The following is a 124,697-nucleotide window of genomic DNA, read 5'->3' on the forward strand; positions in this document are numbered from 1 at the left end:
GTTGGTGTGTTTTTAAGAGCCAAAAGACACCATATTTATATAATAAGCAGTAGCGCCATGTTAGAAGGTGTATTATGTGCTGCACAGGTGCAACAGCGGTTGGGGTGAGGGGAGGAAGACAAAAGAGACCTGAGACAAGTTGAATAATGAGATACTAGTCTCATACATCAATAACGGTGTGAAGAGGGAAACTTCAAACATGCTTTTTATGCTGTTTAGCAGGTCAAGTTAACGTGGATTTTATTGGGACTGACTGACTTTTGGAAGTCCCAAAACTTGGCACTCCATCAACGGGTTCATTTTGTTGCCCTGAGGGTTGTCGCTGTTTTTTTATTCCGTGTGCAGTAAGAGTCTCAGACACGAGACTGATATCAACCAAATCAAAAAGTAAGCAAAAACAGGAAATTTGTTTGGAAGTTCGACTATTCCTTTAAGAAACCTCCAAGGAAAAATAAAAGATCCTTGTTGGATTAAAAAAACGACTGTCACCTCACTGAGTCACATTTCCAGACCATGATATTATGTGTCATTGTGTCAGCATGCTATTGTGCATCCTCTCATTCTCAATGCATGACTTCCCACCGTTCACTATGAGATCAACCCGCTCCAACTAAGTTCAATGTCTTTGGAAGCCTTAAATGTGGCATTGTTGTGGCAGGCAGGTTTAACTTTTGTGGCACAGAGCAGCCCCATACTCTCAGGAAGTCCTACTGTGACAAGGCCAAAGAGCAGAGACTTAAAACCTGCAAATCCTCCTCGCTGATGGCATCTAAGCTGTGACATCCCTCCCTCTCTGATTCACACTAGGTCAAAAGCTGCTGAAAAGAAGGGAGCCGGGAGGGCATGGGATCAAGGTTTGGCTTCTTATGTGGCTCAATAACATCTGATTGACCAGATAATACAACAGGTAGAGGAAAGTGTCAGCTCAGAGTAGAGCAGGAGCTCACTGCTGGAGGAAGCTCATTCTCCCTGCTGGGTGACTGGAATGTTGTTTTTTAATCAGGATACATGTAAATGCTTAGAGGATAGTTTGGACTTTGTTTTGAGGAAAATTCTGCAGTAAAACTTGATGTCGTCACACAGAAGATCTAATGGCTACACTGAGCTAGTAATGTCAGTGTTGACAACAGTTGTCATAAGGCGAGATCTGTGATTCTGAATTTGCCTGCAGGTGTCGACGCCCACGTGCACACACTGATCGGTGCAGTTATCGTGATAGTGATAGTCACAACAAACGCTAAAGAAATCAATAGTATAGCTGTAAACCTCATGATTTTCTGGCCTCTGAGCAACAGGACGTGTCATAGTTCCAGGGGGGGTGACCTCATTACAGCAGGACAATAGCCTGGATCAATCTTCTGTGCTCACACAGTGTCATGCACACAGCCACAGTAACAACAAAGATCAATCGACTCCTCCATGAAAAGACCGCATCTGTTAATCACAGCATCTATGTAGAAATGGCTCCTTGTACCATGATGTTCAGTCAGTCTTTAACAAAAATCAAAGGCAAATAAGAGCCTCGGGTCGGATGGGATTACAGGAAGACTGCTGAAGAATGCAAAACAACTTGTTCATGTGTTTTATGACACATTTATCATGTCTTGTGTGCAGAAGTGAGTCCCTAAACTGTGGAAGTAGTCTATTGTGTTCCCTATGGCTACATACAGTATACCCAAACAGTTTAATACACTCAAACCAGCAGCTCTGGTTTCACTGGCTAAACAGGAAGGAGAAATGGACTAGGCGGGGTGATCGAGATGGAAAGGATGTGCAGCAGCTTAGAGTGCTTAACGTGGAGATGTGCAAGTGCAGAGAGTTTGGTGAGAGTGTGTTGAGAATTAACTGATCTCTCCGAGTTAACTTCAGCAACTACCAAACCATCAACGTGTCTTTAGGACCCATTCCTACAAAACTGTTCAGAGAAGTCCAACTATTTATTTATGCTTTAATTTCTATTTTAATCAACCCTCTCTATTAATGGGCTATGTACCACAGACCTTCTAGCTCGCAGTAATTAAACTGCTACTTGAAAAGCCATCAGTTAAACCAAGGGGTTGTAGTCTAGGGAGCTTGGAAAGAAAAGCGTCTGGACTTACTTAAGTTACTTCTTAACTTGCTTAAGTTACTTCTTAACTTAAGCAAGCTTAAGTTACTTCTTAACTTAAGCAAGTGCAGAGAGTTTGGTGAGAGTAACTTAAGTAACCTAGTTTAACTTAACTTAAGGTTAAGGTAGCTTAAGTAAGTTGGACTTAAGTAAGTTGGACTTACTTAAGTTAAGAAGTAACGTGAGTTAAGAAGTAACTTAAGCAAGTTACATAAGTAAGAAGTAACTTGCTTAAGTTACTTCTTAACTTAAGTAAGTTACTTAACTTAAGTCCAACTTACTTAGGTTGCTTCTTAACTCTTAACTTCTTAACTTAAGTAACTTAAAAATGTCCAGATGCTTTTCTTTTTTAAGTTACTTAAGTTAAGAAGTAACTTAAGTAACTTTAAAAAGTCCAGACGCTTTTCTTTCCAAGCTCCTTAGACTACGATGACCTGGATGACCGAGAACCTTCACAGACAAGGGGTCTTAGCTAATTATAGACCAATCACCAGCCTTCCTTTTATCCCAAGATTTCCCGAGATTTCTTGATGCTTACTCTGAACTGCATTGCCTTGGCCTCCAGTAACACTGTGAGGACCCTTAGAGTTTTTTAAACAAATGTGTAGGAAATTCAAAACATTTTGTCTTAGAGTGATGCTAAAAAACTAGTTTATGCATCCATTCGAAGGTGGACTACTGTAACTCAATGTTATCAGGCTGTCCTAAAAACTCCTTGAAAAGCCTCCAGTTGATCCAAAATGCTACACTTAGAGCTGGAAAACGTCATTCCTAGAAAAAGAAAGCAAATTTCACCCGTAATGGCTTCCCTTCATTGGCCTGTTAAACCCAGAACTTTAAAATCCTTCTCGCATAATGAATAATGAAGAAGAGAGCGAGCACTTCACTCTCAGACATGTGGTTCATAGGATGTTTAGAAATAGGATGGAAGGCAGAGGCAGACCCCTCTTTGGTGGATTCGGGAGACAGACACTGATTGAGTTTCAAACTTTAACTTTTTAAGAACATAGTCAGGGATGGATCAGGTGACCCAGAGTCCTCCCTTAGTTATGCTGCAATAGACCAAGGCTGCTGAGGGCCTGCCATGATGCTCTGTGATTTACCTGCACTCATTGTGTGTTTACACACCACTCTGTATTTAATCATTAGTTGTTACTGGTTTCTGCATCTCTTAAACAGTGTATCTTTGTCCTGTCGTCCCCCATCAACCCCAATCAGTCACGACAGATGGCTGCCCCTCCCTGAGCCTGGTTCTCCTGGAGGTTTCTTCCTGGTAAAACTTTGATCCTCCTTCCCACTTTTTACTCATAGGGGGGTCACCGATGAGGAAGCATCTGTTGGGGCTTTGGCAAGTGAGTGGTGTGTGTGTAAACACTGGCGTAAAGTACCTTTTTGTCTTTCATGGTTCCATCAGGGTTGAGTCTAAAGCTGCCGACATTGATGGTTTTCTTTGGGTCCACCTGACTGATTGAATGGTTCAGTTCATCCACGATTGCCTTGCATGCTGGGAAACAGAGGTAAACCTCAGTGATGGAAACAATACAAGCAACAGCGCACAGCCTGGAATTTAGTGAATATCAGACATCATACTGATGTTTGTGGAAGTGCTACAAGGTCAAAATGCTATGGATGGGAATTGATTCCCGATTTGATTCCCGATTTGATTCCCTTATCGATTATCACTGGCTCCACCAGCATCTCTAAGCAGCATATCAACAACATTACATTCATGCAAATTAATTACATGCTGTGGGTCATATGTTTGTGCATGTTGTAAGTATTTGTCCTCGTTTTTGCATTTATTGTGCACAACACACTGTGCAAGATAAGAAAGACGGGACAGGAGAGGAAGAAGAGAGGTTAGATTAAAAGATGAGGATTGATGCAAGTCCTCATGTTTTTAAATCAGATATTGGGTCTGTACATGTGGAATCGCATCGTCCCTTTTCTTTAGATTCAAGCTGAGTATAATACAAATTTTTAAAAAAGTTTTACAGTTTGTATTCCCATCTACTGATATTATTTTATCATGTAAATATTGCATGAGGTTCAGTTAGCTTTGCAAGAAAATAGAAATATCCTCCATAGAGCTACTTTTCACTTTATTACTTTGAGTACATTTCTGAGCCTGTAGTTTTTATGTTTACTTTAGTAAAGAAGTTGAATCAGCACTTCAACGTTACTGAAGTATTTTTAACAGTAGTATTTGTACTTAAGCACAGAATGTCTGTACTTCTGCCAACTCTGGAGTTACTTGGTGAGATGCTTTTGCATTGCAGTTCAGTTGTGGTTTTCCTTTAAATAGCATCAATATTCTTTGAGACAGAAAGCTTCTGTCAGATCTGCATGACTTACCAGAACAGTAGAGCACCTTGTCCCTCTTCCCCTGGCTGCTGCCGGTAAAGACAGAGAGCACCATCACCATCATCTGAATAACCCATGCAGTCATCTTGATAGCCTAATAGTACAGAAAGGCATATACAGTAAAAACTAAAATCAAATTTCAGTATACTACACCTAAGTAACAGAGTCTTAAAGTGTGAAGACATTTCAAAAAACACAACATATTGTGTATTAAAAAAAAACATATACATACAATTTAATATGCAAATCATATTTTCAGTAAGTTTAGTGTGCTGATACATTATTGAAGTGTTATTTTACCTCCACATGTACACAACTGAAACTGAGACCTCAAACCTTAAAGAGGGGGGCACTTTGGGAACTTTACGGAGGGATCAACAAGTGCTTTTCCTAAAACGTTACCTGTAGTTGTTGCAGTACAAAGCCCCCGGATGGGCACGCGGAAAAGGCAAGCATAAATCCGATCAAACTGTACTTAAATCGAACTATTTATGGACTTAGCGAAAGCCGAATTGTAGGCTCATACAAGTAAAATATTAACAATATTTTCAACGCGTTCTCACCGCTGGGATTTTGATCGCCATACGAGACTCGTCTTAAGACTTCACATTTGTTTACGAGGTACGGTCCACGTCGGGGTTAGTGAGGGAGCGCTGGTAGCTTGTCTTACCTTGCGAGGAAAGCGAGCTATAGCAGCTAACAGCGGACGTGGAGCCGGCTGGACTCGGTGCAGCAGCGCTATTACTACAATAATGACATGTCCTCAGCTCATTTGTCTGTTCATGCCTATCTCTGCTTCACTTACTGACAGGTAACAGCACGGACACATACAGTTCAACAGTTAGCTTTCCGGGTGTGCCTTTCAAAGTAAAAGGGCATTGCCCGAAAAATATTCGATATTTAACTATTGTACGGGAATTGCGGTAGTAAAGTTCACACACAAAATAATAATAATTTAAAAAAAAGTCAGAATCTTTGTCTCGAAATAATTATTCAGTATATCTTTATCGTAACAAAAATCATGCGTCAATCTTAAAAGCACACTCGGCCTACTTCTCTTAGTACACCTACTTCCGGCTCGCTTGTCGTCTTGACGTGCTCGGCTCTGGTGTAGCCACGTTCAGTCGGGCATAGAGGTGGACAGCCAATCATATTTCACACTCAAAGAGCATGGACCAATCAAACTGACGCAGCGTCTACAGGCGCTGACTCCTGGACGCTTTGGTAGAATGTGGAAATCGGACTTCAGTGTGCTGCTGACTTTAGTGGTGACTTGTGAATTCATACAAAAATAAATAAACAGTACTGCAATAAATTCAACTACATTCATTTATCCAAACATAAACCATCTCCTCTTACAGTCAGTTAAAACTAAATATAATTTAAATAGAATATATTCAACTGTTCAGAAGATATTTACGTGCATGTGACTTTGGAGCTTTCGACTGCAGTGCTATAGAAAATATACCACCACAGTGATATGCTGTGGCCGTAAATACTAACGGATCTGACTGAAGAGCTCCTTCCCCTTCTCTAAACATAACAGCTCAGCTCCATGCTGAGGTTAATCAAGCAACGCATTGTAATTCACTTCCCACCTGTGCATGCGTGAGAGCGCGAGACTAAGAGCCAGGTGGTGTCTTTACGGGGGGATCTGACCTGGTTTTCCTGCTGCTAATTGAATCTTATCTTTAACATCAAAGTCTCGAATGGACAGGTAGATGTAAATGTTCACAGTACAGTATGGCGTGCAGTGGTGATTAAAAGCTGTCTGCCATTGCTAAAAAGGTCAAATATAGTCAAGATATTTGTCAGTGTGCTGCTTAGTATGCTTGCAGAGGCATCGTGTTCTCAGATTGTACAGCCATACATCCGTCTGCACATCTTCATGTTTTAATTTTTAATGTTTAAATGCCGAAAAGATGCTTCAAATAATGTTCCTGCAAGGTTAAAAGTTTAGCTAGAGGTGCCAAATGTGTCATTTTGACTCCTTTGGCATTTTAACATTAGCAAGCAGTAACTTTTACATATAGGCAAGGAGAAACAACAGCACTGTTTAAGAGGAAAGGACAAAGATCGCTTTTTAGTACATTTTAATTAATTGGTGTTTTTTTTGTTTGTGTTTTAAAGGCAAGCACTGCTTGCTTTTCTTGTCCATCATTGCATTTTAAAGTATATAACTGGGAAATGGAAACGCCATAACTTTAAATTCCATTACTTTTCCTAAAATAAGTTTATCAATAGTGAGCTTTGGGGTGTGTGGCATAAAGAGAAAGATATACAAACCTTTACACCTCCAAAGGAGTTATTATGACACCACAGATCGAGTAAAACAACACTCTAGTTACCTAGCAACATGTTATTTACATGTTTTGGCTGCTGTGTGTGTGTTTCAACGATAATTTCTCTATAACTATAACAATATTTTATAAAATTGTATACAATAAGTGATTTTTCTCATGTAAGCACAGGCTTAGCTGCATTGCATATGAAAAAGTTTAAGTAATCCTCTGGCATGAAGTTCACACTCCCCGTATGTCCTCTTGAAGATGGTCATGCCTCCTCTTCTTCAGTCTCTCTTGAGGTCATTGAGCTTGAGACATAAGGTGTTTTTTGCCAACAGGTCTTTAACACACACCATTGAAGTCATGATTCTTGCATCTTATCTGCAGCTGCGAGCCTTTAGACACCAGAATGTCTGCAGGTGTCCATAAGTTACGTTTGCGTTACTTCCACATCTACCTAGCAGTACAGAGGTAGACTTACTGTGTTATTTATTTGTTTCATGCAACATTAATTCATTTTAAAGGTTGCATGAAAATACTCTGATAAACAGGATAATTTGCTGTACTGTGTTGGATTTAAAGTGTGTGTGACTGGTTTCAGAGTTAGCTTAAATGACGTGTTGCAGAGATTAATTTAAAGTTAAGCTGATGATACTGAGATTCATTTACTGAATTCCACCTTCATGACAACTTTATAGAAAAAAAGGACAACTCATCAAACATCAGCTGACATCTGGTTGAATCCAGTTGTTGACTTCGGTTGTGTATATCCACAAAGAGCAGCAGGTTAGCTCAAGGTTCAGGTTCTTTATTCGTCATATGCATAGTTACACAAGTATAACACAGTGAAATGTAACCTGACACGCTCCTCAACTTGTGCAAAAACTAAAAAGGTGCATAGTCGGAGCGGAGCGGTCAGGAAGGCGTCTGGACGTGGCCACGCCATCTTAAAATCGCCATCTTAAAGTAGCTGAATCGCAGCCTGTGTACTAAGAAAATCTACAATAGAAATTATTGTGAGTTGTGATTGTTTTCTCTACACTGAGCCATTACAAGTGATCCTCCACCTGCTGAAACCCACTTTAACCTCTTCCCTACTCATTTCCCTCTTTAGTGCAAAGTCACCCTCTGCAGTGTAGCAAAATAGAGCTACTGTTTTGCTTTTGTTTTTTTAATTTTCCTCCTGTTCCTCTGCTCATGGTCTACTTTACAGATTCAAGTTGAGAGACTGAAATAAAGTTTCCATCTACTAACATTATTTTATTATTACCTTAATATAAGACAAAGTTCAGTTAGCTTTGCTGGTAGAAACATTTTCCAAAGAGTTATTTTTTACTTTTACTCAAGTAAAGCAGTTGAATCAGTACTGTACTTTTTACTGGAGTATTTTTAACACTAATATCTGTACTTCTACTTAAGTCCAGATATTCTGTACATTTGCCACCTCTGGCCATCACTGGAAATGATGGAGCCAAGTATTTGAACACTTATTCCCATGATGCACTGAGTTTTTCCTTTCCAGTCACCTTTCTCACTCACTATGTGTTAACAGACCTCTCTGTATTGAATCATATCTGTTATTAATAGGGATGGGTATTGATAAGATTTTCACGATTCCGATTCCATTTTCGATTCTGTTTAACGATTCGATTCTTTATCGATTCTTTTTTTAAAAAAAGGAGAACATTAAGTTCGATTAGCTTAGAACTTTGTTTTATATCTTCTCTTTGAACAAGATAGAAATTTAGGAGTAACATGGCCTTACAAACCCAACAGTGAGATCTTAAGAGATCCACAGCCTACGGCTCTTCAATGGGGCGTCACAGGGTCACCAGGAAAAAAAAATTGTAAATGTAAAATAAAAAAATAAATATTCTTCTGTAGCAATTACACAAGAATATCCAGTAGTGTCCCTGCCTACAATTAAACACATTCACTTACTGAAAATCATCTGCTGTGGCAAACAGGTTCAAGCCTTTGACCACAAACTGAGTCACTGCTCGGTGACATTCGTCTATCCTGGCCTGAAAGGAGACGCTATGGTAGACTGCAGCGAGAACTGCCAGCATCTGAGCCAGACTCTGTCTCTCATCATGGTCACCTAAATGCACAGTCATGGCAGGTTTGTAATAAGGCAGATCGCGCTAACATAATATGCACTGTTAGTTGATTATTTATCTGCCGCATTAACGGGAGAGGACGTGCAAACGTTACCGCTGCTGCTGGGTTGAGATTCACGAGTCTGGAGCGGAATTAAAAACACGACATTCATTTAAGGTCATCGTGTGTTTTGTGAGCAAATGCTTTTGCATATTCGTAGTGTTTCCTTCCTTAAATGAAATATCTACTTTGCAAGTATTGCAAGTTGCCCCGTTGTCATCCGTTCTCGTAAAGTATAAGCAAAGTTTTGAGCGTTTGAGCCGCTTACGCGCCGTGTTTCCTGCCAGGTAAATGACGCTCCGCAACGTGGTGACGTCATTCGGGGCGACTGGAATCGATAAGGGAATCGTTTGCAAAAATGGCAAACAATTCCAAGGAATTGAAACAGTGGGAACCGGTTCTCAACAAGAACCGGTTTTCGATACCCATCCCTAGTTATTAACCTCTGTCTCTCTTCCACAGCATGTCTTTATCCTGTTTTCCTTCTCTCACCCCAACCAATCACAGCAGATGGCCCCGCCCCTCCCTGAGCCTGGTTCTGCTGGAGGTTTCTTCCTGTTAAAAGGGAGTTTTTCCTTCCCACTGTCGCCAAAGTGCTTGCTCATAGGGGGTCATATGATTGTTGGGCTTTTCTCTGTATCTATGAAGCGCCTTGAGGCGACATTTGTTGTGATTTGGCGCTGTATAAATAAAATTGAATAGAATTGAATTGAATTATTCAGGGTTAAACCTTTGACAACCATTGCCCCATCTGCCTGTGGCTCCCACTGCATGTCTTTAAATTTAGCTGCATGGCATTCACATCCAGCCAATCCTTCCACTGTTGTGTGTGATGTTGAAGGTTGCGTTTAAAGCCATGGATTTGACCAATTATTAGGAGACCTGGTGAGAGAGACTCAGAGATAAAGAAGAAGGGTCATACTAATGCACAAAACAGCACACAGAAGAAATACTACACTGTAATGAATATGGCCAGGGCCATAACAGGTACACAGCAGGTTCCAGGGAAGCTAACAATCGGCTGTTGCTTTGTCTTTATAGAGGAAAAAGAGCTTCGGTAGGTTTGATCCCAACACTGAAAAGCAGCAAAGTTACTGTTGGGCATTGTACAGTCTAGTTACATTGTGGCAGAGCAATTAGACACATTGGACATGTCATGTGTCCCCAAAGCATGCCAGATGAGGCTGGTGAGACTTTTTCATATACCAGAAATTCTATAAGAACGGGCTTGTTTTTCCTGTCTTTCCAAATGCAGCTGGGCTCTATGGATGCTGTCAGTCATCCTACACCTTTTGCCAAATCGGCATTGATTGGGAGAGATGGTGGCTCATTTGAAGATCATTGTGGGGTAACACAGAAGCTGATTGGCTGATAATTTGCACACTCCAGGTCTTGTAGTCCTGGCCATCCAAACCCAAGATGCATCATCATAATCACTGATAATGTGATTGAACAAGCTGGCAGAGGTGTAAGGGGTCAGCATGGCGGTGTAGTGGTTAACACTGTTGCCTCACATCAAGGAGGCTCTGGGTTTCACCATTTGGGTGGGGTCTTTCTGTTTGGTTCTCTCTAGCTAATCCAATTTCGTCAAAGGAGCTTGCAAAGAAAAGCGTCTGGACTTCTTTAAGTTGCTTGAAGATGTTTCACCTCTCATCCAAGAAGCTTCTTCAGTTCTAAGGTCAAATGGTGGGGAGTCCCAGATTTAAACCCAGTGGGAGTTTCCCCCCACAGAGGGTCAAAAGGACCCCCTGATGATCCTCTAATCGCCTGAGCCAAGGTGTGAAACTGGGTGTGGGTCCCAATCAGCCAGGGTTTCGGGTGAGCTCATTGTGAAACCTGACCCCACCTTATCATGCGATTTCCTGAGGTCAGATGGTCCAGGATGTGAGTGGGCGTTAAGGCGTCTGGGGAGGGAACTCAAAACTGGATTATAGATGGCAGAGAGTTGGTGTCGTAAACCACCGCCTCTGTTCAAAGATGGTCGCTCACAGTGGACATAGATGCTTCTTTCACTCCTCTTTCAAACCGTCTGTCCTTTCTGTCCAAAATGTGAACATTGGCATCCTCGAAAGAGTGACCTTTGACCTTTAGATGCAGATGGACAGCTGAGTCTTGTCCTGTGGAGGTGGCTCTTCTGTGTTGTGCCATGCACTTGTGAAGTGGCTGTTTGGTCTCTCCAATGTAGAGGTCTGGGCATTCCTCGCTGCACTGTACAGCATACACCACATTGTTAAGTCTGTGTTTTGGAGTTTTGTCTTTCGGGTGAACCAGTTTTTGTCTGAGTGTGTTGCTGGGTCTGAAGTACACCGGGATGTCATGCTTGGAGAAAACTCTCCTGAGTTTCTCTGATACACCGGCTACATAGGGGATGACAATGTTGTTGTGTCTGTCCTTCTTATCCTCCCTCGCTGGTGTCTGATCTTCTTTTCTGTGCCTCTTTGCTGACTTTATAAACGCCCATTTAGGATAGCCGCACGTTTTGAGTGCTTCCTTTACATGTGTGTGTTCCTTCTTTTCCCTTCAGGCTTAGAGGGAACATGTTCTGCCCGGTGGTGTAGGGTCCTAATTACTCCAAGTTTGTGTTCCAGAGGGTGATGGGAGTCAAACAGGAGGTACTGGTCCGTGTGTGTGGGCTTCCGGTAAACTTCGATGTTGAGGTTGCCGTTCTCTTCAATGTGCACAGCGCAGTCCAGGAAAGGCAAACAGTCGTCCTTTGTGTCTTCCCTGGTGAACTTGATGTTTTTATCCACAGCGTTAATGTGCGCAATGAAGGATTGATTTTGACCCAGGTGTCATCTACATATCTGTACCAGTGGCTGGGTACTCTTCCTTTGAAAGAGCCAAGAGCCTTCCTTTCCACTTCCTCCAAGGTTGGCTACAATAGGTGACACGGGGGAGCCCATGGCACAGCCATGTTTTTGTCTGTAGAAGCCTTCGTTGTATTTGAAGTATGCTGTGGTGAGGCAGAGGTCTAACAGTGTGCAGATCTGATCGGGATCCTTGCCACCTTCAGGTCTGGGAGCTACCAGGAAGATGACAGTAGCTTTCTGCAAAGTGGACAGCCACACTCTCACTCTCCCGAAAACACGGCTCCTAAACATAGACGGACCCGGAGGGAGGGGCGAAGGAAAAAGGGAGAGAGAGAGAGACACACACACAACAAGCAAGTCGTCCGACCGTGACAAGTTTAGTAAGAGTGAGAAGCCCTTTTTGTTAAAACCCATTTTTGTCTTTTTCCTTCCCACTGTCACCAAAGCGCTTCCTCACAGGGAGTTCATATGACTGTTGGGGTTTTCTTTGTCTTTACCTTACAATATAAAGCAATTAAAAACAACTTTACACTCAGGTTGTTGTACAACAAAGGGAGTGGGGAGAAGAATCCACCACCATCCAGATTCCACAGCTACTGGCTTATTCTCAGCCAATAAAATAAGCAAAACAACAAGAATGTTAATGTTATACTTGGTACCAGGCTGGTTGCTTACAGTCACACATTAGCAAAAATTACTAAAATCTATTCCAAGCATACATACAATGTTAACAATGTCTCTCCCTCTCATACACACACACAATTTGAAAAAAAACTACAAAAACAAAACAATAAAAGAACGCACTGGAACGGTTCGCAGCTGAGTGTGAAGCAGTGGGAATGAGGATCAGCACCTCCAAATCTGAGGCCATGGTTCTCAGCCGGAAAAGGGTGGAGTGCCCACTCCGGGTCGGGGATGAGGTCCTGCCCCAAGCGGAAGAGTTCAAGTATCTCGGGGTCTTGTTCGCGAGTGATGGGAGAAGGGAGCCGGAGATCGACAGACGGATTGGGGCTGCAGCTGCAGTAATGCAGACGCTGCACCGGTCCTTCGTGGTGACGAGGGAGCTGAGTGTAAAAGCGAAGCTCTCAATTTACCGGTCGATCTACGTCCCTACCCTCACCTATGACCACGAGCTGTGGGTAGTGACCGGAAGAACGAGATTGCGGATACAAGCGGCGGAAATGAGCTTCCTCCGAAGGGTGGCTGGCCTCTCCCTTAGAGATAGGGTGAGAAGTTCGGCCATCCGGGAGGGGCTCAGAGTAGAGCCGCTGCTGCTCCACATCGAAAGGAGCCAGCTGAGGTGGTTCGGGCATCTGACAAGGATGCCTCCTGGGCTCCTCCTGGGTGAGGTGTTCCAGGCATGTCCCACCGGGAGGAGGCCCCGGGGCAGACCCAGGACAGGCTGGAGAGATTATATCTCTCGGCTGGCCTGGGAACGCCTTGGTGTTCCCCTGGATAAGCTGGAGGAGGTGGCTGGGGAGAGGGAGGTCTGGGCCTCTCTGCTTAGGCTGCTGCCCCCGCGACCCGGCCTTGGATAAAGCGGATGAAGATGGATGGATGGATGGAAAATTGTCACGTCATCGTACCCCAGTCCTCCCTGACTTCCTACCAGAGTTTGTTGTTGTCTCTCTCTCCCCCTCTGTGTCCTCCTCTCACCTCTTTTGTCCTCCCTGGTGGTTCCCTGCCCTTGGCCAACTCACCTGCTGACATTCAGACACCTGCAAATCATCATCATCTTCAAAGCCACTACTTAAGGTGGTGGCGATTGTCTCTGGATCGTTGTGCTTATTCTAGTCAGTGTACCCATGGCTCTCGTACCATCTCTATTTATCTTTCTCATGTTTACGTGTTCTAACGTACTTCCTTCTCCCGGCACAGACCTACCTGGATTATTCCCTGTGGCCTTGGACTGTGATGAGCGTGTATTTCTGTAAATGACTGTCAAGTGAAGAGTGTGAAGTCAGGACGTGTGTGCCTTCCTCTGTATTCCCTGGAGCCCTTTCCTCCCACTGTTGTATATAGCACCTGGTGACCACGTTGTAAATAAACACACCTCTGATTGTAAACCTTTGAGTCCTGCATTTGAGTTATGTCTGACTACCATGACAGAATGATCCAGCCATGCCATGGACCTCGTCCGCCATGCTCTCACTTCCCAGGAGGCTCTACTAGGCCGGTATGCTCCAAATGCTCCTCAATATCAATAGTGTCCTCACTACCCTCACACAAGATTTGGCCCAGCACCAGCTAATCCTCCCTCCAGAGTTTCAGGCACCATCCGCTCACCAGAGCCACCTGAGAGATTGTTTTTGGAAAATAAGTTGTTCGTAAAAGGGGAAAAATGCGAGTTTCATTTTGAAACAGTTTCATTCCTTGGTTACATAATTGAGAAGGGGAACCTTAAACCAACCTGGTCAAAGTGCAAGCAGTTGTTGATTGACCAGAGGCAACGTTTTCTTGGGTTTGCTCATTTCCATTTCCATTTTGTCAGAGACTTTAGCAAAATTGCCTCGCCACTAAGTCATCTGACCTCTCCTAAGGTGCCTTTCCAGTCGGCTCAGGCAGCTTTTGATCACCTAGGCGCACCGGAGCTGCACTAATCCTGTCTCAACCAAACTTATAGACCGCTGCATTGAATCATACTTGTTATTAATCTCTGACTCTCTTCCACATCATGTCTTTTATTCTGTTATCCTTCTCTCACCCCAACCAGTTGCAGCAGATAGCCACCCCTTTCTTCCTGTTAAAAGGGGGTTTTTCCTTCCCACTGTTGCCACAGTGCTTGTTCATAGGGGGTCATATGATTGTTGGGGTTTTCTCTGTATGTATTATTGTAGGGTCTACCTTATAATATAAAGGCCTTGAGGTGATTGCTGTTGTGATTTGGTGCTGTATAAATAAAATTGTCAAGGAGACCACCATCTTTCCACCTATCCGCACCATCCGTTCCTTGTCATGGGAGATCGAATCAGCCATCTTGGAGCCACGGCGGTCGGAACCCGACAAAACAACTGTTTCTTGTTTGGTTTTCATCTTAGTAATAAACCTAATGTATTAAAGTTTCTTCTGACACACCATAGTGACCAGTCTCACTGTGGATGCCCAATTCTAGAGGAGAAAAGGAGATTTTGTGCTACTTGTTTGTCACAAAACATTCAGTGATGGTATGAATTTAAAGTTCATATTCATATTTGGGAGTTAAAAAACCACACTACTCTTGTTGCAGACTTGCTATTGTTGTTTTTTATGTGTTCCAATTAGGGATGCACCGATACCGATACTGGTATCGGCCTCGATACCACATTTTCTAAAGTACTCGTACTCGTTAAAAGTCCCCCGATACCGGGGACCGATACCACGGTCTGAGACCTGTCTATGTTTGAGCGGCATGTAAGGGGTTAATCACAGGCGTCGAGTGCCCGCCCCCAGGCCCCGAGTGCCCGCCCCCAGGCCCCGGCTGCAGCTCAGAGCTGAGAGAAGGCGAGGCGAGACAAGTCAGCCGTGTGGAACTATTTCAAAGTGAACGAAGACGTGAAAACAAAGGCGGACTGCAAATTGTGCTCAGCGAAATTGTCCAGAGGCTCAAAAGGTAGCGCATTTAACACAAGCAATTTAATCAAGCACCAAAATCCCAACACGACAACGAGTACAAAGAGTTTACCCACGCTTATTTACCCACGCTTATTAGCACAGAGCAGCATAGTTGGGCATTTTAAACATTCGGCCTTAGCCTACTCCCGCCTCGACATTCAGGGACAGCTCAACCAGCCAATAAAGAGACTGCAGCAGGACGTACAGACGCGCTGGAACAGCACGTATTACATGCTCCAGTCCCTCATTGAGCAGAAGCGAGTGCTGGGCGTGTCCGAGCACGAACTCCCTGACTATCTCACCGCTCACCAATGGGCTCTTATGGAGACGACTGTTGCCATCCTCGCCCCCTTTGAGGAACTAACTAAAAAAGTGAGCAGCTACGACGCACTAGCCTCTGATGTCATCCCAGCTGTGACTGTGCTAGTGAGACTTCTAAACAGAGAAACAGACGAACAAATTTAAAATTAAATTTTGTTTTTTTTATAATTATTTATTCTGTAATATGTTGCATACAACATGCTTTTCATTTTAAATAAATGTTCTTAATTCCAAACTAGTCCCTTGTTGTTGTTTTTTTTGTTAAATTATAGGACTAAAGCTGTTACCTGTAAATTTAAATCATGTTTTTATTAAGTACTCGGTATCGGTATCGGCGAGTACTGAAATGTAAGTACTCGTACTCGTACTCGTTTCCAAAAAAGTGGTATCGGTGCATCCCTAGTTCCAAACATTTAGGCACAGAAACAAAACACACTGGGTCGTAGGAGGGAGGCGAGAGAAGAAAGGGTAGCTAAGAGGAGGGATGGTGAGTGTTAAGGAGGGGATTTGAACCAGTGGTGCTGATTGGTACCAGACTTATTATGTATCTGCAGCAAAATATCATAGCTTGGCTGTGCAAACATATTTTCATTGTCTCGATGAAGAATATTGAATGTTCTGAGAGACAGAAAGAAGAGTTTTATCATTTTCACTTTGTTCAATCACTATTTCTCAGGCAGCACCAAAAAGAATAATTATTAACAAAAGAAGGCAGCGCTGCAGTGAATTTTACAAGAATGAAGTCATTTTCATGGTTACTATTGTCACGCCACTTTCGTTTTCCTTTATGTCCTTTATTAAAAGCCTGACAGGGATCTCCTCTGCTGGGCAGGCCTCCAAAAGCATCAATTGAAGGTGTCATGTGGAATCATTTCATCACACTGGGTGAGGGAATTAACCTTGACGTTCAGTAGCAGGGCTGTAATTTATGATTCGCAGCATTAGAGAAGACTGCCTGTCAATTTTGATCCAGTGCCAGCTCTTTTACTCCATTTGCTCGAGGAGGGAATGGCGTTAGGGGTTTGATCTACCGTGAAGTGCTTGAGAATTATTTAAGACAACATTTAATTCATTAACAGTGTTTCTTTGATGTTAAGAGTTTAGCTTTTACTGCTGTTTGAAGCGCTGCATTAATCCAGTGCCCGGGAATACTGCACCAAGAAAGGTTCTCAAAGTTCTCTGTTTTTGGATGAATTGTGATTGATGGGCAGAGCATCCCAACTGTCACTGAGCAAGAGGCGGGGTACACTTTGGCAGTTCAGTGTTGTTCTAATGATGTGACAAAGATAATAAGAAAAAGTCAAACATTGTGGCACAATCACTCGTGAAACAGACAAAACGGTCTGTGGGCTTGATAGTGCCACGATAATACCAGCTAGTTAGGAAGCATAACTGTGTGTTAAGACCAGTGTTGGGGAGTAACGGAATACATGTACCGCCGTTACGTATTTAAAATACAAAATATGAGTAACTGTATTCCGTTACAGTTACCGTTTAAAAAGGTGGTATTTAGAATACAGTTACTTTGTTGAAATAAATGGATTACACGGCGGTACTTCCCTGTTTCATATTGTGGCGGGTCAGGCCTGTTTGGGTTTTGTTTGACAGCTACGTTCTGTTGTTCCAGGCGGCAGCGTTACGGTTGCCATGGTTACAGGGTGACGCTCTCTCTCTCTCTCTGCGTGTTTCCTGGGTGAGAGAGGCCTTTTTGTTGTTGTTGTGCTAAGCTAACAGGCAGAATGCTACAGGTATAGCTCTAAAGAATGTAGCATCATGGGCAGTGTAGTCCGTGCTGCAGGGAGAATGGACTGCCATACACGTTATGTGTCTGTGAGCGAGGGAGGGAGAAAAAGGAAAAGTACGAGCTGTCATCGAGCAAAAACGGGAGCTGGAAGCATGTAAATATAATAATAACCACTGCAGCCAAGAAGAGTGCCTGACGAGCCCAGCTGTAAGTAAGCTATTAAGACTCGACTGTACACCGTGTTCGTGTTTTCCTCTGAAACAATAAGTTCTGTTGGAGCAGCCTTTCAACGCCTCTCTCTGTCTCTGCTAGCAAAGTGACCCAGACAACAAAGTAAAGCTAGTTTTCAGCTACGAGCCGACACAGAACCCACCGTATTAGCCAGAGGTCCCTTTACTACGGTTCGGAGCCGCGGACCTTCAGTAACAGTAATAAATCACAGCAATAGTAGTAATCCAAAGTATTCAGAATACTTTACTCTCATTGAGTAACGTAACGGAATACGTTACAGAATACATTTTGGGGCATGTAATCTGTAATCTGTAATGGAATACATTTTAAAAGTAACCTTCCCAACACTGGTTAAGACCAGCAAGGCCTCCTCGCCCTCCTGCTTTGCTAGATTTAAGAACAGTAAAAACTGATGTAAAAACAGATGTAGAATAAAGAAACAATAACCCAGAGAGGACACGTCTGCTGTTTCTCAGTTTAAAAGACTAAAACTTGGTTTGCTGTTATTTCCATGTGGGAGCTTTGTTTGTAGGTTTATTTGAAATGACTGATAACTTTATAGCTGTGGAAGACATGAGTAAATGTATGGGCATTATTATTATAGCTAATATCATTAACTTTATTAGAAAGTGTGAAACCGTTGTCTTTGAGCAGTGTCTTTTTATATTTAAATGCTCGTTAAGTCACATATATCAGTACAGATGAAGGCAGTTAATTATAAAACAGCTGGCACCTTACTTAAAGCTGCCTTTTAAACAGGGGACAGTTGCTCTTCCACCTCAGCGTATTCACACTAATGCAGCACCCACCGCTCTGTGTTAATTGTTATTCGCTGCAGACTCTGCATGTAGTTGTTGGTTTAACAAGAACGTATTCTCCTGTCTACAGTGTGTGCTCAGTGATGCTATAAGTGTTTGTTTTCTGCAAAATACCAATTAACTCTGCAAAATAATCCTATGTGTACTGTGTGTATAGAGGATTACATAGCAGATGACTTGGCCCGGCTGCTGGTTTTACAGCATAACATTTCAAATATGCACCATTGATATGCAGCTGGTTTCATTTCTTCTGATAGGAATGTAACATACTGGACTCCAGCACTGAATGCAAACATTTAATCAGTATGTTCTTCTCATGAATCATGTTGATGCCACTGTTAGATTCAATTAAGGGGTTAAATGCTGTTTCCAAAGCCTTCACATTTACGGACTAACTCTCTGCACTATTTTGAAAATGGAAAAATATAAAAATTTCAAGAATTGCCACCAAATTTCATGGTCAGTTCTCAGCTACTGTGCTATATAAAGTCAGTATCCTTGTGAATCCAGAAAGCTGACGTAGCATGACGCTGTGTAGACAATACAGCTTATTTACATTGGTAAATATGTCCTGAATTTAGAGGACACGTCTTTACTGTTCACTTTCAAGTAAATTTGCATATTGACTGAAACCAGCCCACTGAAGGAACAATGGGCTGTGAGGTCAGTTCCTTCATCTTAATTATACAAATTCTCATGACCATTGAGGGATGATCTGATATCGTCGTGTTGGTGTTGTTCCTGGAACAACATTGCAAGTGACCAATCACATTATTGTGACGTTATTCTTTGGTGTGCCAAGCCATTCGTGCATTTATGAAATTCCAATGTTGCAAGGACAATATCAATTCTGCTTAGCGTTTATTAAAGGGTTAGGGTCCGTTGATCGGCGGACAAAGGCGGTTTCTCGCAGCTTAAGTACAGTTTTTTGTTTTACGGCGGTTTTTCCCAAAGTCGCAAAAGTATGACGTCACAACATTCTGATTGGTCACTTGCAATGTTGATCAACACGACGATGTCAGATCGTGCGACCATTGATCAACAACCATTGATCAATGTCCATGAGTCCCATTCACAGAGCGTTGGGGAATGGCTGCAATCACAGCATTGTAAAAATGTGCTCTACAGTTTCATGCACGTTGGCTTCTCTGTGGCATGTTTTCTCCTTGGCTAATTGCTGGTGTCTTGTTATCTTCCCTGTCTTTACCTATGTCCCCTCTTTGTTGTTACTTCCAGTCTTATTTCATGAGTGGCTTGTGTAACCAGCACAATAGTGCACCTATGTGGAGTTTGCAAGTTCTCGCTGTGGCTCTGTGGATGACCTCTGCATCCTCTGGCTATTTCCCATAGTCCAAAGACAAGTTAGGTCATTCTCCTATGGATGTGAGGTAGAAAAATACCTAGAAAGTATAAAATAAAACACTGTATGTTTGCACGGTTAAATGTGGCCTTGCTGCTCACTTTTCAGTAGGCCTAGAAAAGTGCTAAGCAAATCGTTTCTTATGTTTTTTACTCGTCATTTCCACTTGTGTTTTTCTTTGGTTCCTGTTTTGTTTGCATTAGACTTTTGGACATTTGTGTTCAAGTTTTAACAAGCTTAGTTAAAACTAACCTTTTCTTAGACCATTTGCATTGGGCTTCTCCTTTTGATAATCAACCATGATCAACCAGATTATGATGAAATGCTAATATTCTCTGTGCTTTCTTTGTTCGGATGCAAAAAACAGCCACAACTTCTCTATGATCAACTGATCTGACCACTCAAACAATCACAGTTACTTTCAGCCTTATCTGGCATTAATCTGAGTATGGTAATCAGAATACTATTATCCACTCTGAGACATGTTAAAGAGACATCTCTGTCTGTTGGCTGGAGATACTGGAGTCGACTGCAAGCACTGTGTTTGAGTCAATAATCACATTTCTGGGTTTCTGTGTCGTTGCTCTGGCATTGGATCCCTGAGAGCACAGCAGGTCATGACAGTCTCACCATCTGCATCTCTGAGCTTATGACCAACGATAGGCTCAAAGGGAAATAATTTAACACTACATGTCCCACATTCTCCACGTTCTGCAAACTGTAGCAGTCAGATCACTGCAATCTGCTGTGTGTGTGTGTGTGTGTGTGTGTGTGTGTGTGTGTGTGTGTGTGTGTGTGTGTGTGTGTTCACCATGGCTGAACAGCCCAACATCTTCATTCACTGCCTGTCGCAATAATCTGATACACTCCTTCACCTTTCACTGAAGCCTGCACACATGTGTGCGTGTGTGTATGAGTGAGTATAGTGTGCGTTGCTTGTGGCATATGGACAGTATCCTGTCACGGTCATCAGCATGCTTTCAATCCTGCAGGTGCTCAAAACTCCTGCTAATCTTTTCATGAACAGCTTTGCCACAGCAAAAATCTGTAGATGTGTGTGTGTGTGTGTGTGTGTGTGTTTGTGTGTGTGTGTATTCATAACTACATCTTTGTGTGAACAGAACTGAGCTTTAGATGATGAGAGTGAGCACACATTGGAAAAGAAAGCACCATTTCTGACGGCTTAAATTTGGGTTTGAGTTAAGAGGTTTGGGGAGTGAAGCCACTGAGGGTACAAATGGTTTAATTATTTATATAGCACATTTAATTACAACAGGAGTGTTGACCAAAGTGCTGTACAAGAATACAACATACCTAATAAAATAACTTAGAGTATTGATAGCAAACAGCAATGTATGTTTACATTTGCTACATTTGAGGAGACAACGTGGAAACACCGTATCACTGAATAAAGCTGTGTGGGCATTGAGTTGGTATGCTTTATGGTTTCTGCTGCTGCTGGGCCGTCTGTTAGACAACAAGGAAAACATAATATTAATATTAGATAGGATATTATGTGCGGTGCATTTGTCTAGAACATTGCTCAACAATACATAAATAAATAAGAAGGACCATAGTTTATAAAAGATAAAGATGTCACTGTGACATCATCACAGGTTTACAAAGGCTGGAGGTGTTCTGGCCATCACCTTTTCAACTCTTTCATAACTCAGGCCTCACCGCTGAACTCAAGGACAACACGTGCTTATCAGTCAGCAGGTAGTCCCACCTTCAGTATCCTGTTTGTCCTCTAATGTGGACATCACTTAGTGATGTTAATGAGACATGTCTTAGAATAAGACTATTTTTAGACTTATTAGTTAATAAGACAGAAAACTATGAAGTGAGAAAATTAACTCATCAAAGGAACCAGATGGGTGTTTTTATTGACTTCTTGCTGCCTCCTAACGGGCATCTGAAAGAAGGGAGATTTAACACGCATCCCCACTGGCTTTATCTTCCGTCATCTCAGGTACATATAAGACAGTACTACAATATTCGCTAGTTGGTTGTGTCACAGTCTGCAGAAGCAGACACAGTTAACGGCGCGTTAACGAGCTAACCCCGTGTTAGCGCGTTAGCAGGAGCAATCCGTGCTACTCGCTAATGGAGATTTGCGGCATTAATGCGTCACCTCCTAAGACCCGAACTCTTCCACGGCAGCATTTTTAATTTCTCTTTGATATTTGGGCTGATTGGGACCCGATGAATGTAAAAACAAAGAATTACCAGATTTGTTTTTTTACCTAATTTTTGTTTCTAAGAAAAATCAGAGCCACATATGAGGATATTCGTTTAAAATTTCGATAGAACAGTAGCAGTTTAATGTCCTCGTAAGTGGATATCAGGCTCTTATAGAGCAAAATTGAGTATTTTGGTCTAAATAACCCAAAATGTGATGTCCACATGTGGATGCCAGGTTCTAAGAGGTTATATATATAACTGAAGTTTCCAATGAGACAAAACGGAGGACTCCCAGGGGGTGGAGCTTCAGGAGACAGCATGACTTTTGAATATCCTTTAAGAATATGTGAAAAGCACAAGAACAGAATGTGGTTAGGTGAGAAATACAAACTAGAGGATATACATGCAGTAAATTTCCAAATGCCATTTGTTTTTTAGAGCAAAGATGTGCATGTATCCATTCATTGTCTTTTATCCTGTCTTCCTTCTCTCACCCCAACCGGTCGCAGCAGATGGCCCCGCCCCTCCCTGAGCCTGGTTCTGCTGGAGGTTTCTTCATGTTAAAAGGGAGTTTTTCCTTCCCACTGTCACCAAAGTGCTGCTCATAGGGGGTCATATGATTGTTGGGTTTTTCTCTGTATCTATGAAGCGCCTTGAGGCGACTTTTGTTGTGATTTGGCGCTATATAAATAAAATTGAATTGAATTGAATTGAATTTTACTTATCCTTTCTTAATGATGTCCATTCATCTATTTCCTTATTAAACCTATTTCTAGTTTCTTTTTATTTTCTCTCTCTTAGCTTTTCAGCTCAAACTGCTTTTCAGCGCTTTGAGTGCTCAGAAGAGTAGAAAGGTGCTATATAAGAACCAGTCCATTCCAACCAGTCCACCTTTTTACTTTTGCCTGCCCAACTTCATCAACCACTTCTTCCCCACACTTTAGGGTGGGTGCACAGTAGCTTATAACCTGTCATATTACCAGTCCAGCTCTGCTCGTAGTGTGGAGTCTGTCTCACAAGAGCTAGTTACCAGTCCCTTCCCACTTTGCTAGGTGACCTTTTTAACATTGAGGTAGTGGGCACTGTCAGCCCCAGTGGCGAGCTTTTTAAGGCTGCCAGTTTCCATCAAGCTCTGCTGCTGACAGGAGCCTAGCACAGAGGGAGTGGTCCACAGAGTGCTTTTCTTTGGTAGCCATATCTGTAATCTACATATGGGGGGGGGGGGGTCTGCAGGTTGCTCATTAAGCCTGTGTACTGAGGGCTTACCATATAAAAATATCAGGCCATATGCAGCTCATCGAGGTTACAGAGATACACCGAGCCACAGAGTGGCTGAGCTAATGAGATCTAACCAACAGAAGTGGGAATGAAAAGCACTCTGTGTATTCTGTGATTATATTATCCATCATCAGGAAAATTTATTTTTGTCTATTTTATTGATTTTATGTTTACGTTTTGTAATACTTGTTTGCCATGTCACTACAGTCACCTTTAACCCTAATGTTTAAGCATTACTCGAGCTCATTTACAGCTTTTCTGTTGATCGCTATCACTGGTTCTGAATGCATCATAAATTCATCAGATAAAATATTTGCGGTTTTAAAACTGTTCATAGCTTTGAAACATATGTGTTCAGGGAACAGAAGGAGACCTATATCTGGCCTTGGTTCCAGCTCTGTCAGCAGTTTTGCATCTCGTATACATGCTTTCTCCCCCAGTCCAAGGACGAGCTTTTCAAATGGTCTGGAGACTCTAAACAGCTCACGTGACCATGTGAAACCACCTTCCCAGACTATTGCAGCTTATGGATGCTGTGCTGGGAGAGGTTACAGTGAGAATGAATGTCAGTGGAGACTTTTATGGAATACCAACAAAAATGAGGCTGTATCCTGCTGCTCATGCCCTGAAAAAGGCCTTTATTGTGGGAGCTGGCTTAATGTGCCATGATCATAGGGCATACACAGACTGCTGACAAAAAATCATTTCAGTCCAATTAAGTGTTATACTGAACACTTGAGTATAATTAGTTGTTTCTTTTCTCTAGCCGCTAATCTCCTTATTCACCTTATATTCACCTCTGCACGGCTGTTCATGACAGGGAACAGAGCCAAACAGCTGAGGAAGTAGAAGAAGAAAGTCAGGGAAGGTGACGATCTGGGGGCATAAGGGAGAGTGAAGAGTGCTGAGATGGGATCTGGACACTGTGCTATTCCATGTCAGTTGAAGGGCTTTTTCCATCATCTGTCAGTTTCCTGTAGAGAGAAACCTGCTGATGGCAGGAAGATCCTCTCAGCTGGGTCAGTCTCCTCCATATGTTTCTTGCAGGCTGTGTCAGAGTCTGTTAAAGACTGCGAGGAGCCCTGATGGTTAACACAGGGCTCTTAAGGCTCTCTACTGTAAAGATGGGATCCCACCACCACAATTCAATTCATTTAATTCAGTTTTACTCATACAGCACCAATCACAACAACAGCTGCCTCAAATCGCGTTATATTGTAAGGTAAAAACCCCGCAATAGCACAGAAAACACAAACAGTCTATGAGCAAGCACTTGGTGACAGTGCGAAGAAAAAAGTTCCCTTTTAACAGGAAAAAGCAGAACCAGGCTCAGGGAGGTGCAGTCAACCATTTCGGGGTGAAGTGAGGGAGACAGGACAAAGACTTACTGTGGAAGAGAGCCGAAGATTAATAATAACTCACGATTAAATGCAGGGTGGTGTGTAAACACCTATTAAGTGAAAAAGAATCATGAGAGGCCTCCAGCAGTCTAGACCAAGGAGTCCTATAGTCCTAACCAGAGATGGGCAGTAACACGTTACTTGTAATGCATTACTGTAATCTGATTACTTTTTTCAAGTAATGAGTAAAGTAAGGGATTACTATTGCAAAAACGGTAATTAGATTACCGTTACTTTCCCGTAGGAACGCTGCGTTACTGCGTTACTAAAACCGTGATTTTTTGCGAGAATGTCTCATGACAGTGACGTAAGCGAGTGCGACGTTCGTGACAACAGCTGTGTGCAGATCAACAATGGATCATATATCGAGTGCAGAGAGAGTATGAGCGTGCAGCGTTTAAAGCGTGGAAGTACTGACCTTACTTTGAGTTTGATTCCATAAAAAGTGACAAAAACATTAGTGTCCGTTGTGCGTGGGAAGAAAACTTCTTTTTACAGCGAAAAAACCCCCTAAACTTCCAAACAAGCACCGAGTAGCTACGACGTAATGGGAAACTCACAGAGAAACTCGCGGATTCTTCCACTGACCGCTGCACACCTGCACCAGGGTAACCCTCCGCCTACCCCACTCCTGCTTTACAGGTGAAAATAGAGCAACAGGACCGCTAGTCTTTGACTTTATTTATTTTCTGCTGTGTTTTACTTGCATCTATTTGAAAGACTGAGTGTAAACACAAAAATATTTTATTTTATGTGCTGGAATGTGCAGAAAATAGGTTTAAATATTAAACTAATTTCTTCCAGTCAGAGAATGTTGCAGATAATTAAATTTTTGCTTGATGCATAAAGTTAAAAGATTAAAACTAATAAAACAAGTTTTAAAAAGAGACTTTTCCATTTGATTACATTTTGTATGATGGATTATGCAGAAAAAGTAGAATTGGGCTGAAAGATCTATCACTTTATCAACTATTCAGGTTGTAAATCGTGTTTTTAAAAAGTAACTAAGTAACTAAGTAATTAATTACTTTTGAAAATAAGTAATCAGTAAAGTAACAGGATTACTTTTTGGGGGAAGTAATCGGTAATTAGTTACTGATTACTTTTTTCAAGTAACTTGACCAACACTGGTCCTAACTATATGTTTTGTGAAAAAGGAAACCACTAATGGCATGAAAGCATGGATAAGTCTAGAAGTGGTATGTAACTGTGTACATTCACTCAGTACATTTATATTTAAGAACTTTACTGAAGCAGAGTTTTAGTGTATTTCTGTTTCTGCATTTTGCTGCTTTCTACTTCAACCTCATTATATTTTGGATGCAATATTTGACTTTGTACTCATACAACGACCGAGGAGGAGAGGAGGCTGCAGTGGAAGCGGGTCAAGAGAGCACCAAAGTACCAAAAATCGAACCCACGTGCAGAAAACCCAAAGCGGAGGCTGAGGAAAGGGTTTAACAAAGGTTTATTAACTAGCACAGAAATGATGTTTACGATAGTCCTTGATTTAAGGCTTGACACATGGGGCGTGAGGGTCTTGGCCAGGGGAGAGGGATAAGCAAGGGGACAGGTCCAAGAAAGCAACGGCAGCTGCTGGTGATTAGGTACTGGAGGAGAGGAGAGCAGTGTTAGAGCGGTAGCCAATGAGGAGTTCTGGAGAGGGTGGAAGCTATGAAAATCTTCGTCTTACTGTGCAGGTGGGAGATGGAAGCGTCGAAGGAGAGGTGGTGCGGTCTAGGTGGGTTTGGTGGTGTGTGGCAGCTGTCCTGAGCGGTGAAGGTCCAGAGGTGGTGTAAGGGCAGGAGGGCAGGCAGGTGAGGCAAGGAGATGATTCTGAAAGCAGGCGGGTTAACCAGATTTCCAAGACGATTCAGTGTGATGGAGCTTCCAGGAGTAACTAGAACACAAGATTCATAGACATGAAGCATGAGGCCTGGTTACCAACATAGGGTAGTTGATGAACTGGCGAGGAAGCAGCGTCAGCAAGCAGCTTAAATCTCCAACCTGATTGCCTCAATCAGCTTCAGGTGAGAGAGGCAGTAGGCCCTGCCCATGGGTGGATACCAGGGAGGTCCAGACCTTCAGTGGAGTTTTACAGCCACACACCCAGACCATGACACCGCCCTCCTCGAGCACCGGAGCTGCCTCCAGCTGTTCAGCGCCAACTTTAAAAAGAATGAAGAAATGAAGAGACATTGGAGAGCAACAAGGAATCGTTCACACTGGAGGCCATGAAGAGAATTCTCGGTCTCACTGCCGAGGGCAAAAGAGCCTCCAAGTGGTTTTCTGCTGTGGTAAAGAATAATGAGGTATGCCGAGGAGAAACAGGACTCTGCATTGCTGTTTATTAGTATATTCCAGCGGACCCTTAAGGACCCAAACCAGTTCATTAATGTCATGTATATGATTCTGAAAAGCATCTTTCTATATTATTATTATGTGGCCTTGCAGCAAGAAGATCGCCAGTTCAAATCTGCTGGTCAGCTGGACCTTGGTCTGTGAAGTTCGCATGTGGCTTCCCTCTGTTCATCGTGGTCTATGCACCACCATAAACTTAAAAGCCTGCAGAGACAGATATCACCGTGTGATCCAGGTGATGGCATCCTTCATGCAATGGATCTAAACAGTGGGTGAAAGGGCGCCCCAGGAGGTAATAACAAAAGGAGTCGATCTGCCACCGGATCACAAGGCACTCTTTCTTCACGTTGTTATACCGGGCTTCTCGCTCGGACAATTTCCGACTAATGTACCGTGATTTTTGGACCATAAGGTGCACTGTAGATGAACAGGTCGGTTTTCATACAGCCTCCCCAAAATTTGCTACTTTGCTCTCAGGTCCAGAACCTACCGAATTTCAAATTTCGGTAGGCTTTGACCTTTTCTTTCATCAGGTCCAACACCCCCCACAGCTTTCTGCCAAACAGTAATTCAAAGGGAGAAAATCCCGTGGAGGCCTGGGGCACCTCCAGCACTGCAAACAACAAAGGGTCTAACCAGCGATCCCAGTTGCGTTCATCTTCGTGAGTGAATTTATGAATCATGGACATGTCAGAGGTTGATAGATGCTGGTCCAAACAGATTTAATGTCCAGTAATTCATACAGTTCTTTTACTTTGTGAGACATGAACATTGTGCACTGGTCAGTCGATATCTCTTTCAGGAGGCCAAGTAGGGAGATGACCTGAAACAGCGCCTGTGCTACACTTGGCTCGACAAGGTCCATGCTAATGTGCTCAAATGGGACTTCCATTAATGGTAATGGGCACAAATGGGACTTCCATTAATGTAATGGGCACAAATGGGACTTCCATTAATGTAACGGGCACAAATGGGACTTCCATTAATGTAACGGGCACAAATGGGACTTCCATTAATGTAACGGGCACAAATGGGACTTCCATTAATGTAACGGGCACAAATGCGCTTTTGGAATTACCAACTAGGCTGAGCTGAGCACAGGGTGTCGTCACAAGTCTGTTCTGGTGGAAAATGTTCCATGAAGTGAGTTACCGGGACCGGCGGTGCCTTCACGCCCTCCTCACTCCTCGGTGTCGGACGCTTGCGTCGCTGCTGAGCACAGCACAAACCCTGTATATACCCTTTGGCACCTAGAACGCAGTGCGTCTCTCTGGGGGAGGGTGTCAGAGGACCAGCAACGCAGACTAGTCCCACCTCCATCAGACACTGATGCGATCGCCAGCAGGTGGTCCTCGGCCAATTTTACAGCAATTTCCAGGATAACCAGCCGATGAAAGTGGACCCACTCCACCGTTCCAGCTGGAAGCCACTCGTTGACTCCTCTCCATGACAGGGAGGCTCATAGTGTAGTCGGGCCTCTCCCCACAGGAGCGGCAACAAGCGGTAGGGCCCACTCCTCCTCCGGCCACCAGCACACCTCCACCATGGGTGCAGAGATCTCCTTCTCCTAGGCGTCATCTCCCTCCACCATCCGGTGAAACATCACAGGGAGTTTTCCAATACCTCTGTCTGCCGCTCGGCTTGGCCCTGCACTGCCTTCAGTCATTTACGATGACTGTTACATTTGTGCTTCTTTCACACATGCCTGCTTTTCCCAGGACCTCGCACCCAGAGGTGGCGTGCCTGCTTGGTGCTCCGTTCCAGTCGTTGCTCCATCAGCTTCTTCGCACTCTCTCCTCTTCCCAGCGGCTACTAAAACGTGGAAGGCATGATTAGATGACGTTCACCAGCTGTGACAATCAGCCTCCCCCTGACACCATGCCCTAAACCCACTGCTCCACCCCTCCTCTGCAGCTGAGCCACCAACCACACCCCATGACAAATTCATTCATTTCTCATTACTATGCATTACTCTCATATACTGGATCATGTATGACATGCCTACAGTCTCACACACTTACATAAATCCATATCTAATGAGGACATGCTCCCTTTGAGTGTTTACGTTTTTAACACAAGCTAACGGCACAGCTGAAAATGACGATGCATACTTCAGGTGTTCATTGTCAGCCAAGGTTTTCTGTCTTGTGTGTAGTTTGCTCTTTAAAATCACATTCTTGTGATTAAAAATAAAATCAGTCCAATGGCTACTCCTCAGATGTTGCAGACCTCTCTTCCACATCCTCCTCCTTCCACGTGAAATGAGCTGGGATGACTTTATGTACTTTAAATATTCTTTAAAGATAAAATTTTGTTACTGTGTAGAATTTGTAGTGTCAGGTGTGTATGTGAATTACGTGCACATACATGGCGCATGGCACCTAAAATATGTAGCATTATCTGTCTGCACTGACATGACAATCAGAGTATTAGCACAACTTCTGAGGCCAGTAAACAGCCCCATCTGCTGGGTATCCTAACAAACTACATGGAGCCGGTCTCTGGTACCTCTGCAGCCTCTTGATTTTCCAGGTAATTTCCAACCACCTCAAAAGTTTGAAAAAAAAATCTCACCTATGCAATCTAAATCTATACAATCCATTTTTTTCTATCCATCCATTTTCTTTTGTTTGTCTGTGGCTGGGTCGCAGGGGCAGCAACCTAAACAGAGAAGTCCAGGTCTCCCACTCCCCAGCCATGTCCTCCAGCTTATCTGAGGGAACACGAAGCATATCGAGGCCAGTCGAGAGCTGTAATCCCTCTAGTGTGTCCTGGGCCTGTCCCAGGGGCCTTCTTCTGGTAGGTAATGCCTGAAACACCTCACTCAGGAGGCATCTTAGTCAGATGCCCAAACCACCTCCTCTCTCAGGTTGCTGAACGCCTCACCCTATTTCTAAGGGAGAGCCCAGCTACCCTCAGAAGAAAGCTTTTTTTCAGCTGCTTGTATCTACAATCTCATTCATTACACTAAACACATAAGTGATTGTGGTGTCGTCCAAATCCAGCATAACATTCTGACTACTGACAGGTAAATTGAATAACAGCGATTATCTCTTCATCATGGCAGCTGTGAGTGGGTGGAATATATTAGTGAGTAGTGAACATTTAGTCCTCAAATGATGTGTTAGAAGCAAGAAAATGTGCAAGTAGAGGGGTTTAAGAAAACAAAGGCCAAACTGTGATGGCTAGATGACTGGATCAGAGCATCTCCAAAACTGCAACTCTCGTGGGGTTTTCCTGGTCTGCAGTGGTCTGTCTAACAAAAGTGGTCCAAGGACGGAAGGGTGGTGGACCAGAGACGGGGTCATGTAGGGCCAAGCACCACTTAAGCCCACGTGTTCCAATCCAATAGATGAGCTACTGTAGCTCAAACTGGGAAAAAGGTTCATGTTGGTTCTGATAGAAAGATGTTAGAATACGCAGTGCATTGCAGTTTCTCAACTTACAACTTAAAGGACTTAAAGGTTAAGGTCGTCACTTAATTGTCCTGGCTTTTTTCTAGTTCATATTTGTAGTTCATGTGTTAAATCAGCTTGCCTTGTGTTTGATATCATTCACCTACCTGCTTTCACAGACCAGTGGATATGGGCTTTGGACTCGTAGTAGACACAGTGGAAGCCTGCGTCCACATCAAGCCTGCACAGCATGTCATACATGCTCTTATTCTGGTCTGAGGTGGTGATATCCACCGCTCGGCCGTGATAGTGCAGAGGCTCTTCAGAATAATAGCCATCCTGATATTTCTCTTTCTATTAGCTTGAAAGAATTTTAATCTCCTAGGACCTGCGTCCACCAATGGACATCACATTTTGGGTTATTTAGACCAAAATACTCAATTTTGCTCTACAAGGGCCTGATATCCACTTACGGGGACATTATATGCTACTGTTCTATCAAAATTTGAAACGAATATCCTCATATGTGGCTCTGATTTTTCTTAACAACAAAAATAAGGTACAAAAAAAATCTGGTAATTGTTTGTTTTTACATTCATCAGGCCCCAATCAGCCCAAATATCAAAGAGAAATTAAAAATGCATGCCATGGAAGAGTTCGGGTCTTAGGAAGTTAAGTTAAGCTACACCTCATGATATAATAGATATCCATAGTTTAATTTTATCTTTATTCCCCAACCCCAGCAGTTAATTGCTGAGGTTGGGGAACACAATCACCACTGTGAGAGAGTAGAGACCAAAACAAACAGACCAAAGGGGAAAAATGAAACGAGTTCCTTGTTTCTTATTTAAGCTTATCATTTTTGGTTTTCCAGCCCACATTTTAATCATTTTGATTTAAAAATTAAAAGATAAAATGGAAAATAACATAACGCTCAACAAACAAACCACTGGTCCCCATACATTTTAAATTATGCATTGTTGCTGGTAAATGTCAGTGTTGTTGAGCTCCAGGCATGAGGTTTTAATCCAGTGAAACCACATCATAACTTTCTGAGCTGGCACACTCATTTTCATGGGTGAATGTGTGACAGGGTGCTTTAGTGCAACCAGTGCAACCAGTGAGGGCAGGGCAGATGAGCAAAGTGGAGCGAAAGACTCAAAGTGAGGAAGTATCAGAGAAAACTCACATGCAAAGTAAATTATTTCAGTTCATTTCAATTTCCGTTTTATTTATATAAAGTGCCAAATGACAGCAACAGTTGTGTTTTATACTGTAGGATAAAGATCCTACAATAATACTGAAAATAATAACAAAAAAACGCCTAACAATCAGATGACCCCCTGTGACAGTGGGAAGGAAAAACTCCCCTTTAACAGGAAGAAACCTCCAGCAGAACCAGGCTCAGAGAGGGGCGGGGCCATCTGCTGTGATTGGTTGGGGGTGAGGGGAGGGAGAAAGAACAACGACACACCGTGGAACAGAGCAAGAAAAGATAGAAGGTAATGATTAAATGCAGAGTGGCGTATAAACACATAGTGAGTGAAAAAAGCTGAGTGGAAAATCACTCACACCATGAGAAGGGCCCAGCAGCCTACGCCTATTGCAGCATAACTAAGGGAGGATTCAGGGTCACCTGATCCAGCCCTAACAAAAAGAAAAGTTTTAAGCCTAATCTTAGCATGTTCACTTCTGCGCCGCCATCCCCTAATGTGAAGGATCTTCAGCCTTTTATACCCACAGGTGCACACAATCAGCCAGTTATTTTCTCTTGGAGTGTCATGGGATCTCCAGGCAGCCAATCGTCTGCGTGGACTGGCACCCTCCAATCTGCACAGAAGAGGGCTGGCACAGGTCTCCCAGTAACCAATCATCCACGAGTCCTAGCACACTTGGATTTGCATAAATATAAAAAGGCAGTCTCACTCCCAAGGCTCAGGGCCGTAATACACACACACACACGTGTGTGTAAAGCAACAAACATCACTTGTCATCTGTCTAAAGGAGATTGTTCTGAAAGTCTTGTGCTTTGTTCAAATGCAACTTTGCAAACCTAACTTGTGCAGCTTTATTCTTTTAAAGAAAAAACACTTTCTCCTGCCAGTGCTTCCAAACAAGCTATACGTCTTTTTTTCTGATTCTCATGAACCTTTATCATCCGATCTGAAGCCTATAGAGTGTGGAATTTAGACAATAGGATTGTGTTCTATGTACGCGTGTGATTGTGACCTTATGACGACACTTACCTTTGGTTTCAGACGTGGAGCACCTGAACTGGCTGCTTTCCAAAGCAATGCTGAATGGTCTGTGACAGACAGGGCTGTAGCTCAGGAGGCTGAGCAGGTTAATGGATCAATCACAGGCTGTTCTGGTAAAGCGCTTTGAGTGCTCAGAGTAGAAAAGCACTATATAAGAACTGTTCTAAATATATTCAAATGTTGATAATTATCAATACAAATTTATATGCTATGCCATCCAGAGACCTGAAAGTGGCACTGTGGCACAATGAGATGGAAATTTCCAGTGAGATGCCATTTGTGGTTGTCTGTCCTTTCACAGTGGGTTTTAGCCTGACATACACTTTCTAATTATGACGCCTTATTTATTCATCGTTATCTGTTTCTTATGTCATGAACTGGCTCAAAGAAAGCAGGAGATTGCAGGGTTTACTTTAATATTGAGTCAGCAAATCAGCGTATGCTACTCGCTTCAAAGTCCGACACTTTTTAAAAATGCTTTTTATACTTCAGTGTACACCATTTTAACCTGCCTGTCACTCCAAGTACTCGAGTTTGCTTTACAGTAAAAAATGCAGCATTATTATTGGCAGGATTCCAGTCGTCCTTCAAGTCAAGACCGTAAGCAGAACTACTGCCTACCACCGACGTCATCATCAGCAACATTTACTCTATATGGTCCACGCTTGACTGCATCTGAGAAACCGCGATGATGGCGTGATAGTATTCTTACTTTCCCTCACTGTCATCAGCTGACCACATTACTGTATCGACTCTATTTAAAAGAATCAAATGTTGAACTGTTTTCAGAAAGATTCTGTGGAGTTCTCGGCCACGCCCACTTCTTGGTGTTTCTTTCAGCATTATACAACTCCTCTTGCCTCTCCTCCAACTTCTTTTGAAATGTTTTGCTGGTATAAAATGTACAAAATGCATTTCAACATGCTCTTGATTGATTTCATTTTGATTTTGTTTTATTTCAATGAGGTCTGCAAATCCCAGGATTATGTTTTTATTACATTTTGCACAATTGAGTCTAAATTCTAGCACAATATGTATTGCATACATTACATCAACACAAATATTAAATGCATTAATAGCACAGGGCATCTCTCCAAAGCATGGAGTTGGTATTAAAGGAAAAAGAGGATCTCACTATGAGTTTAAGCCGCCATGTGCCGCTGATTCTCCGTGTCTATGGATCTGTAGTGGAGAGACGGGCTGCGATTCTTCTGTAAGATATTCCACGTTTTGATGATGGAAGTGGAGAGGGTTATCTAACACTGGTCCAAACTCCCTCTGGACGGGGGAGATGTCACTCATTTCCAAGTCTTCCTTGCAAAATGTCGAACACAGAGCCGCCTGCAGCCTCCACGGTGCTGCTCATCCAATCTGAAGCAGAGCGCTGCAGCTTTAGTCAGGCTCACTGCTGCTGCAAGAGGACGGATGGAGCTGGGTGCAGTACTTCAGAGGGACGTCCAGACCCACCACAGGACCCACCACACTGAGCCACAGCAACACATAGTTCACTGGCCTGCCCACACACACACACACACACACACAAATATGTATGAATCCAGAGGAAGCAACAACTGCATCAAAAGAAAACTGCAAAGAGTCACGATGTCGACTCCCTCTGTCAGTTCAAACGTTTTATATACTGGGACAAAAAGCAATCAGATCTTTACCAGGTTTTAAAATGATTTAAATACAGACTCGGATAAACAGAACATGAGGTATTATACACGCTGTCACTTATTTAACAAAAACTAACTAAACGCAGAAGCAGAGATGTAGACAGCAGGAATGTATTTCATGTTACTGTTCTCAGACTGGTTTGATGTTTCAAGGCATCGGAGTGATGTTACACTCGTGTGCATTAAACCAGCGGTCCCCAACCCCCGGGCCTCGGACCGGTACCGGTCCGTGAGTCGTTTGGTACCGGGCCGCGAGAGTTGAGTCTCAGGTGTGAAATGTATAGTTTTCAGGGTTTTTATCGGTTTTCAGCGTTATTTTGTTATCGTTTTTATCGTTTACTCGGTTTTCCTGGGTCTTTTCACGTGTGTTCTGAATAAATCTTCTTTTTTTTGGTACCGGTACTAGTTTTATTTTGTTGTATTTATCCGCGACACCTTAAAGGCCGGTCCGTGAAAATATTGTCGGGCATAAACCGGTCCGTGGCGCAAAAAAGGTTGGAGACCGCTGGACTAAACACTGAAAAGCAACAAGACTGTTTTGAAAATGTAACGAGTTGAAATTACAGATATTCATATAAAAATGAAGAAAAAAGTACCTGAAAATTCTACTTAAGTACAAAAACAAAGTACTTGTACACACACACACACACACACACTCCTCGTGCCTATGGTACGACAACTTTTGTTCGTGCCCCTGGTACACTGCGCAGAAACACTTTGCCACACACACACACGGTCGTTTTTCTAATTGTACTGTCATGAAGAGTCTGAGATGTAGTTGTTGGGTTTTCTGTATTTTTGTATTTCTGCTTAGTTGTGTTAGCTCCAATATGTCTTGTTGTTGACTTTGTATTTAAATCATTTTAGAAACTTTTTAGGATCAGCTGATTTTCTTAAATAGCATCTTCATACGTCACCATCAGAGGTGACAGAGGGTGTAGACGAGATCTCCTGAAAGCTGCACGTTCAATCCTGTTTAACTTTACATCACAACCAAAGCTACGAGTGGACAGCTGCAGGGTCCTACGGTTCCCGAGTTACTACTTTGAATAAACTGACATTCAGTTAGTGAAAGCAACAACACGTCTACGTGTCAGTGTGACACCACGTGTGTTGATGTGATCTGATTTTGCAGCAGTTGGTCTTGAAAAAGTGTCCAGTTTTCACTAATGTGGACCTAAAAATAAGTTTGTTTTTCTAAATGCAATCCAAATCCAACCAGGCTAAAAATATAAGATTAGAAACAAAAGCCTGAGAAATATTTTAATAGAGGAGTCGACGTTCCCGAGGTGCTGCAGCCTGATCAACAGAGCAACACTGAACACGTTCAGCCGCTCACTGAGCTGCCTCAGAGTTTTACATTAACCCTTTAAGACCTACCATAGAACCAAGTCCGCCAGAGCTTATATTATATTTTTACATGCTGTGGAGCCATTTTTGGGAGCATTTCAAGTTGCTATACATCAATACAACCATTACAGCCCAGATTTTAATAATATGTCTGCATTAAGTGCATAGTAATTACATAAATTGCAAAAAAGTGCAATAAACTACAAAAAAATTTGAAAATCGTTTTGGTTTTTTTAACATATATTTCTAGTTAGAGAAATTTAAGAGGCTTATCCCTCAAAACTGTAAATACAAAAAAGTTGCACAAAATAGTTTCCCACCACAGGAAATTTATTTTGAGTGTCTTCATAGTTTTATTTTTGAAATACACCAATTTTTATATACTGCAGGAAAAATGAAAATAAACATTATAGTGCAAATTTGCAAAAAAGCAGCATATGCATCAAAATAAACTATTTCCAGCAGTGCAATATGAGTCCTAAGCATCCCAGAAACCACACAGAAAGTCATAAAGTCAAACATAACTTTTAAAAACACCAGTATAGGCTCATTGAGGCCCGGATGGTAAAAAACTACATTTCCACGAAAATGACGCCACTTCCGGTTTCGGGCAGGTCATGGCGGACATGCGATAGTTCACGCTGATGGACGTAGGAAGTGTTATGAACAGCTGATCGGATCGGCAAAGCGTGTTTCTGGAATATTATGTTTTTGTTGCTGCAAGTGCTTTTTATGCAGTTTTTGCAAAGCTATATGTGGAAGGAAACTGTGACCGAGGACAAGCTGATGGCATAAGATGTAAGTACAACTCCTCCGGTTTCATATGCAAAAGAAATTATTGCGCTAGCTCACGTGGTTGCAGAGCTACCGGGATTTAAAAATAGTTACGCAAAACAGAGCGTGCTGCTCTGACCGGTTTTAAAGGGTTAACAGTGCTGTGGTTCAGCGCCCCTACCTGGGCTGTTCCTCCTGCAGCACAGGCCTCAGGAACTCCTCCGTCCTACAGGGGTGGAGCATAAAGAAAGGCTGACCCAGCAGAGGATGCTCCTGGCACACAGACATAAGAGTAAGTGGATCGTCAGGAGGAAAGTAAAGACGATGATGCTGAGACTTCCTTTACCTGTTGAGTGATTGCAGTCAAAGGACTGTTCTGAAGGCAGCGTCTGAAGTTTGGATGAACTGAGCTCCACACGTCCTCTAACATCACACTCCGACCCTCTGACAAAGAAGCAGAGCAAAACGGGTGAGTTTGTACCACAGGGACCTGCTGAGGGACGACCTCCTGCCACAGGTTAGTGCATCATCACCAACATCAGCTGTGGTATCAAACAGGAGGACGCGGGGTAGATGTGTGTGTGTGCAGTGGCTCCTCATGTGTAACTAACCCAGGGTGAACGCTCTGAAATACAGCACCGGAGCACTGTAGCTGCAGGAGTACAGGATGTGATACTCGTACTGAAGCACGTGGCTGCTGCCTTCAGACAGCGCGCAGACCGCATCGTCCTCATCGCCACCGTCGCCTGTGATGCCGTCAGGATGAAGACGGGTAGCAACAACAGGCTGTGGAGGAAGAGACACGTTTAGTGATGTTTAGTGGAGAACAGCTGGAAAATGAAGCGCTGCTCAAGTTTCACCTGCGTCCTTTCCTGTTGCTGCAGCTCTTGGATGGGGGGAGCGAAAATGGGGGAAACCGAAGCAGCTTCCTGTTTCTGTGCATCGCAGCAGTCGGCTACGACTGACCTGAGAACAGTCTTCCTGAGGTAGCCCTCTTCTGAACCCTGCACCAAAATCAGACTCCTTTAAAGCACAGCTCCAGGCTGCTCGTCAACATTAAGATTGAGAGGCCTCCTCACCTGGACGGCCTCCCAGCTCCAGCCATCTCTCAGATGCTCAGACTGCTGCAGGAGGAGCTGACAGCAGGAAAGGAACTCCTTTTCATTCAGCGCACACACACTCATCTATGCAGAGGACACACAAAAAACAGTATTTCATGTGTAGTCAGACTGTGGGTGCACGTGTGCTGATATAAGGTGCATAAATATCAGGACCAAGACAACTCAGAGGCAGGTGAAGTGCAGCCTCAGCTTTCATTCAGCAAGTTCAACTAAAAGTTTGCATAAAAATATAAGTAACTAAAGCATTTATTCAACACAATCCCATCATTCCAGGGGCTCAAAAGTAATTGGACAAATCAAATAACTGAAAATAAAATGTTCATTTCTAATACTGGGGTGAAAATCCTTTGCTGACAATGACAGCCTGAAGTCTTGAACATCACTAGATGTCCTCCTGACTCTCCCGGGCCTTTACTGCAGCAGCTCTCAGTTGCTGTCTGTCTTCAACACTTGAAATGCTCAACTGGGTTAAGATCAGGTGACTGACTTGGTCATTCAAGAATATTCCACTTCTTTGCTTTAATAAACTCTTGCAGTGCAAGCTGTCCAGCGTCCATCAAGTGAACAACACTCTCCATGAGTGTTGTTCACTTGATTGGCTGTTGTAAAGTCTTTCCTCATCACCATGGTAATGATTCTGCAGTCATCCATAGACGTCCAGGTCTTTTCGTGTTTCTGACTTCACCAGTGCTTACTTTCTTTCTCAGGATGAACCAAAGTGTAGATTTTTCCATATTGTAAAGACATTTCTCGGATGGGTTTGTTTCTGCAGCTTCAGGATGGCTTGTTTCCTGCATGGACAGCTCCTTTGACCACATGTTGTCTGTTCACAGCAAAATCTCCAAATGCAAGCAGCACACCTCAAATCAGCTCCAGGCACAAGGACATAACAAAGGACCTGCCCACCAATTACATTGGTCCCTTTAAAAACAGGCTGGCACATGTTAAGGAGCTGAGATTTCTAAACTCTTCATCCAATTTGAATGTAGATAGTCTACACATCATGTCCACGTCCATTATAGAACCATAACTGGAAAATGTTTCAGTAAACAGGTTAAAAACTAAACTTGTGTCAGTGTTCAAATATATAAGGACCTGATTGTCTTTGATTTTTCTCAGAAATGGAGCTCATGTTACGTACAGATGCACTGACCTCATATTTAGATGGAATATTGCTTCAAGGCAAGATGACTCGTGTATTTCACCCTGGCTGCGACAGCGTTTTTCCTACGTTTGCGTAAGTGTTTAAGTTGACTGCTAACTGTGAGTTACCAAACCTAAATGCGCTCACGCTAGAGATGCTCTTCTGCTTCTTCCCTCACTCTTGCTCATTATGGTTGATGTAACAGTTGTTGGGACACTTTTATTACACTCACAGTAACGTAAAGCATCGTCTTAATTGTTATTATCCCTTATTGTCAGGGATCCCACATGGGAGGTGAAGAACCACAAATTATTCATAGTTAAAGCAAAGTTACGTGCTACATATCTGCATGCTCAAACAACTGGGTAAGTACATCCCAGAAAGTTGATTCTTTTCATCTGGATGCAGCGTAATGCAAGCTCTTCCAATGCAACCACAGCATTGGAAGAGCTTGAAAGTACCGTTAGTGCACAACCAGCCAAAGCACCACAAAGGCTACGTTCACTCTGCAGGCGAAAGCACATCAAATCCGATTTTCTGACCCTATGCGACCATCTATCCGATCATGGTGTGACAGTGTGAACGGCACAAATCTGATTTTTTCAAATCCGATCTGGGTCACTTTCGTATGTGGTGCTGAATCCGATACATATCTGATGTTTTAGAAAGCGACTGCTGTGTGAACGGTCAGGTCGCATTAAATCCGTCTTTTACGTCACTGACACAAGACAGACGCCAATTATCAGCGCCGGAGAAGACATCGTGAACGCTTCCTGTCCATCCGGTGTAGATGTTAGTGAAACTGTTGGGAAGACAACGTTGGAGAAACGTGAACATTTTATTTGTTCTGTATAATCTGCAGATTGTGACAGAAATCTGCAACTATCCTTTGAAGCAGCGCTCCTCTAAAACAGCAATATGGATCATTATTAGGTTATTTACATTATTATGTAAATAACAAAATAACTTAAAGCAAAAATTGGGAAACGTGAAGTCTGAAGTCTTCATCAGTCAAACAATACTGTTGCTCTGGGTCTAAACAGAGCGCGTTGTGTGTGACGTCTTCTTTTGTGCATGCGGCGGCTTAGAGCGTTCACACTAGAGCGCGTTTGCTGTCGCATTTTATTTGTGAACGAGCAGACAAAAAAATCAGATTTGAGCATCAAGACCTTCAGAGTGAACGTAGCCAAAGACTGCAGGCGCGACATGTGATGGGACACAATCAGTCTCCTCAGACCGTGACCTGTCCTGATGATAAGAGGGTTGTGTGAAGGAGTTAAAAACAGAGCCAAAGGGTCTGACTGTCCAAGGTGGGCAGCTGTGCCGGTCTTGGAGGATCCTCTGATGTTGGTGTAAACCTGATCCAGTGTTTTTCCATTCCATGTTCCAATGGGAACGTTTTTGTGGCACTTTGGTAACACAGAGTTCAGGTGTGTGTGGTTAAAGTCCCCCGCCATAATAAGGGAACTAGCTGGAAGTCTTGTTGTTTACTGATGGCATCATGCAGTCTACTCGCGGCTAATTTTGCACTGGTCCATAGATGACTGTACACAGCAAAGACAAACAGCGTGCTACGTTCATTGCTGAGATGAAAAGGTGTCCATTTTAGCAACGTGAACTCCGAGTCTGTCGAAAATGTTTTTCTCTTGTCCAGAAATTGTCTTTCGACAAATGCACACACCTCTTCCTTTGTTCTTCTCAGCCTCTGGTGTGCAGTACACTCTGTAGACACGGTGCCCCTGTGTTTCCACAGCTGCATCTGGGATGTTTTTAATGCAGCCACGTCTCGGAAATTATTGTTCCACACCTGTCACTGACAAACTAGTCTCAAATCATCCGTTTTGTTGAAAAGTGAGTGAGAACAGGCGAGAACTAAACTGTGCCGCGACTAACGTAGCCCGGCTCTAATCAGAGCGTGTGCAGGTCCAGTTGGTTTTGATTCCAGGGCCGAATTTCTAAAAAAGAGATTTGGCTGTGAGGTGGATCAGTGTTCTTTTTGTACTGATGAAAATGAAACCCTAAAACATTTTTTCCATGCCCTATCACACAATGCTTTTGGTGTGACATAAAAAATTGGATTTCTCTAAAAATGAATGATGTGCCACCATTTGAACTATATTATATGTTTTTTATATGGATCATCTAGCTTTGGAAGTCTCTGTCAGAGATATTTACCCAACATGGTATTGAGTAAATATCATAGCCATTGTGCTAAATGGAGGAACTCTAAGCCTTCTTTCCCTGGTTTTATTAATGATTTTAAGGTTTTTTTTCTTCGCTTAAAAAGACAAAGAGCAAATACGCCAGTAACTTTTACCAGGGTATTGCCCATCTCCTGCTATTCTAAATTTAGACTTATTTGATGTTTTTAGTTTCACTGCTCCCTTTTATGCACAATTTAAATGCCTGCCATGTATCTTTTCTGTTTTTTAATTGTACTTTTTTATTCATTTACGTTTCTATTATTCCCCTAATGCTGTATTTCTTGTACTGCTTCTAATTTTCATTTGTATTATTATCCGTTTTCCTCTTTGAGAGTTTGTATTTTGCAATTGCTCAATAAAAAACCCGTTTGTTTTCCGGATCACGTGACCACTGCCTTCATGACGATTCATACGCGGGTTCCTCATCCGGCTCCTGCGATGCGTTTTTTTTTAAATTTTTTTTATTTGGATACAAATTGTAAACTCACTGTCTGACCCATACTCCGGAACAGTAGGAGGCGGTAATGCTCCTTTACGTTGGTTGCCAACCGCCGTTAAACACAAAGAAGAAGAAGAAGAAGGCTCCTGAGACGCGTTTATACCGCCGCCATATTGCAGCGGGGTTCTTCGGGTCAGCCCAAAATAACAGAAGATGCCAGACTTTTGTGCCGCTCTCGGGTGCTCTCATCAAAGGAACGCCAACACCAAGCAGCGGGGAATAACGTTTCACAGGTGAGCCGCTACAACACTACTGTTGTACGAGCATCTAGTTATACGACTATTAGCGTTTCTTCACACAGCCGAGTGTCAACAGCTTTAACAGTTATTTACCTTCAAGCTGCCAAAATATTAAAGCGTCAGTGAGAAGCTGTGAGTCAGCTGGGTGCTGTAGTACTGACCCACGTTATCTGTGGTAATGTTGCTCCTGTGTGTTTATTTCATCTCGCACTCACCGAGCACAGCACTGCGCGAAGGGTCCCGTACGAAACTGCCACATCCGTTTTACGACAGTTCCTACCGCTTTCTGTCATGGCACCGAGTGACGTCGCAGCAAACGTATTTATTATTTATGCCGCAGTGATTTGCGATACCACTGATTTCCTTTCAGATCCGATACTTTGTACAGAAACTTAATGTGTGATTTAAATTTGTAGTTTCATAACGATCACACGACATCAGACAACTTATCCTTATTGTTTAATTATGAAGAATTATCATGTAGAAATAAAAGCCTGAACTTAACTGACGTTATATGAACACGTATATGTGTCATTTAACATGTATGTACTTGCCTGGACATTTCAACAAAAACATTCTACATTCACACTTTCCGTCATCCACGGTAGAGCTGCGCCACACTACACATTTTGGTATCAATCCAATACCAAGTAAATACAGCGCCACTATTGCTGATATCCGTACCAATAATTGTAAGTTATTCAGGCAGCTGATTGGGGGAGAGTGGTGTGCCATCACTTAGGAGATGAAGTCTCAATTTGCAAATTCTGAGCACATTTTATTCACCATCACTGTCATTGTTACTTTGCATAATAATTAGTTAACACAACAAAACACACCTTTCAGCTTTTTATGTGTTTTGAAACGGGGTTTTTGGGGACCTGGAATGTAAATGTTTCTGTCTCTAAACACACAAAAAGGTTTAGAAATTGTTTGTAGTGCATGTTTGAGGTTTATTTTTTCAAAGAAATAATTAACACAGTTCAGTGGGCTACATACTGAATTTGAAGGATGGCAAAGTTGGATGGATCCACCCTCCTCTAACGTTTACGTTGTAAAGTGGGACTACAGCTATTGTTCAGACAACAAGAACAATGAATTGCATGGCCTTCTAAAAATAATATTGGAAAAAAATAATAGCTGATTTTGAATCCAGTAAGTTCAGGTAACAGATGTTTTCATGTACCTGTATGGAGATATTTCCCTATTCAAACAACAGTGCCCACTCTGTCCCAATGCGCCTAAACAAGAGGAAATGCTGCTCATTTGTTTCAGGCAATCCAGCCCAGATCTTTGGAGAGTCTCTGCTGGAATAGTTTTTGATCATTTCAGCTTCTTCAGATGTTAACTGTAATTATTAGAGAGATTATTATATTTTTGTCACCAGTCTTCCTTGAATACTTGAGATAAAAAAATCTAACTTTAGTGTTTTGTATGTTAGAACTTTACTCTTCTTATTGACTGAAGCACCAACAACAGCACAAGCAAGCTTGGGCTAGTTACGTGGTGCAGACAGGGGCTGTGACTGCCCCAGGCATGCTTTGTGTTCCCCTGCTGAAGCATGAAAGAGGCCGGGGGTTTATGAGTCGTGGTTCAGTAGAGAGTACCAATCCGTGCAGTGGTTTGTAGCCTCGTGGATGTTGATGTGACTCACAGGTTCAGATTCGATGGGGGAAAACAAGAGAATGTGCTGAATTTCAGATCTTATCTTTCAGATTTTAAAGTGAACATGAAGCTCATTTTCCACATTATGGTCATTCTAGGAGCCAGGAAAGAGAATTCTCCTGGGTAGGGCTGCTCGATTATGGCCAAAATGATAATCACGATTATTTTCACTGAAATTGACGATATTTATTTAACAATAACAATGTGTTGAATAATGACTTTAAAGATTGTCAAAAATAATATAAATTAGTGCAAATACTGATAACAGTGCAAATGTTTGCAATATAAGAAATAAATGAAAAATGTAAACATCTATGTTTAGTGAACTTTGCAGTGTTGCTCTGTGGTGCAGCTACGACACTGTAGCAAAGTTTACACACTGTGTCTACTTGATCCACGTCTGACTCATGAACCCATAATGTTTCCACACCACTCAAGTTTTTTACCTCTTTTCAACCAACAGCAGTCACTCTCCTCTCCAAATAACTTCTGCTGAGCTTTCCGAGCTTCCCTCGGGTCCTCTTAATCAGCGGTCCCCAACCCCCGGGCCTCGGACCGGTACCGGTCCGTGAGTCGTTTGGTACCGGGCCGCGAGAGTTGAGGCTCAGGTGTGAAATGTATAGTTTTCAGGGTTTTTATCGGTTTTCAGCGTTATTTTGTTATCGTTTTTATCGTTTACTCGGTTTTCCTGGGTCTTTTCACGTGTGTTATGAATAAATCTTCTTTTTTTCTGTACCGGTACTAGTTTTATTTTGTTGTATTTATCCGCGACACCTTAAAGGCCGGTCCGTGAAAATATTGTCGGGCATAAACCGGTCCGTGGTGCAAAAAAGGTTGGAGACCGCTGCTCTTAATTGTTGTGACACGTGTTTGAAATGCAGAGAGGTGCGCTCGATTTGCCACACGGAGCAGCGCGAGAGTAAAGCACGAGGGAGGGGCTAATAATCGGCTCAGTCATTTTTAATGATCGTTGAAAGCCCAGATCGTAATCGAGATTAAAATTAGATTAATTGAGCAGCCCTACTCCTGGGTACGCCCACTGGGTAATGACCTGCAGCCAATCAGTGCGCGGTGTCCTTTGTTTCTCAGTCAGAACCAGCACTCCCACACGGTCAAGGGAAAAACAGCTTAAGGCTCCATAATGGGATACGGTGAACACAAAAACAGGCAGCTGTGTTGAATCAGCAGTGCTAACATGAAATGAGAAAAGCTGAGAATACAACAGGACCACATGCTGTTCTCCTCATGAGGGTCTTATCTCTGTAGGTTCCCGAAGGACAAAGTTAAAAGGCAGTTATGGAAAATGGCCCTGAAGAGACGAGACTTTGAGCCAAACGACCGCTCGGTTGTCTGCAGCTGTCATTTCAAAGCAGAAGACTTTGACAGGACTGGACAGACGACTCGTATAAGAGAAGGAGTGATCCCATCCGTTTTTTTATTTACAAGACATCTCGGCAAGGTGAGTATCACATATCACAGGCTGTGTTGAACCGAGTGATAACTGTGAGGAAAACCTTTTGCACTCTGAACCTTCCCAGGAACATACTGCAACCAGGACAAGCAGGACCTCCCAGAAAGCTGCAGAAGAACTCCCACAGGTGCAGGCTGTGGAGCAAACATCTGTGAGTGACAGCTGCCGTTTACACATTCTGGACCTTCGTTGGTTAGAAAGCCACTTTTCATTCAGTCGTAATATTTTTCAGGATCATCAGTATGCTCTAGACCCAGTGCAAGTAAAAAAGCGGTTAAACGAGGCCCGGGAGAAGCTGGAAGAATTGCGTCGGGACTTGAGAAATGCTAAGGATCGGGAAAGGAGGCACAAAAAGACAGTAAAAAGCTTGCTGGAGGATTTGAAACACAAACACATGCTCTCAGAAGAACTGCAGCAAAGACTGGATGATATTCTGCTTGGCTAAACTGTGGCCTCTCTCTGTCTCTCTGCCTGCGATGTTCCTAAAAAACAAAAAAACGCTGCTCAGATTTGATATTAAAGTTCTTAAAAAAATAGCGTTTCCATGACAACATATGGGTTATATTAGTGTGATCCTTGTAAATGTTCAAAATAAAATCTATAACACTTTTTTAAAAACCAGTGATAGACGTTTATCAAACATAACATTCATACTGGAAGCAAAGGAACCTCTCACTCGTCTTTCATTAAGTGCTCGTCAGCAAGCAGCAGACCCAGAGCATCACCTGAGAGCAGACCGATGTTAACCACCACTCAGGAAGCGGTTCCTCAAAGACTTTGTCCAGTGTTAAGAAGCATCCTTCCAGAAGACTTCAGTTGAGCTGCTTTCACTGACAAACGTAGCAGCACAGGTCGCTGTGTGCTGCTGTTCCAGGTTTTAGAGCAATTTAATGGAATAATCTGACAAATAATCTGACCTGCTGTTGTGGTTTCAAGGCCTGATATTGCACATAATCTAAGGCTACGTTCACACTGCAGGCGAAAGCGCATCAAATCCGATTTTTTTGACCCTATGCGACCCATATCCGATCATGGTGTGACAGTGTGAACGGCACAAATCCGATATTTTCAAATCCGATCTGGGTCACTTTCGTATGTGGTCCTGAATCCGATACATATCCGATGTTTTAGAAAGCTGCTGTTTGATGGTCATGTCGCATTAAATCCGTCTTTTACGTCATTGACGCAAGACAGACGCCGATTATCAGCGCCGGAGAAGACATCGTGAACGCTTCCTGGCCATCCAGCGTAGATGTCAGTGAAACTGTTGGGAAGACAACGTTGGAGAAACGTGAACATTTTCTTTGTACTGTATAATCTGCAGATTCTGACAGAAATCTGCAACTATCCTTTGAAGCACCGCTCCTCTAAAACAGCAATAAGGATCATTATTAGGTTATTTACATTATTATGTAAATAACAAAATAACTTAAAGCAAAAATTGGGAAACGTGAAGTCCGAAGTCTTTATATTAACGACCATCAGTCAAACAATACTGTTGCTCTGGGTCTAAACAGAGCGCGTTGTGTGTGACGTCTTCTTTTGCGCATGCAGGCGCTTTGAGCGTTCACACTAGAGCGCGTTTGCTGTCACATTTTATTTGTAGTGTGAACGAGCAGACAAAAAAATCTGAATTGAGCATTAAGACCTGCAGAGTGAACGTAGCCTAAGTAGTCTTGCAGACACAGCATGCTAACGATGTCTTAGTCTGAAACCTCTAAGATCCACTCCAGAAGGCTTGGCTTGTATCTCATTTTTACTTTCACATTAGATTTTATGTGTCTATTATCAATTCTTTCCCGTTTTGTTGAACTATTCCATCGTCTGCTACACAAACCCAGATTCTTAAGCATTAACAAGCTGTTCTTTTAAGCACAACTTGGTTCATGCGTGTTATAGAGCTCAACCTTCATGCGGCTCCTCTGCAGTAACATTAAGCACACCTTTGATCTCACGAGTGTCCAATCAGATCTCGAGACATATTTTTGTACTCTTACAATAAATCATTTCATCTCTCGTAGTCACTCCCATTTATATTTATTTAAAAGCCAAGCTATATCACTTATGAGTTGCTAGTATTGAACCGATCATTGTAATACTTGAAGTTAACAACCTTCACCTTGAACGAGTTCAGTTTATTTCTGTAGCACCAGATCACAGCAGTCGTCTGTGCCAGCCCAGGTTCATGTGTGGACTGCAGAGAGCGCTGCTCAGGTTCCACCATCTCAGTTTAACAGGTCGACACTTACAAACATGAGCGGCAGGACATGGGAAAAGAAGACATTTATTGAAATAATGCAAAAGAAACTAAACACGAAGACATTTTTGTAATTTTTTTCTCCCAATCAAGCAAAATGTAACAGTTTCCACATCAAAAACATGATCAACACTGAAACAGTCGTGCCCAGCTCAATCAGACAGTTCTGTTTGAGGGCAACAGCAAAACAGCAGAGCTTTGTTCCCGGTCTTTTATAACACAGAAAAAACTGAAACACAACACACCGTCCTTTGAAAATCAAATATATACATTTTCTTACAGTATTTACACTTTGAATGAAAAGTAAAACAATCACCACTCTAGATCCTTCTGTCCCGGAGTCAAAGGAAAAGCACATCATGTCGACAAAAGTGAGAATGGCACACAATGTCGCTGCTGCCATACCACGCTGTCGGGGAGAAGCAGCAGGGTTTGCTTGATTCCACAAAGGATGCTGGGAAGACGTGAGGCAAATGAAGGGTCAGGAACAGGCTCAGCCTCAGGACAGGGCCGGTCCTCCAGCTGGCTTCACTTCACACCCACTGTCTTGGGAACATTAAACATCCCGCAACTCATGACAACTGTGTTTGACAACTGGTTGGTGTTTTGTCTTACAACTCTGAGCTTGGGGTGGGGTTGTTACTATTGTGAATGGTGTATGTTAACCTAAATCATCAGAAGCCCCTCGGACACTGCACGACTATGGTAACGAGTGTCCTGCTTTACTGTTAATTATCCTTTACACAGGAAGCACCACATTGTGTTCACTAAAACATCAAACTAATGACTAAGACCAAAAACATAGTAAAAAAGGGTTTAGGAGAAGTGGGCTAATTATGTCAAACATTTGCATACATGCAGTTGGAGGGTTTCGCCTGCTTGTCATTAAAAACAATGCTTTGACTTATTAAACATTTCTTGTAACCCAAACCGTATAACCTGCTGCTGATAATCGGGTGTTGTCGCTGCACGTTCCTAACCAAACAGAGTAGAAAAGCGCTATCCGGTCGTTAAGTGATGACGTGACGAATCCTACTTCCGGGCCTAAAGTAGTCTGCGTTTAATATGCTTTTGTGTTGTTAACATGTTTAATGTTTTGTATTTTCTTCTATTTAATCTCAAAAAGCTCCTAAAACAGTCAGTTATCACTGTTGACCTCCCTCGGCTTTTATTACCGCTAATCATTTATTTAAGCTCAGTTTTTAAAACCTTAGGATGTAGCTACAGCCCAGCCCATGCAGCAGTATATGAATGACTAACCTCGTATTGTGGATGGATTATCTCAGTTGTTCTCCTGGCTGAAGTTTGGTCCTTTTACAACATCCTGCCATGCCATTACATTTGTTCCTGACCACCGAGAACACTCACGTTAACTTTTATCCAGTGGAAAAAAAGTTAGCTTGTTTATGCTATGCTAACATAGCTGTGTCGCTAGCGGTCACGTAGCACGTCATTATATACCAGCTAGCCAAACTTCAGTAACCCTACAAACGTCACTGCTGTTTAGTTTTCTGTCTTCATTTATGTTGGAAGTGATAACAGAGCTGTACGTTTTAATTTGTTTCCAAACCCCCGCAGTCAGGACATGCTATATTGTATTAAGATAGAAGCTAGCTAGCTAGTTAGCTAGCGAGCTAACTTCCTGCTAACTTCTAACTCCGTTAAATATCATAAATTCCGTTTTCATGGATGCCTGGATGTTAAACTCAATTGTTACACCTGGTAGAGCAGAACGCTGATCATTTTATTAAAGATGAAAGACTTTAGACAGTTTTTCAACTCTCAGTAATGCCATAGTGATCGTTTGATATATGGACCTGCAGCGGAGTTTAGGCCCAGACACGGCTAGTGACGTCAGACTGAACGACCGGATATAAGAATCAGTCCATTTGTATATCTCAGAGTTTAACAATGAATTTCATGACTCTTTTAAAATGTTTTCAGAGCACTAGTTTGACATTTTAGAGGTAATATTTATATTCAGTATGCTGACAGTATCACTGTTCAGCATCATCTAATTATTCCCTATATCCTCTGTAATGTTAAGTGGGTATCTTCAGTTGCTTTCATGTTTACTACCATTTTCACTTGTGCTGGCAGCGTGTGCTCATTGACTGAAGAAGCATCTAACCAATCGCTGGTTCTGGATCTGATGAGAGCCTTTTAAGGCATACTGACACTTGGACTCATGACACAACTCATTGCGTCTCCTATAAGGTGCAGAGGCTGCTGGGAGAATGAGTCCTCAGAGAAAACCAGTGCTTTCCTGGTACTCGTTTCCTTGTTTCCTAGCAGCTGAACTGAGTTTTTGTGTTTCACGAGGCACGTGCTATTTTCAAGAATTTGATGTTTGGAGGGTTTTTGAGATTATTACAGCTATACACTTTGTTCATAATTACTCAGAAGAACAAGCATTATACTGTGACCCTAACTGCTCAGCAAAGACACGACCCTGTGCATCATTTCAGGAAACAAGACCTTGTTCCTGTACCTGAGAGCACTGTGTGAACAGCTAACCAGTGATGTACAGGTGCATTTAGAAATGTTTCACATGTTACATTCACTTATGACTGCATCTACGCTGCACCTGGAGTTCTGTAAGTATGAAACATTCAAAGCTGTAAGACCTCTGGCAGCAGCTGTGTCCATTAAGTGAAGCATTTATATTCTGACACTGAGAGCAAGCACCTTGTTTTTGGTTGCATTTGAAAGTGGACGGCTTTATAGGGAGCTTAACTAACATGTGAGCCATCTTACCCCCAACCCAAATTCAGTTTAACGTTGCAGAGCTGACTCCAGCTGTTTCAGACGTTTATGCTTCCACAGCACCAACACTATCTGCAGTGCAGTATGAGGGGCAGTGAAGTGAAGCCAGCAGGGCGCTTGGACCTTTGCAGACCTGTAAATGAGCTAAAAGGAGGAGGTGGTGGTGGGGTAGATGGAACTGCTGGCTGAGGCACTGCATTCACACCCATATGGCTTCAGGCCTTCAGACATGTCAGCGGCTTGCAGACAGATGTGAAGGGTGGTGTGGAACTCGTAATCCGGCCACCGTCATTATTAGGAGCAAACAAAGGCCGAGTGAAAGACTTTCCTCCTGTGATGGACTGACTGAGGGTTTGGATACAGCAGAGAGATGGAGTCAGCGCAGGGTGCAATCAGCGTGAGCAACACTTCAGTCTGACACCTTCATACACTGTTCTGCACTGCAACACGGTATGCATAATATTGCTTTCAGTGTAGGTTTTTGCACGTGGTGACACATGATGATTTGTACCAACACTGTTTTGACAGGAGAGTCTTGGTGTCCTGCAGCTTCACATTCTCATTAGGTTTCCACTGCAATAAAGGTTTGAACCGTCTGTGGATACATCTACAGGTCTGATTGTTTCAGCTTCTTCAACGCCGGGCGTTTGGTTTATTTGGGTGCCACCAAAGAAAAGTCAGTAGTTCTGTTTAATAGTCCCACTGACATCGGCGGCGTGAAGTCAAGGTTTGGTACTTTAACACTTGTGTTGATGTCACCCTACGTCATGAAAGCAGCCACACGGAAGAAATCTGTTCATTAGCACAGTTAATTTTGACTCGAGTGGTCAATGGCTGCCTGAATGGGGAAAGGCTCCAACCCTCTGTGACCTTAAGATGGAGTAGTTGGGAAATTCCCATTAAAGCCACGGCTTATATCAAAAGCTGTCAAATTGAAACTAGAGGTCATGGTTTTCTCTAGAATACTGTAGACTCTTCACTTTGCAGCGTAAAGTGCTTTGAGGTGACTGCTGTTGTGATCTGGTGCTAAATAAATACACCTGAATTGATTGAATTCCCACCTCAGAACACCTAAACTCTCCGCTGAAATGTTCTGTTGGCTGACATGGAGGCGTAATGAGACATTTCACGATAAAGGCCAACGAGTGTAATGGTTTGATGGTGTAACCACATAAATATGCTCAGAGTTTGTGACATTAGTTTTTGTTTCATGTTCCTTGCTTTCCTTCTTGTCTCACTCACCACCCGCTCCGATGTCTTTATTTCAGAGTTTTTCAACAATTTGCAGCAACTTCATTGAGGCAATTGGCGAAGTCATCAATCCATCCTTTAACAGTCACTTTACGCAAATATCAAGCGATTTTACCGAGTTTGCTCCGACAGTTCAGTCGTGTTTGCAGCGGCGCCTTTCACAAGGTGTGTTTAGCAGCCTCGTCAGCACGGCTGTTCTCACAGTGGACATTTGGACTTGTTGCTGTAGGAAAGCACAGACGATGACTCCGTTCCACCAACTTATGAACAATGACAACTCAAGTTATGGCAACAGGTGCTACTTGATAAGGATTTTCACTTTTTATTTAAAATTCATGTGCTGTTTAACCGTGGGTAATAGCAACAGGTATTTGTTAACTGCACTGTTACCCAAACCTCCCAGTGTTGCTGTCCAGGGTTGCCAACTGCCCCGTTTTAGCTGTATAATGAGCAAACACTGGTTTGTCCCTTAGTCCACCTTAAATGTCCCATTTATTGACCATTACCTGCAATGTCACATACAGTGCATATGTGCACTACACCCAGCTGGTTGTGTATTGTGCTTCTGGCATGCCAGAGTGTCCCGTATTTGTTAGCTAAAAAGTTGGCAACCCTATTACTGTAAGTGAATGATGCTACTTTCAAGATTAGGCTTCAAACTTTCCTTTTTGCTAAAGCATATAGTTAGGGCTGGACCAGGTGACGCTGAATCCTCCCTTAGTTATGCTGCAATAGATGTAGGCTGCCGGGGATTCCCATGATGCATTGAGTTTTTCCTTTCCAGTCACCTTTCTCACTCACTATGTATTAACAGACCTCTCTGTATTGAATCATATCTGTTATTAACCTCTGTCTCTCTTCCACAGCATGTCTTTATCCTGTCTTCCTTCTCTCACCCCAACCAATCGCAGCAGATGGCCCCGCCCCTCCCTGAGCCTGGTTCTGTTGGAGGTTTCTTCCTGTTAAAAGGGAGTTTTTCCTTCCCACTGTCGCCAAAGTGCTTGCTCATAGGGGGTCATATGATTGTTGGGTTTTTCTCTGTATCTATGAAGCGCTTTGAGGCGACTTTTGTTGTGATTTGGCGCTATATAAATAAAATGGAATTGAATTGAATTGAATTGAATTACTGATGTTTCTGATAAGGCGAAAGCAGGAAACTGGGGAGATGATCACCTCAAACAATCAGAAAAGTGCTGTGAGGAAGAACTTCTGGGAGGTGCTAGACGAACCACGAGTGTGACGTCATTCACCAATGGTTTAGCAATAAGCTACATGCGCTGCGTTGAGTGCAAATTTAGGCAGATTGTGTGACGGACAGCTGCCTCCGTCCAAGAAATGTGCTGATTTAATGCTGAATCCACAAACCCACTTAGCAGGGTCGTTGTCGTTTAAGCTTTCAGTTTATCACATGTATACATTTACTATGCAAACTCAGTCACAGGGTCAGAGGTTAGGTTTTTGTTTGTTAGTGTCCCAAAGGGAGAACATATCCAAAGTATCTGTAATGAGCGATAAATGTAAGCAAGACTGAGGCCTGTATGAAATATTTCTGTGCTAGCTAAAGTTATTTATTTTTCTAGCAGACAGCATTTGTGAGGTGAGATGATGTTCAACCACTTACAACTGGCCGACTATTTCCTACTGAGGATGTGACCATGAAAGAGCACAAAAGTGGGCTGAGGAACATTTCAAAGACGATGAGTGCAGGTGTCAAAGGCTACATGTAACAGTGTCAGTCGTACTGATGTCTGACAAGTCCAAATGTCCTCTGTGAGAAACCTCTTGAATCCTTGCTACTGCGATGGCCACATTATGGATCCTCGGACAAATGCATTTCACTTTTGTTCCTGTTGCTTACACAACAGTTCATACAGTGTCCACAGAGAAGCAGCTAACTGCCACTGAATTTGCTTTTCCTCTTTCTGTTCTTGGTGTTTTTCTTGTTCTAAACTTCGGAGGACTGCAGTCTTTGTCTTTTCTATAATCTTCAGACACTCTTTTGTCTCTTTCCTTACCTTGCTTGGGTTACACCTGTGCACTCCTCCCTCTTTCATTCAGCTGCACACAGTTGAAAAAGTTTTCGTTCAGCAATAAGACAACAACCTCTTTATCTGTGAGAAATGCCGCTGCAGTGATTCCTTCAGAGATTAGGACAGTTCGTCTTTAGCCTAAAGAAGCTCCACTTCTAAACATGGGACACTTTGTGCGACTCTCTCGCCTGCTTTATGCTATATAGCCATTTAATGACCCGTGCGTTTCGCTCCACAGCTGAAATGCCATATGGCACACGCTCCCCAGCCTCCTCCTCTTCGTCCTCACCCTCATCCCCATCTGACAGACCGTCATTGGAAGATCGCCGAGAACGGTCGCAGTCAGAGGAAATCATAGAGGCTGATCGGAAATTCAAACTGACGATATCCGAGTTGGCCCGTGCAAAGTTCTCCGGACCGACCGCCTCCAGCTCCTCGGGGTCGAGTCCGCAGTAGTTAAAAAAGCGTTCCACGTCAGCTCCAGCCCGGGCGTAACGGTCTGACAGGTCTGATTTAGATCTGTGCAGCGAGGAGCGGCGTGCCACCGACGAACCAGGTTCTAGCTCGAGGTTAGGATCAGCTAACATTTTTGAAGGATCTCCAAGATCACAAGGTAGCGACTGAGGGGTGGTGTTGTCACAAGGTGAGGGGGACGGGGCCGGACGAGGGGGAGGCAGTGACAAAGAAAGTGCAGGAGGAGGGAGGGATGAAGGTTTAGGTTTTGGAGGGAGGGGCGGAGCTGAGGAGCTACTGGATCGTGCGGTACGGAGCGGCTTGCCATTGCACAGCCGCAGGAGGTCGGAAGATGAGTGGGAAGTAAGCAGAGGTGGCAGCGGGGACCGAGAACGATCCATAACGCCTCCTTCGCCGCTTCTCTCATCGTGGACTCGTCTGCTGAGATTCAGGTTTCCTCCCTGTTGCGGACTGCGACGCCCCCCGCTGTTGATCGGGGGAACCTTCAGTGAATGGGAGAAGGATCGGAGGGAGTGTGAGGTGCTGGGACTGGGAGTCGAGTCGGGCGGTTGTTCGTTAAGAGTCATGGTAGACCGATAGGTTAACGGCATCCTAGGAGCAGAAAACAGAAAGCTAAAACGAAATAAAGACACAGACACAAGTATTTGGATGGTAGCTTAGCTTTTGAAAATTCGCCTTTATAAACCACCATCAGCAGCCAAGTTAATGAACACGAGCCAACGGAGCGGTTGCTGTTAAGCACAGAGCTAGATTTACTTTTGATGTGCACCAGAGCAAGCCCCGATTTTGGTGTTGGAACCTCCTGGTACTAAAGAGACTCCGTGACCGCACAGCTGAATGTTATCACCGCCCACAGCCAGTGTTGCCAACTTAGCGACTTTGTCGCTATATTTAGCGAGTTTTCAGACCCCCTAGCGACTTTTTTTCTTAAAAAAGTCGCTTAAAAAAGACGTGAAAGCGCATATCGCTTTTACTCTCAACAAGCAGCGGGTGCTGTAACGCAGTCAGTTCTTCTTTTACTCTTTTACTCTTATGCTGTTTTGTGGATCAGGTTTAAAACTACTCATAAACACACACACAGTAACTCCACCAGAGTGCCTATTTCGGGTCACTTTTGCCGGTCCAAGCCCAGGTAAAGGAGCAGGGTTGGAATTGTGACATTAAAAAACAATAATTGCTAAAAGAAATTTAATTTGTAGTTCTAAATAAATTCTAAATGCATTTAGGACGTTTTTTACTCACTTCATGTCTCTTCCACGATGTTATTTCTCTCTCCAACAACGTAGGTTGCAATTACATTAGCATGACCAATTATGCAAATTAGGTGATGACATCATTTAGCGACTTCTAGCGACTTTTAGGACAGCCAATAGCGATTTTCCTTACTGAGGAGTTGGCAACACCGCCCACAGCTCTTACGGTATTTGGCTACGTTAAATAGGTGCCATCTGTGGACAGCCGACACGTGGATTAGCATTGACAGCGGCGTATGGAACTATATTTACTTCAAAAGTTCAGAGTGAGAAAAAACATTATCTAAAGTCCTGTCACGTAATTTTAAAGTGTCTGCTTTGTGCATGCTACTGCCGTTTAGCACGTGCATGCTACTGAACGCGCTCATCGCCAAATCCTGCTCGCCCAAATGACTTTCACTGTTTGGAGGCCAAAGAAAGAGACGCCCTGATGTGACAATGTAAAGTTTGCGTTACATCATGGCAGCAACATGAGCACCGTTTTACACCGGATTTGTTTACAATTTGGAAAGTAAGTTATTATCAGCAACTATTGTTTACTGTGTAGCAGAAAGACTGACGACTGTCACTAGATCACTTAAATACTGAAGAAACACGTGTTGAAACCATTATTCTGGTGTACAATATAACATACCTTTAAAAAAACAAACAATCGTCATATCAAGGAGACATAAAAAGGAAAAATATTTTTTGCAGTCAGTTGAGTAAACTTCTTTTTTCAGCAGCAGTCCTGTGAAAACTAAACTGAACCACCTTGAGCAGCCACAGCTGGAGTAGTCGTTTTCTTTATGGTTTTATCAGACTCTCACATCGCTGTGGAGGACTTCTGTCTCCCTCTTCTTTACAATCATTGAGGTTTTTGGATCTTTGTTTGTGCTCGGCTAGCTTAAGGTCTGTCCACAGCTTTTCAGTCAGGTTGAGGAAAAGACTCAAGCCTCTGCAGTGGCCCAGTCATTCTGTTGTTTCTGTGATAACTGGGCCTTATCACTAATATTTCCCAAGAAATATCAGGGTTCTCGAAACGTGCCCACCAACCTATTTTGTTCTTACAACTAAACTAAACCAACAGCCAAAGTGGAGAAAGAGGTAATGATGCTGTGAGCCTGCACCGCTGAGGGAAAAAAGAAGGTTTGACTGAACCTGAAACTATCAGAGGAGGAAGCCAGAAAGTTGTAGTGATGACTGCAGCGACGAGACAGGGAAACAAAAGGAATTCACCAAGAAAGCAGCAAAGCTCGAGCTAATAAAAACAGAAACCAGGTCTCATTTCTATCAGAACAAAACAAAAAAACTCACAAAATTCAGATTCTCCAGCATCTCTGAGAAATGAAACTGTAAGACATTCAGCAACAACGGAAATCATTTCGTTAGTATAATTAAAACGATTCTTATTATCATCAGTAATAGCAAACGCAGTTTGCTGCTGTCTATGACAGCCTGGTCTAAATCGTACTTCATCGTCTTCATCTGTGTGAGGCGCTCAAATCATCATCCCACCGCCGCCATGCTGACAGTTGGTGTGAGAGGTTTGTGCCGTTTGGTTTTGCTCTTAAATCAAAGTAGAGATGCTGCTGTCTCCACTTTGGTCTCGTCTGTTCATAGGACATTAAACCTAATTGAATCGCGAGGACACAAAAATCTGTATGTAAATTGTGTATAAAACGTTACAAATGTTGGTTATTTATCAATATTTTTTTAGCTGACTTTGTTTGCATATTTAAAGTGCATACGAACAAGTTATGACGGCCGGCTGTCTTTTGGTCATTATCTGTAGGTTTCGAATACACCAGAAGCCACATTTGTCTTCACTGCAGCTCATCTCAGGCTCACTTCACTTCCTGCTTGTGACTCACCTGCTTTCTTATTTTGCTTGTCATATTTTTGTCTTTTTGCATATCAACACTGACCTCCAGACTTTTCTTTAAACTTAGTCACAGTGAGCATCTTAGCAGAAACTATTTTCAGAAGCTTTTCCGAGCTGGAGCTTTGATTTTTCATTATTAATATTTTTTAAAACTGTCCTCACAACAGTGGAAACACTTTGGAAAGCTGTGCCTTTTCCGGCTTCCTCTTTGGACACAACTCTTTTACTTCTTTCAGTCAGAGCTTCGGCGGTCGTGTCTCAGGCGGTAGAGCACGTCATCTACCAATCAGAAAGATGATCTATCCCTATCAGCACTTTCTCTGCTTCACCTGGAGGTAAACACTACACGCCTTTGGAACTTCATGTCAGGGGTTTGATTCCCGACCATCTGTATCCAGTAAGGGTCCCTCGGCTAGACCCCCCCATGCTATCCAAGCCTACCTTGGACAAATAACCGCCTGCTAACTGAGGCCTGCGGAGTCTGACGTGTAGCTCGTGGGCTTTTTGCACTTTCTCTGAAGGCTGCATGGTCTTTGCTGGGGGGAATTTGCTGGGACGTGCACTCCTGGGAAGACTGTGGCATTGTGTTAACACACCTGACCGCTGCAGACTAGCAAACTGCCAAAACCTCTGATCTTACAGCTGTGGTCACACTCGATGATCAGGCTGAACTGGGCAGCAGTGAGGTTGTATATAGCTTTTCACAGGACTGTAGCAAATATAACCAAGTTACACTCAAAGTAACACATTTAGAGGAACCTTTCTGAATGGAGATATTTGAGCAACACATAATTATTGATTACATATAAGATAAAATTATATTATTTTACCCCGATGGCGTCCAACTCCTGGGCATTCCACCCGTTGACCTCATCTGCACAGCACTCTTAGCTCCGCCTCCAGATCCTGCTGCTGAAGAAGACGATGAGTTTAGCAGATTTTTTAGGATCTCTAGGTTTAAATTCTCCCGTTTGATGCTGCCACAGCTTGTTGCGCACGTGTCTGACTTGGCATTGTTATTGGATGCTTTGAAAGGTAACCCGCCTCCACTGCCTCCTCCACCGATGCCAGAGCCTCTCTTGGATAGCAGGGGGTGGCCAGCAGGTGGTTTAACAAGCACAGGCGGTTTGATTGGCTCCTGCTTGGCATTGATGACTTCCTGGCTCTTGACATACTTGGCCTTATCAGCTTCTAGTCTTTCAACAGCACTGAGGCGCTTAGGGTTTGGTTCCACCTGAGACACAGGTTAAAAAAGAGACATGGCATTGAATCAGTCCCTTACCTTAGTCTAGGGTTAGGGTATTTATATTTAGGACTTTCTGAGTTTCTCACAGATATCTTAGCCCTAAATTTGCAACAAGCTCCCACACTTTAAACATTTACAGCTAAGTGCATATCTACAAGGCTTCCAAAGTCATGCAAAAGTTGTTGCAATTGTGTTGCATGGTTCACAACAACAACACCCGATAGCCACAAACGCAGCCTCACGGATTCACAAGGCAGTTTATTCCCAGTTTTAGCCCCGAGCCTGGATAATATCCAATCATCTGTCTGTTAAGTCATCACTAAGTTAGGCATCATACAACTCTAACTGTGACGTGGATTAAGACCAGTGTTAGTTCCAAATGGATGGACAGCTTTTCCTGACAATGGTACAGTGGGTGTTACTACAACAGGATATTAATTGCATTGTAAAGAGCTAGCTAGTTCTTTTTAAGACAAGTTTCACTGTACAATACAGTCACAAATGGTACAGGCATTTTGATCAGCGGTTATTAACCCTTTAAGACCTACCATAGAACCAAGTCCACCAGAGCTTACACTATATTTTTACATGCTGTGGAGCCATTTTTGGGAGCATTTCAAGTTGCTATACATCAATACAACCATTACAGCCTATTTTGTAATAATATGTATGCATTAAGTGCATAGTAATTACATAAATTGCAAAAAAGTGCAATAAACTACAAAAAAATTGAAAATCGTTTTTGTTTTTTTTAACATATATTTCTAGTTAGAGAAATTTAAGAGGCTTATCCCTCAAAACTGTAAATACAAAAAAGTTGCACAAAATAGTTTCCCACCACAGGAAATTTATTTTGAGTGTCTTCATAGTTTTATTTTTGAAATACACCAATTTTTATACACTGCAGGAAAAACGAAAATAAATATTATAATGCAAATTTGCAAAAAAGCAGCATATGCATCAAAATAAACTATTTCCAGCAGTGCAATATGAGTCCTAAGCATCCCAGAAACGACACAGAAAGTCATAAAGTCAAACATAACTTTTAAAAACACCAGTATAGGCTCATGAGGCCCTGATGGTAAAAAAAAACTACATTTCCGTAAAATGATGTCACTTCCGGTTTCGGGCAGGTAATGGCGGACATGCAAAAGTTCGCGCTGACATCTATTCCAACATAGGAAGTGTTATGAACAGCTGATCGGATCGGCAAAGCGTGTTTCTGGAATATTATGTTTTTGTTGCTGCAAGTGCTTTTTATGCAGTTTTTGCAAAGCTATATGTGGAAGGAAACTGTGACCGAGGACAAGCTGATGGCATAAGATGTAAGTACAACTCCTCCGGTTTCATATGCAAAAAAAATTATTGCGCTAGCTTACGTGGTTGCAGAGCTACCGGGATTTAAAAATAGTTACGCAAAACGGAGCGTGCTGCTCTGACCGGCTTTAAAGGGTTAAAACACGGTATTATACGACTCACAAATGACCGATTATTATGGAATTATATCGGTTATACAAATGAGCTCGACCCTGGAATTTCGTGGGCAAAACTCTTAAAGTTATGACCTCTGACGCTTCAGTTCAATCCAACATTTCCCTGAACAGATCTACGTACATCCTAACACACACAGTACCTGTCTCCTGAAGTACTCGGGGCCCTTGTTGAGGATGCGGAGGGGTACAGTGGAACTGAAGGGCGTTGCAGGGCCAGCAGCCTTGCTATCTGGCAGGGCTGGAGTCAGTGTCTCTGTCGGCATGGCAACAAGGCGATTGGGGTGGTCTGCCGTGGTGGCAACGGGTGTGGGGGGGTCGACACGGGGTGGGGGCACCTGAGGACCCCCAAAGCATGAAGACAGAAGGTGTAGAGGAAAGTGTCTAGAGAAAGATGAAGCTCCTGGCTCGTCTCATCGCCCGTGGGACTGAACCAAACTCTGTGGGTGGGGGCAGTTACATCCACTTGTGTTCTTTCTATCAGCAGTGCTTCTACAGAAACAGCTGAGATGGTCTCCTAGTTTTTGGCGCTTGGATTCTGTTGACCTATTTGTCGAGCAAGATGGCAGATAGATGATAGAAGGAGAGTGAACGAACAGAAAGAACAGTAGGAGTGGACTGGGCAGTGAGAGAAGTGGGGTTTCCAGCAAAAACACGGGACAGCAGGAGACCAAAGTCCTGCTGCTCTCCACCTTTGCTTCAGCGTTCTTTTCAGTTCACCACACGATCTGAAAGAGGTTAAAAGAAAGAAAGACAAAAGCCAATCAGATTAGGGTAACACACTGACATGCACCTAGCAACAATAGCAGGAATAGCCAGGACCATACCACAGAGGAAGTCCCTGCAAGGTGACAACAGTTATATAAACATCTTAAAACGTTGTTGCCTTCATCCAATCTGTAAAAGACATTTGTTCAAACACAAGGTGCTTATTTTGGGCATTTCATCAGTCACACAAACTGATGGCACAGTTTAGGATTCAATATCTTGGTCAAGGACACCTTGTCATGCTGTGAGCCACAGTGGGCCCACTGTCCACGCACAGTTCAAAGCTAGCATTTTGCACAACATGAGTAGCTTAGAAGATCTTTGGGGGTGTTAAAGCAACACATGTTGGTACCCAGATGTCTTCTTCTGGTGTTGATTACTTCAGAAATTCAGTATCAGACCACACTCCTGATGTACAGCAGCATGGCTCCATATTACAGACTAGAGATGGACCGATCCGATATTACGTATCGTATCGGTCCGATACTGACCCAAATTACTGGATCGGATATCGGTGAGAAATAAAAAATGTAATCCGATCCATTAAATATCAAAAAAGCACCTCACAAAACTTGCTACACGGCGTAACTCGGCTCATAACCGTAGCACTTGCAGCAGTGTGGTCAGGTGATAGAGAGGCTGTGTGTATTTGTAGTAGGGCTGGGCGATATGACCCAAAATTCATATCTCGATATTTTTTACCTGGACGGCGATATAAGATATATATCTCGATTTTTTTTTTTTAAAGCCATAAAGTAAGAACAAAAAGAGAGTTCTTAGTCAAAGCTGTGTCCCAGATGTCACACAGGCACTTTTATTAACATGGAGCATAGATGTACATAAAATTTACTCAAAAATAAATTATGAGCATTTATTAAATAATCACGCTCCATAAATAAAAGAGAACAATGTTGTTTTTGTGCATAACAAAGAGCTCACAACTGTGCAGTCAAAATGTAAACTAACAGACGCAGAGCACAGTAACAAAGACAGATTTCACAGCTGCTCTGTTCCCAACTTCTACTGCGTGACTGACAGCATTGAGTTTGAAATCCTCTTTGTAACCACGTCTCTTAACAGGTGCCATTTATGGTCCTTATACACAGTAGGGTAATATTACGTTGAAGCACAGTACGTATCACTCCGCGAGGCTCCTCGGTAGCCGTAATGCTCTGACAATCCATCAAGCGCTGCAGCACCGTAGCTTACCAAAGTCGTACTAAAACATTTTTTGACAGATTGCTGAGCGCTGTGTACCACATAAAATCGGTTCGCGGCCATCAAGCACAACCAGAATTCATACATAAGGCGCGCTGTCAACTTTTGAGAAAATGAAAGGATTTTAGGCTGTGCAGCGCCTCTGGGCTGCATGGCGTTAGCGTGGTTAGCTCGTTAGCGTGGTTAGCTAGCTAACACGTTGACGGCGTCCAGCCCCACACACGGGGCGATGCGCAGTAACTCGTTAACGGAGGTTTGCCGTGTCCATCTTGTCGCTTCCTGCAGGTGAAGCGATGGGGGAGGAGGGGGAGCTGTGTTCAGTGAAGGAGGGCCGAGTAATGTTGCGTAAAGACAAAAGTGGACGAAAGAGAGGCAAACTTGCGGCTCCACAAGTAACATAGACTATATCGATATAAAGGATATTGTCACATCTTATATCTCGTATAAAAATATATCGATATTTTTTAAAAACTCTATATATCGCCCAGCTCTAATTTGTAGCCTTGCTAGCAAACCAGCATTTCATCTCCGAGGAAGTTTTCCCAGAGAGAAGTAAAGCAAGTGTGTAAGTTCATCTCTGAATGTCTGTAAAGCGTTCCCACCTTAAGCTTAACAACAGATATTAGGAGCGACTGCCTCTCTCTCTCTCTCTCTCTCCTGTTGCTACTTCAATCGGGAAACTGCTTAATGATAATGCTAATGCTTAGTTGATCGGCTTTTCTGTCGCGAGTCCGTCTCTCTTCTTAGTTTTTGGCCCACTTCTCACCAGAAAGAGGAAACCAGCGGCTGAACAACAGCAGCACGTTTAAGCTTGATAAGCTGTTGTTAGAATTTATTTAATATTACTTTCTACACCAGGATCTTTTTCTACGCAGCTGACGGCTGGTAACTGTGCAGGGGCGGATCTAGCAAAGTTTAGCCAGGGGGGCCGATAGGGCATGAACAGGGAAAAGGGGGCACAAAGACATACTTTTCTTTCTTATTCTCATTTAAAATGTCGAGCTTTTAATAAATAATTATCTGAATCTTACACCCAAAGTTTTAATCTGATGTAAAATCTATAGAAGTCCATTACTGTATATAGTAACTGTTAAGTCTAATATACCCTAGTAAGCTATAGTACTTTTTCCTTTATGAAGGTACCATCTGTGCAGTCTGCAATTCTGTTGAAGAAAGATGTTGAATCTCTTTAATTATTCTTGAAAAATAATTGATTTCTGTGCATTTTTTTTCACACTGCATCAAATTAAATTTGATTACATCGATTAAGCATCATGAGGTGGAGGGTGGTTTGTTTGTTTTTTGCTGGGAGTTTTCAACCCTATTAGTTAGGTTGCTTAATATTTCTGCTAAGTACTCTTTAAAATACCAGAATAGGGAGGATGGAGCAGGTTTAAGTTTATTAGATTGATCAGTGTTGCTGATCTATGAAATATTTTGGGTGCAGTGTATTTTTTACATACAGGTGTAACAGAATAGCTTTAGTGTCGTTATTTATTTAAACTTGAGTATGAACTTATACAAAATGCAGCAAGATATTAAAAAAACGTTTTATTGATTAAAAAACACTATATCGGATTCATATCGGTATCGGCAGATATCCAAATTTATGATATCGGTATCGGACATAAAAAAGTGGTATCGTGCCATCTCTATTACAGACTGCTGGTTTACCTGTCACCCACTGAAAACATTGGGACCACTGTAACACAACAACAGTCATGGATGACTGAGCAACTGAAATCCTCTATCAAGCACCGATGGGAAAACCTTTGCCTTCCAAAAAGCTTTCTGTTTTCAGAATTTCTTCTCTTTTTATTTTCATTGAATTACTAGTTGTGCCTTTCTGTTTAGCTAATATCCTGAAACCAAACGCTGTTCTTCCACCATGATTATGCAGCAGAGATTATTCAAAACGTAGAGACTACAACGGGATAAAGAAGGCATTCGTTTACAGACACTAATAAGAGAATCGACTGTGACAACGGAATCCGAACCTACAGCAACGCACACGAAGCAGGGCTGGAACTAAAGAGACGCAGCTTCAGCGTATTGGTGTCCGCTCCGAGGGAGGAGGATGCCTCAGCTGCGACCAGACTGAAGGAGCAACTAAAATGGCAACGCCTGGAAAAGAGCCAGAAGGAAGGCTGATCTACAGCTGCAGGGAGAGCCAAAGAAAAACTCTGGATATTCAAAAGGAGCACCCCGGAATGACTACGATGGTGTGGGAACAACAACGGGTCAGATGTAAATTTGCTTCAGATGCTTATAGCTGGGAGCAGCTTTCGAAATTAAGAGCGCTGGACAAATAGGATGGTGCTTGTTTCATCACTAGCCTCCAGCGTAGGGCCCTGTCTTTACGACAGGCCTTTCCCATGACCCACCAGCAGGGTTATGGAGGAGGACAGTTATCTGCCCCACCATTGGAGTTCACAGTATTACTTGGTCTTCTTCCATGTTAGGTGTTCTGTTACAGTTCTGGACTCTTATAGAGTATCCTTTTTGTTTATAGGGCTGACTGTTGGAATGTTAATGGTCTTGGCAATCCTATAAAAAGGAGTAAACTGAAAAAGGCGAGAGCAGTTTCTCCTAGAAACACACATGAAAACGAACATGAGAAGATGAAAAGCTGGGCTATATAAACTCTTTCTGCAGTTCATGTAAGAATAGCAGGAGGGGGGTTATTACACTAATATCTAACTGCGTCAATTTTGAAGTGATGAAAGTGGAAGCCAATAAAGATGGTAGATATGTCATTGTTAAAGGCAGAATCAACAGCACTGTGGTCACCCTAGTCGATATAGACGCTGACCTGACATGTCTCAGGCTTGTTTTTGATCAAATAATCTCCCTGAGTGAAGGTATTTATAAGAAGAAGGAATATTATATCAAACTACAACGAGCACTGGACAGCATACACACAACATGCTGTGTCTAAAAATGTGGAAATGTTTTAAAAAATTAAGGAAAGTGAACTATTTGAGGTGCTGAGGGATTTTACACATTACTCTGCAACTCACAAGGTCTATTTCAGAACTATTTCCTGATGAACACTAGAGAGGGTCTCAGATTGTACAATTGGGACAGCTGACACATCAGATCATAACACCATTCACCTGACAGTTAACCTGGAAGACTTAACACGAAGGACCCAACAGACACTAAACATTGGAATTTTGAACAAAAAAACAATAGTGCAGGAAATAAAGAAAGAAATTCGAGATTGTAATAATTTAAACAAAGATAACGAAGTGGAACCCACAACAGTCGGTACGGTTAAGGGTGTAATGTCTTCAACCTGAAGATGTTTCTAAGCTGCAGATTCTAAATGTGTGCTTAGAAACCATCAAAGGTTGGATGGCTGACAACTTCCTCCAATTTAATGAAGAAAAGACTGAAGTCCTTGTATATCCAGACAGACATGTACCTAACATAATGAATGCTCTTGGTCCTCTTTCAACATGTGTGAAATCGTCTATCAGGAACCTCGGGGTAACCTTTGATTCTGCTCTTACCCTGGATGTCCACGTCAAATCTCTGGTTCGGTCATGCTTCTATCATTTAAGAAACATTTCTAAGTTGAGCCCTTTAGCATCTCATACTGAACTGGAGATTGTTATTCATGCATTCATTTCATCACGATTGGACTACTGTAATTCACTGTTTGCATGTCTAAACAAAAACTCCCTGGAGCGTCTGCAGATTGATAAGATCTGCAGACTCAGTGATTACTTTTAAAAAACAGCTAAAAACACGTCTTTTTAAAATTGCATTTTGTTAACTTTTGACTGTTTTTGTTTTTTACCTTGTAAAGCACTTTGTGATCTTTTATCTAGAAATGTGCTATATAAATAAAATTTTACTTACTTACTAATGAGAGTGCTGTGGAAGTTTTAACATAAACTGCAAACACTGATCAGCATCTGATCACATCGTCAAACACCAAAGTGGTCTCTAACAATGAAAAACAAAGCGTTTCTTTAAATACAGGGCTGGACAAAAACATTCCACAGCTCTTACATATTGTCCCATCGCATGAGCCTATACCCTCAGCTCCTTCCTTGAAACCTTTCCTTTAAACAGAGAGATGCGCCCTTGTTTTTCACTTAGCCGTCACCCAGAGATTTACCTCTCGAATCCTCCCTGATAAGGGAAGGAGCCTCACCATCTGTTTAATGTCTCCCATGAACCTACAATGCCCCACTGTGTGTGTGTGTAGAACGCATGCGATGCTATCCTATATGTATATAACTACAGTGGCTTGCAAAAGTATTCGGCCCCCTTGAACTTTTCCACATTTTGTCTCATTACAGCCACAAACATGAATCAATTTTATTTGAATTCCACGTGAAAGACCAACACAAAGTGGTGAACACGTGAGAAGTGGAACCAAAATCAAACATGATTCCAAACATTTTTTACAAATAAATAACTGCAAAGTGGGGTGTGTGTAATTATTCAGCCCCCTGAGTCAATACTTTGTAGAAACACCTTTTGCTGCAGTTACAGCTGCCAGTCTTTTAGGGTCTGTCTCTACCAGCTTTGCACATCTACAGACTGAAATCTTTGCCCATTCTTCTTTGCAAAACAGCTCCAGCTCAGTCAGATTAGATGGACAGCGTTTGTGAACAGCAGTTTTCAGATCTTGCCACAGATTCTGGATTGGATTTAGATCTGGACTTTGACTGGGCCGTTCTAACACATGGATATGTTTTGTTTTAAACCACTCCATTGTTGCCCTGGCTTTATGTTTAGGGTCGTTGTCCTGCTGGAAGGTGAACCTCCGCCCCAGTCTCAAGTCTTTTGCAGACTCCAAGAGGTTTTCTTCCAAGATTGCCCTGTATTTGGCTCCATCCATCTTCCCATCAACTCTGACCAGCTTCCTGTCCCTGCTGAAGAGAAGCACCCCCAGAGCATGATGCTGCCACCACCATATTTGACAGTGGGGATGTTGTGTTCAGAGTGATGTGCAGTGTTAGTTTTCCACACATAGCGTTTTGCATTTTGGTCTCATCTGACCAGAGCAGCTTCTTCCACATGTTTGCTGTGTCCCCACATGGCTTGTGGCAAACTGCAAACAGGACTTCTTATGGTTTTCTGTTAACAATGGCTTTCTTCTTGCCACTCTTCCATAAAGGCCAACTTTGTGCAGTGCACGACTAATAGTTGTCCTATGGACACCTGAGCTGTAGATCTCTGCAGCTCGTCCAGAGTCACCATGGGCCTCTTGGCTGCATTTCTGATCAGCTCCTTGTTCGGCCTGTGAGTTTAGGTGGACGGCCTTGTCTTGGTAGGTTTACAGTCGTGCCATACTCCTTCCATTTCTGAGTGATGGCTTGAACAGTGCTTCGTGGGATGTTCAAGGCTTGGGAAATCTTTTTGTAGCCTAAGCCTGCTTTAAATGTCTCAATAACTTTATCCCTGACCTGTCTGGTGTGTTCTTTGGACGTCATGGTATTGTTGCTCACAATATTCTCTTAGACAACCTCTGAGGCCGTCACAGAGCAGCTGTATTTGTACTGACATTAGATTACACACAGTTGCTCTCTATTTAGTCATTAGCACTCATCAGGCAACGTCTATGTGCATCGAACAGTAAAATTACAACAGGATTTGAAACGGTGCAGCATATTGAACTGAAGGATGGAGAAAGCATCATTGGATGGCTGTTCCTGCTCTTAATGTGTTATTGCTACTGTTTTTTATTTTTAATTATTTTCCCAGTTATTTGGTTATATTGTAGCGTTGTACGGATATTTAAAACAGGTCACGTGTCTTAGTGACATTTACCTGTATAAATAAAGGTGAAATAAAAATGAAAAAAAAACTCTGCAACAACAAACATAACAACATGGCCAAATATTAAAGCTGTGCTAAAATGATAACAGTCCCCGCTTTAAACATTTCTCAGAGAACCAGTCATATAACAGATAAAAATGCGTTGTTACTTTGTTTTAGAGCCCGATGGGGAGTTTACAGGGGGACAGGACTGATGGTAAATGGAAATGAACTGGTTCTTATATACCTTATGTATATATATATATATATATATATATATTAGGGGTGCAACAATACACAAAATTCATGGTTCGGTTCGGTTCGATACTTTGGTGTCACGGTTTGATATTTTTTCGATACAAAAAAATGTTCATGCCTTTTTAATTTGTCATTTATTAAAATTATAAATATAACTCAGAAGCACAGTTTTTAAATTTAATGTTGCTGAAACAACAAAATAATAAATCTATCTGATGGAGAAATCCCTCATCTTTGGAAAAGAGAGTTTATTACAGAGAAATGTCTCTTTCCAAAATAAAAGCTCTACTATACGCTTCTTCTGGGCTATATTCTCAGCAGCATATTAAACATATCAGGTCCCCATAAGGAGAATCATGTGCTAACGGCTGTCTAAATGACTCGGGTAAAGTTTGTAGCATGCGTGCTTGTTGTTTTTGTCTGCTTCCACTTGTCTTTGCACGAGGATGATGTCAGAGTAAATGTGCAGTCATATTCGTTGTGTTCCCACTAGTGCTGTCAGCGTTAATCTGAAATGACGTTAACGCCACAACACGGCAAATCTCCGTTAACGAGTTACCGCGGATCGCCCCGTGCGTTAACAAGCTAACTGCGCTAACGCACTAGTTCCCACCCATGTAATTGAGCATTGCGTGTCACATCCGACACACTGTTTTACTTTAGTCCATGACGCGCTTACCTTCAGGGTCATACGTCACATGAAAACCAAAATAGTTCCAAACGCCAGATCTGAATGAGGGTGGGGGAGGTTCAATTTGCCATGTTGCAACGAGCTTAGCTTCTGTCTCGCTAGCTTGCTCTGCGCTCAGTGGATCTGCGCTCGACAGTGCAGCCTAGGCGGAGTAGTCGAGCACAGATCCACTGAGCGCTCAACACAGACAGCATCGTCAGAAGAAAAGTTGATAAAATAAATGAAAAATGTTGTATTGTTCATACATATGCGTACTGAACCGAAAGCACTGTATCGAACGGTTCAATATCGATACGAGTATCGTTGCACCCCTAATAAATATATATACATATACATATATATACCTTATATATCTTATATAGTGCTTTTCTACTCTACCTGAGCACTCAAAGTGTTTTATACAACATGCCTCATGATGATGAATGCATCAGAACTTGGGGATAGTATTTTGCAAAAAGATATTTGGGCGTGCAAACTGGAGCAGCCAGACTGAAAAAACAGCCTGCTGATTAGTACATGAGCTGCTGTACCTCTTGAGCTACAGCCACTCAATCAGGAAGTCAACCGGAATTCACTTTGGAAGATTTATTGGCTCTTTAGTAATCTAAAACTGTACGGGCACAGCCTGGTTCTTCTTTATTTATTTGTTCTTGTCTCCTACATTTAGGCAAAAGTAAAACAGACGCCTGTAGCACTTTGACCATGTTGGGATCTCAGTGTTAGCATGGTTCACACCAGCAGGTTGGGAAATGAAGGGTCTTCTTACTGAGTCGGCATCAAGAAACCGTGTGTGATGACTCAACTCCACCTCCTCTCTTTTTACTCATTTCTCTCTCTCTGTTACTTCTAGGCAGAGAGCCAAGGAACACAAGCAAACACACACATGCTCACATAGCCTCGAGCTCTTTCTATTTCCTGAGTTAGCAGCTTGGTGAGCAGAGGCAGCACACTCCACATTCCCACCAGTATTCATCACACTTCAGCGTCTCTTTCAGAAATTAGCTTTTGGTTCATAATAACCTGGATGAGCACAAATACATCAAATTTACATCATTCAGATGCAACATTTTATTTTTATACGATTGTTTCTGAACCTCTGTGCTCTCTCTACACTATAGACTGAGAGGGTACCAACCAAGAAAGAAGGCCCTGCTCCAAGATTGACACCTTCAAGTTTGACTGACATTTTCAGCTGCCCACATGAGCAAACCAAAAGCCTTCTTCTCCAAAAGAGAACCCCAGAGAACACAGCTGATCAGAGAACCCCAGAGAACACAGGTGATCTAGTCGTGCTGTGGTTGGATCTGACGCTAACGCCTACGGATCGATACCACACAAACTGATTGAACTTGCCTACGGATCGATACCACACAAACTGATTGAACTTGCCTACGGATCGATACCACACAAACTGATTGAACTTGCCTACGGATCGATACCACACAAACTGATTGAACTTGCACTTCACCACAACCCTGTTCCCAAGAAGATTAAAGACCTAATCCTGGACAATTTCAGGATGCAGGTCAGAAAAATCAGAATGGCATTGCCTAGAGAAGGAAAAATAACAGGTTGTACCATCTCTATAGCGGAGTCAGCTGAGGTTGTGTGCAGAAGACTCAAGTATGGCAGCCCCACCTAAGAGCCTACATGGATGTGAAAGAGTGAGCAGCAAGGAGCATGGACAAGGTGGGAGGGAACACTCCAGTTTAGGATTACCAAACTGAATGCAGGCAGACACACGGTTGGGCATTAAAGCAATCGGAGAAGCCCATTCAAGCCACACAGACAAGGTGGCTTTAGATTAAGGGGGCTGGTCAGTGGACTGCTCCTGGGACATAAGTCGAGGCCTAATCAACCCCAACTGGGTCACTTGGGTGAGTCAGCTAAGACGCAGAACGCCCCATGACCCCAGGAAACGTGGACTGGTCATAAATGGTAAATGTACTAGTGCTCATATAGCGCTTTTTAAGTGCTTTACACAACAACACAATATCAATCAGCTCTATCTGTCCATGAAGCCAGATAACACACACCAATTAGTTAAACTGCAGGAATGTCTTAAAGACATAAAGACTTGGATGGCCACTAACTTTCTGCTTCTTAACTCAGATAAAACTGAGGTCATTGTTCTCGGCGCTGAAAAGCTTAGAAATATGGTATCTAACCAGATTCTTACTCTGGATGGCATTACCTTGGCCTCCAGTAACACTGTGAGGAACCTTGGAGTCATTTTTGACCAGGATATGTCCTTCAACGCACATATTAAACAAATATGTAAGACTGCGTTCTTCCATTTGCGCAACATCTCTAAAATTAGAAATATCCTGTCTCAGAGTGATGCTGAAAAACTAGTTCATGCATTTATTACTTCCAGGCTGGACTACTGCAATTCATTATTATCAGGATGTCCAAAAAACTCACTGAAAAGCCTTCAGTTAATCCAAAATGCTGCAGCAAGAGTACTGACAGGGACTAGAAAGAGAGAGCATATTTCTCCTGTTTTGGCTTCCCTTCATTGGCTTCCTGTTAAATCCAGAATTGAATTCAAAATCCTGCTCCTCACATACAAGGTCTTAAATAATCAGGCCCCATCTTATCTTAATGACCTTGTAGTACCATATCACCCTATTAGAGCACTTCGCTCTCGCTCTGCAGGTCTACTTGTTGTTCCTAGAGTATTTAAAAGTAGAATGGGAGGGAGAGCCTTCAGTTTTCAGGCCCCTCTTCTGTGGAACCAGCTTCCAGTTTGGATTCAGGAGACAGACACTATCTCTACTTTCAAGATTAGGCTTCAAACTTTCCTTTTTGCTAAAGCATATAGTTAGGGCTGGACCAGGTGACCCTGAATCCTCCCTTAGTTATGCTGCAATAGATGTAGGCTGCCGGGGATTCCCATGATGCATTGAGTTTTTCCTTTCCAGTCACCTTTCTCACTCACTATGTGTTAACAGACCTCTCTGCATTGAATCATATCTGTTATTAACCTCTGTCTCTCTTCCACAGCATGTCTTTATCCTGTCTTCCTTCTCTCACCCCAACCAATCACAGCAAATGGCCCCGCCCCTCCCTGAGCCTGGTTCTGCCGTTGAATTGAAATTGAATCAATGATGATGCACACCAGCGCATCCTAGGAGATGTTTCTTGCATATGTACATATCCTTGTTTCTTTATGATCCACCTAGATGAGATTCCCAGTTCCAGACTCACTGAAGCTTCCCCGCAGCATATTACTCCAAACACCATGTTTCACTCACAGTGTGCACTGCGTCTCCTCTGCAAAAGTGGAGGCAGTCCATTCTCGTCCAGGGTTTTGGTGCTTTTCTTCTTTGAGACCACGATGGCCGACTTACAAACTCATCCATTAGAGTCTTTGTACAGTTACTCTGTAGAGATTTGGAGCTAACCCTCAGTTTGAACTTGATTTTACAAGCTTTGTGCCTTGGCTCAATATAATATGTTTAAAAATGCACTTTTTATTTTATATTTATAGGAGGGAAAATAATTTTACCCTCATCTGCACGCGGCCATTTGGTTATAACATCAGTGATACTACAGCCTGGGGAGCTGCTATTCCAAAATAGCATTTTATATGATATGATACACGATATTGCAACTTAATGAATTACAATTTCTACACTAATACAACACAGACCAGGAATTCTGGTCTCTTGGGTTTTGTTTATTCACAAAATAATTTTGGTAAGCTGTTGGATCTTCAAGCTGCATGTCTCAGGTTTTTTTTTTTAACTAATAATGTCTTTAAAAAAAAAAGTCATTACATAAACTGAGTTTTTTTTACTTGTTTAGAGCAGTCGGCCTCCCTGGATGCTTTAAGCTTTCGCTATTGGCTGTCAGAACTGGACTCCTCCTCCTTCTCTGCCAGTTGCTCCAGATTATCAGTCGGTAATTTACTGACATTGAAATAGAGCGTCTTACATCACTGGTGCTGCTTTTACTCCAAACATAAGCAGCAAGCAATATAAGCAAATCGAGAAGCTCGCTATAGTCCAAGATCTAGAAATAAAGACATTTAAGCACATGTTGCAAAACAATCCAGAGAGATAAATATCAGAGAAAAGGATTTCTTGATGCATGTTAGTATCACAGAAAGTCATTATTATTATTATCACTATTATAGCGGTGTCATTATTATAAAACATAAAAACAGACAGTAAGAGTGGGAGGCCGGTGCTTAATGGAACCTGTTGTTAGTCCCAGGATTTGAAGCCAGGTCAGCCAAATGTCCCAGAAACAGAAAACTGTGATGTAAAAGGAGTTTGACCACAACAGCTGGAACAAGCTGCCAAGCTGGCTGACCTCCATCTGAACCAGATGCAGGTACGGCCTTTTCTCCTCGACCTTTCAGTGCTACTGATGCTTCAGCTGATTGATGTGATGATAACTGAACGTCTTGATGCATTCTCAATCATCCAGGAAAATAAATCTCCAAAAGTTGATTCTGTTCATCCTGACGTAGCGTTTTCTGGGAGAAACGTTTCGTCATCATCAGGTGACTTCTTCAGTCTCAGCTGACTGCAGGTTTCAATCTTATAAACAGGACATCTGCATAATGACTGAAACCAGCCCACTGAAGGAACAATGGGCTGGGGGTCAGTTCCTTAATCATAACACCGCGTCTCTGTGGCTTTTAAACCCCAAAACACCAAAAACTGGTCCACCCCAAGGATCGGGTCCCCCGGCACAAACAGAGTAACATAGTGTACGCTGTTACGTGCAGGAGGATTGTCAGGATTTATACATCGAGGAAACCAAACAACCTCTGGTGAAGTGGATGGCACAACACAGAAGAGCCACCTCGTCAGGTCAGGACTCTGCAGTCTGTTTACACCTACAGGCCAGTGGACACTCTTTCAATGATGAGGATGTAACATCCTGGACAGGGAGGAACGCTGGTTTGAGGGCGGAGTCAAGGAGGCCATTTACGTAAAAAGGGAAAGACCATCTCTGAATCGAGGAGGGGGCCTAAGGGTCCATCTGTCACCATCTTACAATGCTGTGATTGCAGCGATTCCCCAACTCTCTGTGAATGGGACTCATGGCCATTGATCAGTGGTTGTTGATCAATGGTCATGAGAATTTGCATAATTATGATGAAGGAACTGACCTCTCAGCCCATTGTTCCTTCAGTGGGCTGGTTTCAGTCATTATGCAAATGTGCTGTTTATAAGATTGAAACCTGCAGTCAGCTGAGACTGAAGAAGTCACTTGGATGAGTGACGAAACGTTTCTCCCAGAAAACGCTACGTCAGGATGAACAGAATCAACTTTTGGAGATGATAACTGAACTGTACGCATAATGCATGCTGCTGGAATGACTTTCAGTAGTTGAATAAATTAACAAAAGCTTATTTATCTTTGCTTCTAATCAGGATGAAATATGAGAATTTAAGGCCCTTTTGAAGTGGTTTTCTTTCTTCAAACATTTCATACATTTGCTATCAGCCTCTCTCCTCAGCTCTCACACTGTAGTTCAGCGGTCCCTAACCATTTTTTGGGCAATGGACCGGTTTAGTGTCAGACAATATTTTCACGGACCGGCCTTTAAGGTGTTGCAGATAAATACAACAAAGTAAAATGATATGACCAAGACAAAAACTGTGGTATTAACGCGAATTCACTGTGCAACTTTATTAGCAGCGTACTCCTGAAATGCGGCAACAACACTGAGAGTAACATCCTCCTCTCTATAGTCTACGGCTGTATCCCAATTCAGGGTCTGCAGCCTTAAAGGCCGCATTTTAAGGCAGATTACGTCACAGCGACGTGACGAAGGCTGTCCCAATTCAAAGGCTGCTCGAAATGCGGCCTCAAATGCGTCCTTCATTTCCCTGAATTTTAAGGATGGGTCGGCCTATCCTTCGTGGCCCAACATACCCCAGACTTCATAGCGCAGCGATGGGTGTGGATAAAAACGGCGGAAACGGGGCGGCCAAAGAGTGAACTTTTAAAAGTAAGTACTGAATATTATGTCACTTATTTATGTGCAAATGTTTAATAATATTAAGAACATTAAAACATTCCTGTTGGCCACATGTTGGCAAAGTTATGTGACATTAGTGACGTTTGTACTAACTTGGTTTTAAAGCCTTTACTTTAAAATATACGCCGTTCAATAGCTGAGCTTAATCTTACAGAGAATGTGATGATTTTGTGGATAATTAAAGTCAGTCATATATCCACAAACACAACAGGCTGAAAGTCAGTGATGCTGCTCGGTTTGCAGTCCTGAATATCACGGCACAAGCAGGATTCACTACACTGTTAATGTTAGCTATGTTATATTGCTGCCTCTGCTCGGTGGTGTCGAGCCAAACGGACTTTAACGTGTGTTTGAAAGAGCTGACGGTTTTTATAGGCCGATGATTTTTTGTAACGGTATAAACAATGAGAGGTGGTGGATTGGCCAGATGCTGGCAGATGTGTAAAAATAACTCAGTTATTTGGAGCTTCCACAGAGGCCAGCAGGTGAATGAGAGAAAGGGATGGAGAATGGAGCTAAAAATAAATGTTTGTTTCAGTTCTGTGAAGCTTTGAGTATTTTGGATTAGTAGCACTGCTGTGTTTGTTGCATCATATTGCTGTAATTGTTTATATGCTTTATATATTCTGAGGTAAGTTGATCTATAGTGTTACATCATATTCTATAAGGATGTTATGTGTTTGTAGACTTTCTGCCCAGTTTGACCCATTTAGCAGAAGTCAGCCTGTTTAAGGCTCTGATATCTATTCTGTGTGACTTAAAGCAGTTATGACATGGTCTGATTTTCTCACCCAATAAAGGAATATTTAATATATCAGTCTACTCTTCATGTTATCAGACACAGTTATCACAGCTCGTACATTTTGTTTTTACACATATATGTAAGCATTGAGCCAAATGTAATAATGCCAACATAATAAAAGAAGAATATTATATATAACACATCTATATATACACTGTCAAAGATACTTGTCTTTGTCATAAGAAAATGAACAAAAAAACAAACATTTTTTTCTCCTTCATTTCCATCAAACAAAGCTGTTTGAAACGTTTCTCGCGGTTAGATCCATGGTTGCTAGGCAACCTGAGCAGCGCGACGAAGGCTAGACCGTCCCATTTCACAAGCCTCTCACTTCTGCACTTCTCGTACTTCCTAGTACCTAGTACACAAACTGCACATACTCCGAAGCGTGCGGTTGCTGGATTGGGACACAGCCTACGAATTTGGACAGCCTCTGTCGCAGCACTGTGACGTAATTGGCCAACAAATACAGCCTCGGGAGGATGCAGCCCATGAACTTGGACACCCCCCCTGAATTGGGATACAGCCTATGTGCATATTTCGGGTGGGGAAACTCCTGTAGGGCGCTTCGTTTAATGATATTTGCGTCTTGTTTAAGGTCAGGTCTTCCAAAAAAAGTCAACCAAATGGACAAATCAAGTGGCAATTTACATTTCTCAAGATGTCTTGGGCATTTACCGAATATATCTGTAGATGATGTTCATCGACTTGTCGATATTTTTCTCTCGCTCTTTTCTCAGACAGGCATGAACAGTTTCACTCTTCTCTCTTGTTTAAACTCTCAAAGTTCAAACCTTCAAAAAAAAAAAAAAATACGGTAACTTCTACCTTCCTTTATGTTGTTGCCAAATGTTACCTATAGAAATCTTTTTTTGCTCCTGATCCATTGTTTAAATGTCCCGGTAGTCGAAAAGGAGGCAGAGCTGTTGAGAAATGCTAGGAGCTAACTGGGCGCTAACCGTGTCATTCAAATATATTGAATGTCGCAATGTTGGCAAAGAGAGGAAGTGACGTAAGATTTGCGCATGCGGGGTACCGATCGGGTTTCCGGTATCGGGTAGCGATACCTCCTGGCTCGCAGCTTCTTCTTCTTCTTGGTTGGCAACCAATGTTAAGGCGCATTACCGCCCCCTGGCTCACAGCTCAGTGGACATTTAGATGAGAAAATATATATTTGACACATTTAAGGAAAATACTAATAAAATAAAAATAAATAAAATAAATGTTACCTTTAGAAATATTATTATTATTTTAATAATAATTTAATAATAATTATAATATTATTTAGAAATATTTTTTTGCTCTATAAAAATAGTTTTTTCTTTTTCAATCACTCATCTTAGCAGTAGGATTTACATGAAAAGAGAAACAAATTAAGTTTGAGTGAAAATGTAAACTGACTGACTCAGTGACTCAAATGACTCCAAAAACTCGATTCACTTTGGTGAGTGGCTCTTTCAAACTCGATTCAGTAAAAATAATCGAATTTACCATCACTGATGTAAACAAACAATCGATCGACGCTCTTCAAACATCAAAATTAATCATTTGATTTTTTTTTATGACGGCAATGGTGAGTGTTCCCACCCTCTGCTCTTTTTAACTTAACGTAATCTTTCCGTTTTCGTATTTTAGACATGATTTTTGAGTCCACCTTCGCAGTACCAATTGACTGCAAAATAAAGATACCGGAAATGTACAACCCTACATCCGGTCTTAAAACAGGAAGTTAGCATTTTCTCGTGCACAGGGTCTATTAATGCTCTCTGGTTGCTATGGTAGTGCGTAAATATTTCTTTCAGAATAAGAAACACAACTACAACACGGGAAAAAACCCAGGGAAACCGTTTTACTCACCGTCTATACCTAAAAACACAAGCCGACATGTATTTTTACATTTCTGTTTTCTTGCATTTTACTGTGACTGTATGTTGAACTCTGAGGCCAAACTATGGGTGACCTGAAGCTGTAGTTCAAGGCTTGATCCTTCTGCTCTGCAGATGGCGTTAAAGCTCCACACTGCAACAAATACCCACAAAATATGCACAGTAGGTGCCCACCATCCACAGTCCATATGGACACTCTCAGGCTCCTCTCAGTGGAAAAGCACAACCTGGTAGACACATGCAGAGTTCTGCAGTGACAAAGTTGACAGGAATATTAAAATTAATTCAAAGTGGAGACATAGCTGTGAAGCAGAGACTTGTAGAGAAGCCACTGGCTGAATGTTGGATATCAGTTCAGGTCAACACTGATGCCTGACGGACAACACACTGAATAAATGTCGCTTCTTCACATCATCACATCTCTGTGAGGCTCTTCAGTGTGAAGAAAAACTGCAAGGCTGCAAAGGAGTACCGCAGCTTTTCCTCAGCCCGACTCAGCGTCGACTGGAACGCATCACTGCCTCCATGCAAGTGAAAGGAGTTCGTGCAGTGCGTCACACTAATGCTGTGATAATCTACCCACAGCTCACAATGAGGCCACACTAGGCCAAACAGTCCTTACAGTATGACTTCATATTTGTATTGTTAATTACAACTAGGGCTGCCACGATTACGTCGACTATCAGAATCGTCGACGACTGATTTAATAGTCGACGCCTCGTTTGAAGCTTTGTAAGATCCCAAAAGACGCAGGAATAAGTAGTAGGATTTAAGAGTGTAATAACGGACTGAAACAGAAGATGGCAGCACAGTTTGTCCATGATTTCGAAAGGCCAGTGCATGACCCCGATGCAGGGGAAACAAATTCTGTCAGGGACTCCGGCAGCTAGTTAGTTTTAATATGACTCTTATTATTCTTTCTGGGTCACAAAATAAACGTTTAACATATTTTCAGGCGAGAATGTAGCTGTGTAAACCTCAAATATCTGCTCAGTTTATCAAGACACCACATATTTTCAAAAGCGCTCCGACGTTTTCGGAGACGTCTGTTAGCCACTAGCTCGATAGCTAGCCGGGGGCTAGGCTCACTAGAGCCGTGAGAACACCGGACTCCCGGCAAATCGTTTTCAAACCGACCGCCGTCTTTCGCTACTCAGGTTAAACATATATAAGTCACTTAGATAACTTAAAAATGTTATTGTTTGGCTTTTTTTAGTATTTTATTTGTTCCTGAGTAAATCGGTTTGGCTGAGATTAAAGTTATAGTTTTTACACAGCTGAATAAACGTCAAGCAGACAGCTGATTATCAGAAGTGTGAGATGCTCGAGAATTTACTCCGGTGTCCTGTTATATTTTAGATAGCAAGGAGTTTATTAAACTTCACCGAAACAATCTGCAGATTTCATTAAAATTTAATAAACTATCATCTTGTCTTTATTTTTAGTTAGCACAGACCTTAAACACTTAAAGCTGTAAGCTAATGATAGTTATATAAGAGCAGATGCTGCTGGTGCAATAAGCTGTACGTTTTACGTCCAATGGATGATGATCTGATTAGTCGACTAATCGCAAAAATAATCGGTGACTAGTCGACTATCAAAATAATCGTTTGTGGCAGCCCTAGTTGCAACAAATGAAACATGGCTAAAGGAGGTGACACACAGGTATTGTGTTAGTGTAAAAACGTTACAGTTTACACTTACTGTAAGTATTAACTTCCAGCTGTCATCTTAGTTTAGTTCCTCCTGGTCCCAGCCTGCCTCATTTACTAGCTGACATCATCTGGGCCTGTGCTGATTGGTTCTACATCAGTGACTCACAGTGGTGAGTGTGTGAGTGGTATGTGGCGTACATGCACCAGCTCAGAGGTCCAGATGGTCACGCAGTGGGAGCTGGAGTCCCACCAAATAACCTGCTAGCTATACTAAAACTACACAGCAGTAGTAGAAGGAGAAAAAACAACAGAACACCTACACCGTTAAAGTCAGCAACACTCAAAAACAGTGTTAGTTCTGCAGTGGACTGCAGTAGCAGGGTTTTCTGGCAGGTTGTTGGGCAGCATATTAATATATAACCATGCTGCACTGCAATGCATGAGGGGCAGTTTGGGGTTTAGGTTCACGTTGATACACAGGCTGGAGGAACAGGGGATTAAACCGCTGAACTTTTGACACGCATACCATCCACCCAAAGATACTAAGGCTGCTTGAAAGCGATAGATATACACACAGAGAAGTAAGCTTATAGTTAGGGCTGCATTAGCTGACCATGAACTTCAACAGTTCTAAGCCTGCTGGGGGCTTCCCATGATGCTGTTTCTTTGTGTTTATACACCGCTCTGCATTTAATCATTGGTTATTATTAATGTCCCGTCTCCGTCCCCTTACCCCTAACTGCTCACGGCAGATAATTGTCCGTCCCTTGGTTTTGCTGGAGGTCTCTTCCTGTTAAAAGGGAGTTTTTCCTTCCCACAGTCATCAAGTGCTTGCTCATACTGGGTCATCTGATGGTTGGGGTTTTCTCTTTATTAAGGAGTTTTTGCCTTACAATATGAAGTGAATAAAACTTATAACAATATTAAGCCCACATTGACCCCATTTTTATTGTTTTTTTTAAAGACTTATAGCACAACAGCAGCAGTAATGATGCTGTGAATGATGTGAACATCTTAACAATTTATATCATGATTAATTCATCAGCTCTTGGACTTTAAATTCTCCACAACACGCCACAGAGTAGGGGTGGGCGATATAAACAATATACAATAGAAACGATATAAATTTGGCCAACGATAGAGATTTTGACTTTACCGCTCTATCGCGATAGCGCATGTTGATGATGTCATCAAGCTGCGCCTGTTTTGGTCGAAAGCATCGCAGCGGCTACAACCATTAGCATCTGCAAATTATGCAGGGCAACAGTCATAGCAAAGAGATGAAGCACTTTTGAAATATGGGAAAAGCCAAAAACTGCGCTTCCTCCACTTCCGTAACATTGATTCATTAATGTTGAATTCTCTCACAGCTGCTCTGTTCCCATGTTGTTGCAGTATATTAATAACTAACCTCGTATTGTGGATGAATAATCTCAGTTGTTCTCCTGACTGAAGTTTGGCCCGTGTATAGCATCCTGCTATCCGATTGCATTTGTCCCTGACCACCAGAATCCCTCACGTTAACTTTTATCGAGTGGAAAAAAGTTGGCGTTCATCCTCCAGCTTCACTGTGCTAATGTTATGCTAACATAGCGGTGTCGCTAGCAGTCACGTAGCACAACATGTTTAGGTGGAAGCTAGCGAGCTAACTTCCTGTTAACTTCTAACTCCGTTAAATTTAATAACTTCTGTTTTCATGGATGTTAAACTTAATTGTTACACCCGATAAAGCAGCAACGCTGATGATTTAATTAAAGATGAAAGAATTTAGACAGTTTTTAACTCTTAGTGTTCGTTTGACTTTGGGACCTGAAGCAGACGGAGTTTAGGACCCAGATTACTCCGTGAAGCTCCTCACTACGGCAGCCGTAATGCTCTGACAATCCATCAAGCAGTGCGGCTTACCAAAGTTGTACTAAAACATTTTTTAACAGATTTCTGCCAAAATCGGTTCGAGGTCAGTAAGCACAACCAGAATTCATACATAAGGCACACTCTCGATTTTTGAGGAAATTAAATGATTTTAAGTCCTTACAGTGTGGAAAATACGTTATACAGAAGAAAAGAATATATCGTGATATATATCGTTACCGCATGCGCTTCAAATTATATCGCGATATGGATTTTAGCCCGTATCGCCCAGCCCTACCACAGAGTCCGTTTTCTCCAAAGATTGTTTTCCTCATCTATGTTACTGAAGCTGACCAAAAGGAAAACAGAGTACTGTAAAATTAGTTAGCAAACTAGCAACAAATCTGTTAAAATTCTCAAATCCAAGTTGTGTTTTGAGTCAGCTGCTTGCCCACCCCCCACCCCATATTTAGCAGCTCCCTCTTTTACAGTAGGGGGGCCTTAGAGCCCACCCCCACACAGAGGTCATCTGGTGGAAACGCTCCTGAAGATTTAACTGTATGTTGAGAACATTGGTAGAATTAGAAAGAGGATCGGGGTCTGTCACATGTGAAGAAGAATGCTGTGGCTCCTGCTCTGTGGCAGCCTGTCCACCTCAGCACCTGCTGAGTGTGTGGGAGGAAAAGGAAGAGGCTCAAATTAGCAAAGCACACAGTGATGTGAGCTGATGGGGAAAGGTGGACCAGGACACACAACAGAAAGGAGAGAAAACAGAGGTAAGCCAACTCCAATTCCAAAAAGGTTTGAATGCTGTTTGCTGTAAATCTGAATAAAACTGAATGCAATGATTTACAAATCTTTCAATCGATTCAACATAGGAAACATATCAAACGTTTAAACTGAGAAAACAAATAATTTCAAGAAAAATTTGTGATATTTGAATTTGATGGCAGCAGCACATCTCAGAAAGTTGAGGCAGGGTCACGCTTCCCACTCCTCTTCTTTAACATCACTCCACAAACCTGTGGGAACCGAGCAGCTGCTGGACTTTTGGGACAGAGCAATGTTGTCCCATTCGTGTCTGATAGAGGATTCTAGCTGCTCAGCAGTCCTGTGTCTTTGTCATATTTTTCACTTTATGATGCTCCAAATGTTCTCAGGTGGTTAAAGGTCTGCACTGCAGACAGGCCAGCTCAGCAAGGTGCTTTCTGAAACACATCTATCTGGGTGGGAGTATGTGCTGCTCTAAAACTGCCAACTCCAGAGGCACTAACGCACCCACACCACCAAAGATACAGGAGTTCTTGAAGTGAGTGCTGATGGCAAGCTGGATGCTCCTTCTCCTCTTTAGTCTAGAGTAGGGCTGCTCAATTAATCGAATTTTAATCTCGATTACGATCTGGGCTTTCAACGATCATTAAAAATGACTGAGACGATTATTAGCCCCTCCCTCGTGCTTTACTCTCGCGCTGCTCCGTGTGGCGAATCGAGCGCACCTCTCTGCATTTCGAACACGCGTCACAACAATTAAGAGCAGCGGTCTCCAACCTTTTTTGCTCCACGGACCGGTTTATGGCCGACAATATTTTCATGGACCGGCCTTTAAGGTGTCGCGGATAAATACAACAAAATAAAACTAGTACTGGTACCAAAAAAAGAAGATTTATTCATAACACACGTGAAAAGACCCAGGAAAACCGAGTAAACGATAAAAACGATAACAAAATAACGCTGAAAACCGATAAAAACCATGAAAACTATACATTTCACACCTGAGCCTCGACTCTCGTGGCCCGGTACCAAACGACTCACGGACCGGTATCGGTCCGAGGCCCGGGGGTTGGGGACCACTGATTAAAAGGACCCGAGGGAAGCTCGGAAAGCTGAGCAGAAGTTATTTGGAGAGGAGAGTGACTGCTGTTGGTCGAAAAGAGGTAAAAAAAACTTGAGTGTGGAAACATTATGGGTTCATGAGTCAGACGTGGATCAAGTAGACACAGTGTGTAAACTTTGCTACAGTGTCGTAGCTGCACCACAGAGCAACACTGCAAAGTTCACTAAACATAGATGTTTACATTTTTCATTTATTTTTTATATTGCAAACATTTGCACTGTTATCAGTATTTGCACTATTTTATATTATTTTTGACAATCTTTAAAGTCATTATTCAACACATTGTTATTGTTAAATAAATATCGTCAAATAATCGAGATCTCAATTTCAGTGAAAATAATCGTGATTATCATTTTTGACATAATCGAGCAGCCCTAGTCTGGAGGACGTAGTGTCCATGTTTTGATCCATTGTGGTCCAGAGATGATGGCACTGTGATTTCTGTCTGTTCCTGAGCCCATGTACTGATTTAATCCCAGTTTTGGAGAAGCTCTACTAATACAAAATAACATTTTGCTGCCCCATCCAACTTTTTTGGCACGTGTTGCTGCCAAATCCCAAACATCCTGTTTGCAATTATATATTTTCTCAGCGAAGATTTGATAAAATAAAATAAAGATTTATGAGATTTGCAAATCATTGGATTCTGTTTTTGTTTACATTAACCAGAAACCCAACTTTGCTGGAACTGAGGTTGTATTGTGTGTGTGTACCCAGACTGGAGCCTAAACATAACATGTCTCACTATATGCTCCACTGTGGATGACCCACTCTGTCACCTCCCCGTTTCTCTGTTCCAGTTGCACTTCCAGTTCTCTCTAATCCTATTACAGCTCTTCCAAGCAGAGCGTGAGTATGTGTGCGTTAGCATTCTTACATTTTCATATAACTAAGATCTCTGTCGAGGCAACGTGCAGCAACATCGTCTTTTAATAACAGAGAGAGAGGCTGGAAGGAGAATATATAGGCTACACTACACGAAAAACAAATCAGAATAATTTATTTCTTCTGGAAATGTTTAAATGTCATACTGAAACTTCAGACTATTTAGATACTCATTCCCACAACAAGGGCCCAAACTAGGGGCACTGGAAGGGTTAAGGTCAGGCGGCACAAATCCAGCTTTTGTAGTTTCGCCTCTGAACGTCACCACAGTGGATTGGAAATCAAATAAACAACATGAGCAGCCTAATTCAAGGGGTTTTACAAAAATGTTAGGTTCTTTTAGGTCTTTCAGTGATTTTCTCCACTTGTTAGAGGCTGACAACGATGTGGACAAACTAGGACCATTTCAAATATAAGGATTGTTTTCCATACTTAGGTGAAAATTGACTGCCTGAAGTCTTGAACCCATGGACATCAAATGCTGCTTTCCTTGTGATGTTCTGTCACACTTTTGCTGCAGCCATCTTCAGTTGCTGCCCATTTGTGGGTCCTCGTCTTCAGTTTTGTCCTCAGTAGCTGAAGCTGCTCTGTTGGGTTGCTTTTGTAGCATATTTTGGGTCAGTGTCATCTGTTCTGAGAAACCTGGAAAGCATCAGTCTGAACCTGAGCAAAGAGTAAAACCCTGCACAAATCACAATTCATGCGTCTGCTTCCATCAGCATTCACATCATAACTATGCTGAGTTCCACTGGCAGCCCCTGTCACAACATTACCTCCACTATGTTTGACAGATATTTGGATCATGGACCGTTCCTCTCCTTCTCCGTGCTTTCGTCTTTCCATCATTAGTACAAGTTCATCTTGGATTCATTTGTCCAAAGACTTTTTTTCACCTCTCAGAACTGTGAAGGTTTTACATGATTCCTATGAAGTCTACACAGCAGATGTTTACAGCTTGTTTCACCTCAACTTTGTATTTTACGGAGCCCCGCAGGGGACATGGGAGGAAAAAAAATTAAGATGGACTTTTGCGAGATCTCGCAAAACCAACTCGCAAAACAAACTCGGGATCTCGCAAAAGTTGAATTCCAACAATGGCGGCAGCTACTTAGTTGCAATATTACTGTTTCTGGGTCACAAAATACACTTTTAAGATATTTTGAGGCGTGAATGTAGTTGTGTAAACGTCAGATATCTGCTCGGTTTACAAGACATCACATATTTGCAAAAGTGCTCCGACGTTTTCGGAGATCTGACACCCACTAGCTCGAAGCTAACGGGAGGTTGAGACCTACTACAGCCGGGAGGAACGCCGCTTTCCCGGCACATCGTGCCTCAACCTCCCGGTCAGCTTTGAGCTGGCGGCCTCCGAAGAATGCGGCTAAAACTTTTGCAAGATCTCACAAAACCTTTGCGAGATCCCGAGTTTGTTTTGCGAGATCTCGCAAAAGTTTTGCGAGATCCCGAGTTTGTTTTGCGAGATCTCGCAAAAGTCCATCTTAATTTTTTTTTCTCCCATGTCCCCTGCGGGGCTCCGTAGTATTTCCATTCATTCCTGCCTTCTCGAGAGGCTTCTTATCATGGTTAGATATTGTGAAGTTGGTTGTCTTAACCAAGGAAATGAATCTGTGATTGTACACCTCAGTTTTCTGCAGTGCTCTTTCAGGCCTTGTGTTTAGCTGAACTGAACAGTTCATCCATTCTTTTGTAAAATCTAACAGATTTTTTGCTCGCTCTCTCTCACACCCAGTTTTTGTTTCAGCCCAATGAGTGCTTTGCTCATTGGCACCAATATCTCTTCAACTTCAGATAATAACAAAGGGGACAGGACATGCTTGCCACTCAACTGTCCAAGTCCCATTGAGGCTCCAAATATGGGGGACCGTGAAAAAAATGGCTGCAATTTATAAACAGTTAAGCCAAATCTTTTGTTGAACATCTCAAATTAAAGCTGTAAGTCTGCACTTTAAAATCCACTGTGGTGGTGGACAGAGGCAACGTGACAAACTGTGTTGCTGACCAACAAATTGTGGAACTAACTGTATAGTAAGACTAATATTCTGCAGAATATTTTGCAGACTACCATAAGTCTGCTAAATTCCACACAGATTTCACACATTTGATGACTTGGCCAATGATGAAGCACACAATTACTGTACACATTGTTGCCCGAGTTAGGCAAAAACTGGCATCATCTCTTTGAGCAAACTACAATTTTCAGGCAAATTTAACACGGTTCATGAAGAAACCTGCAGAAAGTAAGCAAAAAGAGTGGCGATAGAAGGCTGAAGAAGCCCTGGGTCAGATAAGGGAGACAAGATAAGCTGTGTGCTGCAGCTAATGGGTTTACCAAAGACACAGATCACATCTTACAGGCAGACTTACCCTACTGCGTTAACCACAGCACTTCTACAGAACAGCTTTTTCTTCACCACCTCAACTTATTGGACTCATGTCAACTGAAATCACTGTTCAGAGATTAAGAGGCTCAGTAAACAACTTGGAAACTGCTATAAAAAGATTCCTTCTTCTTTGTTCTTTCTTTCAGGATATTTCTAGGAGACAGATGACCTGCTATAGTCTGCTACTCTTCAATTATTCAGAAGGTTGCTGGTTCAATCTCTGGCTGTTCCAATCTGCATGCTAAAGTATTCTTGGGCAAGACACTGAACCCTGAGTTGGTCCTGATGCATTCATAAGAGTTCAGAGCTCAGCACGGTTCTTCGCTGGCAGACTATAGTGGCCATGGACAGCCCAAAGCATGTGGTTCAACCGATCTATGGGACACTCGTGCTTGTGCTGCTGCTGGTCCATCAGCAACTGTAGAGAACAGTGAGGTTTTAACAAACAAAGAGATAAAGTGAAACTGAGTGTTAAAAACACTTAAAGTACCCACAGCACCCACAGTGTGTACTTTTTATGCTGCCTTTTTTAAAACTTCCTCATTATGATGCTCAGTTTGAACTTCAGCATCATGACCATGTTTGACCATAGCTGCGTCCCAAAACGTCGGCTGCATCCTCCGGAGGCCGCACTTAAAGGCCGATTACGTCACAGCCAGGCGACGAAGGCTGTCCCAATTCGTCGACTCCTTCAAATGCGGCCGACAAATGCGTCCTTCATTTCCCCGAATTTGAAGGATGGGTCGGGTGTGTCCTTCGTGGCCCTCCATATCCCAGAATTCATAGCGTGGCCCAGCCAAATTTCAGCTGCCAACAATGGCGGCCGCTACTAAGTTTTAAAATTACTCTTATTATTCTTTCTGGGTCACAAAATAAACTTTTAACATATTTTAAGGCGAGAAAGTAGCTGTGTAAACATCAAATATCTGCTCGGTTTATCAAGACATCGCATATTTGCAAAAGTGTGCCGACGTTTTCGGAGACGTCTGTTACCCACCAGCTCGATACCAAGCCGGGGGGTTCAATGGTCATTCCAGCCGGCGAGAGCAGCGGACTCCTGGCTTCATCGTTTTCAGACCCCCGCTCTTTCGCTACTCAGGTTAAACATGATATATAAGTCACTCGGATAACTTAAAAATGTAATTGTTTGCCTTTTTTCTGTGTTTTATTTGTTCTGGAGTAAATCGGTTTGGCTGAGATCAAAGTTATTAGATTATTAGATTAAATAAAGCTTTATTAATCCATCCGGTGGGTTCCTCCGGGATTTTCACACAGCTGAATAAACGTTAAACAGAAAACTGATTAAACAGAAGTGTGAGACCGTCGAGAATTTACACCAGTGTCCTGTTATATTTTAGATAGCAAGGAGCAGACGGCCGAGTTTCTTAAACTCCACCGAGACAGCGGTGACGCAAATCTGAAGGCTAGACCGTCCAATTTCGCAGCCTCGCGCTTCCGGCCTTCTCGGTCTTTGAAGGACCCGGCCCACGTAGACCACGAAGGCCGGGTCCTCCGAAGGATGCAGCCGACGTTTTGGGACACAGCTCATGTCTACAAATTTACATTGCTGCCATGTGATTGGCTGATTAGATATTTGTGTTAACGAGCAGTTAAACAGGCTGGTGAGTGTATACTGGACGTGAAACAAAAGAATCAATTGAAAAGATGGCACTTTCAGTCGATATTAAACCGAATGTCTAAATATAACTTGAGTGGGAGCAGGTTATGTTCAACATAAGTTTCTAATCCCGTAATCTCATTTTGTAGCACTTCCTTCTTCTTTAAACTTGTTCTACACACCTGTAAAGTTTTATCACTGTATCTTGCAGGTTATGTCACTATTGTGTTGCACTATTCACCCACAGTCACCACAGCGTTCACAAGAACGTGTTTTGCCACACTTCCAAACCTATATGCACACTTTACAGAAAGGGTCAGAGCAGACTCTACCTACTGAGGAGACTGAGATCTTTTGGAGTGCAAGGGGCGCTGCTGAAGACCTTTTCTGACTCTGTGGTAGCGTCAGCCGTCTTCTGTGGTGTTGTGTGTTGGAACAGCAGCATATCTACAGCTGAGAGGAAGTGGCTGGATAAGCTAATCAAGAAGGCCAGCTCTGTCCTAGGATGCCCCCTCACCCGAGTGCAGGTGGCAAAAATAACATCACTCTTGGACAATGTCTCCACCCCATGCATGAAGCTGCTGCAGAACTGGAGAGCTACTTAGTAACAGACTGCTGCATCGTAGATGTGCACAGGAACGTTGCTGCAGGTCCTTTCTCCCAGCAGCTGTTAGACTTTATAGCCATCACTGCTCACACAATACGTTGTTTACATCCCTGCATTTCTTTGAATCCAAGTGTGCTATTTTTAATAACAGTAAAGTATTTTTTTTTCTTATGTTTTAAATTTCACTTAAGAGACCTTACAGTCTCTTATTCCTTATTTTTGCTCCATGCTGGTCACTCTTCTACTGGAACACTTGAATTTCCCCAGTGAGGGACAATAAAGGATATTTCTACTTCTATTCTATTCTGTACATACAGACTGACTGGGATCAGAGACATTAGAGTGCTAAGAGCTAAATCAAAGCAGCACATGTTAATCCAGGCAGGGTTTGTGCCACAAATAAACTGACAGCCTTGTGAAAAACTTGTGGTTTTCAATCCAGCTGCTACACATATACATTGAAACGGACACAGAGGGACTGTAATTTAGACACAAAAAAATCCCTTAATCTGCAATAAGTACCAGTCCACTTACCAATTAAGTTAGCCATTATCAGCATCACCATTTTCACGAGTAAAAATGCAGCCCTACTGCAAACTAAACACAAGACAAGCAAACAAGATTCCTCTAAAAAAGATAAATAGTAATAATCTTCCTCTGCAATTTAGACATCAGCTGGAACAAAACAATCCTCACAATATTCACCAGAGTGTTAGCACTAGTTTAAGTTTATTAGATAAAGGTATGAGGTAGATAAAGGGTAAACAGTACATTTCAAATCTCGTGCCAAGATGCTGTGGGTCCTATACAGATACTGTGACAGGCCTCTAACTGAAAACACAGATGAACTCTCCAGCCTCAGTTCCCTCACAGTACTGCAGACACTGCTGAAAAAAGCTGTTATGTAATGTTATTAACTCACCAAATGAATGGCACTAACACACTGTGATGAACACATGCATGTCAGATTTCAGGAGTCAGTGTGGGGATGCTCCACCTCCACTATGCCGAGGAATTCTCCCTGCAATGGTCACTATATAAGCATAGAGGCCAATGCAAGGTTCAATAACTTACTTAAATAACTACACTGACTGCTGAATGAAAATATTAAAAAAATAAAATAAAATTCCCCACTTGCCCATGCGGTCTATTCTTCAAGCTCGGGTCCTCTACCAGAGGCCTGGGAGCTTGAGGGTCCTGCGCAAAATCTTAGCTGTTCCTAGGACTGCGCTCTTCTGGACAGAGATCTCCGATGTTATTCCCGGGATCTGCTGGAGCCACTCGACTAGTTTGGGAATCACCGCACCTTGTGCTCCGATTACAACTAGGATCGCTGTTACATCGCTGTCCACATTTTTTCGAGTTCTTCTCTGAGCCCTTTATTTCTCGAACTTCTCGTGTTCCTTCTTCCTGATGTTGCTGTCATTGGGAACCGCTACATCAATCACTACGGCCGTCTTCTTCTGTTTGTCTACCACCACTATGTCCGGTTGGTTAGCCACCACCATTTTGTCCGTATGTATCTGGAAGTCCCACAGGATCTTAGCTCGGTCATTCTCCACCACCCTTGGGGGCGTCTCCCATTTTGACCTCGGGACTTCCAGGTTATACTCGGCACAGATCTTCCTGTATACTATGCCACTTGGTTATGGCGTTCCACGTATACCCTGCCTGCTAGCATCTTGCACCCTGCTGTTATGTGCTGGATTGTCTCAGGGGCATCTTTACACATCCTGCACCTGGGGTCTTGCCTGGTGTGATAGACCCCAGCCTCTATGGATCTTGTGCTCACAGCTTGTTCCTGTGCTGCCATGATTAGTGCCTCTGTGCTGTCTTTCAGTCCAGCTTTGTGCAGCCACTGGTAGGATTTCTGGATATCAGCCACCTCCGCTATCTGCTGGTGGTACCGTGCAGGGGCCTGTCCTTCCATGATGGTGCTTCCTCTTCCTCCTCATTCTAGGGTTTCTGCTGCCTGAGGTATTCACTGAGCACGCTGTCAGTTGGGGCCATCTTACTGATGTATTCGTAGATGTTTGTTTTCTCATCCTGGATTGTGGTGCTGGGCGTACGTGTTGATAGCCCGGATCTTGTTCTTACCGTTCAGCTGACTCCTCGGGACTTGCCTGACCCTCTGCAGGTACTTGGTGGTTGCAGCTTTTCTAGCGACCTCTTCATGGTTCCCATTTGCCTGCGGGATCCCCAGGTACTTGTAGCTGTCCTCTATGTCTGCAATGTTGCCTTCTGGTAGTTCGATCCCCTCAGTTCTGACTACCTTCCATCTCTTTGTTACCATCCGACTACACTTCTCCAGCCCGAGCGACATTCCAGTGTCATTGCTGTATAGCCTGGTAGTGTGGATCAGTGAATCAATGTCTCGTTCACTCTTGGCATACAACTTGATGTCATCCATGTACAGGAGGTGGCTGACAACTGCTCCGTTCCGTAGTCGGTATCCATAGCCAGTCTTGTTAATGATCTCACTGAGGCGATTCAGGCCTATGCAGAACAGCAGTGGGGACAGAGCATCTCCTTGGTAGATCCTGCACGTGATAATGACTGGTGCTATGGGCTTGAAGTTTGCCTCCAGTGTTGTCCGCCACATCCCCATTAAGTTCCTGATTAAGGCTCTCAGGGTCCTGTTGATCTTGTATAGTTCTAGGCATTCCAGGATCCAGGTGTGGGGCATTGAGTTATAGGCCTTCTTGCAATCAATCCAGGCAGTGCACAGGCTGGTCAGACTAGTCTTGCAGTCTCGGCTGACTGCTTGGTCTATCAGTAGCTGGTGTTTTGCGCCTCTGGTATTCTTGCCCATCCCTTTCTGTGCAGTACTCATGTATTGACCCATGTGCCTGTTCATCTTAGCAGCTATGATGCCTGACAGGAGCTTCCACGTGGTGCTGAGGCAGGTTATTGGTCGGTAGTTGGAGGGGACCGGTCCCTTCTGGGGGGTCCTTGAGGATCAGGACCATAAGGCCTTCGGTTAGCCATTCTGGGTGTCTCTCGTCAACCAGCATGGTTACTGGACCCTGTTCAGGGAGGTTGCTGTGGTCTACTCTTAGATCCACTAGCCACTGAGCATTGCCGTTATGAGTTGCGTCCTTCTCCCATATGCTCTTCCAATATTGCTCCGTCTCCTGCCTTGGTGGTGCCGATTTCATATTGTTCCTCTGCCACTGAGAGTACACCTTGGCTGGTATACGCACACACGCACATATATACATGTATATGTAGACCCAGTTTCGGGGTCTGGTTGCTGGGTTGGGGTTAACATTCATTCAGCTTTCACTTTGGGTTCTTGGGTGATATGTAAAAATTTTCCAACTGACAGTCCAATAACCGATGATAGGCGATATATTCATGCAGACTTTTTGATGGGCAGAGCAATGTAATCATATATGGACTGATTTGCGTTTCAAATTTGTACGTTATGTTTGGAGGGAATATTTTACCTTCTTATCTTGCTTGTTTCAGTATTAACATAGCTACTTCTTGGATTACTCATTTATTTATTTGAGATGCACCAAATCGCACAAAAGACTTAACTTTACGTCAGAGATTATTTTTATGTTCGCTGGCAGAGACATTTTTATTTTTAACTTACTTTGGTTTAATTTTGTATTTGTTGTTTGGTCGAGTGTGTAAAACACAAACACTGGAACGGCCTGTAAACACAGTTATAGTGGAAATAAGAAGCCATTTCTTCTTTGTTTCCCTCCCCACCATTGTGTTTTGGGTTTTTTTGTAATAATATGTTTTCTGAACTGCCTTTCTTTCTTTCTGTTATGAGTCTGAGTAAATGGTAAATGGCCTGTATTTGTATAGCACTTTACTAGGACTAAGGACCCCAAAGCGCTTTACACATCCAGTCATCCACCCATTCACACACTGGTGATGGCAGCTACATTGTAGCCACAGCCACCCTGGGGCGCACTGACGGAGGCGAGGCTGCCGGACACTGGCGCCACCGGGCCCTCTGACCACCACCAGTAGGCAACGGGTGAAGTGTCTCGCCCAAGGACACAACGACTGAGACTGTCCAAGCCGGGGCTCGAACCAGCAACCTTCCAATTACAAGGTGAACTCCCAACTCTTGAGCCACGATCGCCCCACCCCTGAGTAAATGAATTGCTGCATTTGTTCGCAGCTGGAAGAGGATGCTGTTAAAACAGCGCTATTATTTTTACGGTTGACTGCTTCTCTTAGCTTCAACCAACATTATTAGCAAACTTAATGGGCAAATAAATAAATCACTCTTGTAAAAACAATCTTCAATATATTCGTCCAGTCGCCCAACCTTAAATTGAACTGCTCGTTCTTGTAGAGAACCAGTTCTCCATTCCCATCCTCGGAGTGGTACTTGTTGTTGCCCTGAACCAAGGAATACTTGCAGCATCCATTCATGAATTGCAGTCTGAACTGAAGCACAGACTGATGACAGTGCTTGCCATGTTTTCCAAGGATGGCAAAGCAGAAAGATTTAACATCTCTAATCTGATTGGAGTAGACATGTAAAAGCCCCTCCCCCACTTCATCTGCCTGATGCCCACACATCCCTGCATTCATTTTCACCCAGACGCCCTGATGTGACCCATCAGACTCTAATCTTAAATTACCTGAAAGAGTCCAGCAAGTACAAGAAGGAAGCTGAGTTAATGTATTCTTCACCTGCAAGTGTGTGTGTGAGACAAAGAGATGTGTGGATGTGTGTGTGGATCCTAATTCCTAGGTAAAATCAGCTCACACATTTGACAGGTAGTGCGCCTCATGCACATACATAGTCTCTGCAACATGGAGACCATGTGACAGATGGCTCATGGAGGATTTATTTCCATGGATACACACAAAAATAACTGCAAAGTAAAACGCTGTCTCTAATATTATTACACTGTGACTAAAGGACAAGGTGAAACCATTAAAATACAGATATAAAAATACAACATAAACGATAAAAGAAAATCATAAAAAGAAAGAAATGAAGCAGTGTTTTTTTGTTTTTTAATTCTGTTATCCAAATCCCTTCAGAAAGTATTATTCCCAATCGTTGTTTTTTTGTTTTGTTTACACACTGAGGTGGACAACAGCACAACGACAACACCTTTACAACCAAATATGGGTGTAGGGCACAATCAGCCAAGCTCATTGTGAAGCCTAGCCCCACCCCACCATGTGATTTTCTGAGGTCAGATGGCCCAGGATGTGAGTGGGCGTTAACCCATTGTGACCTACACCCGTTTTCACACCTTGGCTCATGTGATTAGGTAGATTAGTATTGTCCCTCTCAGTGGGTTGCTCCTACACGGCTTAAATCTCGGACTCTCCAACATGTGACCCTAGAACTGAAGAAGCTTCTCGGATGAGAGGTGAAACATCTTCAAGCAACTCAAAGAAGTCCAGACGCTTTTCTTTCCAAGCTCCTTAGACTACAATGACCTGACATACTTCATCTAAACCTGCAGCAGGCATAAAGTCATTAATCAACCACTTTGTTAAGTTGACAGAGGCTGCAGATCAGATCAACAGTTAAGACTCCACATCGCGAATGGACAAGCAACTGATTATGTTACTTTATCATTTGTTTGTCATTAAAAAGTAATAAAATACTTACAGAGACTGGGTCCTGTGTGTGTGTACATATTTAGACATCTTTGTGAGGACAGTAAATTGACATGCTACTATACTTGTCGGGACCAACAGTCACTAATGGGGACGAAATGCCGTCCCCACGAGTTTGAAGCATTTTTGAGGCTCAAAATGTGGTTTTAGTGTCAGGGTTACAGTTAGGTTATGGTTAGGTTTAGGCTCAGGGCTAGGATTAGGCATTCATTTTTGATGGTTAGGGGTAGGGTAAGCAGCCTGGAAAAGCATTATGTCAATGCGATTTCCTCACTAGGATATGAAAGCGTGTTTGTGCATTTTCCCCATTCTTTCACATGCTACATAAAGAGACATAAGACATATTAATTATTAATTAGACATACTAACTCACTCTTTATATAAAAACCTTGCATTTGTATTTTCCTGGGTATCATATTAAGTTTTAAATTCTAATATCACGATAACCCCATTTACCATTCTAATAAATCAAGAGTTTATCTGAATTATCAGACATATATAAATGTCTCACTGTGACGCTGAGTGCTAAGCCATCAGGTGTTTTAAAAACTAATTGGCTATGTACCACAGGCCTTCAAGCTGGCTGCAGTTAAACCTTTACTTAAAAAGACCCAGCAGTCTTAGCTAATTATAGGCCAATCTCCAACCTTCCTTTCATATCAAACATCCTTGAAAGAGTAGTTGTCAAACAGCTAACAGATCATCTGCAGAGGAATGGTTTATTTGAAGAGTTTCAGTCAGGTTTCAGAGTTCATCACAGCACAGAAACAGCTTTAGTGAAGGTTACAAATGATCTTCTTATGGCCTCTGACAGTGGACTCATCTCTGTGCTTGTCCTTCTAAAAAGCTGGTGGCATAAAAACATGTAAAAAAGCCTTATTTTTCCTCTGTACAAATGCTGAATATAAACTTCAGTTTCATTGGATACTGCCTTTACACCGCTATGTTCGTCTTGCTTTCATTTCTAGAAAATAAACGTGCAGATGCTTAAATGTCTTCTTTACGTTATCCGGTCTGTAAGTCAATGACGTCACACTTACAGACGAGATTCTGGGTCCAAAGTGAAACGAACACTTTGGGTTTACTGAGAGTTAAAAACTGTCTAAAGTCTTTCATCTTTAATAAAAGGATCAGTGTTGCTGCTTTACTATGGAACGCCAGGACTGCCATAATGAATTAATTAAATACACCATTAAATAATGAATTAAATGTGGCAATCATTAAATAAAAATGGGAAATAATTAATTAAATAAATATTTTTGACACATTTAATGAATTATTGACACAAATGGCACCTGTTCAGAGACGTGGTTACAAAGAGAAGTTGGGAACAGAGCAGCTGTGAAATCTGTCTGTTAGTTTACATTTTGACTGCACAATTGTGAGCTTTTTGTTATGCACAAAAACAACATGGTTTTATTTTATTTGTGGAGCATTATTATTTAATAAATGCTGATAATTTTTTTTTTTTTCTTCTACATCTGTGCTGTATGATAATAAAAGTGTCTGTGTGAGATCTGGGACACAGCTTTGACTAAGAACTCTCTTTTTGTTCTTACTTTACGGCTTTAAACAAATATCGAGATATATATCGTGTATCGCCATCCAGCTAAAGAATATCGAGATATGAATTTTGGGTCATATCGCCCAGTCCTACTAACAACTGCGCTGCCAAAAATGTGTCAGTGCAAAGAAAAAGAACTTCTCCAGAGACCATGATTAGCTCTTCATTCAGTGTCAGACACCTTAATAATGTTCAGTTCAAACTGCAGAACACACACAATGCAGACAGACACCGAGCTGTAACAGAGGAGAGGCTCAACGTAGCACACTCTGCTTTTATTATTTAATCTGAGAGTCACTGGAAATGGTAAAAACTAGTCCCTAAGGACCCCAAAGCGCTTTACACAACCAGTCATCCACCCATTCACACACACATTCACACACTGGTGATGGCAGCTACATTGTAGCCACAGCCACCCTGGGGCGCACTGACAGAGGCGAGGCTGCCGGACACTGGCGCTGTTTCACAGTTACTCTGCACAGCTCTCTGTATGTCACCACTGATAGCAGAGCTGGTTGTACAGTAAACTTTATTGGAAATGTCCCTCAGCACAGCAATGTACGCTCCAGTGTTGGGCAGTGTCACATCCTGAGTAAGCCCCGCCTTCACTGCGGTCGCTGCAGTTTGCTTCATTTACCTCCATCATTTGAATGTGCTCCTTCTAAAGGGGTCAAGTCATTGCTGCAGTGGGTTTAACCTGATTGTCTGAACTGACTCTAAAGAAGAAGAAGAAGAAGAAGCAGCAGCAGAAAACACTTTTCAATAACTGCTAATACATGATGTCTGTAACTTCACTTGTTTTATCACAGATACCTGGGAACCCATCATCTCATGCTCTCAGGTAAAACTTCCTCAATCTATATCTCAGTCGAAGCTGGAAGCACTAAACTCGAGGCTTGTTTGTACAACAAAGCAAAGACTGTGCAACTCACTGCCCAGACTAATGTAAAAGGTTATTGCATCACTTAAGTTTGCACAGGATGAAGAGGGAGAGCAAGGTGAGAGCTCTGCAGTGTTACCAAAGCAAAGGTCAGGTTTTATAAAGGGCTCTTCCATCTTTCTTCTTTCTTCTTTGATGCTGGCTCAATGTAGCATCGATCTGAATGAAGAGTGGAAGTTACACCACTAGTTAACTGCTGACCACACAGTGAGAAAACTTAATACTGGTGCAGTACTGTTAATGACAGCACTGTAAAAAACAGCTTCAGTCATGTTGATGGTGACTTTTAAACAGGGCTGCACGATTAATCGTTAGAAAATCGCAATCTCGATTCATACTTATGTGCGATCTCATTTCCAAATGACAACGATTTAAAAAAAAAGAGAGAGAGAGACGACGATTGTACCGCATTTTGATCCGGGACGTAATCTGCATGAAAACAAGCGCTCACTCTTCCTGCTCAACAGATGACAAGGGCGGAGCCTTATACCACGTGATACTGAAGCTGGCTGCTAAAATTAGCAGGAAAAACAACGGAGAGCACGTCAGGGATGACGAGAAAGTGAAAGGAGAAAATCCCGGTCAACCACCCAAACACCAATAACGGGAACCTTATACAGCGCTTCCCTATACCCGTCGAACTCCCGCAGGCACAAAGAAATTACGGAGGCTATCACTTATCACCTGACCAAAGATATGGCTCCATCAACACTGTGCAAAACGTGAGACATTTGTTGTTTTTATGTTTATTTATTGTTTTTATGTTCAGTCTCAACTGTTACGAAGTTGATGTGCAGTTAATAAGTGCAATAAATATTTATACTGGAAAAGAAAATCGTGAGAGAATCGTGATCTCAATTCTAAGCAAAAAAATCGTGATTCTCATTTTATGCAAAGTGTGCAGCCCTACTTTAAAAGCGGAAATATCATCTTCTTCACACATGTTTGTGCTTTTTTTGGCAGACTTTAGCTCATTGAGAAGAAAAACTAGACTCTGTAAGAAAGCAAGAATTTGATTCAATAACCGCTGGTCAAATTCAACATTGTTCACTTCTGACTCAGACCTCCTGGTTGGGGATAAACAGAGGAGTTAGTGGCTTCCCTGTGGCCATGTTTTCTGCTGCTTGGCCTCCCTCAAGGTTTCGCGTTCACACGAAAGGGCAGAAGGTTTTCTATGTACATACACATGGAAAGTTGGGAAGGTGCAGATGGAAAACGTTTTCTATTGGCTATAGTGGTCCTGACTAAAATACCCAGCAGCAGATGACATGAAGATGTACTTCAGCTGCACCACAGTGTTCACTGAAGCCTCATCAGGACTCAGTGGAAGTGTGGCTTCTTAAAGTGGACATGAAACACTAGATGTATAAAGGCCATTGCTGCTGCTGATTACTGCCACACCTGTTCTCCATCAAGAATAAGGTGATCCAGGAAACTTCAGGAACAAATGAGAAACAACCCTCAGGTCTCTGAGTCTGAAAAGGTTATTGAGGCTAAAGCTGTGTAACTTCAGCCAAACACAGTAAGAGCCGTTTATCCACAAGTGACGAAAACATGGAACTTATATTATCTTTGTCTAACATTTACATTTGTTTGATGCTCTGAAACATTGAAGTAGGGCTGGGCTATATCATACTGTTCACGGTAATACCGGTGTAATGTTGGGCAACGACAAGAAAATGAAATATGGCAATAGAATATGGGTAAAACGTGCATGCGCAGTGCCTTTGTTTTCATACGCACATAGCCAAAAAGCATGGCGGCGACGCAGAATGAGAAGAGTGAAAGTGGATCGTTGAATGAAACGGATGAACCAGAACTGGTTTGTAAAAATGCTGCAACTTCAGTGTGGAACTGGTTTAGCTTTCGTCCGTCAGATACACAACAAAGCACTATTTTTGGTAGCGCATGCTAGCGGGCCGTCGTTATTACCGTGTTGTTTGGAAAATACGGCGCACTTAAAATCAATCCTTTGATTTTTCTGAAAGTCGACAGAGCCCCTTATAATCCCGTGTGCCTTATGTATGAACTCTGGTTGTGTTTACTGACCTCGAAACGATTTTATGTGCACGGCGCTCGAAAATCTGTCAAATGTTTCAGTACGACTTTGCTAAGCTACGAAGCCGCACCGCTTGATGGATTGTCGGAGCATTACGGCTATCGTAGGCGGAGCCTCGCGGAGTGATACGTACTGTGCTTCAACATAATATTACCGTATTGTGTGTGTACAACCTGTTTTTAAGTTTTGTGGATATTATACATGGTTATGCTGAGGATATGTCGGCCAGTTTCCACTGGAAATGCCTTTTGGTTAAACTGTCAGCGAGGAATTTGCACTGTTACATTTTTATATAACTTTAATGCAGATAAAAAACAGCTGCTTGTTTAAGTGAAAATACATTGATGGTTTTTTGCACTAATAAAGTTGTGGAGTTGTAAAGTATTTTGTCTCGTATCAATTATATCGTCAGTTATATCGTTATCGCAAATTTCCAAATGTATATCGTGATAAATATTTTTGGTCATATCGCCCTGCTCTACATTGAAGTGTGACAAACATACATAAAAACAGGAATTCAGGAAGGTTGCAAACACTTTTTCACACCACTGTAATTTCCTCTGGTGTTAAAAACGTACACGACTGAAGAGCTGGCAGTCCTTACAGGAACAGCATCGTTTACAAAGGTGAGACACGTGTCCTTCACATTCAGACAAAGTGTTTCACATTTCATGTAAAGATCCTTTGAACCACACGAACAGTTCTGTGATGCACACTCGTGCTGGTTTTGCTGACCCCTGCAGTTTTCACACTTTGGTTACTAAAAGCAGAAAAGTGCTGCAGATTAAAGAGCCGTGGATTTTCACAGATTAAACTTTGTCTAATCTGAATGACTTTTTTAAACAAAAACTCAATCTTCAACATGCTGACCTTTCTTTAGCCTCACTGAACTACAGCTTAGCAATGCATGAACCAGTCTCCCACCTGCAGCTTGTGGACAGAGTGACCTTCCAAGCACTGACTGCTGCTGCCAGAATCAGGCCATGGCAGCAGAGTCCATCTGACTGCAAGATGAGAGCCTGTCCAGCAGTGACGGGGCTTAAAAATGTGGCCTATAAGGAAACTGATGGTGCCGTTTTCTCAGAAGGATGAAAAATTAAATCATAAAGCATACCTGGGGTTCCTGGGAAACACTGCACTGTGAACTGTACTATTCAGTCTTAAAATACAGAGACATTGTTTTTGGTTTGTATCTCATATACTAAACTGTATTCTGTGTACAGTTTCACACAAAACTCTATGTGCTCAAAGCAAGTGATCAAGACTTATTTGCTGCCCTGAATGACTAGAAGATGCAGGAATGATGCCCAGAGAGCAGACGGTGAGCTGCTGCTCTATGTGACAAGCTTAATGAATGTAAACGTACCCATGATGTAAAAAGCACTGTTGTACTGTTGGCTGGGATTTTTAAGCTGAGCACATGTCCATCTTCTCCTTTTCAGGGTCGCGGGGGGCGCTGGAGCCTATCCCAGCTGTCATAGGGCGAGAGGCGGGGTACACCCTGGACAGGTCGCCAGTCTGTCGCAGGGCTAACACACAGGGACAGACAACCATTCGCACTCACATTCACACCTAGTGGATTAACTAATTAACCTATCCCCACAAGCTTAAGTCTTTGGACGGTGGGAGGAAGCCGGAGTACCCGGAGGGAACCCACACAAACACGGGGAGAACATGCAAACTCCACACAGAAAGACCTTATGTTGGAATTGAACTCAGGACCTTCTTGCTGTGCGGCAACAGTGCTAACCACCGTGCTGAGCACATGTACTAGATCAGCGGTCCCCAACCCCCGGGCCTCGGACCGGTACCGGTCTGTGAGTCGTTTGGTACCGGCCCGCGAGAGTTGAGGCTCAGGTGTGAAATGTTTGGTTTTCAGAGTTTTTATCGGTTTTCAGCGTTATTTTGTTATTGTTTTTATCCTTAACTCGGTTTTCCTGGGTCTTTTCACGTGTGTTATGAATAAATCTTCTTTTTTTCAGTACCGGTACTAGTTTGATTTTGTTGTATTTATCTGCGACACCTTAAAGGCCGGTCCGTGAAAATATTGTCGGGCATAAACCGGTCCGTGACGCAAAAAAGGTTGGAGACTGCTGGACTAGAGTATATATTGTAACAGTAGTGATTTCATTTCTGTTCAAACCTCTTCAGCCTCATTTCTTTATATTTCACTAGGAAAATGTGTAACAGTGATTTACTGAATCAATCCCATGATGTAAAAATTGTGTGTTTCTGTTTGTATAAGTGCTTTTCTTCTGTTGCTGTTACAACCAAATTTCCCCTTGTGGGACAATTAAAGGATTATTCTATTCTATATACGCTGCATAACAGAGTTTGTACAATGTTAACAATAATACTTGGTGTTACTAATAATAACACCATGACTGATGTCCCACTGAGTTTCTTGTGATTTTGTTTTTAAATCCATGAATGCTTTCACCGCAGTGGCAGCGTGTTTGGGATCATTGTCAGGCTGAAAAATGAAGCTGTAACAAATCAGATGGTAGCTCAAATCTGACGGTACTTTTCAGTTTTCGTAATTCCATGAATTTTAACACTACTGGATTAAATACAACCCTAAACCATCACTTTCCTGACCTCCTCCATACTTACTGATGATGAAGCACACATTGTAAATTTGTATTCAACACTAAAACTGGTCAATGGACTGGTTCTTATACAGCACTTTTCTACCCTGTTGAACTGCACAGCATGTCTTTATCCTGTCTTCCTTCTCTCACCCCAACCAATCACAGCAGATGGCCCCGCCCCTCCCTGAGCCTGGTTCTGCCGGAGGTTTCTTCCTGTTAAAAGGGAGTTTTTCCTTCCCACTGTCACCAAAGTGCTGCTCATAGGGGGTCATATGATTGTTGGGTTTTTCTCTGTATCTATGAAGCGCCTTGAGGCGACTTTTGTTGTGATTTGGCGCTATATAAATAAAATTGAATTGAATTGAATTGAATTGAATTGAATTGAATTGAACTGGACCGATATTGACAGCGACTTGTTGCCACAGCCTTTTCTCCCTGTTTCCTTAATTGAAGTGGACACGAAGCACCAAATGTATAAAGGCTCATTTACACCACGCTCCCAAACGCTGACATAGATGTAACACTGGCTGTTTGGCTGAATTTAAGAACAAGTGCTTAAAGTTTAGGGCCATCTACTGTCAGTTTGATCCCTGGGTTACACTGGTCCGGCTTTTTGGTCATCTGATTCAAACTGACTCTGCTCCACACTGTTGTCATTTAGAAAGTCCTTCACGACATTACAGCTAACAGGTGGAATTTCCCGTGTAACTGCAGCTAGCCAAAGAACCACCTACTGCTAGAGACAGAGTGGAAGTGGACAGTGTTTCTTATGGTTAAAGGGTGGAACAAGCACAAAATGGTCAAAGCTAGCATAAGCATCATATACTGCAGGTATATCTACAGCCACTGTGACATGGAGGAGGAAGACAAACGTCCCCGAAGCATTTCAGAGGCGTCCCTATCTGTGATACCATGTGTCACGAGCTGTTTACAAGCGACAACACCAACTACACCTGCATGCGCGCGCGTCCCCGCGTTGCTACTGCTGCTGCTGCTGGTGGGGGTGGTGCAGTGCAATGCAATGCAACGCGACCCCCCCGTCACAGCAGCACAGCCATGGATGTTACACCTCGGAATGCCTGTGTGCTCCTGCGCTGGGAGCTAGCTCTGCACCACCACCCCTAACCTCACACGAAATCACATCAGCGCCTCTCATAAGGCTTCGTCAGAACAACGGATAAGTGCTGCGTTATATGATGTGTCCTCAGCGCCTGACTGGATCGCATTATCCCGAACAATAGCCTTAGTTACGACAAGACTGCTAATGAAGAAAAACAGACAGGTCCTGCGTTTCATCAGAAGTGTCAGTGCCGTTTCAGCCATCGCAGCTATGAAATGCAGACAGGTTAGCATCACAACTGAGCTGGTTAGTTGTCCTTACCTGGATATCCAGCTCCAGAAAACAAAGGATGATGCTGCGGTTTCTCTCCGTTAGGTCAGAGCGTCTCTTCGGCCTGACAGCATCCTGTTTCCAGTCAGCAGCACCGCTGTGAGGCTGCGCGGCAGCACGAAGGCCGCTTCCGGTCACAACTTCAAGCATTATGGTCGACTTTGACCCTCGTTAACGTTTAAAATAGACAACTAAATATAGCTGTCTGTTTATAAAGGACAAAGAAGATATTCATTATACCCTAACAGATTTTAGTGAACCTCTGATAACTTGTTGGCGTACTGGCATTTTATAAAATCCAATCATAAGATGCATCCAATCGTAAAAACAACAGTTAAAATGATTTACAATGAATGTAAAAGCATAAAAAAATCAGAAAGACTAGTCGTAATAAATATTGTAGCATAATATAATTGAGTGATGAGTGAATGAATTAATATACAGATACCTTTGATGTACTGTAGCTTGGCCTACTTTTACTTTTATTTTGAAAGGTAAAAACCCTTGTTTTCCGCTTAGTGATCCACTACTGCGGCTACCTTGACGGGGGCTCAGCCCCTGCAATAAAGTGGATAGATGCGGCTGAACGGGAAAGCAGCCTTGGACTGTCTGCTTCTTTACTTAATTTTAAACCCACTCTTAGCATAGACAGTCGTTTATCTCGATTTTCTACGTGGTGTCCTTCACTTTCCCACCGTGACTCGTTGTATTTATGTTAGACGTTGGCATATCTAGTTCTTTGTTGGTGAGTTCTCCCCTGTGGAATGAATGGAGCGGTCCAGTCATTAAAGGGCCAGTGCGAATCTTGTTTTTGACAGCTGGGTGGCCCACATGCATGTGCAGCTAGAATAAGAAGCGGGTTTAGCATTTCTTGCAGCAGCACCCCAAAACTGGCTGAACAATTTCATTGTAAACTGCCCCATTAAACACATGAACACTGATTTAAGTTTTGATCAGGAATGGAGTGTTGCAAGGTTTTTATTAGAGCCTGCTGATAGAGGAATTTTCAGGCAACCTTGGTATCCTGGGTGGGTAACATGAAGCCAGAGCAGTGTCTGGTTTTGATACTGAAAACAAAATGTAATTGAAAGATTAAAAAAAAAAACGTGAACTGAAAAAATAAACACTGACACTGACTTTTTACATTTACAGTGTTTTTCCTTTTATGCTTGCAATTTCTTTTTTGCTTTTTTCTGTTTCAATCCATTGTCACTGTTTTACATAACAGCAGTTAATGCATGAAATAATGTATTCAATAATCGTGCTGTCTGTCCAGACGGCACAAGTGTGCTTCACAGAATAGGTGCACAAGTGAAAGTCCATTACACTAGAGATGGACCGATTCGATATTAGGTATCGGTATCGGTCTGATACTGACCTAAATTACTGGATCGGATATGGGAGAGAAATAAAAAATGTAATCCGATCCATTAAATATCAAAAAAGCACCTCAGAAAACTTGCGACACGGCGTAACTCGGCTCATAACCGTAGCGCGTCGGAGCAGTGTGGTCACGTGATAGAGCGGCTGTGGCACGAGACCTGTTGTCTGGTTGAGCTTTTGTAGCCTCGCTACCAAACTGGCATCTCCGAGGAAGTTATCCCAGAGAGAAGTAAAGCAAGTGTGTAAGTTCATCTCTGAATGTTTGTAAAGCATTTCAGCGTTAAGCTTAACAACCGATATATGGACGACTGTCTCTTCTCTCTCTCCTGCTGCTACTTCAATCATGAAACTGATCAATGATCAGCTGATCGGCTTTTCTGTCGTGAGTCCGTCTCTCTTCTTTGTTTATTGCCCACTTCTCACCAGAAAGAGGAAACCAGTGGCTGAACAACAGCAGCACGTTTAAGCTTGATAAGCTGTTGTTAGAATTTATTTAATATTATTTCTACACCAGGATCTTTTTCTACAGCTGACGTAACTGTGCAGGGGCGGATCTAGCAAAGTTTAGCCAGGGGGGCCGATAGGGCATGAACAGGGAAAAGGGGGCACAAAGACATACTTTTCTTTCTTATTCTCATTTAAAATGTCGAGCTTTTAATAAATAATTATCTGAATCTTACACCCAAAGTTTTTATCTGATGTAAAATGTATAGAAGTCCATTACTGTATATAGTAACTAGAAGCCAGCTCATCTACGATTCGGAACAATCAACATTGGAACTCTGAGTGGACGCAGCCGAGAGCTGGCCCAGGTTCATGGACTCAGCTGCTCTACCGTAATGTCACAAGTGAGGTCCGATGTTCAGCGGGAGCATCACCAGCCTTCTCGATTACCGTTGGCGTCCACCAGGGCTCGGCCCTCTCGCCCCTGCTGTTCACTCTCTGTATGGACACCGCGATGGCTGATCTGCAAGCACCACATCCGTGGAGCCTCCTGTATGCAGATGATGTGTGCCTACAAGCATGGAAAGACCGGCTCTTCGAAAACGGCAAGCACCTGAACATCAAGAAGACTGAGTACCTTGAATGCGGCCCCCAGATCAACAGTACCATCACTATCGACGGCGAGCCACTGACTAAAGTTGCCCAATTCAAGTACCTCGGGTCCCTTGTCACCTCGGACTGCAAAGCTCTACCAGACGCCAGACTCCGTGTCAACACAGCGTGGAGGAAGTGTCATCAGGTGAGTGGAGTCTTTTGTGACAAGAGAATGCCAATCTATCTTAAGGCAAAAGTCTAGAAGTCAATTGTGCGCCCAGTGGCACTCTACGGGTCAGAGTGCTGGCCAGCGACGACCAAACACGAACAAGCTCTTCACACCATGGAGATGAAGATGCTGAGGTGGCCTCTGGGTCTCACACAACTTGACCGAGCGAGGAACGAAGATGTCAGGAAACAATGGGGAGTGACACCGATCACAGACAAGATGCGAGAGGCGAGGCTCCGATGGTACGACCATGTTGTCCATAGCGATAAAAATTCCATCGCAAAGACAGCCCAGCAATTAGATCTGGATGGAAACAGGCCCAAAGGAAGACCAAAAAAGCTCTGGATGGACCGAATCAAGGATGATATGAAGGCTGTGAATGTTACACCAGAAGACGCCCTTGATAGGAAGAAGTGGAGGAAGGCATGCAAGATAGTGGACCCTGCGTCGTGGGACATGAACTGCTAGGAAGAAGAAGAAGAAGATTAAGTCTAATATACCCTAGTAAGCTATAGTACTTTTTCCATCTGTGCAGTCTGCAGTTCTGTTGAAGAAAGATGTTGAATCTATTTAATTATTCTTGAAAAATAATTGATTTCTGTGCATTTTTTTTCACACTGCATCAAATTAAAGTTGATTACGTCGATTAAGCATCATGAGGTGGAGGGTGGTTCCCTATTTTTTTTTTCTTGCAGCAACAAATACATAATATTCCAGAAACACGCTTTGCCGATCTGATCAGCTGTTCATAACATTTCCTACGTGGGAATACACATCAGCGCGAACTTTCTCATGTCCGCCATGACCTGCCCGAAACCGGAAGTGACATTTTCGGGAAATGTCGTTTTTTACCATCAGGGCCTCATGAGCCTATACTGGTGTTTTTAAAAGTTATCTTTGACTTTATGACTTTCTGTGTCATTTCTGGGATGCTTAGGACTCAAATTGCACTGCTGGAAATAGTTTATTTTCATGCATATGCTGCTTTTTTGCAAATTTGCATTAGTGATGCGCGAATCATGAACGAATCGTTCAATACTCGAGAATCACTTTACTGACTCATGAATCATGATTCACAAGCCCAACTGACTCACTGACTCATCCCTGTTGCTGTTAGCAGCAATGTATCTAGCTTATAATTAAAATTGTGGAGAAAAACACAACATCCAGTATCTTAACAAAAAATTTCTGCTCTGAACTGGAAGAAAAAACCCTGAGTAGAAGCTCACATCAAGAATATAGCTCCTCGGTTCACAGTAGCATCGATCTGCTAACATGCTAACAGCATATTTGAGCTACTCACCCCCTCCCTCCTGGCTCACAGCTTCTTCTTCTTCTTGGTTGGCAACCAATGTTAAGGCGCATTACCGCCCCCTGGCTCACAGCTCAGTGGACATTTAGATGAGAAAATATATATTTAACACATTTAAGGAAAATACTAATAAAATAAGAATAAACAAAATAAATGTTTATTAAGCAATTTTGATAGGAAATTGCTTAATTTTAGAAATGTTTTTGCTCTTTTCTGCTCTATAAAATAGTTGTTTTCTTTTAGAATCACTCATCTTAGCAGTAGGATTTACATGAAAAGAGAAACAAATTAAGTTTGAGTGAAAATGTAAACTTTTTGCACTCTCTGGTCAACTGACTCAGTGAATCAAATGACTCAAAAAATCAGATTCACTTTGGTGAGTGACTCATTAAAACTCGATTCAGTAAAAAAGAATCGAATTTACCATCACTAATTTGCACTATAATATTTATTTTCGTTTTTCCTGCAGTATATAAAAATTGGTGTATTTCAAAAATAAAACTATGAAGACACTCAAAATAAATTTCCTGTGGTGGGAAACTATTTTGTGCAACTTTTGTATTTACAGTTTTGAGGGATAAGCCTCTTAAATTTCTCTAACTAGTAATATATGTTAAAAAAACAAAAACGATTTTCAATTTTTTGTAGTTTATTGCACTTTTTTGCAATTTATGTAATTACTATGCACTTAATGCAGACATATTATTAAAATTTGGGCTGTAATGGTTGTATTGATGTATATCAACTTGAAATGCTCCCAAAAATGGCTCCACAGCATGTAAAAATATAATATAATATAAAAAAGGAAAAAGGAAAAAAAAAGGAAAGTTTGAATCTTAAAAGTAGAGATAGTGTTTGTCTCCTGAATCCAAACTGGAAGCTGGTTCCACAGAAGAGGGGCCTGAAAACTGAAGGCTCTGCCTCCCATTCTACTTTTAAATACTCTAGGAACAACAAGTAGGCCTGCAGAGCGAGAGCGAAGTGCTCTAATAGGGTGATATGGTACTACAAGGTCATTAAGATAAGATGGGGCCTGATTATTTAAGACCTTGCATGTAAGCAGCAGGATTTTGAATTCAATTCTGGATTTAACAATTAGAGTTTTTGAAAAGATTCTGACCGTAAACAGCTTTTACACGTTGGATATTCTTTGACATAGATGTCAGGTTTCTATGTCCCAATGAGCCATTTGCACTAACCAGCGACAGGTTAACTGTAACATGTTTGCAATTCAGATCCCAAGTTTCTACGAGACTGATGTTAAAATATAGCAGACTTCAAGCCAGATTGAATTGATATATGCATGCATTATGAAATGTATGTATCCTAGATAATTGTTTTTCATCTTGTCGTGGGAGACCACACCTACCTCCCAAGTTAACTGCAACCAAAGATAACCAGTGGGGGTTAGCCACTGATGTGCTTCCAAGCTAGAAGCCCTGCTCACATTCACTGCCAGTTAAACACCTTGGAGAAACTCACGAACCCTAACAGCAAAGTGACATGACATAGGTCGTGTCGAAATTCATGGGCTGCATCCTCCTGAGGACCCGGCCTTCGCGGTCTACGTGGGCCGGGTCCTCAGAAGGTCGGGTAGGCCGGAAGTAAACGGCTTGGGAAATTGGACGGTCTAGCCTTCAGATTAGCGTCACCGCTGTCTCGGTGGAGTTTAATAAACTCGGCCGTCTGCTCCTTGCTATCTGCAATATAACAGGACACTGGCGTAAACTCTCGACTGTCTCATACTTCTGTTTAATCAGTTTTCTGTTTGACATTTATTCAGCTGTGTGAAAATCCCGTAGGAACCCACCCGGGGGATTAATAAAGTTTTATTTTATCTAATCTAATAACTTTAATCTCAGCCAAATCGATTTACTCCGAAACAAATAAAACACCGAAAAAAGACAACAATTACAGTCCGCGGTGATCTGAAAATGATGTGCCGGGTGTTGTGCCGTTCTCGGCCGCATCAGTAACCCTCGAGCTCTCGGCTAGCTATCGAGCTGGTGGGTAACAGATGCTCCGAAAACGTCGGAGCACTTTTGCAAATATGCAATATCTTGATAAACCGAGCAGATATTTGATGTTTACACAGCTACTTTCTCAACTGAAAATATGTTAAACGTTTATTTTGTGACCCAGAAAGATTAATAAGAGTAATTTTAAAACTTAGTAGCGGCCGCCATTGTTGGAAACTGGAGTTTGGCTGGGCCACGCTATGAATTCTGGGATATGGTGAGGCACGAAGGACACACCCGACCCCTCATTCAAATTCGGGGGAAAGGAGCACGCATTTGTCGGCTGCATTCGGAGGAGTCTACGAATTTGGACAGCCTTCGGCGCGTCGCTGTGACGTAATCGGTCTACAAATGCGGCCTCAGGAGGAAGCAGCCCATGAATTTGGACACGACCATTATGTTCATTTGTGTCAGCTGTTTTTCCCCATGTGTTTCCTCTTCCCCTGATCACCTCCTGTGTGCTTTTAGTCTGTGTGTGTTCATTCTTTTCGCCTTTTGAGCGTCTGCTATCCTACCTTGTCTCCATGCCAGGTCTCGATGTCTATGTCTATGTTCCAGGGTTTTGTTATGTTTAGCTCACCCAGTTTAGGTTATGATTTAGTTTTGTCTTTACTTTAGTTTTTCTTTGCTAAAATCAGTTTCAATAAACGGCTCGTTTTCAGTTAATATTAAGTCTTGTTATTTTGCATGTACGCACTTGGGTCCAACCTCTCCACTCCCCATAGTCTGCCTCTGCCAGACTGTGACGTACATGCTGTAGTTTCTTTTTTAATTTGACAGACTGAACTCAGGACGTATCTGCTTTTGACTAAGCAAGAATCTGACCCAGTTTCTACCTGTATCTACTGTTTCATGATTTGACTGAAGTTTGCTAAACTATAACTGTCAGTGATTATCCTGCTCTCAGAGGGCAAAGGAATGAAATAGACTATTCAAACTCTCTTTCATTAGATACACAGTGTGAAATTCATAATTCTCTCAACAAATAAAACTATAATGGCAAACATGAACAGCTCTGCTTATTTCTGAGACAAAACTTTATTCTTCGACTGTTGTAATATTTAGACAGTGCACATTTGTAGGCTGAAACTGTCAAAGAAAGCAAATTTACTTCCTGTTGACCATAACCTCAAATCTATATTCAAGAAACGTCTTTATCCTGTGCTGTGTGTGGAGGCTCGATCACCTCAGTCAGTGCTAGCTAACATGACTGAGTTATGGTCTCCATGGTTACATCACATTTTACATTATTACATGTTAGCAGCTTCCAAAGATATAGCTCTGTACAGCTGTAACACTTTCACTGTTTGCAAATTATTTCATATGTTTGATAGTTATGAAGACTGGATATGTTGTAAGCTCATGCTAGGCGGTTGCTATGGTGTTTGCTGTTTTTGGGTGGACGGCGCATCCTATTCCTGTTGTTGGCTGTACGCCGTCGGAGGGCTGCGTTCCATTTCAAAGTGCTGACAGTCTGCTGTAACTCGCATTCAAACCCCACTTTCTCCTTTAATAAAAAGCCTTTTATAGCTGTTGGTGACACACACACACTAACACACACACATATACTGTCACTTTGCCTCACAATAACAATGCAACTTTACTAAAACCTTTAGAGTATCTGATATAAAATAGAAGAATGAAGCAACAACAGGTTTAATGATAAAGACCAGGCTCTTTAGTTAATGTTTTACAGTCCTGAATGACTCCTTGGACATTCATATAATTCACTGAAGTGGAGTTTAAATGCACTTTATATTCAGACTGTGTCATTTTTTACATTGTTACCTTTAATAATGTCATGACTAGGGATGGGTATCGTTTAGGTTTTATCCGATACCGGTGCCAAACCGGTACTTTTGAAACGGTGCCGGTGCTTAAACGGTGATCAAACCGGTGCTTAAAGAATGGAGAACACAAAATTGGTCCAAAAGCCTCTCATGTTCAGCTGTTTTTTTGTAAAAAGATAACAATGTTAGCCTTTTCTGCAGCTATGGGGCATATATGGTATCACTCTTGGCTGGAAGCAGCTTAAACAATGGAAAAAACACAAACTTTGTCCAAAAACCTCTCATGTTTAACTGTTTTCCACTTTTTCTTTGGTCATTTTAGCCTTTTTGTCCAGGGTGAAGGGAGTATCTGCCATCACACAAGAAGACAGCCGCATGTAGCTATGATGATGTTTGCTAGTTCACCTTACATGCATTAATGTAATAACGTGGTTAGCCTACTCAACGTAAATTACACACGAACAACATTAAGCTACCGATGTTGCTAACTCCGGGTCAGATAACAGGCACCACACCCGCAGTAGATGTGCTCGGTGTGAGGTCTCGCAGCAAGCTATCAAATACGGTGCATTTCTCGGCTTTTAAAAAAACACTATGCGTCGCCAGGTGTTTCATCAGATTCGAGGTGTTACCTCCTTTGACAGTATCACAGTATCAACTTAAAGCACTTGTTGCAGCTGCTGAGTTTGCATCTTTTGCTGTGAAGTACAGCCAGACTTTTGACCGCTTCGCCTTGGGCATTTTTAATCTGTAGCTCTGCTCTAAAAGAACGTACGTACCTGGACCCGCCTACTATCCTCGGAAACGTAAAATGATTGGCTAGAATCTAAAGTGTATCATTCCATACCAGTTGGTGGCGGTAATGCACCTTTCAGTTGTTTGCCAACCGCCAATACAAATGTAAAGAAGAAGAAAGTGTATCACAGCTCAGGAAAAAAAAGCACCGAAATGTGCGCTGCTTTTCGGTCTGGTTACTACCGTTTATGTCAGAACCGGTGCCATCGTGGCACCGGATACCGGTACCCATCCCTAGTCATGACTAAGGTTTACTGGCTGGAGGTTTGATGGATCAGGCGGACGATAGAGTCAAAGACGGACTTGAATACAAACAGCCATGTTCTCATTTGCAAGAATCCTACTTTGATTTTTGTTTACATTCATATTCTTTTAACCAAATATTGAATATAATTATGATGTGGATGTACACTGCCTTTTACTCAGGGATCCCAGGACACATCCCTGCCCCACCATGAGTCTGGGAGGATATGTGGTTATCAAATGAAAGAATATTACATGTAAATTGAATTATAATACAAATTCCTAGATATTTGTTAAATCCAACAAGAGTAATATCGATTACATATATCTGAATTGCTAACCCTAGCTTAATAAACATCAGTGTTACATGAGTAACTTTAAAGTTTCAAGTATAAAAGAAAAGGAGCGAAAAATAAAAATAAAATAGAAAAAAAGTCTAACATTTTGAGGTCATTTTCTTCCCAACTGACAAGAAAAATGTTTGTCAGACTCTCATAGCGAACGATCACTATTTATGATGACTTCTGTAAAGTTAGAGTCACCATCTCTAATCTATACATGACTAACAGCATTATTAACAGCATACTTCTTAACATAATTAGAAAAACGACACTTTGTAAATAAGTGACAGTGATAGGTTTGTAGCTTAAACCTATTCGCTGGAACGTTGAAGACAATATAATTACACAGCAAAGCAAGACACGAGTAGGCAAAGTTCTTCATGTGGCTCGTGCACGGGAGAGAACCGGACAAACGCCGTTCCTTCGCTTGGCCCCCCGTAACACTGCTCTTTTATTGAGGTTACATGAATATACATAGGTTCATTAACATATGACGTCTACATACACACAAAGAGTACCTTGCCTGTGCGTTGTGTAAGTGTGTGTGTGTGTGTGTGTGTGTGTGTGTGTGTGTGTGGTCAGAGTGTGACCCCATAAAGACTTCCCTAAACCTGCTGGTCTGGAAGTCCAGCAGTTCATCTAAACAAAAGGCACTTAGCCTAAAACAGACATAGCTACGTTTATCCTACCATAAAACAATAAGACAAGGTACGACCTCTCCCAAGCTCCCAGAGTGCTCTGGACTGCACACAAAGTTTGCCGACTATTAAGGATCAAACCTCTACCCATCTACAACTAATTATGAAACTCTAAGCATATATAAGTAGATATTTCTAAGCATAAATGACAATCAACAATACAAAACCTAACAGACAGTATTGTTCCTAATCCCATCTGCTTTGAAATACTGGACTTTCAAATTTACCTCATGAAAGATAATAACTCACTGTGGGAAAGCTGTGTTATTAAAATGAAAACATCTGTGTCACAGAGGAAGAGGACACGCAGAGGCGGTGATGTGGGAACAAAGAGACGCAGCTGTTTACAAGCTCGGTTACAAAGGAGAAAAACTGTTAAAGGCAACAGAAAGAGTAGAGATTACAAATTAATATGGAAATTACTTCCAACTTACTGAGAGCAAGGGTTACCTGGACTACTTGAGTATTTGAAAAAGTCACTGAGTCAACAATTGAGTGTGGCTGGTAAAGATGAAAACACATACAGAATGTAAACTGTCTGAGTTTGGTGAACTTTGTTAGTAACAATGCCAAAAACAAGACAAAACACACAAACATACTAATGATTCATAAATAATTAAAAAGCATTTAAACATTCTGTTCATGGATTTTTACAGTCTTAGTTCTGCTCGTTTTCATCTTCATAGTCATACATGACACAGGGAGGTCCTGAGGTGGGCGGGGCTGCCTATGGTAACTATGAATGGCAAGAACAGCATCTGGCACATGCTGGTGAAACATCACAGCACACTGGCATGGTTTCCTTTCCAACTGTTTGACACTTCAAGATTGAAGAGAACAAGAAGAAATCGTGATGTGGCGTGTGTTTAGAGTGACCGCATGATGGTTACTGTAGGTAACTATACAGCAGAAGCAGACAGACCAAGAAAAATCAGATGCTGAATGTCGCAGGAACTCATCTGTGTGTTCTTTTGTTGAAGTTGGCTGGTTGGACAGCCTGACAGCGATATCCTGCCCATCTGTGGAAGTTTGAAAACACACATGCAATGATGTGTCTGAATTATGGTCAAAGTTGGATGTTAAGTTTTGTCCTTTAAAAACGTTTGTGTATTTGAAAGTACGAGAGTTTAAGGCTAAAATGCTCAGATCGTCTGTCTCTAAGAGTGTCTCATTAGAAAGTGGAGACAAGTTTATCCACTGATCCATAAATATTATTAAAGATTTACACACTTCATTAGACAGTGAAAACATCTGCATCTCATTCCACTCTCCATTCCTCCTCTAAACATCAGCCAACAAAAATCACAGTAAAATGTAAAGAACACACTACGTACAACACGAGAGGTCACAACTCTTTCTTTTCTAGCTGTGGATGGTTTATCTTCTGCCTCTTATGAGAGATCAGATAAGAATCTTCATTTTCTTTGCTTTGTCTAACCTCCACAGAGCCTCTGCATCTGCAAGCACAGAAGATGTAGAATATACATTTGATGACACAGCACAGGACTTGTGCCCTCTGGTAGCTCTTCTGAGGAAACACCACCGTCTCTCACAGCGTCACCATCTGTGAGCACAGGCTGCTGCTCTGCCAAATGTAGAAAATCACACACAGAAGTGAAGAGTATTACTGCTATTAAACATTAGAGGCTCTTTGTGATGTGTGTGAATGAGAGGGAGATAGGTACTGTATCATACTGAAGATGCAAGGAAGTTTAAATACCTGGAGTCAACCATAAAAGGCAATGGGCGCCCGATTCGCATGTTATCAGTCCATACAACGGGCATTGTTAGCAGAAATCAGCTCCATAGATATGGGCCAGTAGGAGCCTTCTACACCTAGTTTGTTCAGAAGGTTGTTATCATCCTCTACAGGCCCCAGACATCCAGAGGCCCCAGAGTGCAAGAGCCCAAGGAGGACCACCGGAGGGGCATCCGTGTCACCTTCATGGGAAGGGCTGAGGATCCCCAGACGAGGGGTCACCCAGTAGCCACCGGGCAGAAGCCAGAGGGGGCTGCACCGGCGTGCCCGCTGGCTCCGCCGGCAGCCAGCTGTGCCAGAGTGAACCGAGCCGCAGGCTCACTCATTTCAGAATTGTTAAAATGAAGGTGGTGAGGAGATGTATGACCAAAGGTATCATACTCAATGCAAAATACTGGACTTTGTGAGGTCTGTTTAAAGTAGACTAAAGATGAACTGCAGGTTCCTGAGAAGTGGACCGTGGGCACAGAGACACGTGGTCATACATATAGTTGTAGCCAGCTTGCAGTCGTTTTAAACAGACTTGCTACTCTAATGTCTGTCTCACTGTAAGTCCTGCCACAGACTGGAACCCATTGTGACCCTATTAATATTAGAGCTATCGATCTAGAATCCCTACAATAAGCTATTTCCCCTGAGATTACACCAATGTTTACCAGTGGGCCATGACAAACGTGCTGGGTACATGAAAGATGTAAATCAAACGGCATCTTAACTGCTTACAGTTAAGGAACACATTCATATTTAACTGAAAGATAAATCAATAATTTTCTGTATATTTGTGATCAATATTTGATTACTGATTCCAAAATGGCCTTTATGGAAATCCTGTTTGGGTTTTTTCATTTTACGTCTCTTTTCAGTTTGTTAGGGCAGCTCTCCACTGTCCACATGGGTCAGAAGCACTCTGCTAACATCAGCAGCAACATCAACCCAGACAGCATTTTACAGGTTTTTGTCTGTGGCTGGAGAGTTAGATTTTCCTGAGGGGTTTTGCAGCTCTCTGTGCTGGAGGAACAGCTTCACACTAAGTCAGTTTTCAGAAATCTATCTTAGTGTTTCTTTCTCTGTAAAATACCTTGAAGTTGTGTCTGTTTAAGTGACTCCATGAATGCAGCCTGTGCCTCATACGATGTAAAATGTATAAATATTGCTTGTTTTCTGTTATTTTACAGGGAAGGAGACACAGATTGCATTTTAAGTAAGTTTAAGTATGTGGTGGGGCGTGGTCTGCATGGCATCTGCAATCATGCCCCCCATGTTCAAACATGGGGAATCAGGGTTTGGGTGAGAGTTGCAAGTAGTTTTGTGGTGTGATGTGCAGCTGACAGCCGAGAGCTGCAGCCAGAATAAATAAAATGGATCCAACACCGAATCTGTGGTCCCGCCGTGTCGCAGTTACCACAAAGTACACCATAAGTAACTTCACAGCAATTCAAAAGCATTAAATGTTTTGGTGTTAGTAGTCTTAGAGTTAATTTTACTCTAAGTAGAGTCACACTCTTTTAATGTAACTCCGAGGTGTAAAATGATAGTAGTTAAAATCGAGTGTTAACAATGAGTGTTTCTATGTCAAATCTGGAGGTGTTACAATGGAAACATTAACTCTTGACCTCTTAACTCTGAACTCCTACAGGGGCTATGACACCAATAGAGTAAATTCACAGACTCCGCCCCCAGCACCATAGGCTCCAATCGAAGCTGAAGTGAAGCCGTTTCAGAACATTTTGCTCTACATATTTCTGAGTTGTTTGCCGTGCTTGGTTCAGTCAGAGTTAACGTACCGACTCTCCAAAAAGAGTTAAATTAACTCTCCCTGGTGTGGACCCATATAGACACTTTAATAGAGTTGAAATCAAATCTGACTAATTTGGACATGCGGGATTTGCTGTGTTAAAATACTTTGTAAGCAATTTACATTAATAATTAATTTTAATTTTAAGTATTTAAACTTACTTAAAATGCAATCTTTGTCTCCTTCCCTGTAAAATACTTGGAAGTAAGACAAGAAAAAGTGACTTCATAATACAGACTGCGCCTCGAAAAATATTAAGACAGACGTTTTACAGAGATGTTTTCTTTTTAAAAATATTTTATTTTATTTTATTTTATTTTATTTTATTAATAGTGATAGTTCTCCTCTAATCAGCCTTCTGGATTCAACCAGTACCAAAACTGCCTTCATCACCTTCTTTCATTATGAAATCTACCCAGTAGTCATTGCTACCTTCTGCAAATGAAGAAAATTAGTAAAGATTCGAGTTCAAGATTACCTATAAGCTTTATGAGCTTATAGGTAATGAAATCCCAGCATGCTTCACTGCCAGAGTCAGCCTGTGTTACCTGATTCAAGGTTCCCCTCACTCTTCCATGAAGTTCTCTCTTCATCTACAATTTGTTCTGATCTCTTCTTCTGCTATTCCATTTGCATTTTTGCCAGCATGCTTCAGTGAATGAAAAAATCTTCAACCTTTGTAACCCACAGTCATCACTACTTCTCGGAGAGGCCGTCCTTGGATATCTAAGAGCTGCCACCAGTCCCCTCTGAGGCCTTCCTAAAACCACAGCCTCCATTCATGCTATCGTCATCTACAATTATCTACACTGTCAAACCTAAATGAGGGTATGTTTCCAGCCAGTCAAATATCTTTTGTGATTAAAAAACCCCCAAAAGCCCTCATATTGAGCAGGAAAGGAAATCTAGCAACTATAACTTGGCCAAAAAAGAGACAGAAGTCTAGATGCTGGTGGCGGTGAAGATGGAGATTGAAGTGTGAATAGAGCTCTGGCTGTGGTGTCTATGAGATGGATGTGGAGATGGGGAGGAGGTGGTTTGCACAAAAAGATCATAGCAAAGCAACAAGGACAGAGAACACAGATTTAAATCATGCAAATTCTCTTGCCTTCTATCTCTCAATCTTGTGTACCTCCACAGGCAGCTGGCCAAGGCTTTGACTCTTGGCTTGGCAGTTTCCAAGGCCTCGGGTATGGACAGCTTGCTGTACTTCTTAGGCACCTTCTTCATTGCAGCTCCTTTCTGGAGCTCCGATAGTTGGCTAACCTCCCTCTGTGCTACCTTGATTTTAACCTCTAGCCTCCTTCCCAATGGAGGGTACTGCTCCTTATGGCTGTTCAACTTGTAGCCAAGCATCTCACTGATCAGTGCTGCCGTGGTGCAGATCAGCTTGTTAGTCTCAAGCAAACAGGGACCACTGTTACCTTCACCCTCCACATCACCTCGAAATCTTCTCTGAGCCCCTGGTACTTCTTAAACTTCTCGTGTTCCTTCTTCCTGATGTTGCTGTCTTTCGGAACCGCTACATCTATCACTACGGTCGTCTTCTTCTGTTTGTCTACCACAACTATGTCCGGTTGGTTAGCCACCACCATTTTGTCCGTCTGTATCTGGAAGTCCCACAGGATCTTAGCTCGGTCATTCTCCACCACCCTTGGGGGCGTGTCCCATTTTGACCTCGGGACTTCCAGGTTATACTCGGCACAGATGTTCCTGTACACTATGCCGGCCACTTGGTTATGGTGTTCCACGTATGCCTTGCCTGCTAGCATCCTGACCCTGCTGTTATGTGCTGGATTGTCTCAGGGTCTTTACACAGCCTGCACCTGGGGTCTTGCCTGGTGTGATAGACCCCAGCCTCTATGGATCTTGTGCTCAGAGCTTGTTCCTGTGCTGCTATGATTAGTGCCTCTGTGCTGTCTTCCAGTGCAGCTTTATCCAGCCACTGGTAGGATTTCTGGATATCAGCCACCTCCTCTATCTGCCGGTGGTGCATATCATGCAGGGGCCTGTCCTTCCATGATGGTTCCTCCTCTTTCTTGGGTTTCCGCTGCCGGAGGTATTCACTGAGCACACGGTTGGTTGGGGCCATCTTCCTGGATGTTCATGGACTGTGGTACTGACACTCACCAGTCCCTGGCCTCCTTCCTTCCACTTAGCCTTGCTTGGCTGTTTCCAAGGCCTCAGGTATGGACAGCTTGCTGTACTTCTTAGGCACCTTCTTTGTCGCACCTTTCTGTAGCTCCGATAGTTATCTAACCTCCCTCTGTGCTAACTTGATTTTAACCTCTAGCCTCCTTCTCAATGGAGGGTATTGCTCTATGTGGCTGTTCAACTTGTAGCATCTTACTGATCACTGCTGCCATGGTGTAGACCAGCTTGTTAGTAGCGTGGGTTTTGATTATCGATTTATCGATTAAAATAGATTCTAGCTTGGATAACGTGATATCGATTCATTAAAATTCATGAAACGCCAGAATCTCTGTTTAAACCTCGCAAAATTTCGACAACCACCAAACAGCTAAAACAGTAAATGAGAGCATGTACACGGATTCTGCACCAGGACGTAAACACAAAGCGCGGACCCAACGCATCAGAATCAGTAAGCTGTCGCCTTTCTCATGGACATGGCCTCGGGGCGACAGCTCACTGATTTTTAATGCGTCGGTGGGTCCACTCTTTGTGTTTATGTCTTTTTTTGCGCTGATTCTGAAGCTGCAGGTTTTATCTCTCTCCAATATCGACTGAACCATCAACAAAAGAAGCCAAACGCTTCACGTAAATATCATCATGAATTTCCTCTGACTTTTGCTGTTCTGCTTCCACCAGGATAAAATCACACTTCATGCACAGCTCTCTCTCTCTCAGGAATAGGTGAACAAATGTAAACTTTTTAAAATTATGCAAAATTGCAAAACGCTTAGCTGTGTCTCTAATAAAACCTCCGTAACTTTGCTCTGCTTCACTTCAGCAGCATCAGGTAACGTTCATATGACGATTCATGGTTTTCTTTCGTTTTTGTTCTATTGCGCAATATTTTGAAGTTTATCTGCTATAAAAAGCCAGGCCAGGAAAATGTCCATGTTGTTCTGTGTTTTATCCTCAGTTACTTTGACACAAAGGCCTCTGCTGTGATGCTCACACCTTTGATAAAGTCTCACAAGTGTCAGCTGTCTTTTTATAGATATAAAAACATGGATATGTACTGATAAGTGTTTAGAATTATAATATTTCTGACTGTCTGAGGCAAAATTTCCCAAATTCAAATCGAATTGAATTGTGGATTGAATCGATTCGGGACCTTGTGAACTGGAATCGAATCGATTCTAGAAATGAGTGATGATACTCAGCCCTACTTGTTAGTCTCGGTAATGGTGGCGGTAGGTATTGTCCGTAGTGCCGCATTCGCATCATCTAGTACAGCGGTCCCCAACCCCCGGGCCTCGGACCGGTACCGGTCCGTGAGTCGTTTGGTACCGGGCCGCGAGAGTTGAGGCTCAGGTGTGAAATGTATAGTTTTCAGGGTTTTTATCGTTTTTCAGTGTTATTTTGTTATCGTTTTTATCGTTAACTCAGTTTTCCTGGGTCTTTTCACGTGTGTTATGAATAAATCTTCTTTTTTTTGGTACCAGTACTAGTTTTATTTTGTTGTATTTATCCGCGACACCTTAAAGGCCGGTCCGTGAAAATATTGTCGGGCATAAACCGGTCCGTGGCGCAAAAAAGGTTGGGGACCGCTGCTCTAGTAGATCCTCAGAGGATTTATATGAACAATTGTGTTTAAGGTACCTATCTTGGGTGTGGATGATGATATCACCCCCTGACCTGATGACTGCCCCTTGCCATAGCATTTGTGTTGTACCTCATTGAGCTCCACTTGTGATGCAGATGCGCCCTCTAAATGGTGGAACACTGAGTTACTAGTTGTTTTGCAGTCTAGAGGTTGGGCATCACAGGTTCCATGTTTCCATAGCGTCCATGTCCTCTTCATGTGACCCCGTCCACTGAGATTATTGTAGCAGCGCCCTTGCACAAAGCCCTGCTTCGCCCAATAAAAGTTGCACAAACTAGCACCACTAGCGAACAATGGACTGTGATCAGTTTCTTGATCACCAACATGCAACTTGTCATAACCATTGATCAAAAACCACTGATCAGAGACCATTGATCCATGACCATGAGTACCATTCACAGAGTGTTGGGGAATGGCTGCAATCACAGCATTGTAAGATGGTGAAAGATGGACCCTTAGCCCCCCTCCTCAAATTAAAGGAGGGGCCACTGACCTGTAGGTCAGGTGGGTCTGAGTGACCCAGGGTCCTTGAGCAGTGTGGACTCTCATTATTATTATTTGTATTTTTGCTGCACTGTGCTGCCATTCTGTGTTCCACATTTGTATGCATACGCAGGCATGTGTGTGTGTGGGTGTGGCTGTTTCCTGTAGGCTGGGTGACAGGCACCCGCAAGCCTGGTGGGTGTGGCCCTGCAGGAGAGCTGGCCCCACCTGAAGACCATGCCACTCACCTGCTGCTGATGAGGCTCGTCGGGGGAGCGAAGACTCCATGAGGAGCGTGGAAACAGGAGGACACCGAGCACAGGGAGCACAAAGACACGGAAGTCAAGGGAGCACATGTGGATTTATTGTCATTTTCTGCACTGTAAATAAACTACAATTTACAAATTATATTTACATTTAAAGTTATGAAATATGATCATTAAACATGTTTGTGGTTGTTACAGTAAAAATAACTTTTTCTACTTGGATTTTATGTTTTTTGTCTGATTTTAGATCAGTTGTGTTAATACAGTTTGTCAAAATGAAAACATGACTGTAAATTCAGACACATGAGGTTGTGCTGAAAAGAATGAGACCAAACAAGGCAAAGTAAATCATTTTTAAAGGTGAAATGTAGAGGAAACATCAAAAGTAGTTAAAAATGGCCAATTATACCCTGGACCCCAGAGGGTTAAACAACTTTTTTAAGTAACACAATAGTTACTTTTCCTAGTAATTAATTAATTTTAGAATCTTGTAATTTAGTTATTAACTCAGTTACTTTTTTGAAGAAGTAATTAGTAACTGTAATTAATTACTTTTCCAAACAACTTGCCGAACACTGCTGGTTCTACTGTTGGTGAAGCAGCAGCAGCAGACATGTTGGTTAAATTGACATAGTCCCAGTGTTAAGAGATAAACTCATCACTGTGCTGTATTTATTGTCCATTTCATTTAAACTTTTCCATGGATTTAACGAGTACACATGTTTTGAAAACAGAAAGACTCCAGCTGGGATTTGAATGTTGCAGCTGACAGTCATTTCAGGCCTGCAAGATCATAACTTTGTGAGTCCACACAGCAAAGCAGGAGGCCTGAATGTTTACGTAAAACAGCCTGGTGTGAACCAACAGCACAGGCAGACATGTACTCTGCTACGACGTGAGTCAGGTACTAGAGTGAGATGTGTCAGAGTGACCGGCTGAGTCATTAAATTTCCTTGTAACCATGTGGACACCATGCTGACTCCTTCCGTGAAGCTGGCATTCCTTACACGACTATCACTCATTAGATTTCAACATTCCAGCACAGGGAGGACCGGCTGAAATATTACACTTTTGTTAGTCAAGCCTTTCTGTTTTATGTCTACAAGTTAAGTCTGAGGCACCACTTAAAGCTCTCGGGACAGCACTTGGCTGAGCACAGAAGGGATTAGTGGTGATTTCTTTTTCAGAGTTTGCTTGGGTGGATGATTATTATTCTAAAAAGAGAAGACTCAAGAAGAAGCAACTACGCAGGCTTTGGAGCCACTTTTCTGCAGTAGTTTTTCTGTTTACAAAATCTGCATCGAATAGACGGAAAGCTCACTGTAGAGCCCACCAGAGACAGTGTTGCTGTGTTTACAAAGTATTCCTTCCTTTAACAATGGACGCATGTATGCAGAGGTTTTGCTCTGTCTGATAGTTTGTTTGGGGTTTTCAGCCTCTTCGTCTTGCATCAACATCTCTGGGCCTCACTGAGAATTAAAAGCCTTAAAAGTTACCAGATGCAAATTCCAGAGTTGGAATCAACTGCATATGTTTTGTTTGCTTTATTTGTTATGAAGTAATGATGAAGCACACCAGGAAAATACTTCCCAGTTAATGGTGCATTTTAGCCTGAAAATGGAGAACTGTGCATAGAAATGGTTTTCATTCTTTAAAGGTTAATGCAACACTTTAGTTAAACCCTTCATTTACTGCTAAACTGCACTTAAAGAAGGAAAAATAACTACTTTTGGACCTATCACTGTTTACTTGATGTAAACATTGACTTGGTTGTTGAGCAGTGATTTTACAAGACTGGCTGCACCATCACACTGATTTCATGTTGCATGTGTGCGCTGGTGTTGGTGCCGCAGTGATCACAAACATGTGTCTGGGCTCTCATTGTTTACAGCAAGGCTTTGTTTATTAACCAGTGAAGAAGCAAAGCAGATACTCTGACACTTTAACGCAGGAAACCCTAGAAAGGACACGCGCTTTAGTATAGCTGTTTCCAGCATTTCATCCACATCATCATCGTTTCCTTGACAAAGTGAAATGTACAAACAATCCTGGAGTAAAATGAACCAAAAAAAGACAAATACTTTGTACGCTTGTGGGTTTTTGGAGTGAGTGTGTGTTCCTGTGTATGTGTGGAGGAGGGGTCAACGTTTGTCACTCTGGTGCTTACGTGATACCAGAAGGTTTCATGGAAATGACTGCGACTGCTGAACTTTTCCCACATAGTTACTGGCTCCCAGTGAGGCTTTTAGATGATCTGAAATAGGTTAAATCATGGGAAGCATGAATTCCCACAAGCATTTAAAAGAGCTGACTGCTTTCTTCACAGCCACATTCCTTGGCATTTTTCCCTGCTCTGCTCACCCCAGGGACGAATGGATGGAGAGCGAAGGGAAGGTAGAGTCTGTAAAAGTTCTCATACATGTTTTTGTACAACCAACATTAGAACAACAAAGTGATATATGTTTAGTTTTTTAACAAACTAAAAGCCTCAGTTCTTCCTCACGGTTACTTCAACAGCTGAGTTTCCCCCAAGTTTCCGAAAATATAAAATAATTCATGTTTTTATAGATGAAATATCATCAAATGATAACCATGCATTTATATGCACTTAAATATGCTGGCCGTCAGGCTTACAGCTGCCAGTCATCCAAGATGAAGCTTTGTTGGAATTATAATATAATTATTAACATTTCTACCAAATGAACAATCTACATGTCATGTTTCTTGGCAGGATCTCCTTCATCCTGTCCTGATGAATCAGGTGCTCTTTGAATGCCCGACAGATAAATCTCACTGCAGTGGACTGAATCAGTACTTGCTGGTTCTTCACCTTGTCCATAGTAAGGAGAAGGATTCGCTGCAATGTTTGGACCCACTAATAACATCCAGTCATCCCTAACAGGATTTTTCAAGCTCAAGTTTACTGTTGCAAATGTTTTGGACCTGACTGTGAAATTGAAATTATTCTTACAACATTTCTAAACCTTTAATTTTGTCCTTTTCACTGACACAAACCTGTGACTTTAAAATATGAACTCTCTGGGTGAGCTGCAGTGTATTTCATACATGTTTATGGAAATATTTCTTCACTGCTGAGAACTTTAAAGGTGTTTTGGGAAATGTTTCAAAGCGACTGAGCAAAAATTGTAACTAGGAAAAGTTGCATTTCCTGAGAAAATGCTGTGTGAATGCTTTGCAGTGGAATCGGAAAAAAGCAGAAGAAGGAGAACAATTTGCTGAAAAGAGCTGAAGAAGCTGAAGTTTGTGCTGAAAAGAGGTGAAAAACTGAAAACTCTGCTGAGAAGCAGTTAAGAAGCTGAAATATGTGTTGAAAAGAGTTTAGAAAGTTAAAGTGTTCACTGAAAAAAAATGTTGCCATGGAATACAAGCATGCTGATCCACACAGGTGTACACACAGGTGTACACACAGGTGTACACACAGGTGTACACACAGGTGTACACACAGGTGTTCACACAGGTGCACACCTGTGTGTACACACAGGTGTTCACACAGGTGTACACACAGGTGTGCACAGACACAAACTACACCTTTCTTGGCTGCTGCCTCAAAGCACATTGTGCGCTGTCTCTCTTGCGTGCTGCACAATATCGTTTAATATTTAGTATCTACTGTTATCTACTGCTAGCTAGTTTATTGTGATGGTGCTGTTTTTATTATGTTGCTCTTTTTTGTTTGCTTTCTATTCTGTTTTTTTTCTCCATACAGGTGATTTTTCTTTCTTTCTTCCCCACTTTCTCACCGTCTCTTCTCCCCTCTGGTTTTCTTTCTCTCTCTCTTTCTTTCATTATTTCTCCCTGTCCTATCCCCGAGTCATGTCTGTCCCGTTTGTAGCAACCGAAAATAAAATAAATACATAATAATACAAAAAAATAATAAAAAATGTTACGATAAGCAGGATTTGAACCGAGGTCTCCCGCTCTGAGAACAGCTGCTCAGGCTGGAGAGCCAAATCAGCAAAGACGCTGGTAATTTGTTCCCAGTCATCAACAGGCATCAACTGAGGGAGCTGAAAAATTAGCTGACAAGAGCTAACAAAGTTGCACTTTCTGCAGAAAAGAGTTGAGTAAACTTAAATTTGTGATCGAAACAGGTGAAAAAGTAGAACATGTAAAGAAGTGAAGACACTTAACCTTCTGCCTCAAATACTATGATTGAGCAAAAATTATATAATTTGGCTCAAATACTATGATTTGATGATTTTCAAGAAATACTGTAATTTAGCAGAAATGTGTGCTTGTATGTTTCTAGATAAGTAAACTGTATTTCTGACAACTCATAGTAAATAAATACTATGATTTGGTACTATGATACTATGATAAATACTATGATTTGTCAGAAATACCATGTTTTAGCACAAATACTGTAATTTTGTTAAAATACTATGATTTGGCAGGAAAATTATGATTTACCAGAAATACTATTATTTAGCAAAAATAATATGATTTGGCACAATTACTATGTTTTAGTACAAATAGCATGATTTAGCAGAAATGTGTGCTTGTATGTTTCTAGATCAGTATTTCTGCCAAATAATAGTATTTGTGCTGCAACATAATGTTTCTGCAAAATCATAGTATAATAACAATAGTGTGCCTGTGTGGCATCCTAATAATGCATCCTATTTTGTACTGTGTGGTATTTCTATGGACTGAGTGTGCATTGCTGCTGAGTGAAACCAGAAAGAAACAAGTTTCCCGGCGACCTAGAAGTTAGTAAAACTGAACCACTCACACAAAGCCTATTAGTTGTCAAGGCAACAGGGCATCAAACTGCATGCCCTCACAAAACCACCATTGAACAGACAGACCGTGGAGTGC

General features: G+C 42.4%; 4 protein-coding genes and 1 pseudogene across 9 annotated transcripts in view; 2 read left to right on the forward strand and 3 right to left on the reverse strand.

Annotated features, from left to right (window-relative positions):
- The window catches only part of cnpy1 (canopy FGF signaling regulator 1), a 15,857-nt gene extending 10,480 nt beyond the window's left edge, over positions 1-5,377 (reverse strand). The window contains exons 1-3 of the mRNA XM_087851454.1: positions 5,142-5,377; positions 4,463-4,565; positions 3,496-3,611 (exon numbers count right to left, since the gene is read on the reverse strand). Coding sequence (XP_087707580.1) covers positions 3,496-3,611; positions 4,463-4,556 — 210 coding nt within the window. The 5' untranslated portion in view covers positions 4,557-4,565; positions 5,142-5,377. The remainder of the gene's footprint in view (positions 1-3,495; positions 3,612-4,462; positions 4,566-5,141) is intronic.
- A 28,225-nt stretch (positions 5,378-33,602) lies between these two features.
- On the reverse strand, positions 33,603-41,967 carry atg10 (ATG10 autophagy related 10 homolog (S. cerevisiae)). 4 transcript variants are annotated; one of them, XM_087850635.1, is made up of 7 exons: positions 41,890-41,967; positions 37,547-37,651; positions 37,328-37,471; positions 37,079-37,253; positions 36,814-36,911; positions 36,649-36,740; positions 33,603-34,180 (listed from the first exon to the last, which is right to left on the reverse strand). In XM_087850635.1, exons 1-7 carry the CDS (start codon positions 41,965-41,967, stop codon positions 34,060-34,062), a joined length of 813 nt encoding a protein of 270 aa, XP_087706761.1. In that variant the 3' UTR covers positions 33,603-34,059. The 4 variants fall into 4 exon arrangements, with proteins under 4 accessions (XP_087706761.1, XP_087706763.1, XP_087706764.1 ...); XM_087850637.1 differs by having other exon boundaries at positions 41,836-41,941; XM_087850638.1 differs by lacking the exon at positions 41,890-41,967 and adding an exon at positions 41,768-41,788.
- Positions 41,517-45,473, forward strand: LOC102786124 (THAP domain-containing protein 6-like). 2 transcript variants are annotated; one of them, XM_006806184.3, is made up of 4 exons: positions 41,517-41,668; positions 44,606-44,798; positions 44,878-44,961; positions 45,043-45,469. In XM_006806184.3, exons 1-4 carry the CDS (start codon positions 41,589-41,591, stop codon positions 45,253-45,255), a joined length of 570 nt encoding a protein of 189 aa, XP_006806247.2. In that variant the 5' UTR covers positions 41,517-41,588; the 3' UTR covers positions 45,256-45,469. The 2 variants fall into 2 exon arrangements, with proteins under 2 accessions (XP_006806247.2, XP_087706765.1); XM_087850639.1 differs by having other exon boundaries at positions 44,878-45,473.
- Positions 45,474-47,082: 1,609 nt separating this feature from the next.
- Positions 47,083-102,072, reverse strand: fam110b (family with sequence similarity 110 member B). 2 transcript variants are annotated; one of them, XM_006806187.3, is made up of 4 exons: positions 101,907-102,072; positions 59,585-60,169; positions 57,536-57,939; positions 47,083-54,179 (listed from the first exon to the last, which is right to left on the reverse strand). In XM_006806187.3, the coding sequence occupies exons 2-4, from the start codon at positions 59,705-59,707 to the stop codon at positions 53,270-53,272; spliced, it is 1,437 nt and encodes a 478-aa protein (XP_006806250.2). In that variant the 5' UTR covers positions 59,708-60,169; positions 101,907-102,072; the 3' UTR covers positions 47,083-53,269. The 2 variants fall into 2 exon arrangements, with proteins under 2 accessions (XP_006806250.2, XP_087706766.1); XM_087850640.1 differs by lacking the exon at positions 101,907-102,072 and adding an exon at positions 78,551-78,735.
- A 2,055-nt stretch (positions 102,073-104,127) lies between these two features.
- Positions 104,128-105,033, forward strand: LOC118455460 (uncharacterized; annotated as a pseudogene).
- Positions 105,034-124,697: the final 19,664 nt, after the last annotated feature.

Source organism: Neolamprologus brichardi, chromosome 14 (genome assembly GCF_056152115.1).
Source record: "Neolamprologus brichardi isolate AB-2024 chromosome 14, ASM5615211v1, whole genome shotgun sequence".
Classification (NCBI taxonomy): Eukaryota; Metazoa; Chordata; class Actinopteri; order Cichliformes; family Cichlidae; genus Neolamprologus; species Neolamprologus brichardi.

Bases quoted from the DNA above. Each gene is read 5' to 3' on its own strand.
- LOC102786124 (XM_087850639.1), top strand. From the start codon at position 41,589: ATGCCAGACTTTTGTGCCGCTCTCGGGTGCTCTCATCAAAGGAACGCC. The intron at 41,669-44,605 runs GTGAGCCGCTAC...TTATCTCTGTAG, and splicing joins CGGGGAATAACGTTTCACAG to GTTCCCGAAGGACAAAGTTA. The intron at 44,799-44,877 runs GTGAGTATCACA...GAACCTTCCCAG, and splicing joins TTACAAGACATCTCGGCAAG to GAACATACTGCAACCAGGAC.
- atg10 (XM_087850635.1), bottom strand. From the start codon at position 41,967: ATGACAGAAAGCGGTAGGAACTGTCGTAAAACGGATGTGGCAGTTTCG. The intron at 37,254-37,327 runs GTGAAACTTGAG...CTTCCTCCACAG, and splicing joins AGCAACAGGAAAGGACGCAG to CCTGTTGTTGCTACCCGTCT. The intron at 34,181-36,648 runs GTAGGGGCGCTG...GTGTGTGGGCAG, and splicing joins CTGCAGGAGGAACAGCCCAG to GCCAGTGAACTATGTGTTGC.
- fam110b (XM_006806187.3), bottom strand. From the start codon at position 59,707: ATGCCGACAGAGACACTGACTCCAGCCCTGCCAGATAGCAAGGCTGCT. The intron at 57,940-59,584 runs GTACTGTGTGTG...CCTGTGTCTCAG, and splicing joins CCGAGTACTTCAGGAGACAG to GTGGAACCAAACCCTAAGCG. The intron at 54,180-57,535 runs GTAAAATAATAT...TTCTGCTCCTAG, and splicing joins AGGAGTTGGACGCCATCGGG to GATGCCGTTAACCTATCGGT.